This window comes from Aotus nancymaae, unplaced genomic scaffold (assembly GCF_030222135.1).
Source record: "Aotus nancymaae isolate 86718 unplaced genomic scaffold, 86718_ANA_hifiasm-v0.15.2.pri h1tg000009l, whole genome shotgun sequence".
In the NCBI taxonomy this organism is placed as follows: domain Eukaryota; kingdom Metazoa; phylum Chordata; class Mammalia; order Primates; family Aotidae; genus Aotus; species Aotus nancymaae.
This window is the reverse complement of record NW_026988420.1, coordinates 19,175,800-19,319,978: the sequence shown is the minus strand read 5'-3', so window position 1 is coordinate 19,319,978 and position 144,179 is coordinate 19,175,800. Positions and strand designations below refer to the sequence as shown.

Below are 144,179 nucleotides of genomic sequence, written 5' to 3'. Positions count from 1 at the left end.
TCCAGTTCTTTGCCCTAAGGAAAGAACTGGCTAAGCTGCCTGGAGTTGGGGCAGGGCTGATGTTGCTGCCAGAGTTGGCACAGCGATGGTTCATACACAAAGCTAAGAGCCTCCCAGACCAACACAGTACCAAAATTCACCCAAGACCTGCCTGGCTTTTGCTATAGTTTATTGAAAAGTCCAGCGCTACTTTAGTCAGCAGGTGGTGAATCCTGCTAGGACTTTGTTACACCAGGGCAACAGATTCCCTTCTGACCTGGGATGGGCCTAGAATTGCCATCAGGGAGCAGCGGTCAAAAACTGGGGTCCTCAAGATTCTGCCTGGTTCTTTTTTTTTTTTTTTTTGAGACGGAGTTTCGCTCTTGTTACCCAGGCTGGAGTGCAATGGCGCGATCTTGGCTCACCGCAACCTCCGCCTCCTGGGTTCAGGCAATTCTCCTGCCTCAGCCTCCTGAGTAGCTGGGATTACAGGCACGCGCCACCATGCCCAGCTAATTTTTTGTATTTTTAGTAGAGACGGGGTTTCACCATGTTGACCAGGATGGTCTCGATCTCTTGACCTCGTGATCCATCCGCCTCAGCCTCCCAAAGTGCTGGGATTACAGGCGTGAGCCACCACGCCCGGCTGTACCCTTTATTTTAATGCGTCCGAGCTGGTACCTGGTTGCAAGACAAAGTCTGTTGTACTCTTCCTTCTCCTTCCCTCAGACAGAAATTTCTTTTCACTTGAACTCCTTGGAATTTGAGGAGGGGTGATGCAGGCACTCCCATAGCCACCACAGCTGGTGTTGTGCTCAGCTGTATACCAAGTCCACAATGTCCAGTCCCTATGACCTGATTGTGATTCAAATTTATTTAGGATCCAGGCCACTTTAGGTGGTAGTGTAGTGGGGTGTGTTGCAGAAACGTGATTTTATTTAGGTAGAGAAAAGAGATGTAAAGGAGAAGAAGAGAAAGACTTCCACGAAGAGTATGGAGGGGGATTGCAGAGGGGAAATCCCAGATGGGAAAGGGAGCTCCCACCATGTGGGAGGGAATTCCAGAGAGCTGGAAATTCATCGTGGGTTAAGAAGCAGGGGAATTTATCCTGGGAGATATTCCCGCCTTCCCAAGTTCCTCTGGCCAATGAAAGGAGTTCCTTTAAACTTCCCCTGGGGTGATTGACTCTTAGTTTCTTCCCAGGCCACGAAATTCAAACATAAACCATTAAATCTCCCGGATGGAGAGAGATGCGGGGAGGGGCCATGACGCTGGGAAATTCTTGCCCTTAAAACTATGCCCCCTCATGGATCTGGAAAGAGAGCACATTCCCTCATTAGTGAAATGGGCCAAGACTCAGGTTTCTCCTGCCATGGAAGAGAATTCTCCTCTGGTGTGGGGCTGGTCTAAATGCTCCCTCCGTGAGCACTAGCAGAATTCTGTCCAATACTGTGTTCTACTGTGACAAGATACACTTAGTTCTAGTACAATATTCCATAATCACTTTCCTCTCCCTCTCCTAAAGACACAGATTCTCTACCCAGGCTCTACTGCCTGGGAAAGAGAGAAGGGTGTGTAGGCAATACAGAAACTGTCCTTCCTATAACCTTCAATGTGTCTTTCCTTGTTACAGTGCTAAAGCCAGGTACTGTGATCACTCAGCTAAATTTGTTTTTTATGAAGCTGCTTTTTTACATGGATAGTTGTTCAGTTTGGTGTTTCTGTAGGGGGAGCAATTGCTGAAAGATTCTATTTGACCATCTTGCTCTACTTCCTAAATTTATTGTCTTCACCCTACATCTCAAGCATAAGCCCTTCCAAGATAGCTTATGGTTTTGTAGTGATTTTATTTTATTGTCTAGCTCTTGTTATTTTTATTTCTAATTAAAAATTAGAAAATCAAATTTTCTAATATTAACATTTCTATAATTTGCTAGGGTAACTTTGATGTATTTCTAATATCTGGGTATGATATTTCAAACTCTAACATTTGGGTATAAATATATGTAGATAACTATCTGAGCTTTTAAATAGTTCAGTCAAAATTTTTATCACCTCTTTCTCTACTTATGAAAAAAGATTCTCTCTTTGATGCCTCTTCTTTCTTTTTAAGATATTTTCTGATCCTCATAAAACCATTACATTTTTCACTTCTTATTTTCTCTCTCACTCTGTGTTTGTTGCCAAATTTACCAATTAATTCAGTGTTTCTGTGACTGATACTCTTTACTGGAACTTGAAATTTTTAAGAATAGGAACCATGTGATTTTTTGCTTTTGTGTCTTACAAAATGCTTACTATAATTTCTTGCATATCATTCGTTTACAACGTTTTGTTAAATGGTTTAATGTTCTTAACTCTTACAGACCTGGATATTACTGAAATCTTGAATAAAAGTATAAAAATCTTAGTTTGATATATATATATATATATATATATATATATATATATGATGGAAAAATTAGAGAAAGTGAGTTTCATCTTAAATCTATTTTCTAGAGTTCCAAATTTAAAATATCATTTCAATTTTACTAAGAAATAATGAACCAGAATTGAGTGCATTATATCACACATAATCCAGTGGTCTTACAGGCTTGTCATTTCAATCATGAGGGATATTAAATTGCTCTTATATAAACTTATTTTCATGTAAATCTTTACTTCACACAAACTCATACATTTAAAAAATATTTTATTAGAAAATGCTTTGTAAAGACTGTTACAAAACACAACATATCATTTTTGTGCCCCCGTAAAACTGTTGAAATAGCTAAAGCAGCTAATAAGAATAATGAGTGAAGCACATAGTTCCAAATACTGAGAATCTAATTGCAGGATGCCTCTTTTAAAAAATTGGCCAGGTGGGGAGTGATAAATGATAGATTGTTCTTTTGAGTATAGTTACTGCAAAGCAAAGCATCTGGCCACTTAGAACTTGGACAGTTAGTTTCATTTCATTATACATAGTGAAAATACTTCTATTTTACAATATGTTTGAAATTATATATATATATTCTTTTTTAAAATGGCAGACATTTTTCTAAGATAAAAATAAGTTAAATTTTATGTGTCATGTTTATGATTTTGCTTTATTATAAAGATTATATTATTATAATCTTTTATATTATATTATAATCTTTATATTTATTATAAAGATTAGTATTAATAAACTCACTTCCAACTATTCTCTTTAATACATAAGGAGAAATCACAGTTGAAGGTATTTTTATTCATTTAGTCATGAATGAATTTAGCCATTAGTGTCTCTAGTCTTACTGCCTTTAAATATATGTCTCAAAGCCAGAAATTTAGCATAAACCTGAAGTCTTAATAGTTGGTATTTTACAAAGTTCTATTAGCTGTTGTGGAACACCAACATTTGAAATACATAGCAATTCCAGAAGCACCACTATCATTAAAAATACCCAAAAAGAAAGAAGGCTAACTTTCTTTATTGACACACAAAAAAAAGCTTTTCAAAAATCATTTTTCTTTTTTTTTTTTTTTTTTTTTGAGACGGAGTTTCGCTCTTGTTACCCAGGCTGGAGTGCAATGGCGCGATCTCGGCTCACCACAACCTCCGCCTCCTGGGTTCAGGCAATTCTCCTGCCTCAGCCTCCTGAGTAGCTGGGATTACAGGCACGCGCCACCATGCCCAGCTAATTTTTTGTATTTTTAGTAGAGACGGGGTTTCACCTTGTTGACCAGGATGGTCTCAATCTCTTGACCTCGTGATCCACCCGCCTCGGCCTCCTAAAGTACTGGGATTACAGGCGTGAGCCACCATGCCCGGCCCCAAGAAATGAGAATATAATTTAAAGAAATATTTAGAATACAAAGCTTTCTACCTCATTGGGGATAATATATTTTTATTTCAATTAAATGCTTATAACATTCTGTAGGTCAAAATTACATTACTTAAAAATTTTATAATTAAAAATTGATAATTTATTAAAATGTAACTTAAAAGCACTAAGTTGAAAACTACCAAAAGAATATCAAGGATATAAAAATACAAATATACTATTTATGTTTCTTTTTATTAGAGAAATCTAATTGGTAATACAACTCAAAATAGTCTGAAATTAAGAAATGAAAGAATTAAGGACAAATTCTTAAGATAAAATGCATATGCTCAAAAATTACTCATGAATGCAAGGCCTGGTTTTAAACATTTTATGCTCCAAATTAAGTTAAAATAAATTTAACTATGTTTAATCTCAATTTATTAGCTTCTGCTGTTAAAGAAATCATTTTTATACAGGTAGCTGTTATTCCTTATGAATACAAGCATTGATATGTAAAGAATATATTGAATATGTTGAATGAGCAATTGTGTGGAATACAGGAGCACAGATATTTGACAATGATGAGGACTACGTTTTACTACATGGAATAGATTTATAGAATTACCACTAATATGAGATAAATTATCTAAATGTTATAAGGAATAAATAAAAAATGTGATAATCAAAGGAATGTGTGAATTTTGACAGAGTAGAGGAACTTAGAGGAGTATTCACAGATGGGGCATTTGAGTTGACCTTTGAATGATGAGTGGGTTGAAAGAAAACAGCAGTAGAAGAGCATTAGAGGACCAAGAATAACATGAGTGATAAGTGAGAGGGCATGTGGGTAAGTAAGATGGTGAGATAGTGGAAACTGAGGCAATATATTGGTACCTCATTTGGTAGGGTTTTTAAGATCAAAGAATTGGCATACAAAATATATTTTAATGAGGAGTTCCCAAATAATTTTGAGCAAGAAAAATGCAAAAAGAAAAGATGAGCAGGTCTGTTTTAATAAAAACCAGCACTAGCATGAAGGATGTGCACGTGAAATATTAGAAACAGGAAGATCAATCATTGATTGGTTTTATCAGTTTGGTATATACATTAACTTTTAAGGAGCATATATTGAATCTCTTTGATGTATTTATAGTTCTACTTTAGGAGGCAACCCACATATACACAAATACACATACAAATACTCACAATTTAGGAAGGAAGACGTTCTTTGGTTTCTGTATATATTTCATGTCATTCATTTAGTGATTCAGTCAAAGAAGGATATACAACTCTGATTTTTTTTTTACTTAGTTTTATGAACTACAACTTGGGTTGTAAAACTTGGTCATTCTCAATGACATCTGTTTTAGTGCTTTTTAAAAAATCTCTTAATCATTTCTCCAGTGAAATAAAGATGCAAATTAGGAAGAAGAGTATTTAATTCAGAAGCAGCTGTATTTCTTCACATTATTCACAGATGGGATGCAAACAGCAACAGGACAAACTAATCTGTAGTTTAGTGAGGAAGTCATACACATTTTTATATTCTCTCAGTATGTTCTTAGATTGGCATCAGAACTTCTTTTTAAAATCAATCATCTTGATTGTCAAAAAACCAAATTTAACACTCTAATTTATTTTTAGCTCAAAAATCTATCAGTTTGAATCGTTACATTGTATCATTTCATGTCATTAATTTTAAAGAAAAAATATTTTATTTTATTGGACATAAAACATGGAGCTTATTTAACTCCATAGTTAAATGGTCATCAAACCATTTTACTAATTGCAGATTGGAATAATGGTAATTGTAGACTGTTCATCCCATTTTTCCTGGAAGTAGATCTCACCGCACCACTTAACTTGGTTGAAGTGTCATCAACCATCCCTCTTTCTTCCCTCTTACCAATTTTCACCTGAAATGTTAATTATCTCAGGATGAGAAATTTAGTCATAAAAAATATTTGACAAATTATCACAGCAGTAGACTTCAAAATTAAAGCAAAATATAAAAGTTGAGCTCAAATTACATACAAATTGCCTTTCATGCAACCTTATTATTTTTAATAAAGTCCACAAAATGGTGTGTGTGTGTGTGTGTGTGTGTGTGTGTATAAGTTGACAGAAGTCATTACAGAAAAAGAGGAAATGGAGTATTCAAGAAAACGTACTGTTTATTCAATGGTCCTGGCCAAACCTAGCTTTCCAGTCATGTCTGCTTAGTACCAATCAAGAGATAAAAAACATTTTTGAAATGACCTAAGTCAACATCTCCTAGGGCAAAAAAACTATCCATCTCAGCCTTGCTCAAATTTCTGATTCACAAAATTGTGAGATTCACAAAATTTGTGAAAAAATTCACAAAATTTACTGTTTTAAGCCAGTAAATTTGGAGTGATTTGTTATGTAGCAAGAGATGACAAGTTAAAAAATACAAACAACTCAACTCGTGCATTTGATCTTATCCACTCTACTATAACCAGGCCTTTTTTCCTGTATAGCACCTTTATTTTTCAGCATTATTATTTTTTTTTCCATTTTAGTGGATGCCCATTCTATTCAACAGTCACACGTTGTCATATTTATCTCCATTTTAAAAATTCTTTCTATGTCTCTTTCCATCAACAATGTTCCTATTTTCTATTATATTTTATATCATCATTTTCTAAAAAAAATTAAACAATTTTTATTTTTCTTTTATCTATTTCATTTTCAATCTGTACCAAACCCTTATCAACACTATCTTATGAGGTACCTAATATTGCTAAATTTACTTGTTCACTTTTCAGTTGTCATACTCTCAAGAGTATTTTATACTATGGACTTATACCAGTTATAGAAACAGTTGTATGCTTTTCTCTTTTTTTTTTTTTTTTTGCCTCTCTCAATACAAAATGGTGGACTGTCTTCAGACTTTGTTTTCAACTGTGTGTGTGTGTGTGTGTGTGTGTGTGTGTGTTTCTTAAGTATGCTTATTCTAGGTTATTTGGCTTAAATAAAAACTTTGACCTCTCCACTAACTTCTATTATATTTTACTCTGGTATATTTTATTTCTCCATTTGAATCTTGGCAAGCAATTATTTCAAATTTAATGTGTCCAAAATTGCAATATGAGGACTTCCTCATCACATGATTCCTCCATAGTCTTCTTCATTTTAGTAAACAGCAATGTTAGTTATACAATTGTCATGCCCATATAGTTGATTCCTTTTTTATCTTCCATCCATAAGCAAGTTTGTTGATGTGTCTATTTAACACGTATTCTGAGTTTAGCCACTTTTCATCACTCTATTCCAGGTCTACATCTTTTTTTACTTCTATTGAATCAGTATCTTCCTAATTGGGCCCATGTAGTTATTCTGGGGCATTGTCTAGAATAATCTTTAAATCTAATTTGGAATTTTCAAAATCAACTAAAATTTCAAATTACACTCAGAAAAAATACTCTTTTTAATTTGCATTCCTTACAGTGTTTAGTTAGATTTATATAGAAATATTTTGGCCGGGCATGGTGCCTCACACCTGTAATCCCAGCACTTTGGGAGGCTGAGGCGGGCAGATCATAAGGTCAAGAGATCGAGACCAACCTGGCCAACGTGGTGAAACCCCGTCTCTACTAAAACAAATATATAAAAATTAGCTGGGCATGGTGGTGTGCACCTGTAGTCCCAGCTACTAGGGAGGCTGAGGCAGGAGAATTGCTTGAACCAGGGAGGCGGAGATTGAAGTGTGCCAAGATTGCGCCACTGTACTCCAGCCTAGCGACAGAGCAAGACTCTGTCTCCAAAAAAAAAAAATTTATTTTTAAAGATACTGTAAGTGGCATAATAGTTTTTATTCTCATCTTAAATGTTCAGTGCTAAATTAAAGAAATATGGTTGATTTTTACATTGACTTTGTATTGTGCTGTATTGTGTAAGATTCATGAATGCACATATAAATTCTAATTGTACATTTAAAGATTCTTCTTGATTTTCTACAATGACAGTCATGTCTTCTTTCAATACATAGTACTTTCTTTTTTTTCTAAGAGTTAGGTCTTGTATTTCTTTTTCCTATCTTAGTAAATTGACCATTATTTCCAGCAGCAGTGGGAAAGGGGTTTCCTTTTCTTGTTCTCAATTTTAGGAATAATATCTTCCACCTTTCACTGTAAGGAATAATATGAACTGCAGAGTTTTATAGAAGCCCTTTAGCAAGTTGAGGAAATTATCTTTTATTTATAGTTTGCTGAGAGTTTTTCATCAGGAATAAATATTAAATTTGGTTTCATGCATTTTTTGTATTAATTATATGGTCATGTATGAAACACATGTTCTAATGTTGTTTGATATTGTGAAGAAATGCTTTAGTTGTATCCCATTAATTTAGATGTTTTGTAGTTTTATATTAGTTTAGTTCAAAATATTTTCTTTCTTTTTTTTTTTTTTAGTTTTTCTTTGACCTATGGTTTATTTAGGAATAGTTGATTTCCACATGTTTGGAAATTTTGCTTTTTTTTAAGTTTAATTTCATAACCATCAGAGAAGATAGCTTATGTATGATTTCATTTTAAAAGTGTCAGGGTTTACTTTATCATTTTTTTCTTTTTCAACTTTTATTTTAGATTGGGGGGTACATGTGCAGGTTTGTTACAAGTGTAAATTAATTATGTAATGATGAAGTTTAGGGTACAATTAAACCCATCACCTGGGTTTTGAGCATAGCACCCAATAGGAAGTAAATTTACAATCCCAGGAATAATCTAATTTGGTGAATGTTCCAGGTACACTTGAAAAGAATGCACATTGCTTATTGAGTGTTTTATAAATTGAAATTAGATCCAGTTTGTTGATGGTAGTTTTCAGTTTTTCTGTAGGGATACTACTGGGTTACTCTTTTTTTCAGTGTTTTCTTCATGTATTTTGAAGCATACACAATTACCTTTGTTATGTCCCCTTAATGAATTGATCCATTTGTTATTTTGTAATAATGTACTTTATGCCTCGTAGTTTCATTTGTTTCTTGCTCTGAAGTCTACTTTCTCTGTTATTAATATAGCCACTTTAGTGTTCTTTAAATTCTTGTTGACATTATGTGTTTTTAGATCCTTTTACATTTAAACAACATATTTTATATTTTAAAATAATTTCTTGCATGCAGCATACAGTTGAGTAGTGTTTTTATTCTCTGAAAAATTCATCTTTATATGTAGGACAAATTGTATTTAACATGATTATTGAAATAACAGGATTTAAGTTTACCATTTTATTGTTTATTTTGTGTTTGTTCTTTCTGTTTGGTTCTTCTATTTTCCTATTCCTTTCTGTGGGTTTATAGAATATTATTTGTAGTATTTTATTTTAATTATCTATCTTGTTTTTGCTTATATTCATTTGTGTATATTTGTTACTCTAAAGATTAAATATAATATATATTTTTAGTGTATTTAGTATTAATATTCTACTAACTCAAGTGGAAAATAGAAAAATACCATATATTTTTTCTATATATTATACTAAACTCTGTGTTATGTTTGTATGGTGTATTATATCTTCATAGACATAAGGGCCTATCAATAAATGTTTTATTTTTTCAACTGACAAATTCACAGAACTGAAGAGAAAAAATATGCATTCAATTATCCAACTATTTATCAGTTCAGTTACCCTTTTTCTGTTTCTCATGTTTCAAGTCTTCAATATTTCCACTGTTTTAAGAAGTTTTCTTTTCAGTAACTTGTTTAGTGCTAGTATGCTAGCAATTAAATCTTTAGCTATTCCACATCTGAGAATGTTTTCACTTTAATTTCTGAATGATATATCAAATACAGGAAAAATAAAGACACACTATCTTTTCAGCTCCTAGAAAATGATGTACCATTTCCTACTATCCTCCATGATTTATGATAAGAAATTAGCAGTTTGAGTTTTTACATTCCCTCTTCCCCTTTGGCTGCTATTTTTGCACAAACTAATTTAAGAATTTCAGCTAATCTGGTTTCTGGAAAAATTTTGTTTATTTTTGGTATTTTTTCCTTTCTTTTTATATTTTTACCATGGTCTTACTTTTTTATATAAGTCTACCTTAAATATCCACCAATTATTATATTTGTATATAATAATGAGATATCAAAGCTTTGAAGGCTTTGGATACCTGATTGAAGCTTAATATTTGTAAGATTTTATTTTATGGCAAATAATTCTAAAGCTGTGAGAAACATAAAACTATGCAGTAAGCCACAGTAATCACTTGAAAATTTACCAAAAACAATGATATTCTCTCCCAGGGTGATAGTATGCAGCAGAAACAGTATGACCACTACAGATTAAAGGGAGATTTAATAGTCTGTTTTCATGCTGCTGACAAAGACATACCTGAGATTGGCCAATTTACAAAAGAAAAATGTTTGTTGGACTTATAGTTCCCCATGGCTTGGGAGGCCTCACAATCATGGTGGACGGTGAAAGGCAAGTCTCATATAGAGGTGGCAAGAGAGAGAATGAAAGCCAAGAGAAATGAGTTTTGCCATATCAAACCATCAGGTGTCGCGAGACTTATTCACTGCCACGAGACTTATTCACTGCCACAAAAGCAGCACAGGGGAAACTGCCCCTATGATTCGGTTATCTCCCACCAGATCCCTCCCACAACGTGAGAATTATGAGAGTACTATTCAAAATGAGATTTGGATGGAGACACACAGCCATACCATATCAGGAAAGAAAAGAGCTCTAGAAAGAAAAATCTCCAAAATTAAAAAGAAAAACCTTGGTATAATTTAGAACTTGGGAAAACAATGTAAGTCCTCAGTATTGTGTAAAGAGAAAAATATTCAAATTTGTCCCTAATAATGTAGCAATATAAGTTTTAGACAGCCTTGAAAAAAATGGCAGAGAGAAAACAACATAATCATAGCACAACTTTTAGCTCTATGTAGAACTGCATGTATACACTCAAGACAATAAAAATAACATTTAAACAAAAATATTAAACATGAATTAATTGAATAATTATTATTTTCCAGGGATTCATTAGGTACAAAATGCCAATAAAGAAAAGAAATGCCAAATTTTCCCGAAATTCATATACAAGTAGGAATAGAAAAACAATAAACAAGACCAAAGGTAGATATTAGGAAATGAGGGACAAATACAGAAACAATTTGGCAAACTAGAAGACTACAACAATAACCCTGGCAAGATAATATGGCATACAATTCAGGGTAAAGGCAGTGGTGGCAATGAGAAGCACTGGACATCTAAATACATTCTGGTGGTAGAAACAAATTGTTGATTAATTAATTGTAGTTGTTAAATAAAGAATCCAAAATACTGTCATAGTTTGACCTAATTACTTGGAAGATGAGAGCTATCATCGGATTAGATAGGGAGTACTATGATCAAATTATTCTGCTCTGAGGACAAAAAGCTTTGTTATTAGGTACATAAATGTTTAAGATTGTTATTGGTTCTTAGTGAATCAATCCCTTTATAATTTTGAAATGAGCCTTTTTTATACCCAGTAACATTTTAAATTTTGAAATCTACTCTCTCTGATATAAAATAACTACTGTGCTCTATTATTTCCATTTTATTCATTATTTATTTATTTTGAGACGGAATCTTGCTCTGTTGCCCAGGCTGGAGTACAGTGGTGTGATCTTGGTTCACTACAACTTCTGTCCCCAAGTGATTTTCCTACCTCAGCCTCTTGAGTAGCTGGAACTAAAAGCTTACACCACCATGCTGAGCTAATGTTTGCATTTTTAATAGAGACTGGGTTTCACCATGTTGGCCAAGCTGGTCTAGATCTCCTAGTCTCATGTGATCTACCTGCCTCTGCCTCCCAAAGTGCTGTGATTGCAGGCATGATCCACCGTACCAAGCCCCATTATTTTTATTTTTTGAGACAAGAGTTTACACTGTAACCAGGCTTGTTGGATTGCAGTGGGGCCAATATGACTCACTGCAGCTGTGAGCTCCTGGACTTAAGTGATCTTCCTGCATCAGCTTCCCTAGTAACAGGGAGCACAGGTACACACCACCATGTCTGGCTAATGTTTTTTATATTTTTTAGAGATGAGATCTTGCCATTTTTCCCAGGCTGGTTTATTTTCATTAGCATTGACATAGTACATGTTATTCTATTCTTTACTTTTAATCTAGTTGTGTATTTATAAATGAAGTACAATTTTTAATGTAGGCACTGTATAAGAGACCTTCATGCTGGGAAGCAGAGAAACGGGATTTATCAGAAACAAAGAAGTCATAGTAGAGTCGAGAAAATATTGAAGATGAGAAAACAACAGTAAGTCTGAATGTTTGTATGCAGAAAGGAATAATCCAGAGAAGAGGGGAAATATGATGCCTAAAAGGAAAATTTATTTGCCTAAGCTAAAATGTACGGGATCTCCTGCAGATATGGAGGGGCTGAATTAGATTTGAGATGGACAGCTTCATAGTATCAGCAGAAACAGTAGGGTATATGGATAGACGTAGAGGTGGTGGAACAAGTCAAGGAAGTTTTTTTTTAGAAGTAGATGCAAATTCATCATCTGAGAATTATGATGGGGAAGAGGTGTTGGAGAATGAGAGAGAGAGTAGGGTGTGGAGTTATTTTCTAGGAAGGCAGGGAGACTGTCCAAAAGGGAGGATAATTAAAATATTATTGTTGGGAAGAACTGAGGGCTTTTTGAGGTGAATTTTCATAATTAAATTTGGATCAGTGGCATGTTAAGTTTCTTGTAGCACCCCTGTTTGCCTGCATAAATAGATTTAGATAACATTTTTCTTATTTTTATCTAAGAATGCCAGATGTTTTCTCCAGCTTCTTTAATGTATAATCAAATTCTGTGAATCAGCACAAAGAGTCTTATGAGGCAGAGTGGGAAGACCTATAAATATGTCATGATACTGCTTTTTATAGCATATATTTCTTTTCCTCCATATTATTCTTATTGGCACCAATGTCTTCACTTCCTGGTGAAACAATTAGGAATTCATATTTTGTAGATAAGCTTATCAAAACAGTAAAGTTGCAACAATGGCAGTGGAACACATGTTTAAGGATTGAGCTATCATGTACTATGTATTATGAATAAATGTCTTTAATGGATTCCTTGTACTTTTAACCACATAAAAGTAAGTTTAAGAGTATTCAAATCATTTTCTTTGTATTAAATACTTAATGTATAATTTCAAAACAAAAACTGAGACATACATAGATAAGAACAGATTATTTAATGGAAAAGTAACAACTCTTTTAGTACCTAACAAAAATTTAATTCTAATATAAATACACTTTCATAATTCAGGTGTTGAAATCATATATTCTATTCCAGAATCCTAGAGAAATGCTGAAAAATATTCAATCCTTAAATTATTGGAAGTGCAAATATAGTACTTATCAAATTCTATGAATCTCCTTGTTAAAAATATTTTATCTCTACCTAATAAACTCATCAATATAAGATATATAATAGCTTATGGGTAGTGTTCCTTTCAGTCTCATCACACTCCAATGTAGCATGTTGGAATGACTTTTAATATGAATGCTTTGAATCACTAGATATTATGAGATATAGCAGAGTTCCTTTTTGGAAAATTCTGCATAAGATGTTATCTACAGCAATGTAATATACATAAGTGCTTTTATGATTTAAGCTAAGCAAAATTTATGAAATAATAAAGATTGTATATCTCTAAGGGAATAATTGCCATATAGGAGCCCCTTAATCTCAAAAAGGTTGATTTCTAGGCTTTAAATTGGCCCCTGATTGTGTTGTTTAATGCCAGCAAACAGTAATGCTATAATAAAGGCTGGCTGCCAGTAAAGGGCATTTTCAAAGTCACACAGCACGAACATTTTCTTATCAGAATCCACTACAAGCCAAAAAAAAATGATATTTCAGTAAATCATTTATTTTAAAATCTTTAAGTAAAAAAGCAGAAAGTGACTGTCATTCCCTTGGGTATAGTCACTTACCCATGATGAGGTGTCATATCCAGAAATAATAGCAACATATATATTATCAATTTGCATTTTTAATGATCTCCTGAGATGTATAAAGAAACATTAAACATTAACAAACTCAAAACAGCAAAAATTCCACAATTGTATAATATTAGAAAGATTTATAAAAAGTTATCTTTTATTCTTTCCTCAAAATATTAACTTATTTTAATATTTGACATATATTTATCACAAATAGTTCTTGCAGTTTGCCTGGGAGCCTGGACGTTGTGTCTTGTCCCAGGCCCTACTCAAAACTTGCAGTTTTTGGGGTTACTTTTGAAATAGCTTGCTTTATAATAACCAGATGAATGCTATGTTGCCTCTGATATCCTAAGAGGCCCACTAGGTGTCACGCTTCTTTTTCAGTTGTAAGAGGAGCCAGATGTAGCAACGTATTCTTCACCTTAGAGGGAAAACCTCATAATGCCCTGGACCACTGGACTTGGAAATTTTACTGAGAAAGAAGGCCCTTGATTTTTCGAGTAGTTAACCTCCCACCTTCTGACACAGTAATGTCTTACCAATACATTTAGACTAATTGTTATTTAGTGCTCCCCAGGTCCAATTAGCTTAATAGCATTAATATAATGAACTACTATGATATCTTGTAGAAGAGAAAGACAACCCTTGTGTACTAAATTAGAACAGAAGATTTGCATACTGATGTATCCTTAAGGTAAAATAGTGAAGTCTAAGAAAAGGATTAATCATATAAAATTTTAGCAGAGTAATGGGGTCCTCCCTTAAAAAGGCCCAACCTCCTTTGTATTCAGGATATTCTGAGTTAATAAACTATCTTATATATAGAAATTGACTGGAGGGGTTTTGACCCTGTTTTTTTTTTTTGAGACGGAGTTTCGCTCATTACCCAGGCTGGAGTGCAATGGCACAATCTCGGCTCACCGCAACCCTCCTGGGTTCAGGCAATTCTCCTGCCTCAGCCTCCTGAGTAGCTGGGATTACAGGCACGCGCCACCATGCCCAGCTAATTTTTTGTATTAGTAGAGACGGGGTTTCACCATGTTGACCAGGATGGTCTCGATCTCTTGACCTCGTGATCCACCCGCCTCAGCCCCCCAAAGTGCTGGGATTACAGGCTTGAGCCACCGCGCCCAGCCTGACCCTGTTTTTGTTCTAGTTAAACTAATGTTTGCTCAGCCTACAACTCCGAATCTGTACAGATCATGTAGGAATTTAATAGACTGTCTACCTATTTATGTTTATGGCTACCATGATCATCTGGCCAATTTAAAAAAAAATTATTTATTATACTTTAAAATCTGGGGTACCTGTGCGGAACATGCAGTTTGTTACATAAGTATACACATGACATGGTGGTTTGCTTACATAGGTATACACATGCCATAGTGGTTTGCTGCATCCATCACCCCATCATCTACATTGGGTATTTCTCCTAATACTATCCCTCCCCAATCTTCCCACCCCCTGCTGTCCCTCCCCTAGCCCTCCCACCTCCCCCCCAGCAGGCCCCTGTGTGTAATGTTCCCCTCCCCATGTCCATGTGTTCTCATTGTTCAGCTCCCACTTATGAGGGAGACCATTCGGTGTTTGATTTTCTCTTCGTGTCAGTTTGCTGAGAATGATGGTTTCCAGCTTTGTCCATGTCCCTGCAAAGGACGTGAACTCATCTTTTTTTATGGCTGCATAGTATTCCATGGTATATGTGTGCTACATTTTCTTTACCCAGTCTACCATTGATGGGCATTTGTGTTGGTTCCAAGCCTTTGCTATTGTGAACAGTGCTAAAATAAACATATGAGTGCATGGGTCTTCATAATAGAATGATTTATAATCCTTTGACATATACTGAATAATATGATTGCTGGGTCAAATGGTATTTCTATTTCTAGATCCTCGAGGAATCTCCACACTGTCTTCCACAATGGTTGAACTAATTTACACTCCCACCAACAATGTAAAAGCATTCCGATTTCTGCACATCCTCTACAGCATCTGTTGTCTCCAGATTTTTTAATGATCGCTCTTCTAACCTGCATGAGATGGTGTCTCAATGTGATTTTGATTTGCATTTTTCTTTTTTTTTTTTTTTTTTTTTTGAGACGGAGTTTCACTCTTGTTACCCAGGCTGGAGTGCAATGGCGCGATCTCGGCTCACCGCAACCTCCGCCTCCTGGGTTCAGGCAATTCTCCTGCCTCAGCCTCCTGAGTAGCTGGGATTACAGGCACGCGCCACCGTGCCCAGCTAATTTTTGTATTTTTAGTAGAGACGGGGTTTCACCATGTTGACCAGGATGGTCTTGATCTCTTGACCTCGTGATCCACCCGCCTCGGCCTCCCAAAGTGCTGGGATTACAGGCTTGAGCCACCGCGCCCGGCCTGATTTGCATTTTTCTAATGACCAGGGATAATGAGCTTTTTTTCATATATTTGTTGGCTGTGTAAATGTCTTCTTTTGAATAATGTATGTTCATATCCTTTGCCCACTTTTTGATGGGGTTGTTTGCTTTTTTCTTGTAAATTTGTTTAAGTTCTCTGTAGATTCTGGATATTAGCCTTTTGTTAGATGGGTAAGAGCTTCTGCATAGCAAATGGAATTACCATTAGAGTGAACTGGCAACCAACAGAATGGGAAAAAAATTTTGCAATCATTTGGCCAATTCTATAGGTATCCATGACTCAAACAGATGATAAGCACACCCTTGTCTTTGTTAATTAAATGACACCACTTGACCCTTGCCAATCTAGGATCTTCTTGCTCCACTGTGTTATGGATTCAGCTTTAATTATAGCAGTTCCAACTATAATTTCTGATCTACAGAGACAAGCAACTACCAAATGATTCCAGTATTCTAGTGTTCCCTCAAAAATTTATTTCTCACCATCATGGTAAAAATTGTGTCTTTTGGAAAGTTGCAATTTGAGTAAACAGAACTAGAAAGATAACATTTCTGTCTCCCTAAGTCTTTAGATACTTTCTTCTACAATATACTAAGGTAATTCTGGCATTTCAACTTTATTTAGTGTTGGCTACAATTGGGTTCATGTTTCTGCCAAACAGGCAGGTGGACTCTTGGCACCCTTTCCAACCCCTCAAGCTAAAACATTAAATGCTGAATCTCTACTTACTGGGTCTATTTCAATATACTGAACCTGATCCAACCTTATGTTTTTTCCCTTATGAGCCAACATTCCTAAGATCCTTTTCTATACACATTCCCCAAATTTCTTTCTATACAAATGGAAAAACTTGGATGTAGTTACTTTATTGTGTGATACATGCTCTCATGGAACAAAAATTGTGTCTTATTTTTAGGGGTCTGCTGGCACTAGTGTCTATTATATGCCTAGAAGTAAAGAGGAATTATGGAGGTAGATCTTGAAGATAATCAGCAGTGCTTTGCCAGGAAACTTCCTCAGAGAAGGCTCTTACAGATTTTTAGGCAAAGGAGGATTAATCTCCTTTCACAGGGATGAAAGGGCTACTTCTGAGAGAAATTAAGGATTTGATTTTTCCAGCTTTATTGGGATCTTCCTATATGTCCCCATTTCAATTTTTTCCATCCCATTCCTTCCCAAACAATACCCTCACTTTATGGGAAAACACCTGAGAAAATAAGAATTCAATATGTGTTGTAATCTAACAGTTTGCAGGCTGAAACTTTGTGTTTGCTTTTCAGAAATTTCAACTTTGAATCTTCTTCAGGAGATAAGAATTTATTTGAGAGTAGATATAGATTATTTCAGCTGTTTTATGCAAACACTGATCTGGGAACTTGAAACCCCGAGCTCATTGTTTTTTGCCTTTTTCCAATGCAATTTTGAGCAGTTAGTCAATCCAATTCTATTATATATTCTAGTTTGACTAAAATGTTCTAACTTAGCAAATACATTGTCACTGAATACCTCATTTTCTCTTTACCACTGGAATTTGAATTATTAGTGACTTTAGCATAAATTGAATTAGTAAACCAATGCTAGAAGAGCCAGAACCGATTCATAATTTTTTTTTTTTCACTGAGGAAACATTAGCTCTACTTTTAAGGTCATTTAACTTTGAATCAGGCCAACCCAGATTATCTAGGGTAATCTCCCTTAGTTAGTAAATCCTTGACTATTGATGAGCTTTAATTACATCTACAAAGTACCTTCACAGCAATAACTAGATTAGTATTTGATTATATAACTGAGGACTATTGCCTAGCAAATGACAAACCCAAAGATTGTCATATCCTAAATATTAAGTTCACTTAATAGGATCTTTCACTGACTTATTCCAATTAAGGAAAAATTTTGAGATGAAAATTCTCAAGGCTTTATACAGGTAGCCACTTATTCGATTCTTGTTATTAAAACAATTTTAAGATTTTGACCAGTAGCTTTATATTTTAGAACACTCCAAAATTTCTGTTCTTCTTCCTCATTCAGTAATCTCATCCATCCTCATAGACTTCATAAGAAACCAGACAAACTCACATTCATTTGGCAAGTAATCAAGAAGCTTAAATTGGGTTTTATCAGCTTTGCAATCAAGAAAAGGGATTAATTCTTCCCAGTACTCTGAAATTTCTCCAATATGATTCAAGAACCATTGGTTGAGAGAATATGCTAGCTAACCATATTAAGTAAAAAGACCACAGTTTATATGAAAAAGTGATTTTTCCCCAGCCAATTTGAATTGAGGATCTGGTGTCTGGAACCCTAATTATATACATATCTATTATGTGTTAAGCAGGAATCTATGCAGAACTAATTTTTTTTTCCTAAAAATTATGTTTATTATACTTTTGGCTACTTTGACCATTTTATTTTGCTGAGTTCTCAAGGAAATCTGTTGGTATATGTGCATGTGCATGTGTGCTTGTATTGCTCTTTTTATCATGAATAATTAAATGAGTTTCTCTTACAATCTGAAAATATGAGTCAACTTGGCTTTCACTGAGCATGATTCAGAGAGTCATCTCTTATATTTGACTTTATGTCAACAGACATTCTAATTATCACTTGAGATAATCATCTATCAGGGAGACAATGGGGCAATAAAAGGTTGAATTAGTATAGAGAAAGACAATAATTCAGTGGTCTTTCTTCTTGATCCTTTGTAACTACTCTATCACTCTGGCTCTTGCTTTTTATTTCTTTCTATTGAATAATTTATCAAAATGTTCATTAGACAAATATTATTAGATATATACAGATCCTTTGTTCCTTTCCCTTTATTAGGATAATATCTTTATAATATAAGAAAACCTTAAACTATAAGTTTCAGTTGAGGTACCAAGAAGTAAAAAGCAAAACTTCAAAGAAGATATTGGAAAATAAGGCCGGGCCCAGTGGCTCATGCTTGTAATCCCAGTACTTTGGGAAGCCAAGGCGGGCAGATCACCTAAGTTGGAGACCAGCCTGCCAACATGATGAAACCCTGTCTCTACTAAAAATGCAAAAATCAGCTGGGCATACTGGTGCATGCACACCTGTAGTCCCAGCTACTCTGGAGGCTGAGGCAGGAGAATCGCTTGAACCCGGGAGGCGGAGGTTGCAGTGAGCCAAGATGATGCCACTGCACTCCAGCCTGGGCAATAGAGTGAGACTGTCCCAATAAATAAATAAATAAATAAATAAATAAATAAATTTTTTAAAAAGAAAAGAAAATACTCTTAACCTCTACATCCATATTTAAGACATAAAGTGTCAGAGTATGTGGAGATAACAAAAATGAAAACCTATGACTTCCCAGAATAGTACTCTATAACTATGTCAGCTTCATGTACATGTGACCACCAAATACATACTTTATAAAATAATTATACTTTAAGCATAACAAATTACTCAGGCAACAGAGTATCTAGTACACGTATACATTTAATATTAACATAAACATACATGTACTGGATAAAATAATGAAAACTTAAATGATCTGGAAAGATTATCTGTTGTGATTAAATTTATCTGATAGGTTTATGATTCATTTTTTTGGATGAAAAATGTTTTCAGAGACTGATGAAATTTCAGATATCGGTGATGTGAAACTAAAAAGAATTCATCATTAAATTTGCTGTTTGTTATATTTTATTTAAAAAGTAGGACTTCTTAGTCCCTTCAGGTTGCTTAGCCAAAGTATCATAAACTGAGTAGTTTAAACCACAGATACTTATTTGTCACTGTTCTGGAAGCTGGAAGTCTGAGACTCGGATGCCAGCGAGCTTGTTCTCTGCTGAGGTCTTCTTTTGGGTTGCAGTCTCTACTTCTTGCCTTGTCCTCACATGTTGGAAAGAGAAAGCTACAGAGTTCTCTAGACGCTCTTTTATGAGATCCATAATCCCATTTGTGAGGGCTCTACCCTAATGACCTAATTACCTCCCAAAGGCTCAACCTCTTAATATCACATTGGGGATTAGGATTTCAAACTTTATTTTTTTAGTGGGAGGAACACAAATATCCAGTCTATAACATGGACATTACTTGATGAAAACCTATTACCCATGTCCAAGATTATTTCTTTGTAGTAAAATAAAATACTAGGTTGCTTATTTAGTTTTATTGTCTAATTATGTAAAGAGTCTTCTTCTGAAGGCAAATATGATAATATTTGTAAAGCATCTAAAAGATGAATATAACTGAGCTGATTATATGTCATTAAAGCAAAACTTTGTAAAAATGCAATATTAAATGCAAAAAAAAGTAATATATGATTTTTTAAAAAAACTTTTGCTTTTTAACAAAAATGATATTTGAAAAAATAAGTATTTGACATTTTTCTTACATAAAATTGATGAGTATTTACAATTTCAGGTTTTCTAGTGGTATTATAGCCTAATTTTAAATAAGATTACCATATTTCCAACTAAGGTGCTATAAAATGGTCTATTATTTAGTTACCTAATATTTAGTTTTCTAATATTCTGGCTTCTTTATAGGTATTTAATCAACATGCCTTGTGCATGTGTGTTATCAAACCCAAAATTATAATTCTATGTAGACCCCTTAGTGTGTGATCGTAAATCAGGATATATAAAATCAGTGTATACAGATATTAAAAAGCGTTGAACACTTTTACCGAAAACTTCAAATTCATTAATTTATTTTATTAAATAAATTTGTTAAGACTAGGCTAATGTTAAAAAAAAAGAGAGAGAGAGAGAGAGAGGGAAAGACCCAATAAAACAAGAGTTAATGAATCAAAATAAAGTTTTGTTATTGTTGTTGTTTTTCAAACAATTCTGAGGTATGTATTCTGAATCCAAGAAGAGACTTTGTTTCTCTTCTAGTATTCTGTAGGATTACAGAGTGACTATATCAACAACAAATTTATTACATATTTTCAAATAGCTAGAAGAGACAATTTTGAGTGTTGCCAATACAAACAAATGATAAATGTTTGAGGGGATGAACCATGTTAATTAGCTTAATTTCATCACTGTACACTTTATGTAATGAAATTCACTCTGTACATATATATATATATGTAACTCACGCTGTACATGTATGTTTTATATGCAAGTTTAAAAATAAAATTAGAAAAAGAAGAGACTGCTTTTTAGTGGTTCAGTTGCTTCTAATGGTTTCTCCATTATCCCCAAGGGATTCTAGTTCTCTGTCCTGGGAGGATGAGGCATAGTCAGGAGAAGGGATTTCTTTTTAAGAAAGTAAATGTGAAATTCTCTAAAGCAATTTTCTTCCAATCTACTGGCAAGAATTAAGTCACATGGACAGATGCAACTACAAGGAAAATCAGAAAATGTACTCTCCTAATAGGCAGCACTATACCCATAAAATGAAGGTGACCAATCATTCTTTCAAAATTATATTGAACATCTGTTATATACTAACCTTGGTGTTAGGTACTATATTAGGTACTGCATTATGATGAGATATAAAGATATTTAAGAATTGATTCCTGCCCTAGCAAGGAAAGGAGGGATCAGATTTCATTCAAATCGGTAATAGGAAGGGTCACTTCTACAAAATAGACATTTATTTCAAAGAAAAAGTTATACAGAATCTGAAAAGTAAGTTTTGTGAAAAAATGATTATAATAAGCTTTAAAGGGAAGGGTTTCTATAGAAGAAAGTAGAAATGCAAGGAGTTAAAAGATATCCTTGTTAGAGAAAATAAGATCAAAAATGGAATAAATATGGGGTAATATAAGTTTTTACTTTAAAAATATAAGTTTAATTTTAGAAAGGATTCAGTTGAAATTTTAGAAAGAAAATATGAAAGAAATAAACAATGTAAAGTATTAAAAACTAGAATAAAAATTTAAGATACTCTGTAATAGGTAAAACTAACAAAGAATCAAAAGGAAATAATCAAAATATCACTCATAAAAATGGCTTTTGAAAAAAATCACATATATTTGAATAAATACTTAAAGCAACAGACTAACACACAAAAACAGCTAAATAAAACCTTAAAGAAAAAAAATTCACAATCCAGAATAAAAAATAAATTTAAACATTTTTCAAGAATTTATATTTTCTGTTATTCAAGTAACAAGTCATTAGAGCAGATATCTATATTTCTCTGTGAATCTTTGTAAATCTACGTGATAAAATAGTGTCATGGGTTAAATTTGTTATCTCATGGTAAGGAGTAACAGTAGGGTTCTTAGTTTTTATTGGAAATACTAGCTTCCTGCTATAATAATCCAAATGTGTCTCAGTTATGAAGAACTCTGATGAGTATGAAATTAACCCATGTCACTAAATAAAATGTCAAAAACTCACCATTGACTTAAAAATGGAAATAGTTGGTTACTTAAGCAGATAGCATCAAAATATGATTAATCATAGATTTATGGGGAAAAATTAAAATCATTTGAAAACTTCTCTGCCATTGAAATGCAGCAACAAGCCTCTATTCAACCTGATGATGTTCAACTGCAGTAACTGTTGACCCATCCAAAACCATAGGTATCATTTTACCCTAAACTTCTTAAATCCTCTCCTAAAATGTTATGCTTCTTTAAGATGAACCTTACAGAATTTGAGACCCACAAAAAAAGCCCTGTATGGTAGACATGTACCAAGCATCATTATGACATTCAGAGATATTCTAGTTTGGGCAACTGTTTGAGGTTTGTGGCTCTCCTTTGACATTTACAAACACTCTGAGACTATTTCTGAAAAGGGCTGGAGCATTTCACTAGATACGTGGTTTCTTCAAAGGCCACTTTCAGATTAAACTATCTCTGAAATTCTGAATGGAAGTAATGTGAGATTCGACTAGAATAGTATTTATTTTACTTGAAATGGAAAAAAATAAACAGATGAATGATTCTACAAAAAAAAAACAAAATAAAAGTGAAAAATAAAAAGTCAACATCTCTTTCATTGTTTTGTCTTGGTTATTGCTAAAGTTCCCAAATTCTCTTGTTTGTGTTTTGTAGAACAACATTCATCACATAGAATAATTCACATGGCTCTTTGGGTACACTGATACTAATTACTACATCTTTTTAAGATGCATTCTTGTTACTGGTTTATTATCAGTTAAATTATTGCAGAAATTTGTTTTTCATTGAGATGATGATTTAAAGTTAGAAATCTTTGAACCTCCTTGTTGTATGTATTACATTTTGGAAGTTTATGTGAGTATTTAGATTTGAAAACACAAGACAAAAATTCTGAGAGGTTGTATAACACAGTGAGAGTAGGTTAGACTCTAGGCCACATTTTTATTTCTTTCAGCCTTGGTTTTTTGATCTGTGAAAGAATGGTTTTGGTAATTAATAACTACCACATTCTGAATTAGTTTTAGCAATTAGAGAACCATGTAGATCTTTCAAAATACACACTCACAACACATATGCATGTGTATGTGTGTATGAACTTGCACTTTAATGAACGTTAGTGAGATACTTACAAAGATCCTAAATTCGGTGTCTGTTGTCCTTGTGATACTGTTCTCTTTCTAGCAGAGACAGTACCTATGAATGCATGCTATTTACCAATGTTGCAGAGCAGGATCAAATATTATTTCTGACTCCCCCATACTCAGACCCTTCTCAAGTGGATGTTACATAGGGCTAAAGTTATTCTAGGTCCACTTGGTGATAAATTTAATCTATAATGGGGCTTTCAAAATCAGGTGATATATTCTAATAAGTCTCTACTTGGTCAGACAATATTTGAACCAGACTATATTTGAGAGGTAAATGTCTCTTCCATTATGCTATGAGTTTCTCTGCTACTCTATTAACTACTTTAATGGATAATGATGGAAGGTCAAGGCTAGTTTCATCCACTCATATACTATTTGCATATATGAATTGTGCATCTGAATGAGATGTATATTCTTCTTCTCGTAGGATTTTCTCTATGTCCTTACAAATCTCCTGCCCTATAGCATCAGTTGTGCTGTCTACACTGACCATTTCCATTAGCTTTTGGATTTTAATGACTTAGAATCTTCTAGTTGGAAAATCTCCTATGTGAGAACCATGAAAATGAAGTACCTAGGGCTATTGAATAATTGCCAGGTAAACACGAGTTTTAAAAAGATGGCAGGCTTAGTTTTCACCTCTCAGATGCAGATATTGAAACAAGCATACAAACACAAGTAGTATATTTGGGAAGAAATTCAGGAAACGTCAGTAGAGGAGTAGATGGGTAAAATTGGAAGTAAGCCCCAGTCAATAAAGGATGCATCGTCAAGCATATCACCAAGCCACTGAGGGTAGCTGGAGCTTAGTCTTGTGAGTTGCTAACAGAAGACACAGCATAGGATAAGAATTGTGGCCACAGCTGAAGTAACAAATTATCTCAATTCATTAACACCTGAGTATATGGAAATCGACCAGAATTCTAGAAAAATATAAATATTCTATTTGTCTTTGAAAATACTGAAACAGCTTCCAGGTTGAAAGAACAAATTCTCTTTTCTTGAGGTCAGTGTAATGACTTACATCAGAAAAGCAGGAGGAAACTTTGTAGCAATATTTGCAAAATCCTGCAAAATATATTATTTGAACTAAGGGAAGAAAAAGTGGTTCCACCTTTAAAACTCTTATTTATCATCACTGCAGTAAGTCAGAGAAATTTAATATTATAGAAAGTGAGCAAAAAACAATGAAAAAGAGAGATTATGTTATTTGATCTAAATTCACAAATACATTATATAAATTTAAATTAAAAAAATAAAAAACCCAAGTCAAAATATCATTTTGAAAACTATCTGATGATATATGGGGGAGGGGAGTAGTCAGAAAGGACATATTTTTCAGGGGTTACTGTTTGATGTAGCTGTTTAAAAAAAGTTAATGCATTATCAGTTTGGGGGAATGTAAATAATATTTAAATGACTATATTTTTCTTAGTACTCAGCATGGTTATCACATCTAGAGCATTGAGTCTAGAAATTCATGTTCTTGTATGTATCTTCACACAAAGTATCTATCCTGCCCCTACTCCTTCATATGAAGCCAACTCTCTCACAGACTGTGCCTCCACAGGCATACAAATATCTGGCACTGTAATCTGGTTTTCAGTGTTAGTTCCTAACCTTTTGGCTTTGGCAAACATTCCAGTCACTGTTTGTGATCTCTGGTTTTTCACTACATTAAAATTTGTATTATTGACTAATTTTAATATCTTTCATATTTTTAGATGAAAGATCTCCATTATTTACTCTGGCAAATAAGATCATTGTCTCTCCAGTCAAGTTCATTTCTTTGTTTAAAGAGTAGAGTGCTTGGAGATATTTGACTTGGCATTCATGTCAACCAGGATTCTTCTTTGCTATGCAAAAACAATAGGAAGAAAAGCAGAAAGGCATAGCAGCATCACACAGTGGGTGGTGAGTCAGGTGGCAGCATTGTGTAGGTTGCCCAGGTTGTCAATACTCCCACTTTTTGAGTCTTCACAAATTATTCCTGTCATTTTTCTACAAATGCAGTTGTGTGTGAAATCCCTGATTTAGGGGCAGACCATGTGATGAAGGCCTCCTTTAATTAGGCAATATTATCAGAATATGATAGATGCGTTGGGTGTTTTGCATTCTTAGGTGCTAAAGAAAATTGATATTTTCTTATGATCTTGGAGATTAGACTATAGGGCATTGGGGAATATTGAGAGACAGATGAATTGCCCATGACCTCAACTCTGCTTTAAAAAAAATCGAGGCAGACTAATGATTTTTAATGCAACAGTGTATAAAAAGCTTCCATTATATGAATTTTTATTGCAAAATCACAACCAGCCTTTGTCAAGTTTGATGTAACCTTAAAGCCACAGAAAGGTTACTAAAATATTCTTCTTTCCAATTTTACGTATGTATTTCTATGTATGTAAATGAATATACTTTATAAGGTCTGATTTTATAAGGTCATTCAAAATAATATATCACAAGTGATTACAAGCTGAAGCAATTATGAGATATTAATTAGTAACTGCAGGTTTTGTCATTTAAAGTAATGGCAAAAACCTCAATTATTTTTGCACCAACCTTATATTAAGGAAGTTTTGTAAATATTACTAAATGATACATTTGTCACTACATTTGTTTGGCTTTGAATACATACTTATATTAAAATATGTTCTTTATTTAACAAGTAATAGTCATATTTTATAGTTAAATTAATTCATAAATGCTTTTTAATGTTCCTCATTTTAATTTACAATACAATATGGTAGGAGGTGGCTTTGTTACTGCTGGATGATGGTGAAGGAACTGACTCTCCTCTAGGCCTCCTATGACACCACCCTTGTAGGGATGGGGACAGGCGCTTTGTTACTGCTGCTGGAGGTAAAGTTTCCGTCTCTCCACATTGTCTACACTGACACTGTGAAAAGCTGGTCTCCTTAGTTAAAAAAAAAAGTGGGCCAGGCAAGGTGGCTCGTGCCTATAATCCTAGCACTTTGGGAGGTTGAGGCAGGTGGTTCACGAGGCCAAGAGATCAAAACCATCCTAGCCAACATGGTGAAACCCTGTCTCTATTAAAAATAGAAAACTTAGCTGTGCATGGTGGTGTGTGCCTGTAATCCCAGCTACTCAGGAGGCTGAGTCAGGAGAATCACTTGAACCCAAGAGGCAGAGGTTATAGTAAGCCGAGATCATGCCACTGTACTCCAGCCTGGTGACAGAGAGAGACTCCATCTCAAAAAACAAACAAACAAACAAGCAAAAAACTTTTCTAAGAAAGACTTTATTTCTTAGAAAGTCTTGGTTCTCTAATTATACTTTTCTGACATACACTGGAGGACAGATCAGTGTGTCTCATTTAGGCCTGGCAAGGGTGGCTGTCCAGGTATCCTTGTCTGCTTTCGCTAACTGGGGTAGGGCTGCAATTTTTTTCTGCTGTTTGGATGATGTACAAAGGTACTGGTGGTATGCTTTCTGTGTTGCTAGGTTGCCCTTTCCTGGAAGACTGAAAATTTATTTTAACTGTGCCCATGGTGTTTCTGTATTTATAATTTCTGTTAGCTCCAGTCTGGGCTAAGGGAGATAAAAAAGAAATCCAGGGGACTTGCCAGGACTGTGTCCTTCCTTATTTTCTATGGTCTCAAGTATTGGAACCACATTACTTTCCATTAGTGAAAACGTACACAGATGATACAATTAGAAACAGCAAATGGATCTGGTTACATCTTGATTTCCTCACAAAAAAATATTATAAGAAGTCCTTCCAAACAAATTTTTTAATGAATTATGTATTTATTTTGTTTGGAAAAAAATATTCAAATTAGAGAAAAATTAAAGTGTCTTTGATGCTATAGAATGTTTACTATAGAAAAATTAATAGTGAAGTATTTACTAAAATGTAAAATGAATCACAGAATTAGTTTGAGTGAAATCTGTTAAGCATCGAATTTCTCTCAGATGTCAATGACTTTTCTGTCACACTGACTTACCTGTTAATAGCTTCAGCAGTCAATAAGAAAACAACAATATATTCACTTTGACTTGTATAAAAGTTTGGATATAAATTATGTATGTGACAAATACACGTTTATACAGTGCTGCTAAAAAAAGGAAAATGGTCAAATTCCTGAACTTTCGTAGGAGATTGTGTGTGCAGAGAATAAACTTACATCGATCCTTTTGTAGAAACTTGCATACCTAGTTACTTCTATCAGTATTTGTTCATATGTTGCACTACTTGTCGTTGAGTTTTGCTTTTAAGGCTCTAGAAAAGTGTGGTAAGTATGTCTGGTTGCAGTTTTTTTTCTGAAACCAACGTTTGTTAAAAAGATAAAATTGTATTTACAGACAATTGTATAACAGACAAAACAATATTAGTCATGTGTGGGTCAAAGAATAACATTCATTTGCTGTGTTTCCAAAGGGACTTTTTATGGTATACTGAGATGTCATAGGACAGTAAATAGTTGGAAATTAATATGCCAAACAGAAAGACTCATTTTATTCTGGATACTTAAAAACTCATCTCCTATTGCAATTGAGCAGTCAGTAGCTATTGTAGCCAGAAAAAACACAGCTGTGAAAATAACACTACTTTGGGATAGAGGGCTTCATTTAGAAAAATATAAGACTGTAACATCACAGAGCCTCAGCCAGGAATGTACCACTCTCTCAAGCAACAGAAGAAAATGTGCATTTCCTTAAACACATTGCTTCATAATAAGTGTGTTAGAAAGACTAAAAGATATCCAAGCCACCCATGTAGATGTCATGTAAAAGTTAAGATGGAGTATCAAGAATAAATATTCTGTAGCCAGAATCATTATGCATTTCTTGTGGACTCCAAATAAATCGCACGAGCAATATACTTCAGTGTAGGCATCAACAGAGAGTGAACATTGTCAGCTTTTCAGGACACATGGTCTCTGTCTTAACTACTCAAATCTTAACTACTCAACTCTGCAGTTGTAGAGTGAAAGCAGTCACAGACAATGTGCAGGTATTGAGTGTGGTTGTATTTCAGTAAAGCTTTATGAATGCTGAAATTTGAACTTCATATAAATTTCACTTGTTACAAGATAATTATTATTATAATTTATTTTCAAGCATGTAAAAACGTAAAACCATTTTTATCTCTTGGGTTTTGCAAAAACAGGAGGTAAGCTAGGTATAGCATACAGGGTATATTTTACTCACCCCTGCTTCAGGTTTTATTATCATGTACATTAAAAATGCATATTTGCTGCCACATACGGGTTGTGTTATCCACAGAAAACCCTTTGTCATAGTTATACCATCCAGTTAAAAACCAGTATATATTTTGTTATGCAAAAATACTTCTACTGGATAGATGTCACTTGATTAATTTTGACAACTGCAGTTCTTAGATGTTTTAAGAGAAAAATCACAGGTGGTATACCCTTGTAGTATTACATCTTTGTGAGGCTTAGTCTGTCTGCAAATGAATCACATTACAGATTCATTCCTGAAATGTTAACTATAAAAAACAACAACAACAATAACGATAACAGATAGCTTATAAGATGGGATATGTATTCTATGTAGGCTTTAAGAAGTGATGGTATCATAATCACTTCTTAACACACAAAAATTCATTTTAGCACCAGCTGCTTCAGCCAGGGGAGATAATGACAGCAAGAGATATCCAATAACCATAGAAGAACTGGCTCTAGACATGGGAGAATCAGGTAGGAAGTTTCACATTTGTTTGATTTGACTTGAATCTAGTATATATTATTTTTCTGATTGCTGAAGACATGCGTATGTACTAGAGAAAATTTATACGTAAAAGCTGTGTAAATATGGAAGTTGTTCATAATTCCAAGAGTGATAAATGACACAATCGTAGTTTTAACTGTTTGTTACTTACTTGTCTAGCTATGTAACATTTCTCCAAGTATTATTATTACACTAACTTTATAGTTTTGAGAGAATTTATTTTCACTTACCAATATTTAAACATTTGTTCTTACTATTTTATAAATACTAAATCATACTTTCTTATCTATGTATTATATCTATGTACATGTACAGTATTATATAACTATGACCTTATTTTTGAACAAAATGTTAATTTCTAATGTATTGTTCTTTAAAATAACACTGCAATACACTCTATACATGAATATATACATAAATCTTCTGCTTTAACTGGGTTATTTATTTAGTATGTATTCATTGAAGAAGACTATATGATAGAAAGAATAGTAAAACTTTCCATTTTTCTCATACTTAATAAAAATTACCATTCAAAAATCTATATACTACTTAAGTTCTCATTAAAATTGGATAATAGAATTGTCCTTTTGCATTCTTTTTCCCAACCTGATTGGAAAATATTGTATCATTTTTGTATTTACATAATGCTTGAAAAAAAAGAATACATTTTTTTCTTTTCTAAAGATATCTTTTTTATATATCCAAAAGGACATTTACAATTTCAACAAATCATGCATGCATTATATTTTACAAATTGTAGAATACTATAATCTTATATATTACAAATTGTAGAATACTACAATCATATAAGGTTATAGAATACTATAATATTATGTTTACAAATTGGTAGAATACTATAACCTTATATTTTGATTATTTTATAATCAGACATGTTAATACATTAAGAAACCTGAAAATTCAAAGTACTTGACAGACAGTATCTAGTTTTAGTACTGCTACTGTATTTCATTTAGGGATTGTTGAAAATTATTTTGGCCCTCTATCTCTAAGTTTTATGAATGAGACTGAAGCAAACACCAAAAAACAAATAAACAAACATAAAAAGTGATCAAAGAAAGAAAACTCCTAGTCTAAGGAATCTTCATCAGCCATAAATCATCTCAAAATACATTTAAATTTGACAGGAAGAATATATCAGGTGCCTGATTGACACCTCTGCCAAACATCAATTTGTGTGTTCCTTTTACATGCATGATACTAAAGCAGATCAAAAAATGCCAGCAAATAACACTAATGCTGTTTAAGCTGGTTTTAAAAATGGCTTTAAATCTCATTAGCAGCTACTGACAAGAGGGGCACTGAATCACCTTAATTGTAGATGTAATGTATGAGACAAAAGGTCAGGCATGTAGAGGGAAGTCCACAGTATGATTTAAAGATGAAACAGTAGCAGGCTGCTAACTCTGGCTTATTCCTTTTCTTCAGAAACTGTGTTCTAAGATTAGCAGAATTAAATAGAATACTTGACCAAACTTATTTTTTAAATGATTAAATATCTAGACTACTGAGATGAATTTACATTTAGAAAAAGAAATGTTGTCAGTACTGGTTGTGGTGATGGTGTGTGTGTGTGTGTGTGTGTGTGTGTGTGAGAGAGAGAGAGAGAGAGAGGGCGAGAGAAAGGGAGAGAGAGTGCAAATATGGTTTTTTGTATGTATGTATCGTTATATCTATCAAATCTGGCTTTATGGTTATTATACTGTATAATTTTTATCTAGTCTATGCAATTAAGTTATTTTAAAAACCTTCTGTTTCATACATAAAGCTAAAATGTTAGATATTTAATGGATCATGTTAGAATGTGAAATTTCCCCATTTACCATAGTGCTTTTCAATTCTCTGTCTGAAAAGGGAATGAAAAAAATAAAAGAAACCAAGAGAAAAGGTTAATACTTTTGATTCAAATGGTCTTAAGAGTGGGTACTTCTAAATTTAACTGAGCGAGGAAATAACAAACAGGTATATATGAGAGATAGAAAGCACAGTAATTGATTTTAAAATGACAACTGCTTATGTGAATTTTGAAAGTTTAGAAATGCTAACATTTCCCGTATAAAACTCCTTAAACACTCTAAATGGCAACCAAAGGAAGTAAAAGTCATTAAACAATTTAAAATTTTTAACATGAAAAGAGACAATATTTATTTTACTACTGTGTTATATTTATTTCAATTACTTTTTAAAAATAGTTGATTCAAGTAAATCTTGGTAATAACTGTAAGATTACAGAAACATGTTAGTTGATTTATTTCTTCTTTCAACAGCATCCTACCATTTATTTCTGGTCCATTCATTAATTCATAAATATATGTAGACATTTTGATGTAGTTTTATTTATACATTTTGTTTAAAAAAAGGGGCTTATTTAAGAATAATATTGTGTAGCATTTATATCCAAAAATCTTAATATAGATTCAGGAGCTTTAATTGGAATTTACATTGTTTTATATATATCTATATATATGTTATATATATGATAAAAGAGAATGAGTCTGTAATGTAAAAGCAGTATAAGTTTGTAATGATACAGTAATTGAGGTATATAATTTTCAGGAAAAATGTGCTTGGGGTTAACTAAACAAAAAGCATGTTAAATCTGCTGTACTAAAACTACAAGTATTGCTGAAAAATTATTAAAGAATTAAGTAAATGGAGAAATATACCATATTTAATGATTTGGAAACTCAATGCTTTTTAAGACATCAGTTTTCCCAAATTATAGATTCAATGAAATTACGATAAAATTTTGGACAGGTATTTATTTAATGTAGTAATTGACATTCTAATTATAAATTTGGACATATAGAGTGGAGCAACACACACTGGGATGTTTCAGCCGATAAAGGGTGGGAGGAGGAAGAGGATCAGGAAAAATAAGTAATGGGTACTAGGTTTACTACTTGGTTGATGAAATTATCTCCACAACAGACGTCTATGACACAAGTTTACCTTTGTAACAAGCCTGTGCTTGTACCCCTAAAATTAAAAGTTAAATAAATAAATTTTGATAGAATTATAAGTAATCTAGGATAGAGAAAGAAATTATAAAGAATAAAGTTTATATAATAAATACCATTTAATTTTGAGAGCTATTACAATGCTACATTAATCAAGACATGGTATTGGCAAAAAGACTGACATATAGTTCAGTGGAACAAAATAGAAAGTATAGAAACATACCAGATTACGTATTTTCAGATGATTTTCAATACAAGTACTAAAGAAATTCAATTGGAAGAGAATTATTTTTTAAGAAATGATGCTGAAGTAACTAGATATCTGCTGTAAAAAAAGATGAGGAGAGAGACATTAACCCATCCTTCACATCCTTACTCAAAAAATAAATCTCTAAATGCCCCAAAGACTTAGAAGTAAAATCTAAAACCATACAATTTCTAAAAGAAAGCACAGGAGAAAATCTCTGTAACTTTGGCTTCCTCTTTCTCAACAACAAGCAAAAATAATGGCCTCAAAATAGTCATTAATATCAAATCAATTACTAACCATTCCATAATGCAGTAGAATGGCTCAATGGCCTGGGAAAGTAGATGGCCAAATGTGAGTGATGTTACGTTTACTTTTCCCCTTTGTGAAACACAGAATCCTAATAAATAGACCTTGTTTATTTTAATGTCTTATTTATTTTAGATAAATAGGCCTTATTTATTTTAAATAAATAGGTCTTATTTATTTTAAATGAATAACTCTTGTTTATTTTAATATCTGATGTTAAAAATACTCTAGTTGAGTTTTACCATTAGTTATGGAATATTGCATATACATAAACTAATCTCTCTTTAGTCATGCTAGTCTTGGCAACAATGTTTAGTTTTCTTTGCCTCATTTTAAATGCTACCTACTCTGTGAAATCTGTTAAATTTCTACTTCTCTTTCCTACTTCAACATGTCACATAGACAGGTATCTCTCTCCTGTGTCTAATCACATTCTACATATTCCTGTTAGAGATTTGAGCTCACTGTAGTAAATTGTTATCTTAAGTGTCAGTCTCCTCTTCCTTGAAGTGAGATACCGCCTTTTACACAAATTAAACCAAGTGCCTGGGACAGTAATTAATATATTATATATGTTCAGTAAGTATTTTATTACAAAATTATTTATATCTTTATGATTTTTCATGTTTTGCTGTCTATCCTTAGATTTAAAATAACTTTTATTCTTACTTATTTACTCCATCCTCTTTTCTTTTTTAACTTTGTTCTGCCACTAATATTTTTACTTTTTAAAAGTTTCTAGATGAAACATATTTATGTTGTCTCTTCTTAGCAAGAAGACCATGAGATACTAAAATTAGTATCAGATAACAACAAATGTGCAGGCATTATTTCAGTTCCAAGGGTAAATTGTGAATTGTACTCTAAAGAGATAAGTACAAAGCCATTGGCTCAGGTCTTTGATTTTGATCTATGGGAAGACTAATTAATGATAAGCTTTGTATAAAATTTGAGATGTCTTTTAATTAATTCTTTTAAATAATTAATATTCTTCAAACCTATAACATATTTCCATGTGAAAAATGAAAGATTAAACATACATATAAACAAAACTTTGTACAATCTATTTAAAAATCTAAAATATCTAGCTAATTTATCTTTCTTTTAAATATAGTAAACAGACATTTGAATAGCATAAAATTAATAAAATTGCCTATTTCCAGTGATTACAGAGATGTTGGTCTTTAATATGAATAAATAAAGGCATTACAAACCAAAAAAGAAGGTTCTTAGGTATTGTAGCCTTTGACTGAAATACGTATTAAGAAAAAAAAAGACAAACTAGAAAGAAGTAAACAAGTTAATAGAATAAGCAGGTTTTTAAGAAACTCAGTCATTTTTATTTTATTCTCTCTTTTGGGAGTTCCAGTAGGATTATTTAGGTTTGAGTTATATGTATAATCTAATGGAATATTAAGAAATAAACATATTTCATTCTTGGTATTTCAAGAAAAGGAATATATTAATAAATTGACTTTGGATATCAAGCTTTTCTCTTCACTTTTTACCTCTCCTTATCAGTGGTGGAGCAAGTTACCCAATACAAGCTTTATTAGTAATAAAGATGATATTTATGTTCTTTATCTATTCTATTTGAATGAGTTGGTTCAAAACTTAAGTAGGGAACTGTGCTGTTACATTGAACATATTCATACCCTAACACATGTCCAGGAAGATGGTAGGGCTCCAGCTACACAGAATAATTTTAGAGCTGGTAGGAATGAGAATCAATGTTTATATCAATCAGTATTTCACAAACAAGGAATGTACCATCTAAACAAGTTAATCAACCTTTTTAAGGGCTTATAGTTAATTCATGGTAGAAGTATGCACTAAAATTCCAATTTGTTGACCGTCAAGGTCATGTGTGTTAAAGACTCCTTCCAACTGGCTGTATTTGAATATTCATGACCTACAAAGCCAGAGGACCTCAAATTTTATATGTGGTTCCTTCTCTTATTACTTGTTATGCTATTCAGTTTTCTTTTATGCAAAATGCAAAAAGCATTATAAAATAGAATGTATATATATGTGGATAGTCATTTGTAAACTAAACTGTTGAATAAATACCCAAGCTCATTATATAATCACATTATAACTCTTTTTCTATTTTGAATCATAAAAAGTAAAATATGAACTCTTAGTGAGCAAATATTTTAAAATATTAGTAGCATTTAGCAATGTTAAGATAATAAAATGTAACCAGACAGTTAATTTTGACTACATAAGAGTTTAAAATACATTTATTTGAAAGGTATAAAAGTTAAAATAAACTTTATGATAATGGTGAAATTAATATTTGTCATATAAGATGAATTTAAAGCTATACTAACATGCCATTTAGATGTTTTCCTAGCTAAACAAATAAGCAAAAAATTTCTTATTCATACTGCCATTCATTTTATATGCTGTTTGTCTTTTCTATCCCTTTTTTCACCTTCTAAACCAATTTCATTTGCATTCATTCAGCATTACCTACCATTTTGTTACTATATTTGACAGTTATTTTAGTATCAAACACAAATCACAAAAATATTCTCTTTAAGTGAAAATAATGTCTTTAAAATAATTTGTTATACTCTCAATAAAATAGTTTGAGAAAATAGGCAGGTTTAAATGAAGAACTGTCATTTAATCACTTCTTTCTTTTTAATTTTAATTTTTATTCTAGATTCAGGGAATGGATTTGCAGATTTGTTACATGCGCATATTGTATGAGGCTGAGGTTTGGGGTAAAATGTTTGATACACCCTTCTTTCTACCTATCATTCTTATCTGTGGGATGATTGTACTGATGGTGTCTCTGCATGCATGATGATATCCCTAATCCCAACTTTATAACTTCACATCAAAGTAAATAATTTTACATTAGGGAAAGAAAAAAAAAAGCAATCTGAATATATTTAACTTTAAACAAGTCTTTTCTTACACAGTGACATTCTACTAAGAAGTTTTTTTTAATCTAAAAGGCAAGTTATTATACTTTATAAGTTATTTTTGTGAAGTATCCAATCTAATTCTTATAATTTGTTTTAATTTTTAGAGCATTCTCATCAACATTCTTTAATTAAAATTGGACCCCAAAGTAATGCATAATTATTATTTCTAAGATGCTGAAATTTGCTAAACAACATTCAAAACTGGGTTCAAGCCCGTCAAAAAAGTCGTATCAAACTGAAATTACTAATGAATACTAATTTTGTAATCACTCAGGTTAACTGTAATTATTTCAAATGCTGCCAATATTTTTTGTTGTTTTATTTATTCAATTTTAACAAATTTTATTGAATGCTTATTTATCAAATGCTTACTATGTTAGAAATTGACCTATCCTGAAAATGACAGTATTGTCATCTCACTGATGCCATCACTATTCTTGAACCATATGCAATAAATCAGGAAAACTGTTACTTCAGATTAACATATCAAAACTATATATAATATTGGGCATACACTGAGATTATTGAAATACTAATATTCGAGTTGATTTCTTTTTTTTGCCATTTGTCTAAACTCACTTGTTGACTCTTTGTGCTATCCTAGAGGGCCAGAAATGGTTGCTACATAGAGTCAGGTCATAGAGTTCTCCACATAACTGTTGTAGAAGTCACACTGTATTTCTTCTCTTTTTCTTGTGGCCTGAAATGAGGTCAGAGGGGCAGTAAGGACCAGAAAAATTTGAGCTTTCTAGGCCATCAAATATATGTCTCTGGATTGAAATTGAAATTAAAAGGAAATGGCGGCTGAGCATGGTGGCTAACACTTGTAATCTCAGCACTTTTGGAGGCTGAGGTGGGCAGATCATGAGGTCAGGAGTTCGAGACCAGCCTGGCCAGCATAGCACCCCATCTCTACTAAAAATATGAAAATTAGCCTGGCATGGTGGTACATGCTTGTAGTCCCAGCTACTTGGGAGGCTGAGGCAAGAGAATCTCTTGAACCCGGGAGAAGGAGTTTGCTCTGAGCCGAGATCACACCACTGCACTACAGCTTGGGTGACAGAGTGAGACTTCGTCTCAAAAAATAAAAAAGGAAATGGCCTGCAGGAAAGAACAAGGTACCTGAGGCATCTCATCAGTAGTCTAATAAGAAAAATGACTTAGTAGCCATTCTAAAACAGCCTATGCAGTTACTTCTGGAATTTGCTGCCAGAAAAATACTGTTCTATCCTGAATTCAAGTCCTGTGATTGCCACCTAAGCAGAGCAATAGAAGTAGAAAACAAGTACAAAACAGTCCATCAGATGTTTCCAATTTTATGCTTTGCTAGCACCCAACCCACTTTGTTTATGTTTTTATACCATCCATCTTATATACACCCTCAGGCAAATGTGCACATATCCCAGAATAGTAATACACAAAGTGCTACAGTACACATAATTACTCCATCACAGCTTAAGTTTATATTTTTAGAGTGTAGAAGAGAATGTGAAAGATTCCTCTCTCTTGCAGATTAAATGTTCTTTGGTATTCAGTCTTGAAAGATTATTAGCACTAATAAAAACTTTAAAACTAGGGAAACTTCTATAAACTATCTCATCTATATAGTGTTTGACAGATATGTAGAAGAATAAATTTTAGAAATTCCAGAAGAAGGAAACTTCAAAACATTACAATGTATCACATTGATGTCATGATGCTTATCCTAGAGGCTACATCGAAACATGCACCATCGCCATGGAATTATTAAGTGAAATGTTGTGCTTATGTGGAGGACAGGACAAGTAACATTCTTTTTTTTTATTATTGATTTTTTATTGATTTATTTTTATTTTTTGCGGGGGGGTTTGGATTTTTCTTTTTTTAATATACTTTAGGTTCTGGGGTACATGTGCAGATTATGCAGGATTGTTGCATAGGTACACACATGGCAATGTGGTTTGCTGCCTCCATCACCCCATCACCTACATCTGGCATTTCTCCCCATGTTATCCATCCATTCTTAGAAAGGTAATGTGAGACTCAAGAACCTCCAGCTTCAGAACCTCTGAAGCAGGGAAAGAGAAATGTTTGAGTCAAACTCCAGCTTCAGAACCGCTGAAGCAGGGAAAGAGAAATGTTTGATTCAAACATTTTATTTCTCTCCTCCTATTTTTTCCTTCGCTTTACAAAGAGAATATGCACATATTAAACATGCAAATGGAAAATTGAAGAGAAAAATGTCTATTGCTGAATAAGTTGAGATGAGATTCTTTCAACAATGAACAAATTATTCACTGAGTGGCTTTTCTGTTTCAAGGCACTCTACTAGGCACCAGGGATACATTAAAAAAAAAAAAAGACACAAAGAGTTCCTGCTCTTGATAGATTTTCTAGAGTGCAGACAAGTAAGATGTTTGGATAATATTATGTGATAAATGCTAGCTTGAATTTCAGACTATTCTAGGAGCACTTAGTCTCACATGGATTTTAGAGGAAACAGGAGATGGAAGGATTGACTATTTACCCTACCTTTCCCCGGTCTTCTATAACTGCAGCCTATTACTGAATTTTGATCTACCTTAAATCTTTTGACACACAGATATATGTATACATATGCAAACATAAACACGTTTCAACCTGTGATAGCTTTAATTAGAATTCATAAGAAGGACTAGATCTCGCTTGCCTTATTTCTCTCCCTCATTCTACCCTGTACATAATGTCAGAGGTCCTTAGAAGATAATATCTATTTCTCAGAACCCCATTTCAGTGCATCCTGTCCCTGTGTTTTTCCTGCATTTTAAACTCCTCTGTAGCCCTTTGTTGCTATGTACACATAATTTATTTTAATATGTTTTTGGCATAATTCATCTAACATGATTAATTGTGTGCTTTCTATATGCCAGTAATTTCTCTTTTTTTAACTTTTATTTTAGTTTCAGGGGTACATCTGCAGGTTCATAATATAGGTAAACTTGCATGATGAATGATTACTTCATCATTCAGGTAAAAAGCAGAGCACCCAATAGTTGTTTTTTTTTTTTTTTATCCTCTCTCTCTTCCCATCATCCACCCTTAAGTAGGCCCCAGTGTCTGTTGTTCCCATCTTGTATCCATGTGTTCTTATCATTTAGCTCCCACTTATAAGTGAGAACATGCAGTATTTGGTTTTCTGTTCCTGTGTTAGTTTGCTAAAGATGATGGCCTCCAGTCCCATTCGTGTTCCTGCAAAAAACATAATCTAGTTCTTTTTTATGGCTGCATATATATATGGCACATTTTCTTTATCCAGTCTGCCATTGATGGGCATTAGGCTGATTACAGATCTTTGTTATTGTGACTAGTGCTGCATTGAAAATGCACATGCATGTGTCTTTATAGAGAATAATTTATATTCCTTTGGGAATATACGCAGTAATGAGATTGCTAGGTTGAATAATAGCTCTGTTTTTACCTCTCTGAGGAATCACCACACTGCTTTTCACACTGGCTAAACTAATTTACACTCCCACCAACAGTGGGAGTGTTCCTTTTTCTCCATGATCTCATAGCATCGCATCTCTTATTTTTTCACTTTTTAGTAATAGCCATTCTGATTGGTGTGAGATGGTATCTCAGTATGGTTTTGATTTGCATTTCTCCAATAATCAGTGATATTGAGCTTTTTTTCATATGATTGTTGTCCACATATATGTCTTCTTTTGAAAGTATCTATCTGTTCACCTCCTTTACCCGTGTTTTATGGGGTTGTTTGTGTTTGTGCTTATTGGTATATTTAAGTTCCTTATATATATTGGATATTACATCTCTTTCAGGTGCATAGTTTGCAAATACTTTCTCCCATCTTTTTGATTGTCTTTTTACTCTGTTGATAGTTTCTTTTGCTGTGCAGAAGCCCTTAAGTTTAATTAGATTCCACTTGTCAATTTTTGCTTTTGTTGGGATTGCTTTTAGTGGTCTTAATAATAAAATCTTCACCCACTCTTATATCGAGAATGGTCTTGCATAGGTTGTTTTCATGGCTTTGGGTTGTACATTTAAGTCCTTCATTCATCTGGAGTTGATTTTTTTTATAAGGTGTAAGGAAGGGGTCCAGTTTTAGTCCTCTGCATATTTAGCTAGCAAGTTATCCCAGCACCATTTATTGAATAGGAAATTATTTTCCTATTTCTTGTTTTGTCAATTTTCTCAAAGATCAGATAGATATAGGTGTGTGGCTTTATTTCTGGTTTCTGTATTCTGTTTTCTTGGTCTATGTGTCTGTTTTTCTAACAGTACCGTTCTGTTTTGGTTACTGTAGCCCTGTAGCATAGTTTGAAATTGGGTAACATGACGCTTACAGTTTTATTCTTTTTGCTTAGGATTACGCTGGCAATTTGGCTCTCTTTTGGTTCCATATTAATTTTCAAATAGATTTTTCCAGTTCTGTAAAAAATGTCATTGGTAGTTTTATAGAGATAGTACTGAATCTGTAAATTGCTTTGCACAATATGACTATTTTAATGATATTTATTCTTCCTATCCATGAGCATGGAATGAATGCCATTTCTTTATGTTATCTCTGATTTATTTGAGGAGTGTTTTATTATTCTCATTGCAGATAATTTTACCTCTGTAGCTAGCTGTATTCCTATGTATTTTATTCTTTTTGTGGCAGTTGTAAATGGGATTGCATTCCTGATTTGGCCCTCAACATGGATATTGTTGTTGTATAAGAATACTAGTCATTATTGTACATTGATTTTGTATTGTGAAACTTTATTGAAGTTTTTTATCAGCAAAAGTAGCTTTTTGGGGGAGGACCGACCATGGGATTTTCTGTTATACATATAGAATCATGTCATCTGCAAACAAGGATAGATGGATTTCCTCTCTTCTTTTTTGAATGCCCTTTATTTCTTTCTGTTGTCTGATTGCCCCAGCCAGGGCTTCTAATACTATATTGACTAGTGTGGTGATAAAGGGCATATTTATCTTGTGCTAGTTTCAAGGGAAATGCTCTGAGCTTTTTCCCATTAAGTATGATGATGGCTGTGCATTTGTCAGAGATGGCTCTTACTATTTTTAGGTATGTTCCTTCAATACCTAGTTTATTGAGAGTTCTTAACATGAATGAATGTTGAACTTTAAGAGCTTTTTCTGCATCTGTTGACATTATCTTGTAGTTATTTCTTTAGTTTTCTTTATGTAATGAATCAAATTTATTGATTGACATATGTTGAACCAACTTTGCATCTCAGGGATAGAACCTACTTGATCATGTTGGGAACAGCTTTTTGATGTGCTGCTGAATTTGGTTTGCAAGTATTTTGTTGAAAATTTTTGCATCAATGTTCATCAAGGAAGTTGCCCTGAAGTTTCCTTTTTTTTGTTGTGTCTCTGCCAGGTTTTGGTATGAGGATGATGCTGGTCACATAGAATGAGTTGGAGAGAAGTCCCTCTGCCTCAATTTTTGGGAATAATTTCAGTAGGATTTGTACCAGCTTTTCTTTGTCCATCTGGTAGAATTTGACTGTGAATCTACCTAGTCTTGGGATTTTTGTAGTTGGCAGGAAATTTATTACTTATTCAACTTCAGAGCTCATTATTGGTCCATTCAGGGAATCAGTTTCTTCTTGGTTCACTCTGAGGAGAGTGTATGTGTCCAGGAATTTATTCATCTCTTCTAGGTTTTCCAATTTGTTTGTATAGAGGTGTTTTTTTAGTAATCTCTGAGGGCTGTTTGTATTCCTCAGTGCATTCAGTGGTAACATTCTCTATAACATTGCTTTTTTTTTTTTTTTTGGTATTCATATATCTTTATTTATTTATAGAGGACATAGATTAAGTGTGTGTTATTCTCTTTAATTACATGTAAAGTAGAAAACTCAGGTGTTGCCATCCAAGCAACAAACAAACATTGAAGTTCTCCTAGATTCTTGTATTTCTCAATAAATCTCCAAGCTCTATCATCCTTTCTATTATTTAATCATAGCTTCATTTACCACCTGGATATTTCAGAAGTCCCCATATTGGTCTTCCTCTCTACAGTCCTTTCTACACACTGTTACCAGAACTGGTCTTTCTCAATTTATCTCTGAGCATGTCACTCTGGCATTAAATCCCTCAGTGGCTCTCCTCATCTGCCTGGCAAGGGTCAGGTTCATTTGTTGACATACTACCCTCTCCATAGTGGTGACCCTTCTTTTAATCTTTAGCTTTATTATCCACCATCCAATTTGACACCCAATCTATTGCCCCTACCTTGGATGCCCTCTTCTTCTGCCTTCTTCAATCCTAATAAAGTTTTGTCTATCATTTAAAGTTTTCAAACTTCCAGAATTGTGTTTATTTGGGTCTTCTCTCTTTTCTTCCTTCCTAATCTAGCTAGTAGTCTATCTTTTTTTTTTTTTTTTTTTTCAAAAAAACAACACTTGGATTTGTTGTTTTCAATGATTTTTTTGTATCTCAATCTCCTTCAACTCACCTATGATTTTGGTTATTTCTTGTATTCTGCTATATGTGGAGTTGTTTTGCTTCTCTAATTCTTTAGGTTGTGATGTTGGGTTATTAATTTGAGATCATTCTAACTTTTTGATGTGCGCTTTTAGTGGTATATATTTTTCTCTTAACATTGCCTTAGCTGTTTCTCATGCATTTTCGTATGTTGTATAGTTTCAAACAACTTATTTATTTCTGTGTTAATTTCATTATTTCTTCAAAAGTAATTCAGGAGTATGCTGTTTAATTTCCATTTAATTGTATGGTTTTGAGTGATGTTTTAGTCATGATTTTTTTACTGCATTGTAGTCTGAAAATGTGTTGGTATGATTTTTTTTTTTTATTTTGCTGATGATTGTTTTAATTCCAGTTCTGTGGTCAATATTAGAGTATGTGTCATGTGTACACCAGAAATTTCTAAGGACTTTATATCCATTGTTTTTTCCTGTAGTCTATCTCTAACAAAAAGTACAGCATCTAACATATAGGCCCAATAAATACTTCTTGAATAATGTTATAAAACCATACCAATTTGCAGTTGTAAATTTGACTTAGAGAGACTAAATAACATGACTGTGTCCCAGAACTGTAGCTCTCAGCTCCCTTTTCCAAGCTAGTATTTGAGCTTCACTTGGTATCTCAGCTTTATCAACTACTCTTGGGCTGTTCTTTTGCTGATTCTTGTATACAACGTCAAACTATAACAGCATATTATTTCTTTTTCCCATGATTTTACAATTATAACTATCAGAAATGTAATCATTTTTCTTAATGAAGCTATGTCTTGTTTCTTATAAACTGGAATATTGTTTTAAAATATTCTCTATTTTCCTTCTCAACAGTTATAGCTGCAGTTTTACCATTTAAACTAAGCTAATATATCCAGTCACAAACATACAATTTTGTTTTGCAAGTGATGACATACAAATTAAAACTCAATTTTAAAAAGACAGACAGTCATTGGCCTAGAGAAAAGAGTAAAATAAAGACCTCAAGAGAACCAAAACTCAAACTCTTGGCTTTGGTATAAAAAAAGTTCTTGAGACCTGATTAAAGGAATTTGAAGGAACAAAATATAGTAAATGATAAGCATGAAAATAACTGGAACATAAATTATCTTCAATTATATTTGTTATAATTATTCATCATTTAAAACTTTATAATTATTATTAAAACTATTATTTAGTACTGTATCATATAAGCTCTTTATGTATGTGTGTGTATACATATTTTATTCACAGCATTTTTATAGACTTTGGCAGCATAATTATTGAAGAAAAATAAAATACCATTAAAGGGAAAATAAGTGTACCATAAGATTCTAAAGAAAGTTCAATTGTTTATGTATTTGTTAGTTTCCTTGACATAAATTATAAAAGATAACTTTAGCATCTCAGTCAGACATTTTGTTTTAATTTTATTGTGTTATATAATCCAAAGGTTATATACCTCTCAAGTACACAAAAGTCCTAAAAGCTTATCAAAATTCTTGTTTCTAAGCCTCATCATTCAAAATTAATATCAGCAAGTTTGCTGAGGTGCTTAGAAATCTGATTATTAAACATTCATAAGACAGAGTTGATGCTGATATATGTAATCCAAGGATCACACCTTAGAAATATAGAAAAGTCATTAGAGCCTGTGACAAGGAAAGAGAAGGAGAATTTTCTAGTGATGACAGGACCGGTAGAATTAAAGTACAATAAAGTAGAATGTAACATGTACTTTAATGTTACTGGTCCTGTCATCATCAGAAAATTCTTTTCTACTGAGTGTCTTTTCCATGCTTGTAATATGAAAAAATAAATCATATCCAAATTTTCAACAAAAAATAAATTTTAATTAAGTTTTGAGATTTTGACCTAATCTATGGCATAACATTGTCTATTAAACACAAAATTAACATGCAAGCTTCTCCTCTTCCTGATCTTTTTTACTATAAAAATGTGATTTCAAGTTGTATTTTGTCTACAAGAAATATGTCCCTGGATTTCCTGGAGTTGAATATGTCCCTGGATTTTTCTGGAGTTGAATGTGAAACTATGAGGACTATGCATTTGTAGTCTTGTGATTTGGGCAGATTAAAAGTAATGACCTTTTGGAATTATTAAAATAGAAACACTTATTTCAAAAGTTCTAATTTATACTATGCTACAGAAAGAAAAAAAAAGATTTCTGATTAGCCCAGATTCCATTTAACTAAAATTAGATAATTTTTTAAAAAATCAGGATGAAGAAAAAAATATAAAAGAAAAAAATAAGCCTAAGCTAAAAAGGAAGTCTATCTAGCTACCTAAATTTATCCAAGGGTAGTGTTCACTGAAGCCCAACTCCTACAATTACATCTGCAGAATGACTGTGATAGCATGTATAAAATGACAACCCAGAGACATTTTATAAGCTTTGTCAAAGACAGCTTGACTTTTACCACAATACTTCATAATGATAGTAACACACACAAGAAAATCCATATTATAAAGTCAAAACCAAAAGATAGCCATGTCAACTTTTAGTTTAGCAGAAAAACAATTGGTTAACAGGAACTCTGGTAATTTAATTGTTACTACTAATAATATTTAACTTTTATTTTCTGTTCCATAATTCCACAATATACTTAACAGTATGTTCATATTATTATTAGAATATATATCCATCTGTATGACAGAAAAAGTGTGATTACCTACTTTCAAATTCCTCAGAATGAATAGGTATCAAGTGTATTATCTGCCAGGCCTCTGCGGTATTATCTTAAAGTATGAATAGGATAGAATAGAAACCCGTTATATCTGTTTAATGATTAAATAGCAAAGGAAAAGTCAATTGTTCTTCTTTTCTCCCCTTTTTTTCTCTCTTTCTCTTTCTTTATTTCTCTCTTTTTAATGAACAACTTAGCTTATTTCTATTTACCACCTAATTTGGCTTCTACAAAACAGTTATGAGAAGATACATGCATTATGGGTATAGCAGAAGATATTCTATGAATGTATCTGTTTACACTTCTCAGGAATTGCAAAGAGTCTGAGATTTTATTCTGCGTGCAAGCTTACAATTTAGCCAGCCACTGTTTCATACATGTTAACAGAAGCTGCAACTCCTGGGCCAGGAACAAAGGACTCATGGTATAACAGATAGATAAGGTTCAAGTTCATATCAGTTCTCCTTGTCCCCCATAAATTATGTTCGGATATATATGAATAAATAGTAATATAGACCTCCAGTGTCAATATTGCTAAAATACTTTTTTAGATGAAAAATTGTTGACTGTCATTGTGCTAATGGTAATAATGTGCCTTACCCCTGTATGATGATCTAAACAAACACATGGAAAGAGAAACCAGCTTCAAACAAACTTTATTTGATAAGAGTATATCAAAACAGGACTGTTAATCAGGAAATATGCTGATCAGCCGTGAATGGAAATCATTATTTAAAATGTTGGTAGTATAGATTCAGTCTGCAAGAAAAAGAAAATTTTTCAGTATCATATTTGTTATACAAACTTACCAGTTGGATTAAAATGAAAGGCTGAGTTATTAAAAGTAATAGAACAGTTTGGTTTTTTTTTAATTCAAAATTGATGACTAGGGACATTGCATGCCAGTTCTCTTCAGAAGAGAGATCAAAGTTACCACTGAACGGTCAGGATTTGAATGAAAAATGGAGGGAAGACAGCCAGGAATTCTCAGAGAGCTTGTGGAAAGAGTCTAGAGAGCAGAGAAAGGAAACAGCAAAAGTCTAGCTGAGACTAACCCCAGAGGAATTCATAGCCCAGTGAAAAGGATGGGTGGGAGTACTTTTCTGCTTCCCTCACCCCTCTGATAATCTGATAATTGCTAAACTATGGGGAGCCCCTCTGCCCTTATGACCCAGGGCAACACAATCATTGGTGATTGAAGAACTTCCTGGTACCAGAGAACCTTGTGGCCCACTCAGGCAGGCATGCCACACCTCCCTTAGACCCAAGCTGAGATGGCAGGCACCACACTGGTAGTGCACGTGTGGTGCCAATCCTCTGCCCTGGAGATCCTCTGCTCTTAAGCCACTGTGCCACCAGACCATACACAAACATACCCCACAACCTGCTTTAACTTTGGGAAGCACAGGGATTGTTAGTTCCCTGGGTAGTTGTGGGATCCCTGGGTATCTAACCCTCAGCGTAGATCACCCCTTAGGAAGAAAGAAGCACAGCCCACCAAAGCACCTCTTGGGACAAAGAAAACATGGGTTTGGTGCCAACTGGTAAAGGAGGAACCACCAGTACCCAAGCAAAAACAGAGAAAGGGGGTCATTTCCTGCCTCCCACCTGCCACTGCACTGTTCTTCCCATCGCATCCCTATGAGCATGCATAGAAAGAAAGCACTTTTTGTACTTCTCCCTCATTGCGAGTGAGCGTGCACTGAAAGAAAGTGCTTTTTATGCTTCTCTGGTGGCTTCACAACCAGTGAAGATACTGAAAGAAGGCACTTTTGGGCTTTTCCATTGGCTCCATCCCTGCTGAAAGTGAGCCCATGGTGGCTACAGCTTTTACAAAGGGTGGAGTCCAACTCCTCCTCCCTAAACAGAGCAACAATATCCTAGCAATGAAGTACAGTCCATGGAGCTGCCTGACCCAAACTAGGGAAGGAGACTGTATCCCCAACCTCCATCCTAGTAGTAGCTTTAGAGAAGTAAACCCATGGCCCACAGCCACTCTCTGGCTTGGAACCAAAAGGCAAAGTCTTTATAAACAGAACCTTATGAGCCCTGAGACAGGGGCATGATAAGAAAGTGGATTATGCTCCTCTGGCTTTGGATGAGGAGCTGATGCACACCCTCCCTCCTTCACCTGAGGCTTCAGAACACCACATTGTGATTTCTTCCTGTCACCCCATCAGAGAGAGTACATCCACAGCTTACTGGCCAGGACTTATGCTTAAGCACCATTAGCTGAACTGCAGCCTGAATTGTACCACCAAACAAAATTACATCCCTACAATGAGCAGCATCTGAAGAAGACACCTTATGAAACTTTCTGCAACCAAGGAATCAGTATAGAACTTTGGCCCTCTGAAAGCACCCATAAACAAAGCCAGTCAATCATACACAACATACACCACAGTCATATATTCAAGGGAAAAAAGAAAAAATAATAAAAAACTTCATTCAAATGATAGGAAATTGTCAGCTTCCTTGGATGAGAAGAAATTGGCACAAGAACTCTGGCAGTACCAAAAGCCAGAGTGTTTAATCATTTCCAAAGGATCACATTAACTCTTTAGAAATGGATGTTAACCAAATTGAAATGTCTGAAATGAGAGACATAGAACTCAGAATCTGGATGGCAAGGAAACTCAATGAGATCCAAGAGAAAGTTGAAATCCAGTACAAAGAAGTGAGAAAAACAAACCAGGATATAACAGATGACATAGCCACATTAACAAAGTAACACAGAATTTCTGGAATTGAAAATTTCACTATAGGAATTTCAAGGTACAGTTGGATACGTTAATAGACACAATCAAGCAAAGAAAGAATTTCAGAGTTCAAAGACAAGTCTTTTGAATCAACACCATCAAATAAAAATAAAGAAAAAAATAACTTTAGAAAACAAGGCCTTTAAGAAATATGTGATTATGTAAAGAGACCAAACCTGTGAAATTTTGGTATTCCTTAGAGAGAAGAAAAGGTAGACAACTTAGAAAACATACGTGATTGTGCTTGAACCCGGGAGGCGGAGGTTGCAGTGAGCAGAGATTACGCCACTGCACTCCAGCCTGGCGACGGAGCAAGACTTTGTCTCAAAAAAAAAAAAGAAGAAAAGAAAACATACGTGATTGTATACTTCAGGAAAATTTGTTTAATCTTGCTAGAGAGGTTGACATACAGGACAAGAAATTCAGAGAACTCCTGAGAGATTCTGTACAGGCTGATGATCCTCAAGACACAGTAATCAGACTACCCATGGTCAACATAAAAGAAAAAAAATCTTAAAAGCCGTTAGGGAAAAGGGTAAAATCACCTATAAAGGGAATCCCATCAGACTAACAGTGGACTTCTCAGCAGAAACCTTACAAGCCAGAAGAGATTGGGAGCCTATGTTTAGCCTTTTAAAGAAAAAAAAAATTCTGCCCAAGTATTTTTTTTATCCTGCCAAACTAAGGTTCATACACAAAGGAGAAATAAAGTCTTTCCCAGACAAGTAAACACTTAGTAAATTAATTGCCACTAGACCAGACCTGCAAGGAATGCTCAGGAATTTATAAACATAGAAATGAAAAAACAATACTTCCTACCACAAAGCACATGTAAGTACAAAGCCCACAGATCCTGTAAAGTACACAATAAAGACTACAAAGTAACTAGTTAACAACACTATAACAGAAACTAAACCTCAAATATGAACATTAATCCTGAACATAAATACCTGAAATGTTTCAATTAAATGACAGAGGTCCAAATAGTTTAAAAAAAATAAGCCCCAAACTCTGCTGTCTTCAAGTGACCCAGCTCACATATAATGACACTTATAGGCTCAAAGTAAAGAGAAAATTATCATGCAAATGGAAAACAAACAAAAAAGAGCAGGGATCAATGTTCTTGTATCAGATATAACAAATTTTAAAGCAATAAAAGTAAAAAAGCACAAAGAAGGATATTACATAATGATAAAGGGGTAAATTCAACAAGATTTAACCAATCTAAATATATGTGCACCCAACATTGGAGCAACCATATTTATTTAAAAATTACTACTAGATCTAAGAAAAAAACAGCCATACAGTAATAGTGTGGTACGTCAAAACCAAACTTACAGCATTAGACAAATCCTCAAGAAAGAAATCTAACAAAGAAATTCTGGACTTAAATTGAACACCTGACCAGTGGTCTTAATGGACATCTATGGAATATATGTACATGGAGCATACTCCAAGTTTTACCACATGTTTGGCCATAAAGCAAGCCTCAGTAAAGGTTTTAAAATTGAAATCATACCAAGTACTTTCTTAACTATAGTAGAATCAAAATAGAAATTAATAGAAAGAGAAACTTCCAAAGCCACATATAAATACTAAATAATTTATTCCTGAATGGATTTAGATAAACAACAAAATTAAAACAAATCAAAAATGTTATTTGAAATGAATGAAAATAAAGTCACAACATACCCAAACCTCTGGGATACTGCAAAAGCAATAAGAGTAAAATTCATAGGGTTCAACACCTACATAAAAAAATTAGAAAGATCTCAAATTAACAACTTGATGCTGCACCAAAAAGAATTAGAAAAATAAGAACAAGTCCAAAGTTAGCAGAAGAAAACAAATAACTAAAATCAGAGCAGCACTAAATTAAATTAAGACCAAAACAACAACAACAACAACAAAAATACAAAGCATCAAAAAAAGTAAAGTGGTTGATAGAAAGAATAAACAAGATTGCCAGTTTCAAAAAGGAAAATTGAAAAGAATATTCTCAAATCATAATGCAACTAAATTTAGAAATCAATAACAAAAGATAGTTGGAAACCTCAAGCTATTTGGAAATTTGGTAGAAGCGTAGTAAATAACTTAAGAGTTTAAAAAGTCCCAAAAGAGATTAAAAATATTTTAATAAAATTAAGAATACAAATTGTAAAGTTATTTGTATGCAACAAAAGTAGTACCAAGAGGGAAATGTATACCATTAAATGCATATCTTGCAAAATAAGAAAGACCTAAAATCAGTTACCTAAGCCTCTATTTTAGGATGCTAGAGAAAGAAGAGAAATATAACCCTAAAGCATATAGAGGAAAATAAATTATAAATATTAAACTAATAAAATTTGTAATGAACAAAACAATAGATAAAAAATTACAAAACAAAGGACCAGTCCTTTGACAAGATGACTGAAATTGCTAAATCTTTAGTTAGGTTAAACAAAACAAACCAAAAAAAAACCTGAAAATCTTAATTACTAATATCAGAAATTTAAGAGTCATCACTACCGATCCCATGGACATTAAGGAATATTAAAGGAATAGTATAAACTATTATATGCCTTCAAATTTGATAACCTTGGAAAACATGAGCAAATTCCTTTAATGATATGCTATCAAAATATACACAAGGAAAATCATTATGTTAATAGGCCTATGTTTTTAAAAACGTTGAGTCAATAATAATCTCTGAAAAAGAAAATCCCATTGTCAGATGGTTTTACTGGTAAATTCTGCCAACCATTTAGGAACTAAGTAATACTAATACTCCACATTTGCTTTCACAAGATAAAAGCAGAAGGAACTCTTTCTATCTTGTTCTATGAGACCAGCATTACTATAATATTACTCTAATACCTAAATCAGGCAAAGACATTACAAGGAAGAAAAACTACAACCCAAAAGTCTCGAGTTTAGATGTGAAAAAAAGTTGACAAAACATTGACTAATAGAATCAAGTAATGTATAAAAATAATTATATATAACAACCCAATGGGAATTATGCAACTTATCAATGGCTGGTTCATTATGGAACAATCAATCCATTTCATCTGACATACCAACATAATTATATGACCATGTCAAGTGATGCATATGAAGCAGTTAATCAATTCCAACACCCCTCCAGAATGAAGCAAAAACAAACTCTCTAGGAGTTTCACACTAGGAATATAGGGGAAATTATTCAATTTGATTAATAACATCTATAAGAACCTACACTAACTTGATATGTAAAGGTGAAAAGCAGGATGCATTTCTCTAAGATCAGAAACAAGATAAATATATGTTTCTCACCATTCCTATTCAACACTGAATTGGAAGTACTAATCAATCCAAAAAGACAAGAAAAGGAAACTAAGAGATTGAAAAGTAAGCAATAAAACTGTTTCTATTAACAGATGAAATGATGATCTATGTAGAAAATCTCAAAGAATAATGAAAAATATAACCTCCTAGAACAAAGAAGCAAGAATATCAAAGTCAGAAATCATAAGGCTAATATACAAAAGTCAATTACTTTTCTATAAACCAGCAATAAATACTTGGAAAATATATATTTTTTAAATTTTTGATTAGCACCAAAATATAAAATACTTAGTTATAAATCTAGTCCAATGCATATAAAATATAAAATCTTAGGCTGAATACTACAAATCTTGAGGGAAAAAGTCAAATAAATGGAGAGATAGTCTATGTTCATAAATTGGAAGGCTACATATTTTTAAGATGTCATTCTTTTCCACTTTATCTATTGACTCAATGTCATTTCAATCAAAACCCCTGCAAACTATTTTACAGATATTGACAAATTGACTCTAATGTTTGTGGTGGACAGCAAAGAACCTAGAAGTATAAACACAATACTGAAGAATAAAGTTGGAGGATACAGACTACCTGACTTAAAACCTTAGTATAAGCCAAAGTAATAAAATGTAGTCTCACACAAATATAGTAAATTGATCTTTGGCAGAGGTGCAAAGGTAAGCAAAAGATGAAAGAATAGTCTTTTTAAAAAATTGTTCTGAACAAAATGAACACCAATACAGGGGTTGTGGTCGTTTGCTGGATATACCTCATCTAACAGCATACAGAAGAAGTGCAGAATTTGACTACATTGTGTGTATCTCATTATATCTTACCTAAAGTAGAACTTATGTTAAATAAGTCTGTTTATCAGCTGCTGTCTGTCAAACACCTCTTCCTGATGAACTGCAGTGGCATTCAAGATCCATGAGAAGTAGTTTACAAAAACCTTCATAAGGTCTGGCTATTTTTCTTTTTCTGATATTTTATAAAACCACAAATAAATGTGCAAAGAAATAATTAAGAATATTTTATTACTATGAGTGAATATGACATTTAAAGCTATGTGTATTCTCCAAGTCAAAAATTCCCTTTGTAAATAAGCCCAGGACTACCCATAAATACACCATACAAATATTGGACCATCTCAATGCAGAATTAAATACCATATTTTACTAAATGAACGGAATACAAAAGTGAGTACCTTAATGCTGGATTTCCCTAACAAAATTGGTTGACAAATATTCAATGGTGATGATTATAATAAAATTTAAAATCATTGCTAATTTTATTTGTTATATTATTGTAGAGACCTATCATTGTATTAGTCATATTTAAACTTCATAATTTTAATTTATTGATTATCAGCACAAAACCACAAAATATTTGTTGAAATTATTAAGAGCTAACTAGCTTATGGGACTTTTGCTAAAAAGTATCATCTTAAATCATTGCATAATTTTTTTAAATGACATCCATGGCAAAGTTCCCAGTCTTTTACACATTAACATAACAAATGAGTTTCTTTGTAGTTAGGTCTTTAAGAAAAATCCAAAGGTGTATTACTTTATGACCTCACACCTAATTTCTCTTATTCTTTGATGATAGACAAGATACCTGGCTGTCTTGTCTCTCTTGTGTGAATGGTTGAACATCTCTTGTAAAGACGGAATACAGTATGCTGTAGGAATTACATTAAAAATCCTCAGTGAAGGGAAAAAGGCTCTGGGATCTTGGATGACAGATCCAAGAGAGACAAATTTATACTTATAACAATCTGCCTTTTATAAATGATATATAAGACCCTAGAGGTCTTTTTCCCTATCACTAAGAATTTTTCATCCATTTCCTACAATATGAAAAAACTGTAACGTTTATATGTTGTTGCTGAACATTAAGTGGAATCTTGTAAAGTCTGTTTTAGGTTTGTACTCAAAAATCAATTTTAGTATTAGATTAAAATTTTGCTTTTAATAGAAATAACACTTCTTAACCATTGCAATAAATATGTGTTAAAATTAGTCTTGCTCTGCAATTTAGTATTTCACCAGAAGCCAATAACAAAGCAGCTAACTTCTCTTGTGGTATAGTAGGCACCAAATGAGGTATGTTCTCTTTGGGACTCATTTTTAAAGGTGTGGTTATAACCCACAGAACTGCAGCAGAAATGCAAATGACTTGGACTAGTGGCCCAAAGTTCTAAGTGAGTTCTTCAAAGTGACATTTACCATGGACTGTCTAGGGCATTGATAGAAAATAATAACTGTGTCTCAATGAAGCTAAAATATTGGACAGCACCATGCTAGAAAATTATCCTAAAACTGCTTGAAATCATCTAAAAATGCTGATCAATCAATGAGGCCATTTAGGCACAGGAGCTGATTCCATCTGTAAGGAATAATTTCTTTTTGTTTGATTTTGATGGAGTTCCACTCTGTCGCCAGGCTGGAGTGCAGTGGCACAATCTCTGCTCACCGCAACTACCACCTCTTGAGTTAAAGTGATTCTCCTGCCTCAGCCTCCCAAGTGTCTTGGATTACAGGCATGTGCCACCACACTCAGCAAATTTTTTTGTATTTTTAGTAGAGACGGAGTTTCACCATGTTGGCCAGGATGGTCTCGATCTCCTGACCTGGTAACCCACTCACCTTGGCCTCTCAAAGTGCTGGGATTACAGGTGTGAGCCACCATTCCCCGGCCAATAATTTATTTTTAATGATTTGTTTCTGCCTTTGATCAAAATGGTACCAGTTTGTCAGACTCAAGCACAGGAGTGTAACAGTATCAATTTCTCTGGTCCATGAACATGGTATATATAACTTAATTTATTATTATACTTGCTTTTGTTTCTTGTAGCAATGTTTTGTAATTTTCTTACTTCCCAGAATTAAGGTACATTTCACTTCTAACTTGATAGTAGTCATGTTCAGCAAAATATTATTTGTGTGCTTTGTTCAGTTTTCTTTTTCTCAAAGTTATTTGTTGATAAAAACACCTTTTATTCTTAAAGTAGAATGACTATGTAGTGTTCAGCACAAGGTTTGTTCTCTTCATGAACTTCATTTTTTATTATTACATCAACTATCTCTTCTTTCATCCACCATATCCTTGGCATTAGAATTCAAATACCTCTAGGAGTGTACTTACATGCAGTGTTAATTATAATAATAAATAGGAGTAATAGTTATATATAATGTGCAAAATTTCAGGCAGTTTTAAGTGTTTTACATATATGTACTAATTATTATATCAAACAAATAGGAAATGAGTAATAATTTGACTCCTATTTGCAAATGAATTTATAGAACAGTAATTAAATGACTTTTTAAATGTTTTATAATTTTTAATTAGCTTCAAACCAAGGGAGTTTGAGTCCAGTAGCTAGGAACTGAAACATTACATTCTACTACTCAAAATTTCATTTCTTAATAAAATGAATAAATTAGTTACAATGAATTATGGAACTTAAATTTTCCATGGTTAAATCCATTCATTTTTTATCCGCTAGTGAAAACATAATGATAAGGATGGCCTTGGGCTCAGATATTCACTGATGAAATATATATATTATCACTGTTAAAAATGGATTCAGGTACCAGATCATTAATGTGAATCAGATCAGTTATGTGAATCTTTCTAGCTTATACGACTGGAGCCTGACAGCATGAATATGATAAATGGAACAAAGATCACAGTTACTCAGCACTTGATTCAGTCCTGATTGTGGATAAGTGTTTTGGTGTGAGCCAAGTGAATTACTCTTAGGTTCACATGTGATTTCCACTTATGGTGATGAAATCCAGTTAAATTTAATATGCTACATTTAAACTATTTAAAAAGATCAGGTATGTTTTCCCTATTCTATAAGGTATTTGATTAGTGACCATTTTGTGCTCAATTTTATTACCTTCTTTATTCATAAAATGAGCTTATCTACAGGTTTTAAAAAGCAGTGAGGAAAAGGCTGTGATTCTGTTATGACATCCTGGGCTATAGCATGTTTTTTTGATAGTTTGATAATGCTCTGTTTCAGAGATTTCTACAAATAAGGCTACTGGAAACAGCTTGCGGCAATTTCTATTGGTGCCAAGTATACTGTAATAAACACTGACTTTACATGTATTCTTAATTTTAATGTTGTTGTTGAGGACCACTAAAAACTGACAAAGAAGGAAATTTTGGTTTTGTTCAATTACTTTAAAATTTCAGTGCTCCTTGTAACCTTGTATATAAAAGAAAATATCCTAATGATTGGAGCAAATTTACAACAACAAAGTAAAATTCAAATGGATGGATTCCATTATTTCAAACTTTAAATCATAAAACAAATTTTAAAAGATAATAATTATACTAACAAAAAGGCACTAAGAGTATGACTTAAGAAAAAGTTAAGAAGGCCAGTAAATTGGCATGAAAATGTTAACATCAGAAATCAAACTAAGTAAATATCACTTTGTTAAATGTTTTCCAAGTCATGTAAAAGAACAGAGAAAAAATCGGAAATAGCTTCTTTAAAAATATCTATGCCATAGAGCATAAAGGTAAACATGACGCCATTGTAATTCTCCTTGAATTATTGCTAATTTTATTTAGACTCTTCATTATTTTAGCCTGAAAGAAGCCCTTGAGGTCATAGCAGCCATTTTAAGATTCCTACTTTTAGCCCTTTTCCTCGGTCCCAAATGAAAAACTGGGAGTCATCCAATCTTAGCCCTTAATTGGGACTTTAATTGGGCCTTTGGTGCCCTAATCATGAATAAAGTAATTATAGCAATTATAGATAAATTAGAGTAATAACCAGTAATTGTAAATTAAGTCAATCTGAAGTACATTTCAAATATACTTACAAATTGCTCTTTAAAGTGATATTACCACTTTGAATATCATGTTATATTATGCTTTGTATCTCTCATAAATGGATTAGACTTTCAATAAATTAATGTTATATATATATATTTAATAAGTCACTTAATTCTTAATCCATTCTCCATTCTTTTAAAGAAAAGTAATACATGTTTGCCATTTGTGGAATAAAGAGTTTTCCCTAAATTATGTAAATAATTATGTAAACAATTCTAAATTACATGGGAGTAAATAATGATAAGTACATTTGCATTGTTAGAAGTATTGAAATGCATGCACACCTCTGACAAGAAATTATTTTGGAGGTAATTTTAATATATTTTAAAATATAAAATCTATGATCATAAAATCTTTTAAAATCCTACCATACAAGTTCCCCTGAGCCATAAGTGTGATAGCATTAATTAAATAATTAAGAAGAGTCATGTCTGAAGCCAGTTGATTTACACGCATCAATATTTCATTTAATTTCATGACAAATCTACAGGAGATGGGATGACATTAATGGAGTTGATACTATACCCATTTCAAAGATGATTAAACTTATGCTACAAATGCATTAATAGCTCACTGTCTATCCCACAGCTAAAACAATAAATGGTACAGTTTGGGTTTGAGCAGAGGTAGATTTAATTCTAAAACTGATCATCTTTTCAAAATACCATACTATTACTTTTATAGGGGAATTACTAAAAGAAAAAATGAATGCTTACTCTAATTAGTTTGAATTTATAGATATTTCTGAAAATAAAAGGTACATTTTCTTTCTTACCACTGCTTATTTAAAATGCTACAAATATTCATAGTTTATTGAAACTTTAAAATGATTACCTCTGTTTTAATTAGTCTTTTAGGGATGCCCCACTTATTTTTTAGCTTTCTAGCCACCAACGTTTGTTCCTCTCATTTTTCCCCTATATGCTCCTTCTCCTAATTATGTATTATTTTCTAATGAAATAGAACACAACTAGTTTAAATTCTATAACTAAATCTGTGTGTGCTGAATAAATGCAACTAAAACAGAACCCATCCATTTATTGCAACTGTTTTGACTGGATCTTTGACAAAAATGATTCACTAATATATATTCTGGTTCATCATTTTAGACTGGATTTAGTTTCTGTCTGGAAAGTGTTGTTAAGGAAATAGTTAACGAACTTTCAGACAGGTATCAAACCCTGGCTTAGCTATTTGCAACTGTATGTTACAGAACTGCAATTTTCTCTTCTGAAAAATAAAGAAACAAAATTTGTCTTTCATATTTGCTGAGAGTTAAAATAAAAAATAATATAAAAATTACCTAACTATGCTAGGCACATAGATGGAATTGATGCTAAAAAATGGTAGGGTAATATGAAAAGACTCTACTGACATTGTGATGAGAATGCATGCTAGTAATTATTTTTAGCCATGAAACCCACTCCCAGTGCATCTAAACTGGATACTTCTATTACATTGCCAAAGTTGATAATACTACTGATTTAATTGAGCTTCAGAGAAACTGCTTCTTTCAAACATATTTCCAGCTCATATGCCAGAGTAAAGGGCAATTGATTTTATTTAAAATAATTAAATATACCTACAAAAAAGTGGTTTCTTGTTAGACTCACTCTTGACATTTTAACTGAAGATATTGAAAGTACCTGAAAATGTCAAAGATTAATTTCAACTTGAGTTTTAAAAAGAAAGCTTACATTTTATATTTTATATTGACCTATTTTCAAGCTTACCAATAACTTCTTCAGGTTTGTCTAGCATACTGATGAGCACATCAAAGGTAATCAATCTTTTTTTCCTCACTGTTTTGCTGATTTCCATCATTTTTTATTCTTTTTCTTACTTTTCATACCGCTGCTAAAATTATCTGATCTTGCATTTTATCTATATTTTTCATTATAATCTCTAACACAGTAATCATGGTTATTTCAAATCACTTGTCTGATATTTTTAACATCTGTGTCATATTTGAGTCTGATTATGATTGTCTCTTCAGACTGCTTTTTTTTTCTTTTGTACACCTTGATATATTTTTATGAATGCTAGAAATGTTATATAGGATATATAAAACTAAAAGTTTATTTGTTTCTTTTAAACTCTTAGAAGTAATCTTTTCTTTCCTTCTACTGAGTCTTTAGTTTGCAGGTTTGTATTAACCTTGTCAGAAATTGAGTTCAGTGTTTAAAATGTTGTTGCTATTATTGACATATTTGAAATTTGCTTTTGCTATGGACACTAGAAACTTCAAATTTTCTAGTGATACCTTGTTTTTATCACCCCCATTTTGCTTTGAATCTCTTTGTGATGGTCCCCAGAGAGAGAATGTCTTTTATAACTCTTCAAATTGTACTCCTCCATTATTTTTACTCACTGAATATTTATGTGATAAGGGAAGGTGAGAAAGCAGGCAACTATTTTTGATCATTAGGTTAAGACTCAGTCTAAGACATGCACTATAAGCCTGAGTTTTAAAACTTGACTTCACAGATATTTCTTCCAAATATTCAGATGTAATTCTGGGCTATATGCTTGTTCTTCCCCTAGTGTGTACTGTGTAATTTTTTTTTCTTCTCTCTCCTCCCTTAGCTCTAATGGGTTTCCACCAGTGCCCTCCAACTACCACTTGAATGCACTTTCCCCTGAAGAATAATGTTTTTTTTTCCTTTAAGATTGGTACAGGGGATGAGTCTTAGTGGTGGTAGCCCCGTTCCACTCCCAAAATTACTATAGGATTACACCCATGACTTCACACTACAGGTTTTGATGTATTAAAATTTTTTTTTCATAAATTATTGGGGTACAGGTGGTATTTAGTTACATGAGTTAGTTAATTAGTGGTGATTTATGAGATTTTGTCACACCTCTCACCAGAGAAGTGTACACCACACCATATTTGTAGTCTTTTATCTCTCACCCCACTTCTACTGTTCCCCCAAGTCCCCAAAATCCATTGAATCATTCATATGCCTTTGTTTCCTCATAGCTTAGTTTCCATATATCAGTGGGGACATATGATGTTTGGTTTTCCATTCCTGAGTTACTTCATTTAGAATAATAGTCTCCAACTCATCCAGGTCAGTGCAAATGCTGTTCATTCATTTCTTCCTATGGCTGCATAGTATTCAATTGCATATATATAAAATATAAATATGCTTTAAATATGTAAAGCAAATTTACAGCTCTTTTATATGAGAAATTGACAAATACAGCAATAGAGCAACAAAATAAAAAACATTTGAAACACTTCTGTGTGATATTGATTGATGCTCAAAACAAAAACAAGAAAAAATCTGTACAGCAGGTTTAAGGAATCTCATTAACAAACTTGATCTCTGAAACATATATCAAACAATTAAAGAGTACATACTCATACATTTTCAGGCACACATAGACTATTTATAGAAATGGGTCTTTTTTAGGACCCATTGAATCACAGTATTCAATTATATATGTATAATTGATATATACTTGAATACTATGATACTAATTGATAAATAGTTGAATAGTGCGATTCAATTATATATATGTATATATAATACATGTATATATGTATAATATATATGCATATATATAAATCACAGGTTCTTTATCCACTCGTCGATTCATGGGTATTTTTGTTGGTTCCACGATTTTGCTATCGTGAATTGTGCCACTATGAACATGTGTGTGCAAGTATCATTTTCGAATAATGGCTTCTTTTCCTCTCGGTGGCTACTCTGTAGTGTAATTGCTGGATCAAATGGTAGTTCTACTGTTAATTCTTTAAGGAATCTCCACACTGTTTCCATAGTGGTTGTACTACTTTACTTTTCCACCAGCAGTGAGTGTAGAAGTAATCTTTTGAAATTTGTGAGGCTCAGTTTTCTGACTTACCATATGGACCCATTTCTATAAATATTCTATATGTGCCTGAAAATGTATGAGTATGTTCTCTAATTATTTAATGATACATGTTTCAGAGATCAAGTTTGTTAATGAGATTCCTTAAACCTGCTGTATAGAATTTGTTTTGTTTTGAGCATGAATCAATATCACATGGAGGTGTTTTAAATGTTTCTTATTTTGTTGCTGTATTTGTCAATTTCTCATAAAAAAAGAGCTATAAATTTGTTTGACATATTTAAGGCTATTTCTCATATATTTATAATGTTTACATCTTCCTTGTAAATTGAGTTTTTCATACTGTTACATTCTTTAACTATATGTTTTTCTTTTAAAATCTACCTGTCTGAAATTGTATGTCAGTTTTATTTGCTTATATTTGCTTGGTAAAGCCAATTTGTGTTTTATAATATCAACATAACTGAGTCTTTTTAACTTAAATGTGTGCTTTTTCCAGCAAAATATAACTAGATTTTATACTTTGCTTACACTACACATTTCTATGAATTGAAAGGAGCGTTCTTAGTTCAATTTGATTTTCAGTCTTATGCTTTCTATTTGCCACTCTTTAAAATTATATATCGTTTCTTCTTTTCTAGGTCTTATTTGGTTTGGGTTTCTTGCTTCTTTTTCTTACTTGTTGTCTTCAATTTCTTTTAAAGTTATATCAATTTTTTTAGTGATTAGCATACCTATGTAAATATACATACTCAACCATGTCTAAAATTATTCAGTATTTTTATTTCATCTTAAAATATACAAAGATGTTAGAATATTTAAACTCCAATAAACTATTTTCCTACTCATAGTTTTTCCCAGTATTTTAGTTCTATCTTGTTTTTCTTCAAAATTAGAAATTTATAGAATCAACATTTATCTTATTTCATCAAACTGTTTCATAATGTCTTCACTTAATATTAAATATTTACCTTTAGATTTCCACTGACAACTATTTTTCTCTTATCTAAAGTATACCTTTTAAAAGCTACTTTACAGGAGACTCTATTAGAAATTTGTCCTATATTTCTACTCACCTCTTGAAATGTGTTAGGCTCAGTTTTATGACTTAGCATATAGACCCATTTCTATACTGGATCCCTTATAGAAAATATTATAGATGGGATAACTTTTTTTCTTTCAGATGGTGTCTTGCTGTGTCACACAGGCTGGAGTGCGGTGGTGCAGTCTCTGCTCACTGCTACCTATGCCTCCTGGGTTCAAGCAATTCGCCTGCCTCAGCCTCCTGAGTACCTGGAACTACAGATACACACCACTATGCGAGATTAATTATTGTATTTTTAGTAAAGATGGTATTCATCATGTTAGCCAGGCTGGTCTTGAACTCCTGACTTAAAATGTCACACTTGCCTTGGCCTCCCAAGTGCTGGGACCACAGACGTGAACCACTGCACCACACCAGATGGGATAATTTAGCCCTCTATAAAATTGAAAATTGGAGGCCATTCTCTTAGAATTTCAAACATTATTTTTTGTCTTCTGGCCTCTATTTTGCTGTTAAAAAATGAGTTATATTTCCAGTTGTAAACCCATTGTATATCATTGTTGCCTCTTTAATTTCAGTATCTTATTCTCTTTATATTATTTAGTTTTTAATGATGTATCTATATGTTAAATAACTTCTAGGATATTTACTTATCCTGTTTGAAACTGGTAAGATTCTTAGATCTGTGACATCTTTGAGTAATCTTGTAAAATTCTTATCTATTATCTCTTTAGATATTTCTGCTTTCCCATTCTTACTTTTGTTTTCATACAACTTCAATAAATTATATGTTGTATCTTCCCATTCTGTCTTTCATTTCACCATCTCTTTTTCATATTATTATTCATCTAGTCTTCTCTTTTTTCCTCTCTCTGAGTGACATATAAGGTAATTTCTTCAGATCTCTATCATCCCCCCTTTCAGCTTTTGTCCACCAGTTTTTTAGTTACCATTATCCCTTTTCCTATGTACATTACTGTCCCTCAATTGCATACTTTTAGCAACATAGAATTTTATTACATGTTTTAATTTCAACTATATGATCCACCAATTGCAGGTTTATTGAATCATTGTATTTTCTTTTCTAAATTGGGATTTTTCCCCCAAATTATTTTACCACTTTACATGTAGTCTTCTCTTCCTTGCTTATATTATGTTCTTTTCCCTTTATATGTATTAAGTGTATGTACTTTATACTCTATATCTAATTATTCTAGTCTCTAACAATTTTGACTTATCTTATTGTCGTTTTTTGCCCTGATCTTCATTTTTGGTACATTATTCTACATGGTTTATGATTTTGTTTTTGATGTTAAGCAACTGGTTTTCTTGAAATTTTGTGGAATTACTATGACACAAGAATTAAGTTACATTCTTTCGGAGAGGATTTGTCTTTATAGCCACTGAATATTCACAAGCAGTATTGATTTAGAGGACTGCAATTAAATTTTGACCTTGAAAATACTTCTATTTTTATAAGTTTGGGTTTAGTTAGATTTTTCTGATTACATATGTTTTTGCTACAAAGTCTATTAATTTTGGACTACGAAAATTATATATGGTCCACTAGGTATTGCACAATCTCAAGGTGAATGTACTTCTTTTCTCCCTATTCTCAGTACTAAAATGTCAAATACATAGGTTTTGTTTTGGCTTCTTCTTGAAAAATACTTCATTTTTGCTCACTTTTACATTTATTTTGTAGACCATATTGATTACAGCATTGAGTATTTTTGTGTGTGTGTTTGTGTGTGTGTGTGTTGTGTGTGTGTGTGTGTGTGGTGGGTGACAACTATCTTTTTTTTTGGATTCCAACTTGGAAAGAATCTAGGTTTTATCTCTATCCATTGCACTGCAGGTGGCCATCATGTCACAAGCTTATGTTTTCCCATAATTCTTCCTTTAACTTTTTCTTTGGATTCTATCAAATCTTTACTTTTGTGACCTCTCAGCAATTAACATGAAGAAGTTTAGTTTTTACTAATAGCAGCTATGCTAAGCTATGCAGTTTTATACAATATTATCAACCAAAGTAACGATTGAGTTTTTAAAATTACAAAACAAACATTTTAAAACTGAAAATGTTTATTTTAAAGAATTTTTAAAAGAACAAAATTACTTTGGTGGAACAACCTGACTTCAAAGTGCAAGTCAGATTAGAAGGTTATTTGTAAGGAAGTTAAAATATCCAACTGTCACTGCCTTATTTACACTTCATTTTTCTCCTGCTTTAGTGAGGTATAATTGACAAAAACTGTTTACCTTCAAGGTGTACAACATGATGATTTAATATATGTATACATGGTAAAATGATTATCTCAAACAAATTAATTAACTTATTCAATACCACACACAGTTACTGTTTTGTGTATGTGTGTGGTGAAGACATGTAAGATCTACTCTCTTAGCATATAGTAAGTATACAATCCAGTATTCTCAACTATAGTCACCATGCTACACATTAGGCCTTCATAACTTACTCATTTTATAACTGTAAGGTTATAGCCTTCAACAAATGTTTCCCCATTTCCCTTGACCCCCAGTTCCTAACAACAACCATTCCTCTCTGCCTTTATGAGGTGCACATTTTTAGATTCCACATGTAAGTGAGTTCATACAGTATGAAGAACTTGAGGAATATTATACTAAGTGGAATAAGCCAGGCATAGAAAGACAAACATGATTTTTCGATAAGATGACCTAGTGAAAAGACTTAAAAATATGATTTCTATTTTAATAATATATTTAATTGATAAATTACATATACTTATGTACAGACTGTTGCTTTGAAAGATGTGTAAAATAACTGAATCAAGTTAAACATATATATTGCCTCACACTCTTAATCATTTTGTGTGTGTGTGTGTGGTAAGAACACAAAATCTACTCTCAGCAATTTTCAAGAATATGTTTTCTACTTTTAGGAGATTTAATTGCTGAAGGTAATGGCTCTGAAAAGAGAGTGTATTTTTATTGCCAGGGATGTTACTTCCATAGCAGAATCTGTTGATCATAGCAGTGCAAGTCCTGAGGGATTGTGTTAATGGACCATGCTGCCACCAACAAACACCTTGTTGAATTGGTAGTTATTTCAGAAAAAAAGGAAGTCACTCTGAACCTTTTATAGACTGGATATTTTAAATGTACTGTGAAATGAAGGACACATAAGCTTAAGAGTAATTATTCCCATTATGCACACTTTTATGACTCAAGATAGTGAAATAGCAAGAAAAAGAAATGTTAAATAGGTATGCGTGCAAAGTGTACCAATAATGAGATTCTCAAGGTGAACAGATGACACATTGTATTAGTCTGTTCTCACACTGCTAATACAGACATAACTGAGACTGGGTAATTTATAAAAGAAAGAGATTTAATTGACTCACAATTCAGCATGACTGGGAGGCCTCAGAAAACTTACAATTATGGCAGAAGGGGGAGTAAACTTGTCCTTCTACACATGGCAGCAGGAAGAAGATGAGCAGAGCCAAAAAGGGAAAAGCCCTTAATAAAACCATCCACTCTCGTGAGAAGTCACTATCACAAGAACAGTATGAGGGTAACTGCCTCCATGATTCAATTACCTCCCACTGGATCCCTTCATGATTTGTGGGGATTATGGGAATGACAAATAAAGATGACTTTTGGGTGGGGACACAGTCAAACCATATTATTTCACCCCTGGCCCCTTCCAAATCTCATGTTCTCACATTTGAAAACACACCCATAACCTTCCAACAGTCCCCCAAAGTCTTAAATCATTCCAGCATTAACTCAAAAGTCTTAGTCCACAGTCTCATATGAGACAAGGTAAGTCCCTTCTGCCTATAAGGCTGTAAAATCAAAATCAAGTTAGTTACTTCCTAGGTACAATGAGGCTACAGGCATTGGGTAAATAAACTCATTCCAATTGGGAGAAATTGGTCAAAACAAAGAAGTTACAGGCCCCATGCAAGTCTGAAATCCATTAGGGCAGTCATTACATCTTAAAGTTCCAAAATAATCTCCTTTGAATGCATGTTTTAAACCCAGGGCATGCTGATGCAAGAGGTGAGCTACCATGACTTTGGGCAGCTCTACCCTTATGGCTTTGCAGGGCACAGCCCACTACTGGCTGCTTTCTTGGGCTGGAGTTGAGTGTCTGCAGCTTTTCCAGGTGCACAGTGCAACCTATCAGTGGATTTACTATTCAGGGTTCTGGAGGATGGTGGCTCTCTTCTCACAGCTCCACTAGGTAGTGCCCCATTGGTGATGTTGTGTGGAGGTTCTGACCCCATATATCCCTTCTGCACTGCCCTAGCAGAGATTCTCCATGAAGGCTCCACCCCTGCAACAAACTTTTGCTGGGACATCCAGATGTTTCCATACATTCTCTGAAATCTAAGTAGGTGTTCCAAAACATCAATTCTTCACTTCTGCCCCTATGATTCAATTACCTCTCATTGGGTCCCTCCACAATATGTGGGAATTATAGGAAGTACAAGTTAAGATGAAATTTGGGTGGAGACACAGAAAAACCATATTGTTCCACCCCTGGTCCCTCTCAAATCTAATATTCTCACATTTGAAAACACAATCTGTGTACCAGTAGAGTCAATACCCCATGGAAGCCACCAAGGCTTGGGGTTTGTACCCTCTGAAACAATGGCCTAAGCTGTCTTTTGGCCCCTTTTAGCCACAGCTGGAGCTAAAGCAGCTGGGATGCAGGACACCATGTCTTGAAGCAGCACAGAGCAGGGGTGCCCTGGACACAGATCACAAACCATTGTTTTTCTCCTAAGCCTTCAGGCGTGTGATGGGAGGTGCTTCCAGGAAGGTCTCTGACCTGCCCTGGAGACATTTTCACCATTGTCTTGATGATTTACATTTGCCTCCTTGTTACTAATGCAAATTTCTGAAGCAGATTTGAATTTCTTCCCAGAAAATGGGTTTTTCTTATCTGTTGCATCCCCTTAGATGGCAGATTTTCCAAACTTATGCTCTGCTTCCTTTTGAATGCTTTGCTGCTTAGAAATTTCTTCAACCAGATGCCCTAAATCATCTCTCTCAAGTAAGGTTTCACAGATCACTAGGACAGGGGCAAACTGCCACCAGTCTCTTTGTTAAAATATAGCAAGATTAACTTTTACTTCAGTTCCAAACATGTTTCTCATCTCCAACTGAGACCCCCTCATTATATACTTCATTGTCTATATCTCTATCAGCATTTTGGTCAAAGCCATTCAGCAAGTCTCTAGGAAGTTCCAAACTTTCCCACATCTTCCTGTCTTCTGAGCCCTCCAAGTCTCTTTGACATTCCAAACTTTCCCAGATTTTCCTGTTTTCTTCTCATCCCTCCAAACTGTTTCAACCTCTCTAGTATCCAGTTCCAAAGTCTCTTCCACATTTTCAGTCATTCTTATAACAGCACCCGACTGTCTGTGGTAACATTTACTATATTAATCTGTTCTCATATATGCTGCTAATAAAGACATAGTCAAGACTGAGTAATTCACACACACACACACACACACACACACACAGGCTTAATTGACTCACAGTTTCACATGGCTGGAGAGGCCTCAGGAAACTTAAAATTATGATGGAAAAGGAAGCACACATATTCTTCTTCATATGACAGCAGGAAGTAGAAGTGCTGAGTCAAAGGGGAAAAATCCCCTAAGAAAACCATCAGCTCTCATGAAAACTTACTCAATATCATGAGAACAGTATGAGAGTAACTGCCCCCCATGATTCAATTACCTCACACCAGGTTCCTCCATGACATGTGGGGACTATGGGAACTGTAATTCAAGATGAGATTTGGGTGGGGTAACATCCAAACCATATCACACTTTAATAAAAATTTTAAAGAGTATTGATTATTTTATGATATAAACAGAAATAGAAATATTTTATCAATTAACAGATATTTAATTTCAGCCAGTGATAAGCTCCTTCCTATTATAGATTATATATCATTAAGGAGCGTGGTTTGTCTTTTCCATCTTGTTTCCATACTGAATGTTTATTATTCAGGAAACTTTATGACAATGAGAATTTTAATATTAATATTACATCTCTAACACCTGAGGGAAAAATAAGTTAACATAGTTAAACTAAAATATCACAGAAATCACTTTCTGAGTAATTTGATTGTCCTCCATTATGCCAACTTCTCACAAACATTCTTTAATTAAACAAAATGAGATAAATATTATTGCCATGTTCTGTTAAATTAGATATTTTGGTAAATATTATATTACTTAATTTTCTTATTCTTTAATTATATATTTGATGATATGTTAAATTGAGATATGGTGGAAGATTTTTTTCAAATACATAGCTATTTACTATTGAAGGGAAGGGAGAAAACATTTTTAATTTATTTAAATAAAGTTCATTTAGAGTCTAAATGCATAATCTATAATTATCAATATACTTACAAATTATGAAAATATACATTTGAGAATTTGTAAAAGTGAAAAACAGTCACTTTTTATTAAAGAGACCAAATATGTTAAAAGGCCCAAAGTTACATTTTTTCCCTAGTGAGATAGCTCTTATATTAGCTTTTCTTCTACACAACAAATTTTCACAAACTTAGTGACTTAAAACAATACCTATTCATTTTTTGTTTCCATAGGTTAGGATTCCAAGTACGTGCTTGTGTTCAAAGACTGCCTACGCTTACCTGCCATGAAGCCCTTTCTGTTAGCATTTTCACAACCTCTCTGTTTTGTTTTTAAAGGTTAGCAAGGGAACAGTTATACAATAATCTAATCACTGGAGAGATCCCTCAGCACCTTTGTTATATTCTATTAAAAGCAAGTCCCAGTTTTGCCCACACTCAAGGGTATGGGATTATACAACAGGTGACTTCCTGGGGCTTATGCTAGGATGTGTTCACCCACAGCTCAGATTGACTCACATATATTTGTATTTCAATGGTTGCAATACTAAGATTTTTTTTGATAACATGGAACACTTAATAGCATTTACTCAATGTGACTTTTTCAATATCCTTTGAGTAAGTTACCAGTGAGTACTGTAAATTTCCAAACCATATTAGGTAAAGGAGTGCTCAGAATAGTAAATAACACTTAGTAAATATGTAATAAATGAATCTGTCAATATTATTATTATTTGTATGATTATTGATATGTACATTGGGTTTGAAAGGTCAGCATGATAAGCCATACTTGAGTTTTGATGGGACTTGCAATAGATGCACTACAACAAAACAAATAATATGATTGGGGTGATGGAAAAATTAGCAACCAAAGATAGAACAAAATCTGAGCTTCATCATGAACCAGAAACATTGTGAATACTTGGGTTTCTTGCAGTTTTATAGAATCTTAAACAGTGCTTGTTTGTTTAATTCATTAATGCAGACTTGGTAGGTGGACTGGAAATGCAGTAAGAATGAGAAAAAGATGGGTTTTCAGAAAAACATGAAGGCACCGTTGGATATGTCTTTGGAATATGTCTCCAGTAAATGAAATTTTGCATCTTTTCTACAGACTGAGCTTTTAATTTTGACCATATTTGTTTGATGAATTATTAGTTATCACTGGTGCAGTAAGACTAGATATTACACAAACACTGAAGAGACATCCCTAACAAATTTGCTTGCAGAATTGAGGATAGTTAATTATCAACAGATTACAAGTAAACTTAGTCTTTGAGAATAAATGAAGAAACAGAACTGAAAACATTGAGGAAAACATTCCAGAAAGATGAATTCAAATGTGCAAAGCTTTGGAAACATGAAAATGCATGATGTTTTATAAAGAAAATTTTAGAAGAAGCTTTATGTCTGGAAGGTAAATGAGTTTTTGAAAATTTGGCAGCAGTGTGAGGCTAAAGAGAGAATCTGGGGCCAAAATATTAACAGCTTGGGGGAGCTGAAAGTTTGCAAATATAGAAGTGATGAAGATCTACGTTTTATAAACATCTCAGGAGATGACTTTAGGGTTGGTTTTAAATGACAGGGGTTCATTTAGAAAGATGGTATGGTAATACACGTTAAAAAATTAAAATTTAATTAAAGGAAGCATTCATCAGTATGAGAAAGAAAAGGCTGATTTGAAAGATATTTGAGGGATAATTTTTAACAGAAATTGGTAACTAATTAGAGTCTGGCTGATATGATTTGGCTTTGTGTCAAACTCTTATCAGCCAGAGTCTAATTAGTCATCAATTTTTTACCAAATCTCATGTCAAATTGTAATCCCCAGTGTTAGAGGGGGGTGCCCATTAGGAGGTGATTTGATCGTGAGGGTAGAGTGCCCATGTATGGTTTAGCACCACCCCTTCAGTGCCCTTCTCTGATAGTGAGTGAATCAGTTATCACAAGTTCTGGTTGTTTTAAAAGTGTGCGGCACCACTCCCATCTCTCTCTTCCTTCTGCTCCAGCCATGTGCAGTGCTGGCTCCTTGTTTGCCTTCCACCATGATTGAAAATTTTCTAGGGACTCACCAGAAACCAAGCAGATGCTGCCATGCTTCAGGTATACAACCTGCAGCATTATGAACCAATTATATCTCTTTTTTTAAAATAAATTACAAAGTCTTAGGCATTTGCTAATAGCAATATGAGACTGGATTAGTACACTGGCTAAGGAAACAACATTTACCTCAAACTGCATTGCCCAATAAGATATTCCTGAGTCCCATAGGGGCTTATACTTTTACTTTATATTGATTAATTTGCAAATTTTAAAATTTAATTCCTCAGCTGGCATAAAGGAATTCTTAGTCCCAGCAACTCAGGAGATTGAGGCAAGACTTTGAGACCCCATCTCTAAAACAAATATATATATATATATATCTCAGTAGCAATAATCAATTTCAAGTACTCAATAGCCTCATATGGCTTGTGGCTACCATATTGGAAAGCACAAATAAACAAGATTTTTCTTCCTTATTGGAAAGTCTATTGGACAGCACTAATATAGAGTGAATTCCAGGTATCCTGTGTGTTTATTAGAAGAAACTTATTTTAAAAAAAACAGTTGGGTAATAGCATAATGAAAGAAATCATAAATATATTAGGTTTGCATTAAATGTGGGTATACAATTGTTTTCTACCACTCTTCTGCTTTTACCAATAACACAATAAGAATATCCTTACTCATATAGCTTTCTATTTAGATGCAAACCTGTAGACAGAATTCCTAAGTGATTATTTATTATCTTCAAGAACATTTAATATTTAAAATAAATAATGTTTGAAAAGTTCTCCTCTAATTTATATTATCTAGTTATATGAGAAATCTTATTTCCCATACGATAGCTTACAAAATTGTGTAATACAAAAAATAGTGATTTTCCAATCCAATCTCAGTGTAGAATTGCATATTATACTTCATAGGTATCTAACTATGAGTGATTCTAAATATTGTTGTATCTTTATAACCAATTTGTATAGTATTTTTAGGTCTGACTTTATTATATTTTAAGCTTCATTACTTCTTTTGTATTGATTTCTATGGCATTTTATATATATTTAGAATATAAAATTATTCATGAGGTTGTCTTACAAGTTAAAAATTCCATTTCCCAGTTATTTATTTCTTCATTGACCTTGTTTATGATAAAAGTTTAGCCCTTTAAAATGTGTTAAATATGTCAATATTTCCTTCATGATTTCTGGAAAAGAATTCTTATTTATGTATAAGATCACTCATGCCTTCTAGTATCTGCATAGTTCTTATGTTAAAATAGTAGTACTTGACCTGGCATTTATTTTTCTGTAAATTTGTTTTAATCTAATAAATGGTAGAAATTTAAAAAATTGTAGCTATTCAATTATATGAAGAAAAAAAAGAGCACTAAGATTTCTTAGCTTTGCTTTTGTTATTGTGAAGTGAGTAAAAGTTCACAAAAAAAGTTGCCTAGACTTTGTATGTTTGTCTGTAAAGGATAAACAGTAGAAATATAGTTTATAATTAAATATTGAATGAAATATTGGAATGATTACAAATAAACTAAAGAAAAATGAGTAATATTTTTCTCAATACTATACTGAGTGAAATAAATGACTCAGGCATTACAATAAGTCAAAAACAGAATAAAGTAAGTTAATTTTTTTTAACAAAAGCAAAATATTCATGCTTTTATATATTTGGCAAACCTTATAAAATAATAACCTAAAAGAATTAACTGATACAATGTTTATAATTGGATTAGTTTGAAAGTTAGTTATAGAGAAATTGAAAGATAAATCTGGGTTTAAGCTATTGGAGAAATACATAGTTTATATAGCAGAAATAAGACCAAGAATAATATGTTAGAAAATTACTAATTCAAGGTTGCTTATATAATCATCTTCTTAAGAATAAGTATCAATTAATAACTATTAAGGAAACAGAAACTGCATTGGCAATACCAGCATATCCTGCAGATCAAACTGTAAAACAGACTGAAGTTTTTCCATTTAAAGTCCACTAGTTAATTGAAACTCCCATAAGGCCATAGGTGTGACTGGATGGAAGGGAAGCAATGCAGAAAGCAGCAGTGTCAAAAGACACTGAATCTCCAGCTCATGAAATTTACTTTTACATTCTGTCCCTGCCCAAACTCATTTTCTTACATATTATTTTTACTCAATAATAGGTTGGTGCTGCACATATCCAACTTTATTAATAGATGCCTTTGACTTGGAAAATGGAGACTGCATGGTCACCTGATGTCATCTTCAGTTTGTTCTCTTCCAAGGTCTAATAATAAGTCCAAAGCTAATTCTCAAGAAGTAGGAAATTTACTTTCAGAAGAAAACACTGATTTAATCTAAAATCCTAGAAGTTGTCCTTGTGGTTCTTCTATTGGTGTCTATCAGGATGGTCTATAAAGCGTCATACTATTTATGGATCTACTGAATCATTAGGCCATGGAGAAGAGCATCTTGTATTTTAGTCTCTATTTATTGAAAGGTCACCTCTTGTTATGGCTCTCATTAATATAGGCAGCCTTAATATATGATTTGGTATGTATGTTGCAGAAGCACTCTCAATTGTGGTATGTTGTCTCCAAAATCTTGAAAACCCTACCAAGCATTGAGCCTTTACATTTTTTTTGTGACAGTGCAAATGAAGGAAATATATTTGTTAACTTTGAGGAAAATATAGACATATTCCAGGCTATTGAAACCACAGAACTTTAATGGAGAGGTAGATACATACATTTTTGTGGAATTACTGCCCAGATTCTGGCTAGCATTTACCTTACTAAACTATTTCATAGTAATTGCTACCTCTTACACATCAGATTCAATAAACTTAATGTCATCAATGTAGTGGACCAGATTGGGGTTTTGTGGAATGTCATGATGGTCAGACTCTGCAGATCATATTATATCTAGAACAAAATTAATTGATACAATCCTGAGACAAGGCTTTGAAGGTTTACTGTTAGCCCAGCTAGGTCAAAGCAACTGACTTCTGGGGATCCTTCCAGTTTGGAGAAGAAAATCATTAGCCATATCAATAGAAGCATAAGTGTTCAATGATGTATTTCATCATCCTGGTAATAAGTACAGTACTTAATAGACAATTTTTCAATTACAGCCTCCTCCAACCCTCTAACCTCAAGTAGGCCTTGATGTCTATTGTTCCCTTCTTTGTGTCCCTGTATGCTCAATGTATAACTCCCACAAAATAAGACAAAATATATTATATTTGGTTTTCTGTTCTTGCATTAGTTCAATTAAATTAATGGCCTCAAGCTCTATCCATGTTGCTGTAAAAGGACATGGTCTTGTTCTTTTTTATGGCTGCATAATATTCCATGGTATATGTATCCCATTTTTCTCATCCATTCTACCATTGATGGGCATTTAGGTTGATTCCATGTCTTTGCTATTGTGCATAGTGCTGTGATAAGCATTCACATGCATGTATCTTTCTGGTAGAATAATTTATATTCCTTTGGATATATACCCAATAATGAGATTGCTGGGTCAAATGGTAATTCTGCTTTAAGTTCTTTCAGAAATCATCAAACTGCTTTCCACAATTGTTAAGCTAACTCACATTGCCCCCAACAGTGTATAAGCATTCTCTTTTCTTTACAACCTCAGTAGCATCTGTTATTTTTTGACTTTTTAGTAATAGCCATTCTGACAGGTATAAGATGGTATCTCATTGTGGTTTTGATTTACACTTCTCTAACGAATAATGGTTTGAGCATTTTTTCACAAATCTGTCTTCTTTTGAAAAGTCTCTGCTTATGTCATTTGCTCACTTTTTAATGGGGTTGTTTGTTTTTTTTGCCTGTAAATTTGTTTAAATTCCTTATAGATTTTTGGATATTAGGCCTTTATTGGATATATAGTTTGCAAATATTTTCTCTTATTTTGCAGATTGTGTGTTTACTCTGCTGTCGATTTCATTTGCTGTGCAGAAACTTTTTAGTTTAGGTCTCATTTGACAGTTTTTGTTTTTGTTGCAGTTGTTTTTGGCATCTTCATTATAGAACCTGTGTCAGGGCCTATGCCAAAAATGGTATTTTCTAGGTTACCCTCCAGGGTTTTTATAGTTTTAGGTCATATTTTTAAGTCCTTAATTTATCTTGAGTTTATTTTCTTATGTGGTATAAGTGGTTCAGAATTAGTGTTCTGCATATGGTTAGCCAGTTACCCCATTACCATTTATTGAATAGAAAGTCCTTTCCCGATTGCTTTTTTCAATTTTGTTGAAGATCAGATGGTATAGGTGTGTCGCATTATTTCTGGGCTCTCAATTCTGTTCCCTTGTTATAATATCTATGCTGTTTTGGTTACTATAGCCTTGTAGTATAGTTTGAAGTCAGATAGACCCCAGCTCTGTTCTTTTTGTTTAGAATTTTGTTGGGTATTTGGGATCTTTTTTGGTTTCATTTGAATTTTAAAATTGTTTCTTTTAATTCTGTGAAGACTGTTATAGGTAGTTTAATAGGAATAACATTGAATCCATAAATTGCTTTGGGAGGTATGGCCATTTTAATGTTATTCATTTATACATGAGCATAAAATAATTTTCTATTTCTTTGTGTCATCTCTAATTTGTTTCAGCAGGGTTTTGTAATTCTCATTGCAGATACTTTTCATTCCCCTGGTTAACTATATTCCCAGATAATTTATTCTTTTTGTGTCTATTGTGAATGGGATTACATTCTTGATTTGGCTCTAAGCTTGAATGTTGTGTATGGGAATACTACTGATTTTTATACATTGACTTTGTATTATAAAATTTGCTTAAGTTTATCAGATCTAGGAGATTTTTGGCAGAGATTATGAGATTTTGTACATATAGAATCATATAATCTACAAACAAAGGTAGTTTTACTTCGTCCTTTCATATCTGGATGTATTTTTTTTTAATTTTACCTGATTCCCTTGGCTAGAAGTTTCAGTATGTTGAATATGAGTGATGAGAGTGAGGACCCTTGTGTTGTTCCAGTTCTCAAAGGAAATGCGTCCAGTTTTTTTCCATTCAGTATGATACTGTCTATGGGTTTTCATAAATGTCTCTTATTATTTTAAGGTATATTCATTTGATATCTAGTTTGTTGAGAGTTTTTATGATGAAGGGATGCTGGATTTTATTGAAAGCCTCTTCTGCATCTATAGAGGTGATCATTTAATGTTTGTTTTCACTCCTGTTTATGTGATTAACCACATTTATTGATTTATGTACATTGAACTTTGCATCCCAGGGATAAAGCCTACTGGATTGTGGTAGATTCATTTTTTTGATATGCTACTGGATTTCGTTTGCTAGTATTTTGTTGAGGATCTTTGCATCCATCTTCATCAATGATATTGGCCTGAAGTTTACTTTTTTGTTGCATCTCTGCTGGATTTTGATGTCAGAATGCTGCTGTCCTCATAGAATGAGTTAGGGAGAAATCGCCCCTTCTGAATTGTTGAGAATAGTTTCAGTAGGAATGGTATCATCTCTTCTTTATATATTGGTTAAAATTCAGCTATGAATCCATCTGGTCCTGGGCTCTTTCTGGTTGGTAGGCTTTTTATTACTGATTCAATTTTGGAACTCATTATTGGTTTCTTCAAGGTTTCAATTTCTTTCTTATTTAATCAACAGAGGTTGTACGTTTCCAGAAATTTATTCGTTTCTTGTTGGTTTTTTAATTTGTGTACATAAACGTGTTCTTAAAAGTCTCCAAAGGTTTTTGTATTTCTATAGGGTCAGTAGTATTATCCCCTTTGTCATTTCTGATTTTGTTTATTTAGATCTTCTCTCTTTTTTTTCAGTATTAGTCTAGGTAGTGGTCTATCAATCTTATTTATTCTTTCAAAAAACAAACTTCTAAATATGTTGATTTTTTGTGTGGTTTTTCATGTTTCAGTGTCATTCAGTTCAGTTCTTATTATTGGTTAATTCTTTTCTGCTGACAGCTTAAGTGTTGGTATGCTATTGTTTATCTAGTTCCTCCTGGTGTGATGCTGGATTGTCAATTTTTGATCTTTCTACCTTTTTGATATGTTCATTTAGTGCTATAAACTTTCCTCTTAACACTGCTTTAACTGTGTTCATAGATTCTGATATGGTATATCTTTGCTCTTATTAGTTTCAAAAACGTTTTTTATTTCTGCCTCAATTTTATTGTTTACTCAAAAGTCATTCTTAAACAAATTGTTTAATTTCCATGCAATTATATGGTTTTGAGAGATTTGGGCATTGCTTTTTCCTTTTTTTTCACTGAGGTCCAGAAATGTGGTTGGTATAATTTTTTAAAAAAATTCTTGAGAATTGCATTACAGCTGAATTTCTATTCAGCTTTTGATTATGTACCATATAAGGGTGAGAACAATGTGTATTCTGTTTGTGTTGGGTAGAGTTTTCTGTAGATATCTGTTAGGTACATGAGGTCAAGTGTCAAGTTTAAGTCCTTAATATATTTGTTAGTTTTCTACCTGAATGATCTGTCTAATACTATCTATGACATTAAAGTCTCTCACTACTATTGTGTCCTTCTATGACTCTTCATCAATCTCTAAGATCTCTAAAAACTTGTTTCATGAATCTGGGTGCTCCTCTGTTGGATGCATATATATTTAAGGTCATTAGGTTTTCTTTATGAATTGAACCTTCTAACATTATGTAATACCTTTCTTTTTTTTTTTTTTTTACTCATTGTTGGTTTAAAGTCTGTTTTGTCTGAAATTAGTATAGCAACTCATGCTTTTTTTCCATTTTCCATTTCCTTGGTAGATTTCTCTTTATCCCTTTTCTTTGAGCCTATGGGTGTCATTGCATGTTAGATGGGTCTCTTGAAGACAGCATTCCATTTGGCCTTGCTACTTTATCTATCTTGCCACTCTGTGCCTTTTAATTGGGGTACTTAACCCAGTTACATTTTACATTAATATAGATAGATGTGGGATTTAGATATCTCATCATGTTTTTGGCTGATTACTATGCAGACTTGATGGTGTAGTTGCTTTATAGTATCAATGGTCTCTATGTACTGTAGTGTGTTTTTATAGTGACTGGTAATTTTCTTTTGTTTTCATATTGAGAAGCCCCTTAAGTACCTCTTGTAAGCCAGGTCTGGTGTTAATGAATTCTCTTAGCATGTGCTTCTCTGAAATGCATCTTATTTCTTCTTTGATATAAAGCTTAGTTTGGCTGGATCTGAAATTCTTAGAATTTCTTTCCTTTAAGGATACTGAATATAGGTCTCCGATCTCTTCTGGTCTATAAGATTTTTTGTGGAAATGTTCACTGTTAGCTTAATGGGGTTCCTTTTGTATGTTACCTGTCCCCTCTGTCTCAGTGTCTTTCATATTTTTTCTTTCATTTTGACCTTGGAGAATCTGATGACTAATGTGTCTTGGCAATGCTGATCTTATGTTGTATCTCTCAGGCTTTCTCTACATCTCCTATATTCAAATGTTGGCCTGTCTAGCTAGGTCTAGAAAATTTTCATGGACCAAAATAGTCTTTAGAAGTTGCTTGCATTCTGTCTCTCTCATTCAGGGATATCAGTGAGTCATTCATTTGGTTCTTTACATAATCCCATATTTCTTGGAGACTTCATTCATTCTCCTTATTCTTTTTTTCTTTATTTTTTCTGACTGAGTTAATCTGGAGAACTGGTCTTCAGGCTTTAAAAGTCTTTCATCAGCTTTGTCTATTCCATAGTTAATGCTTGTGATTTTATTATGAAATTCTTGTTGTGTGGTTTTTAGATCTATAAGATCAGTTTGGCCCTTTTATAAAATGGCCATTACATCTTTCAGCTTCAGATAACATTATTGTATCTTTTAGATTCATTGAATTAGGTTAGACTTTCTCCTGATTCTTGATTTTTATTTCTATCCACATTCAGCATTCTGTTTCTGCCATTTCAGCCATTACAGCCTGGTTAAGAACCATTGCTAGGGAACTAATCTGGTCACTTGGAGGTAAGAAGACACTGTCATTTTGTGTTTCCGGAGATCTTGCTTTGATTCTTTCTCATCTGTGTGGGCTCATATTCCTTTAGTCTTTGACGTTGCTGTCCTTTAGATAGTATTTTTTTTCTTTTATCTTCTTTGATATACCTGGCAATTCTGTTATGGCATAAGGTGGGTTCAGCTAACTGGTTCTGTTTCTGGAGGATTTTAGCAGTCCAAGGATCAGCTCAGCACTTCTAGATGTGCATTCTAACTCTGGAGGGCTAATACCAGGCCACCGGCTTTGTTCTCTGGCCCCTCAGAGTTAGTAACCTCTTGTGCTAGAAAGGCAAGGTATTTCTATTATGCTGGTCACAACACTCTGATGAGAGGTGCCAGCCAAAGTACTTTGTTGAGGCAGAGGCAGTGAGATCCATTCTTGTTTCCATGTGCTAACAGCTATGGTGATGCAGCAGGGGCAGGACACTGTTAAAGGTGGAGTAGCTGGTGTTTGTGTTTGCACTTGCACAGGCAGTGGCAGGAGTGATGGCAGGTTACCCACAGATCACTATGGGCATGGCACTGGTTGAGTGGGGCAAGTGACATTTGAATATGTGTTCACACCAGCAGCAGCTGCATGGTGCTGTGCCCAACACATCAGCAGGGACAGGGCAGAGGAGTGCACTCATACTGGCAATAATGGGGTGGTGGGATACATGCACACATTAAATTGCAGCAGGAAACTGGAGACAAAGTCCACCCACACCTGCACACCAGTAAACTGATGAGGTGGAGTCATGGGGGAGTGCATGCTGGCAAAGTGGCAGGCGGAGTCTGCAAATGGGGGAGGCTCCAGGTAGGCTGGTGAATGTCAGCAGACGCTGAACAACTGGAGTTCTCTGAGAGACAGGTGTAGTCTGCTGGTGAAGAAACTGTGATTAAGTTCCCTGAAAAGCTCCAGAAAACCCTACTGTGTCCAGATCTGACAGTCTTTCAGGCTGAAGCCTCTAAAAGAAGGATGGCAAGCATTGGGGGATGGGAGACCGTGCTCATGCTACACTGCAGCCATTCCTCTGCCAAAACCTCTGGGCTCCACACAGGCTGGAGTCTTGCCCTTGCCTCCCCTCTAAGTAGCTCTGCCTGCCAGCTCAAGTGTCTGTGGAGTTCTTATGGATTCCTGCTGCCAGGATTCCAGAGGTCTGTGGCAAGAGTGGACCACTCCTCACCTGTTCAATTTTCCACTTCCCCAAGAGTTTCTGGGGGCCAAGAACAAGTCCCAGTGCTTGGTAGCCCTGTCCAGGGTTCCCAGCTTTCTCCCCCTTCAGCCTAGTTTTGTATTCTCCCCACCCACTCTCAGTGCCCTCCTTTCAAAGATCTGCTAGTAGTGTGTCAGTCTTCCCAGTGTCCCAGTCTCTCAGTGGGAGATATTCCTGCTGGCTATGTCTAGTCAACATATTGACTGAATATACCTAAGAATTGGTTCTGCAGGCTGAACAAACATGGTGCTGGTATCTGCTCAGAGTCTGGGGAGGTCTCAGAAGCTTTTACTCATGGTAAAAGGTAAAGCTAGATCACGCATGTCACATAGCAAGAGCAGGAGCAAGAGATCCCATATTTATTATTATATGAAAAAAGGCAATTCAATATTTCATAAGTGTATTATCTTAAGCCTACATTTTGGGGGGCTATTTTGTGGCTGTAGAACACATTTGAATTTTCAGGAATGAAATTTGTATGACCTCCCAAATAATTCAGGATAACAAAAAACTTAGCATAACAGATATTAGCTTTCTAATGTTTTAAATATATTAATTTATTGTGCAGTACTCATCATATAACATAAATTACAACACATATATATTCTGTATTCACGTGAATTATTTTAAGTTTGACCACAGCATGCAAGGGAGTAGATACTAATACAAATATTGCAATGTTATATATCATTTGATGCTAATTTTTATCTCAGCTTCCATGGGAAAATAGATATATTCCAGTGTGTGTGTAAAACATAGAAATGCTTTTTAGGTAACAGGTTTACCAAAGATAGGAGAATATGAGATAAAGAATAATTTTCTCTTAGACCAGTTGAATATACATGAACATTTTTAATACATCCTTTTATTCCATCTGCTGTTTTCATGCTTTAGTGCATCAAATGTTCTCAGTCATTTTTTACTTATAAAATATTAGCCATATCCTTCTATATTAACCCAAGAGCCCTGGCATATTCACTGCTTCAGTGCTCACCTACTAGGATAAAGTATCCAGCAAATTTTGTCTGAATACTGCCCTTCTGCCTTCTCATTCATGTGTGACATCCATGTGTTATGCTGCAAGATACTGGCCTATTCCCTGCTGTGAGTACCCAAAGACCTCTCCACCTTGATGTTATAATGCAAAGTAACCTAGCTATTTTATGTTCATCCATATTTCTTTTGTCTCTGTCTTCCTTTCTCTGCCAACATTAGAGCATAAATAACAACTAAAATATGATTAAAGTCAATATTATTTGTGACCAGTATGCTTTTTTTTTGTAAATCATATTGTTGATAGATTACTTCTAATCCAATGTGACTAATAGTCATAGTCATGATAGTCATTTGTGTTCTTTCCAAGGCAGAAAGAAAGAAAGAGAGAAAGAAGAAGAAGAGATTTTCCTACACTGAGCATATTTTGCTTTTTTGCCGTCAGTTGTGATCACATGCTCATTCTGATGGGCATTTCCTGGAGAGCTACATGTACATGTGGATTAAGGAGGGGGAACTGTAATCCCTGGTAAGGATTTCAGAACTCATGTACAAATACAAGTGTCTCTTCATCTTCTGAGACTTAGAATAGGTGAAACATAAGCTGCAGAATATGTAAAAGTTTTTCACCTCAAGCCTTCATTCATGATTTAGGAATCAATAATTTTAATAGTCTAAATTGAGTTAAAATGTGATTTTTGTGCAAATGCTGCCAAAAAGTCAATTTCTTAATTTTACTTAAAGTTCAATGTAAGAAATATGTAATAGCAAAAATAATATAAATTATAAACAGATAATACATGAAGCATTATACTCCTTTCCATAAATTATTTCATTGATACTCATTGCTATGGTATTTATCAAGAAATTGAGAATTAGATATATTAAATAATTGTTCATAATTATTATGTACAAGCAGAAGTATTCTCATTAGCTAAATTTATGAATAATTCCACAAACGACATTCTGTTATTCTTAAAGACAGGAGATATGAAACTAGGGAAAGGCAGATGTACACTGTAAATATAGTTATTAAGTTGGTCATTTTACACATGATAAGTAGACTCCAAGAAGTTAAAGAGACCAACTCTGTGTCAAGCTTACAGAAGTGAAAGTTAACACATAATTAGAAGACTTAATATACCTTGAAGACCCTGTCTTTATAGAAGAGATAAATCAGGGTAGTTTATCTTGTTAATTCAGATTAAATATCTCTATATTGGGACAATAATTCAAGAAAATAAAACCTCTTCTCTTCTGCCACTATACTTATATACCGTATCTTTTTTTATATATAGGTATATTAATGAACTTCAACTGAAACAAGCTTCTTGGAGTGGGGATCATGGCTGTATCGGAAGCTATCAGTAAGCAATCCTTATGTTCTTCATTTACAACTTTAGTAATAATAAGATCCATGTGTCAAGCATTGCACTAAGAGCTTTACATATATTTACATATATTTTCATTGAATTCTCAGAACTATCACACAAGGTAAGTTTTATTATCTCCATTTGAAGATAAGGAAACTTATGTTCTGTGAAGTCAGGTAACTTGTCCAAGATCTTGCAGCTGGTGTGTAGCAGCCCAGATTTAAAATAAAATATTTCTCTGAAAAAGCCTTTGATCTTAATAAGCATTGTATAACATTGTCCCTTTTGACTATTTTGAGGCAATTGCATTGTTATTTTGACAGACATTTATTATTTTCAAAATTATGCATCCTGTTCTCTATACAAAGTACATGCATAAATATAATTCATAATATATATTATAATAGAAATTTACTTCCTTTTAAAAACAGGAGTTACATTTTATTTATAGACCATGGAGTTTCAAGATTACCATGGATTCTCAGTAATATTAAATTATAACCATAGATCATTTAACAATAAAAATTTTAACATCACGAAGTTGAAAACCAAAACAGTAGAATTCACTTTAATGTTGCTATACACAAACAAATTCTTTATTTTTGATCCACACATGTGGCTGTACAAACAGAAGGACAGATGTTGCAAGATAATTCAGCTTCATAGGTAGATTTAATTTACACGATGCTGGAGTACAAATGTTTGACAGAGCTTTTTATTTTTTCTTTCATATAAGAATATAATAACCAGGCAGAAAAACTCTATTTTTAAATGAAAGATCTTTATAGGGTCTATTGTAGAATACCTGATGGGGGTCATGGTAGTGGGTGCAGGAGAATGATATGACCTGTTTTATAATACTGTTTTGATTTGTGATACAATTAAAAAAAATTTTACATGTGAGGTTCCCTAGTCAGCAAGGCAGAATTTGTTTCAGGCATAAATACGCTTGGTCCCTGTGTCAAGAAGAATAATTCCACATTGCTTTGAAGCACCCCTGGCAGTTGATAATGGAGGGCTGTTGGCAATGATTATGGAGGCAGATGCTCACCTGTACTCCTACAGTGTACAATCTTGGCTGAATGACAAGGTGAGGAGAAGGAGAAGCTGTCACAGAATGGGGGCAACTGGCAGCTGGAACCCTCGCAGGGAAGGGTAAACTGGTCACCCAGGGCTGCTTGCTTGACTGTAGCAGATCTCATCAATCATGCCAACATATGCAGCTGCCTGAAAATAAACAGGCTTCTCAGACGGGAGACGAAATGAGGTAAATTAAAAGGCCAATAATTTAAACAAATTCGTTCCCAGTTTCACAGCAAAGATGGATGGATAAATTCTGCTGATAGACCCAGATTGCTGGTTAATTGATAAAAGTCACTGGTACATATTAATGTGACTAATTTAAATAATTCTGAAACACAATTCTTTTGTATATTTTTAAAATTGTTATCCTTCTTAAAAATATAGGCAGGACTTTCTTTTACATTTGTCAATTAATATATTGTCTTGAATTTTTCTAAATGTATTGCTAATGAATATGCAGCTAAAATAAACATTGCAGCTCTAGGTAATATACCAAAGCACATGTCTTCTTGTTTTGTCCAAAGCCCCAACTGAAATCAGTGGGAATTTGGCTATAACAATGGCTGCATGATTATCCACATAGCATAAGATGATATTTTTATTTTCATTTCATTTTCTTTTGTTTTATTAGTTGATAGCTGATCTTCAAAATATTTATCACAATATTGCTTTAATCCATTACTTCATTATTATACTCCCTCCTTCACTCTTTTATTCTGATTAGGTTAACATTAGTGTATTTCAACTCTTTAATATACATAGACACTATATACATAAATGTACATACATATACATTTTATATATATATGTAATTTTTTAAACATTCTTTTCTAATTCCTCATAGTACTGCAGCAACCTTCTATTTCACATCAAAAAAATAAATCACTTGCAGTTCTTTCCTTTTTGGCTGAAAACAGAGCTCTCCTGGGAACTCTTGACTAATAACCACAGATTCCCTAAGGTTAGATGATGATGAACTCCACTATTAGACACTTAGTCGTTTTTACTCCTTGTTATCACAACCCTACCTTGAGCCAATCCTTCATCCTTCATCTAATTTAGATTAATCTAAAAGGACAAGAGGGCTCAGGTCCTTTTTACTGATGGATTTTGTATTTATATGCTTATAGTTGCTACCCAGTGCCCTACAGAGAGCTGTGCCTGGTGGGGGTCTGATGAAACAATATCAGAAGACGGTGATTTACTTTCTCAAATCTGACAGTGGTGCAGAAATTAGAGAAAGACAAAACTAGCCTGAGGTCAATGTAATTCTCTCATCTCTCAAGCACATCTCCTTACACAGGTGGCATTACAGCTGTTGTTATGTCTGCAGGGGAATCACAGTTGTTGACAGCCCCTTACACAGCTGGCAGCCCAGTACAGGAACTCGAGAATCAGGTTCAACGTTGCTAAATGGAAAGTGTCCACCTTGTCTTCTAATGTCTTTTTTTCTTTAATCTACATTTGGGGACAGTTTGTTGTTGCTGTGATTTTATTATTTTAATCATTGCTGAGAGTTCAAATTTCTCCTCACCTAGTAAGTTACTTAGTGATCTGCGATCTAATCTCACCAGCTATTTTCACCTTAGGAAAAAATAGGCATCTCTCCAAATGAATTAGCTGAAGATTTTTAATCAGATATTAAGCTAAAAGTTCCTTTTAACCTTTCTCCACAATTTGTAATTGCTTGGGGTATATCATAGTAATAAACCCTAAAGAGAAATAAATTATTTGGATTGCAGTAGAGTTGTGTTTTGCTTTAGCAATTATTGCATAAAACTACAGAAAACATGTCATTTGTGGGAGGGAAAACAAGATATAAATTCAGTAACTAGAACATTGAAAATGACCTTGTATAATGGTAATACTTAGACACCTTGGCATTCTAATTTTATTTATTATTTTGGACATATGCATATATATATCACAGATTCTTTATTGCATACATTGGATTTCATCTTTCTGTTAGATGGTTACTGAAGCCATTATGGAATCCTTGGGATTAATTGCCACAAGCACATTGAGAGCCATGACTGTTTTTCTGAACTTTATATTAGTACTAGCATACTGGGTTCTACAGTCTTTCCCTTTATCTCAATTTTCCTTTAACTTCAAAGAATATTCATGATGTATGTATGCTTTAAGCTCAATTAACTCTGATGACTGTGGCATATGTTTATAATCAAAATGATATTATGGACATAATCGAGGCACAGCTTAAAAGTGTCTCTGTTATAATAATAAAATAATAAAAGTGGTCTTGCACATCATCTCATATTTCAAAATACTTAAATGTAAGTATTTTTGCCACGTTTTGTGTGACATGTAATAAGAGCATTATGAATTGACTCTAAGCTACAGTGCATGAAATTCTACCATAATTAATTAGTGTTGTTATAGCAACACATTTTATAGTCTTCCTTGACACCCAAAAGATGCAGTGGCTTGGGGTAAATGGTCCAAAAAGCATTTTGTCATTTTCATCTTCAGCCACTCTCATGCTACTATTTGCTCCTCTTCTTATTTTAATCATTTTTCTCTCAACTTGGATCTCCTCTTTTTGTAGGAATTGAGTACTCAAACCCAATCACAGCAGCACATGTTAATATCAAGTTTGCTTGTGTGAATACTAAGAAGCTAGCACTAGTTTCCTGTCAGGCAGAACAAACACAGTTTGTCATTTAGTTAAAATTAACTTTTATTTAGCATGACTGCATAGAGCATGGAGACAGCATGCCACATTTCACTGCAAGTCACATTGCCTTGTATCCACAGTACACTAATAGGAGAAAACTCGTGTATTTTTTTCTTTATAACACAACCGACTGGACTAACTAGGCTTGTTAGCATATTTGTAAAAAAGAAAAAAAAAACTCTATGTTGGAAGGAAACTAACAGGTCATTTGTATAGTCTCTCTAACTTATAGGCTGAGAAAGAGGAAGAAGGAGATATGGAGAGGTCTCAGGTATAGTTAACTGTAGAACTGAGATGTGAAGTAAGGTCTCCATGTTTCTTAATTGGTCAGCTTTAAACTAAATTACAAACTGCCTCCTGTCATGTAGCTATAACACACACAGTATCCTTATTTAATATACAAAATAAACTTGAGGAAAACTGTGTTGCAGTGCTAAGTGCATGACTGTCTTGCCTGGTCCGTGGTAGAAAAGTCATACTAGTGACTCAATGTATCATATATCTGTCTGTATTCTAAGGGCAGGTCTATTAGCCCATTCTCATGCTGCTACAAAGAAATACCTGAGACTGGGTAGTTTATACAGAAAATAGGTTTGGCCATAGGCTTATGGTTCCATAGGCAATACAGAATGATGATTCTGGCATCTGCTTGGCTTCTAGGAAGGCCTCAGAAAACTTACAATCATGGTGGAAGGCAAAAGGAGAGCGTGTTTCACATGATGGCAGCAAGAGGAAGTGGGGCGATGCCAAACACTTTTAAACAACCAGATCTCATAAGAACTCTAGCACAAGAACAACACTAAAAGTATGGTTCTAAATTACTCATGAAGGATGCATGCCCATTATGAATCTAATCACCTCCCACCAGGCCCCACCTCCAACACTGGGAATTACTATTGAACATGACAGTTGAGTGGGGACATAGATCCAAACCATATCATTTCACCCCTGGCCTCTCCCAAATTTTATGGCCTTCACACATTGCAAAATAAAGTCATGCCTTCCCAACAATCCCAGAATATCTTAAGTCATTCCAGCATTAACTCAGAAATCCAAAGTCCAAAGTCTTATTGGAGAAAAAGATAGCCCCTTCCACCTATGAACCTGGAAAATAAAAAATAAGTAAGTTACTTCCAAGATACAATGAAGATATAGACAATGGGTAAATACTCCATACAAGAAGGGGGAAATCAGCCAAAAGAAAGAGGCTCCAGACCCCATGCAAGTCCGAAGCCCAGCAGGGCAGTCATTAAATCCTATAGTTCCAAAATAATTTACTTTGACTACATGTCTACATCCAGGGCACACTTGTGCAAGAGGTAAGCTCCCAAAGATTTGGGCACCTCCGTCCCTGTGACTTTGCTAGTTTCAGCCCCCATGGCTACTCTCAAGGGTTGGCATTGAGTGCCTGCAGGTTTTACAGGTGCAAGGTGCAAGCTGCTGGTGTGTCTACCATTCTGGGTCCTGGAGGACGTTGGCCCTTTTCTCACAGCAGTACCGCAATGGGTACTCTGTGTCAGGGCTCCAACCCCACATTTTTCCTTCACACTGGCTTAGTATAGGTTCTCTGTGAGGGTTTCACTCCTTAGTAGACTTATGCCTGGATATCTAGGCTTTTCCATACTTGTTCTGAAATCTAGGTGGAGGCTCCCAAATCTCAACTTTTGTACTCTGTGCACCTGTAGGCTTAACACTACATAGAAGCTTCCAAGGCTTATGGCTTGCACTCTCTGAAGCAGCAGCACAAGCTGTACATGAGCCCCTTTTAGCCACAGCTGGAACAGGAGTGACTGGGATGCAAGAATCAGTGCCCTGAGGCTGATTAGGGCAGCAGGGAACTGGTCTTGTCTCAGGAAACAATTCAGTCCTCCTAGGCCTCTGGATCTGTGATGGGAGGGGCTACCATGACGGTCTCTAAAATACCTCCGAACCCTTTGCCCCATCATCTTGATTATCAACATTTGCCCTCCTTTCAGTTACACAAATGTCTGCAACTCACTTGAATTCCTCCCTGAAATGGGCTTTCCTTTCTATCACCTGGCCAGATTGCAATGTTTGCAAATTTTTATGCTTTGCTTCCCCTTTAAATATTCCAATATGTGGTCATTTCTTTGCTCGCACACTTATGAGCGTGTGTTGTTTGAAGCACCCAGGTAACATCTTGAATGCTTTGCTGCTTAAAATTTTCTTCTGCCAGATACCCTAAATCAATGCTCTGAAATTCAAAGTTCCACAGATCCTTAGGGCAGGGACACAATATACTCAGTTTCTAAGCTAAAGTATAACAAAAGTGACCTTTGCTCCAATTTTTAGTAAGTTTCTCTTCTCTGTCTAAGACCTCATCAACCTTGCCATCTCTCTCCATATCACTATCAGCATTTGAGTCACAACCATTTAACAAGTCTCTTGGAAGTTCTAATTTTCTTCTCATATTTCTGATTTATTTTGAGCCCTCCAAACTGTTCCAACCTTTGCCCATTTCAAAGTGGCTTCCACGTTTTCAGGCATCTTTAGAGCAATGCCCCACCTCTCAGTACCAATTTTCTATAGTAGTTTGTTGACACACTGCAATAAAGAAATGCCTGAGACTGGGTAGTATACAAAGAGAAGAGATTTAATTGGCTGCTGGTTCTACAACTGTACAGAAAGCATGTTTCTGGCATCTGCTCAGCTTCTGGGAAGGCCTCAGGAAACCTACAATTATGACAGAAGGCCAAGGAAGACTGAAATATCTCACATGGTGGGAGAAGGAGGAAGTGAGGGAGGTGCCACACACTTTTAACCAGATATTTTGAAAATTCTGTCACAAAAACAGCACCAAAGTGATGGTGCTAAACTATTCGTGAAAGATGCATCTTTATGGTTCAATCACCTCCCACCAGCTCCACATCCAACATTGGGGATTACAACTGAACATGATACTTTGCTGGGGACACATATCCAAACCATGTCAACGGGTTATTAGTTTCAAGTAGAATTGGGTATGAGAGAGCAAAGGAAGTCTGAAGAGGCAGAACATTTCAGCTTTAGGATAGTATAGCTGTGAGTGAAGGATAGAAGTCTTCGGGTAGTAGGAGTATTATGGAACTCCAAGCAAAGATAATAAGTGGATGCTGGCCGATCTCCAAGTCCAGGAATTTGAGAAGATGCAAAACACTGTGATTCCACCAACAGTCAGCATCAAGAAATAATATAAAAATACAATCCATTTAGAGGGACAACTAATAAAAGAAAAACTCTAACAGATATCCTTGCAATGTTAGAACTTGGTAACATGTCAGAACTATAGAGATTATTGATAGTACCAACTACGTAATTTGAGGGACTCAATGCCAAATAAAAATGTTGGGCTTTTTACTGCATTCTTAAGAATTCCAAAATGTCAACAGCAGAGCATGAAACCAAATGTAAGGCAACTGTAAATATAGGCAGTTCAGCAGCTAAAATACATAGTCACAAAATTCCTTGTAGCTAGGATTCTGGATTTGACTTCAGTTTTGCCAATTAGATGCAGTCACAACTAATTAAAAAAGCAGAAATAAGGTTTTTGGCTATGGCTGCTAGTAAGAAATTTGACTTGTGTTCCTTAAACTAAAGCTGTGGGTCTGCATTCTACAGCTTTCTCAATATTGAGAGACAGGTTTTATAATGTTGAAGCTTTTACTCTAATCAGAACTCAAAACATTACATTAGGGGATAAGTACTCGGAGAAAATTGTTGTTTAATTATATGAAAAATTATTCAAGGGGATTTAGACAAGAAAACACTGCCTCTACCCTCCCAACAATTCTGTGAACATCTAATGGCCTCTTAGAGGTCTCTTTCTTAAAATACCTAAACTGGTCTATGTTTGTTTGTCTTGTTTATAATTGAATTTTGTCTGATTCAATAAAGTTTAGTTGATTCTAGAGGTGGAGACATTAAGACTCCCCAGCAGAATTTTGTAACGGAGATTATAATAAACTCTTCTAATGTACAAGTGATGTAACTTCAATTTACATATATAGAAATGTATTTCATGGACAATGATTGATTGACAGATAATTTTTTAAGTTTTGATTTAGCATATATAATCAATATATTTATTTCCTGGGGCTGCTGTAACAAATCACTGCAAACTTGGTGGCTTAAAATAAACGAAAATATTTTCTCTCACCGTTCCAGAAAGCAGAAATTTGAAATCAAAGTGGCAGGGCTGATTACTTCTGGAGGCTCCAGGGGAGAATCTTCTTCATGATTCTTTTTAAGAGTTTGGTACCATCGCTTCTTGGCCTTTTGGCTAAGATCAAGTGAAGAGTTTGGTACCATCTAGCAATCCTTAGCATTCCTTAACTTGTAAATACATCACTCTAATCTCTTTCTCTATCTTCACATGGTCTTCTGCCTGTGTGTATGTGTCTTCTTTTCTGTCTCGTGTAAAAACACTTGTCATTGTATTTAGGGAACACCCAATTTTAAGATGATCTCTTTGAAAGATTGTAACCTTAATTATACCTGCAAATAAACTTATTGCAAATAAGTCTACATTCAAAATTTCCTGGTTGACATCTTTTCAGGGATACCATTCAACCTCCTAAGCTAAAGAAATAATAATATTAAGCTTACTAAGGAAACTAAAATGTTTTGGGGTTTTTTTCCCATTTTGTTTTGCTGTTTACTTGTAATAGAGAATAATATAAAGTTAATAAAAGGAAATTGACTTTTTGAAAAGAAGATTTAAACAAGTGGATTTAGAAAAGAGAGAATCCAGACTGATTCTTCAAGTAAAAAAATAAAAATACAATGTGCATTTAAAATTGGATTATCAAGATTTTCAAGTTCATAGTGGTATTGCCTATTTTCAGATGTCACCATTACAAAAGTAATGGATAAAGTTAACTTGCTAGGGTTCAGTAACTTTTATAAAATTCTCAAGATTTTATCAGTTTTGAACTAGAATCAGAGGGGATAACCATTCCCATGTACACACACACACACACACACACACACACACACACACACAGATGCACACACATGCACTTATCTATAGCATGCTTACACTGATTGCAGGACACTTACTTAGGCTTTAAATATTCTTACTATTATTTAACTTCTAATTTTCTCAATGTGAAAATATTTTAAAATTATCTTAAATTCAGGAAAATAATTATTTAAAACTACAGTAATCAACAGATATTTAGATAATGCAAAATAAATGCATTTTTATTCAAACACTTGCAAATAATTGTTTTAGCATCTTATTTGAGCAAGTAGTTGATCAAATAATGCATAGTCTATACTGATTATTTAAATAGAACCAGTATAATTATGCAATATTTATAATACCTACATGGGATATAGTGAAACAAGCAAATGCTGAATAAACATCATCATGTTAACATTTATAAAATTCGAGAAAATTATTCGGTTTTCAAAATTTATTTCAATTCTCTATATCTAATAATGCTGTTGAAACAAACTAATTTTGATGAAATGTTTTCTTATTAAAATAGTAGTTCTCTATTGAGTACATCAGTGTAAATGATACATTTACAAATGCAAATTCTGTCCATTTAATTTCAACAATATAAAATAATAAACAGTTAATGTTGCCAGACCCGGTGGCTCATGCCTGTAATCCCAGCAATTTGGGAGGTCGAGGTGGGCGGATCACCTGAGGGCAGGAGTTCAAGACCATCCCTGGCCAACGTGGTGAAACCCCATTTCTACTAAAACTGCAGAAATTAGCCATGTGTGGTGGCAGGCCCCTGTAATCCCAGCTACTCAGGAGGCTGAGGCAGGAGAATCTCTTGAACCCAGGAGTTGAGGTTGCTGTGAGCTGAGATTGCACCACTGCACTCCAGCCTGAGTAACAGAGCGAGACTTCATCTCAAAAAATAAATAAATTAAATAAATATAAATAAACAGTTAATGTTAACATATACTGGAAATAGAGGAAGAAAATTTATTCAATAGTATTGCAATTTAGAGTGTATAAAGATATTTACAACAGATAATTTAATAACTATTCAGACTATACTAAGAACATAAACAATAAACTTTCTATGTACTTTAAGTAAAAAAATGATAGATTTCTGATGTTGGATCATTGCAGAAATATATTTATTAGGTTTTCATAGATATTCATTTCTTTTTCTTTTTTTAAGTTGACTGAGTTTCATTTTAAATATATAACATTGAAAACATAATAATAACAAAATTCAGGATTTAACTCACAGTCTCCATGGTTAAGCACCATGAAAGACATAGTCAACGTAAGATTTAAATATTTAACAGTTAGGCTACAGAACCCATATATGCTTTTGTTGACTTGACTGCTTCATACAGAGAAATATTGACCTTTATGAGATGTTCTTTACCTTCATATCTATTTAATTATAAATTATCTTATTTTTGCTTTTATATACTTTGAAAATGTTTTGTGTGCCATATTTTACTATACATGCCATTTTATGAAACAAATAGAACATAAACTCCTCACTGATGGACAGTTTTTCTTTGTTGTTTTCCAAGGTTTTTTTGTTTTTGTTTTTGTTTTGTTTTTTGGTTTTTTTTGAGATGGGATCTCCCTCTGTTGCCCAGGTTAGAGTACCATGGTACCATCATGGCTCACTGCAGCTTTGACCTCCTCCCACCTCAGCCTCCAGAGTGGCTGGACTATAGGTGCATCATGCCCAGCTAATATTTTGTAGAGATAGGGTTTCACCATGATGCCTGTGATGATCTCGAACTCCTGGTCTCAAGAGATCCACCCACCTTGGCTTCCCAAAGTGCTGTGATTACAGGCATGAGCCACTGTGCCTGGTAAGGTGGCCAAAACATGAGTTAATTTGAGCTTATTTTTAGTTATACAGAGAAAAAGAGTGCAGATGAAAGAAAGACCCCAGGGATCATGGTGAGATAATGTATTAAGTCTTATCTCTCCCCTTAAGTAGCTCCAACACCTAGAGGTAACAAGTAAATCGTTCCATGCTTCAGTTCCTTATTTGACAAAGCAAAATTATAATGAATCTCTTTAATACATATAACTATCTTTTAAAACTAAATTGAAGTGATGAATAATAAATGCTTTGAAACATAAAATAGCCACCCAATTGCCTTTAATTATATTTATTATTAATCTAATGATGACATTGTTTTTAGTACAAATAATCAGTAATTGTAATTGATTTACTAAACCAAATATGGAAACATAATCTAAATGTGAGGCACAGAAGTAAAGAGGTGAAGTATAATAAAGTGGAGACAGACTCTTACCTGAAACTTATCTACCAATCCCCTTCACAACTTCTCAAGTACAACTTTCTCCACTAACACTTAGGTATTAACCAGTCCTATAATCTCAAAGAACCCAAGACATACATTTATTACTGATATAGCTGTCTCCTCTCCTAGACTGTGAACAAATTGAAAGTAGAAATTATGCTTTATCCATCGATCCATCTTTTATTCTCCCTCTCTCTCTTTTTTTCTCTCATTCCCTTCCTTGTTTTGTATCTTTCTATATTCATATACACAGTAGTAGTATAGTGCTTCAGTCTGGGATAGTGGTCTCATAACGTTAATGGGTTTTAGAAACACATGGACATAATTTTAACAATTGCAAATTGTTGGTCTCAGACTCAGACATTACAATTCAATAGATCTAGGGTTGCATACCTTTAGGTTATCATGTCTAATAAGTTTCCACATAATGATAATGCTTTTTGTATTGGAACTGCACTTTGAGAACCACTGCTATAGCATATAGAAAGTAGTCAATAAATGTTTGCTGAATAAAAACTTAGACTTCTATACTAGTATACCCCACATTGAAATTTTCTTCACTGCTCATGGAAGACTTTATTAGTCTGATGGTCAACTCTAATAACTACTCTTAACAATTTATTACAAGAAAACATTGAATTAAATACATCTATCCTTTATATGGGTTCCACAGCACCCAGTAAAACAATATTAGCCCTAAATTAGAAAAATAGATTTATGCTCAAAATCGATGGCAAATTATTAAAATTATCCTCAAAAGACTATCAATTTCTTTAGAAATAGCCATAAAAGATACTAAATTTAAACTAATAGTTTCTACAATCTTGCTTTCATTTCTGTGTTTAAATTGCTTCCATATGAAAAAGAATATCAGGCTGACAACACCTGCTGCAAGTTTGTTGATTTTTGTTTACTAAGCAAAGCTCTTGATCTTTGCCTTTTGAACAGCTCATTCAAGTAAGCAGAGAGAGGAAAAATGTGAATTTCATTAGAGCAGGACTAATAAACTCATTGCTAACAAAAGCCAAAAAATAAGAAGTCTCACTTTCACATTCTTCATTAAGAAGCTAATTACTAAATATTCATTTCTATGGTTTTCAAGTTATGTCTTTTTACATGTGAGTAGCAAACTGGCCATCGATAATTATGTGTAAACTGACCCTATGACTGAAGTCATCATATTCAACAAGCATAGACTATAAAATCCAATATTCAAATTTTTAACATAACTTTCATTAGAATTTTTAATTCATGCTAAGACTATGTAAACCAAACACATTTTGGAATTTCTAAAAAACATTTTCACGAAAAACAAGTAGCTACTCATCTTTTATTTAATGTTTGTTTTTTTCTTAATTCTATTCCATAAATCTCATTTTGCATTTTAAATAAAGTTTTCATTGGTTTTTACTATTTGTGAATAGCTTATTTTCTCATTAAGAGCTATTTTTTGCTGTTTTGGTTTTGTTATTTTTCTTTTAATTTAAGCCAGTGCTTCTCAAATTGTACTACATCAGAATCACCTGCTGGGTTTGTAAAACAATGTTGGGTCCTAGCACCAGTTTTTAATACAATAAGTCTGTGTTGGGACCAGATAATTTGGATGATTCCTCTATGACACTGATGTTGCTGGCCCAGGGACTACACTTTGAGGAATATTTACTGATTTAAATATAAATAATGACACTCTAGTTCTTATTTCTCTTCTTTGAACAAATTAATTCATATATAAGAAAGAACAAAACAAAAAATTAAGCATAGCTTGTTTCTTTTTAACTATTTTTAAAGTTCATAGTAATGCCAGATATAATTTTGAAATGGAATTATAATTTGCGAGTTTCAAGTTTATTACTCACAATTCTGTAGTTTAGCTGTTTCAAAGGTGAAACTTTACATTTGCAAATGTAACATTATGTTCTAATAACACAATAAATGTAAATGTAGTTACGTAAACACAGTTTACTTTAAGAAGATATGACTCAATTGATACATCTACACTTAAAAATCAGATTAGAAATTTAGTAAGTGTGTGTCTATGTTTTTTGTGTGTGTGTGTTGTTAATTCTAGTCAAAGTCAGGTTGATCATTAAAAAATAATACATTTAAAAAATAAATACTTTTCTTTCTCAATGATCATTTTGCTTTTATTTATTTATTATTTTCCGAGGAATTTAAAACACTGGAAGAAACAGACATTTTCAACATACCAAAGTAGAGAAATGAGTACAGTGAATTCCCAAGCATCTATTATCTTTCCTCAACAGTATCAATTTGTAGCCAGTTGTGCTTCTTCTATATTTTACCCCTATTATTGTGAAGCAGATCCCAGACATCTTATTTTGTCTCAATAAGTATCTGTAAATGACAAGAACTTTTCGTAAAGATAATAACAATACCATCATCCTTTAACCTTATCAAATATCCAGGCAGTGTTTACATTTTCACAACTGTCCTTCCTGTAAGTGTTTCTTTTACTTTTTTTTTTTTTTTTTTTTGGGACAGAGTCTTGTCACCCAGTCTGGAGTGCAATGGTGAGATCTCAGCTCACTTCAACCTCTGCCTCCCAGGTATAAGCCATTCTCCTGCCTCAGCCTCCCAAGTAGCTGGGATTACAGGTGTGCACCATCATGCCTGGCTAATTTTTGTATTTTTAGTAGAGACCGTTTTCATTATGTTGGCCAGGCTGGTCTTGAACTTCTGACCTCAAGTGATCTGATGGCCTCGATCTCCCTCTTTTTGCCTTTTCTACTTATATATGTAAACACCCCTTTGTTAATGAAAAATCCAGACTCTAAGTATTTTAAAGAGGTTTATCTTGAGCTAATGTGGGTGATCATGTCCTAGAGAAAACACAAACCCAAGAAGCCTTGAATAAGTGGTCCCAAGTTGGTGGGGTCAGTTTAGTTTTATACATTTAAGACAACAGTTACAAGCAAAGATGTAAATCAGTGCAAGGAATGTATACATTGGTTTGTCCCGAAAAGGTAAGCTATCTTGAAGTGGGGTTTTTCAAGTCATAGGTGGGTTTTAGGGATTCTTTAGTTAAAAATTGGATGAGAAAGTTAAGCTATTGTCTAAAGACTTAAAGTTAGTAGAAAGGCATGCTTGCATTAGGATAAGAAGGGAGACAGCTAAGGCCCTTTGTATGTAGATAAAGCCCCATAGGTAGTCTTCAGAGAAAATAGTACATATCTCTTTTCAGAATTTTAAAGGTGTCAGACTCTCATTTAATCTCTCCTAGATCTGAGAAAGGCCTGGAAAAGGAGGGCCTGGCTGCATTAATAGAAATTTCCTTTATTCCGTCTCACTCTGTCACCAGGCTGGAGTGCAGTGGCAAGATCTTGGCTCACTGCAACCTCCGCCTTCCAGGTTCAAGTGATTCCCCTGCCTCTGTCTCCTGAGTAGCTGGGACTACAGGTACATGACACCACAGCCAGCTAATGTTTTATATTTTAGTAGAGACAGGGTTTCACCATGTTGGCCAGGATGGTCTCAATCTCCTGACCTCATGATATGCCCAGCTCAGCCTCCCAAAGTGCTATGATTACAGGCGTGAGCCACTGCTCCTGGCATGCGTTAGCGGAAATTTTCTACAGATGCATATTTCCTCCACAAAAGACAGCTTTGCAGGACCATTTCAAAATAAGTCAAAGAAACAGATTTTAGGGTAAAGTATTTTTATTTCCTTCAGTGTATGCTATCTGTCATGTGATGCTATACTAGAATATGGTTTAAAAGCAAGCCACATTACATCGGGTTAATTTTTTTTTTAATTAAGAAGATTTTATGGTGTATAGGGTGTATCTTAACTCTTGCTTTGCATAATATTAAGTCTTGTTTATAATTTGATATCTTATTGCCACAAAGAGTATTTTGTCCATCTTATGATGTATATTTTAACCTTAATGCTGGTCAGTTGTGCCTAAATTCCAAAAGGGAGGGGCTACGATGAAGTGTATCAGTACTCCTTTCCTATCATAGCTGGGAATTCAGGTTTTCAGGTTTCTCGGGGATCACCTTGACCAAGAAGGGTCTGTTCAATTGGTTGAGGGGCTCAGGATTATATTTTTAGTTTACATTTTTTTTTTATTTGTACAAATTTGTGGGGTAGAAGTATAATTTTGTTACATGCATAGATTATGAATGGTAAAGTCAGGGCTTTTTGAATAGCTATCATTTGAATAATGTGCGTTATATCTATTAAGTAAAAAAAAAACATTTTAAATAAAATTCAAAATTTCATGGAACATTTAATAACATATGTCATTGTTTAATTTCATTTGAGATCAAAGAGATGGAGAACATTTAGAATGCTCCAATCTGAAACTTGGAAAATGTTCTTCCAACTAAAAAAGCTTGCAATAGAAACTCCACTCCTGAATTGTGCACTATTTTAAGGCGTGGCAAATGGCAGCAGCCATGCTCCGACTATTACAGAGTTCCTTCTCTATGGAACTCTATGGAAAGAACACGGAATTTCTAACACGGGAATATTTTAACTACATACTAGAAAGCTGTAAACTGAGAGACAGCTGAAACAAAATGATAAGATTTGAGCACAATTGGGCTAGAATGATTCAGCAAGTCAGGCCTAAAGCTATGGAAAGACAAATAATCAATAAAATAACATAATCACAGGGAGGCATTTTTCACTCTTGGGGAACCAATAGTTTGTTTTAGAATCAAATAAAAATTTCTCTAGTAAAAATGATCCTAAATTCAAAGTTTTATACTTATAAAAAAATATAACCATTAGTAAGTATATTTTTTTCCCTCTAAAATCAATATTGGTCTTCAAAAGCAGATTCGATCTTAGGTGAAAGACAAATTAATCCAATTGTTACAACATGAGGACTTTGGGGTCTGAAAACCAGCTGGAACTTCTGGAGCAGCATTTTAGTGTTTCAAATTATTTACTCTTTCATTACTAGTCAATTTCTATAACTAATTTTTCAAGCTAGGAAGCTTAATATCAAGATTTTTTCAAGTGAGGGGGCTTGGGACATGCTACCCCAAAATATGACACCTTTCCATACTGAGTATTTTAGGTTTAAATAAACTAAGAACATAACAATAGCAAAAAAAAAAAAAATTCCTCTGACCTTCTCCCAGCCTTCTTCCATGAAGCAGGGTGTAAAACCTAGAAAAGACTCTCTGGCCTCCTATAAAGCAAGCAATAAACCCTTGGAAAAAAAGCTCCAGCCTCCCTTTAAAGCAGGTCATAAGGGCCTCATGTGAGCAGTGCCTACTCTGTACCCAGAAAGATGGAATGGAATGTCTTTGTCTCTGAAGACACAGAGACACAGAGAGAAACCTGAACAAATACTCCTAAGTTCCTTCCAGTTTAATGACATTAGCTAATATCCCCTTTGGCCAATCATATTTCACAACCATTCATTTATTTATTAAACCTAGCTAAAAACACTCAGATATCTCCTGTTCCTTTGGATATTCATTTCCTTGTTAAAGCTCCTGTATCATGTGAAATATATTAAATAAATCCATACATTTTTCTCCTATTAATTTATCTTTGTCAATTTTATTTTCAGAACAAGCCAATGACCCTAATAAGGTTGAGGAAAACCTTTTTCCTCTACACAGGCAATGAAGGGAAACTGAAAAAACATATGAAACAAAATATTTGTACTGTTTCAATAAAGTTATTGGTGACTTTTCTGGTTAAAAAAGAGAGGAAAAGAAGAAAAGTTGTAAAATTAAAAAAATAGATGACCATGTTTAAATATTGATAATTTGTCAATAATTAATTGGTAACCTACTATTATGTTTGACTTTAAGATACCACTTGAGAGTAAAAATCTAGTTTCCATTTTCTCACAGGACTACTGGAGAATAACAAAATATAAGAAATAGAGTATTTTTCTATTTTTAAATTTAAGCAAACACTATTTTACATAAGTTTTAATGATCTATATTGTGAAGTAATGCTGTTAATATTTATGTATATTAATAAGCTATTCATAGTAATGAAGTTGAAGGGTCATTAAACCAGCAATTAGAAAACCTCATCTATTTTTCTAGTTTATTTACTAACTTACAACTTAACCCTCTTTCATATCATGTTTCTAAATCTCATCTTTCTCATATTTAAGTTATCCACAAAATAAATTCAAGATCATTGGAGCTCTCAAATTTTATACATTCTTTTAAAATATATTCATTACTAATAAATAATCCATCAACTATTGCATATAATGCTTTCTATAAAGTGTTTTGGAAATGCTGATTTCAAACCTAAAAATGGATAACATCAGAAGTGAAGGAGAGGATTTTCAGCTTAATTTATCATCTGCAGGATGATCAATAATCTAAAGCTTAGAGAGGCCAGCTGCCAAGAGACAGCATGAGAGCATGGCAGAGTCAGCAAGACTTCTAATAAAAAGTGGTTTAAAGTAAATGGGAGCTAGTAGTTGAGTGGGTAAACAGAAGTAGCGACTAACATAGGAAGAAGCTTAAAAGAGGGAGGGAGGAAAACAGATCAATGGAAAGCTAGCTTAACAATCAGAGAATAACCATAAGGACGGAAGTTCTGAGGGAGTTCAAAGGCATTCAGGTACTTGACATACTTGACATTTATAAGATCCAACAGGATGATATGGAGAAACTAACAGAAATCAGAATAAAGAAAACTCTCAAAAGAATGGTTTCTGTAGAAGAGCATGCAAAATGTTCCCTCTTTTCTTTTGTAAAAAATGACAACTGAGAGATAGAAAAAATAAGAGCAAGATCATTTTCATTCTGAAGAATAGACTTGGACATAAAACCATTTTCAATATCAAGTAATTTGAGAAGAAACTAGTGAGGAAAATAAAAAAGAACAGTATGTTTGTATCTGGAAGTGGGCTATTCTTTAGGACAAGCTTGTGAGTAGCCCCTCGCATTTACCATTTGCTAAACCTCCAGAGTGACTTTCTTCCTAGAGAAGGTATTACTAATTAGTGTAAGATGAGTCATTTCCTTGTTCAGAGCAATTTGTATTCATGGTTCAGCTTTCTTGGTGTGTAAACATGTTCTTTGATGGTAGATAGAACATCTCCTAATTCTCCCTTAGCAACTCTCAATTCCCATGCTTTAGAGGAATTCCACTCAGGAGAAGAGCACAATGTACTGTTATACGAGTTATTTTTCCCCCATTTGTGTAGCAGTATGCCCTCCTACTTAAATATTGTTTGTTATAAAAGAGATCATGTTTAAGTTTGAGAATGACAAAGACTCTCTCCTTGATCTGACTGAAGTCACATTCCTCTAATCCCTCAAGGCCCCTGCCTTATGCTGTTATTGGCCTATTTAGTACACTTTTCACAAGTATTCTTCTGGAGCAGTCCAGTGAAAATCCTCCACACTTGATATCAGATCGAGTTTCTCATCCTTCACCCTCAATTTCCTGTCTCACTAGAGTATATTCAGCAAAAATCCTGTGAGTGAGTCTAGCAAGAATCTCCCTACCCTTGTTTTGTCATAGTAACATTTCCATTGCTGATCCACACCCTGCTTCTGGACTATCAACCTGCATTTGTCCTTATTAAATTGAGCCCAGTATCTGTCCTGTACTGCAAAACCTCATTGACGTTGTCCTCATAACTACTGAAATAATACTGCATAAAATTTGCCTCACTGTCTTAATAAGTATCGTAAATATTGTTTTTCTTCAATAAGAGTCATTCAGGCCAGCAGTTGTGGCTCATTCCTATAATCCCAGCACTCAGGGGGGCCAAGGCAGGAGGATGACTTGAATCCAGGAGTTTGAGACAAGCTGAGTAACATAGTGAGACATAATCTCTAGAAAAAAAATGAACAAAATTGGCCGGGTGTGGTGGTGTATGCCTGTAGTCCCAGTTACTTGGGAGGCTGAGGCAGGAGAATCACTTGAGCCCATGAGGTCAATGCTCCAGTAAACGGAGATTGCACCACTGCATTCCAGCCTAGGTGATAGAGCAAGACCTTGTCTCTCTCTCTCTCACACACACACACACACACACACACACACACACCGATTAAACAAAAAAACAAGTGGGGAATGATGGCTCACGCCTGTAATTCCAGCACTTTGGGAGACTGAGGCGGGCAAATCATAAGATCAAGAGTTTGAGACCAGCCTGGCCAATAAGGTGAAAACACGTCTCTACTAAAAATACAAAAAAATTAGCCAGGTATGATGGCGTATGCCTGTAATCCCAGCTACTTGGGAAGCTGAGGTAGGAGAATTGCTTGAACCTGGGCAGTAGAGGTTGCAGTGAGCTGAGATCACACCATTGCACTCCAGCCTGGGCAACAGAGCGAGACTTCATTAAAAAAAAAAAAGAGTCATTAGGTCGGGCGCAGTGGCTTACACCTATAATCCCAGCACTTTGGGAGGCCAAGGTGGGTGAAGCATGAGGTCAGGAGTTTGAGACCAGCCTGGCCTATATGGTGAAGCCCCATCTCTACTAAAAATACAAAAGTTAGCCAGGCATGGTGGCACACATCTGTAGTCCCAGCTACTCAGGAGGCTGAGACACAAGAACACTTGAATCCATAAGGCAGAGGTTGCAGTGAGCTGAAATTGTGCCACTGCACTTCAGCCTGGGTGACAGATCGAGACTCCATTTAAAAAATAAAAGTCACTCCTTTCTCTTCCTTTTGAGGTTTTAAATAATAATTCATGGCCATACACATAGAGGGAGGAAACAGTAATTTTATTTGGGAAACAGCAATTTTATTCATCTAGAACATACCCTATAATATACAATACTTAAGATTGAAGCTGGCATTCTTTCTCAACATACCTGTCCTAGACTGAAATTCTGTCACAATGTCGATAGTCCTATGATATACAAATAATATCTATTTTTATTTCAATTTGAGACATTTTTTGTCCAAAATTTATTAATGCATATATATTAAAACAGTGGATTAAGCACTATGAGGAAAAACTGAAGATGAGTATATTGCAGCTGATATCTTAACATTTTTTGTTTTGTTAAATCTGAGCTACTAGCTAGCAGGATATCCAGGTAGAAATGTCTAAAAATATAAGTGGAAATGGAAGGTTGAAATTCAGGGTATTTAAAGCATTTATGTGTTTTGTGTTAGTTTTTTCTTTTCTACTTTAAATTATATTTGCAGAGTTTCTCTAAGAAGGAAGTAATATGTCACAGAAAGAACACATTTTTTAAAGGATTAGTCACTCTTAGAGGGTCAAATATGTTTTGAGTGTGGTGAGTTCATATGGTATTTCTGAGAAATGAGAACCTGATGAACAAAAGTTTTGAAATCTTTACCATTTGTATTAGTCAGTTCTCCAGAGGGACAGAACCAATAAGATATATGTATATATAAAAGGGAGTTTATAAGAAAGAGTTGACTCACATGATTAAAAGGTGAAGTCCCACAGTAAGCCATCTGCAAGCTGGGGAAAGAGAAAAACTGATAGTTGCTCAGTCAAAATCTGAAGGCCTCAAAACCAGAGAAGCTAACAGTGAAGTTGTCAGTCTGTGGCCAAAAGCCAGAGAGCCCTTGGGAAGTTGCCGGTGCAAGTTCTAGAGTTCAAAAGCCGAAGAACCTAAGTTTGATATCCAAAGACAGGAGGACTGGAAGTAAGTGTCCAGCACACGAAAAAGAAAGCAAGTCAGAAGACCCACGAAATAAACTTATCCTGCCTTCTTCCACCTGTTTTGACCTAACCACACTGGCAGCTGATTGGATGGGGCCCACTTCCACTGAGGATGGGTCTTTCTCTCCCAGTCCACCAACTCAAATGTCAGTGTCCTCTGGTAACATCTTCACAAACACACTCAGAAACAACATGTTAACAGCCATCTAGGCATCCTTCAGTCAAATCAAGTTGAGACCTTATATTCACCACCACATCATGTAACTTCAACTTTATTTTGTATGCAATGATGAATTACAAAAATGTCATTAGCAGAATTAAATCATCAAGATAACCATTTATTTGAAGCGATTAAAGCAATGGTTCTCAATGTACACTTCATGAACCAGTAGCATCAGACTCACCTAAGAATTTTTTGGAAATGTTTGTACTGGACATCATCACAAATTCTACCAGACATGCAAAGTAGAACTAGTACCAATTTTACTAAAACTATTCCAGAAAATCGAAGAAAAGGGATTCCTTCCTAACTTATTCTATGAAACCAGTGTCATCCTGATGCCAAAATCAGGCAAAGATAAAACATAGAAAAGACAACTACAAACTATTATTCCTGATGAACAGAGATAAAAAATCCCCAACAAAATACTAGCAGACTGAATAAAAATAGCACATCAAAACCATAATTCATCACAATTAGCTGGATTATATTCTGATGATGCAAGGAAAGTTCCCCATTCACAAATCAATAAATGTGATTGACCATGTAAACAGAATTAAAAACAAAAACCATATGGTCATCTCAATAGATGAAGAGAAAGCATTCAATAGTATCCATCAATGCTTCATTATAAAAACCATCAACACACTAGGAATCAAAGGAACATAACTCAAAATGAAAAAAGCCATCTATCACAAACCCACAGCCAACATCAAACTGAATGGGAAAAACTTTAAAGTATTCCCTCTAAAAACTAGAACAAGACCAGGATGTCTATGCTCACAACTCCTATTCAACATTGGTCTGGAAAGTGTAGCCAGGGCATTGAGGCTGGAAAAAAAAAAGGCATCCAAATTGGAAAACAAGGAGTCAAATTTTCCCTATTCACTAATGACATAATTGTACATCTAGAAAATCATAAATATTTCTCCAACAGACCACTAGACTTGATAAATGTTACTTCAGTAAAATTTCAGAATACAAGGCCAATATACAGAACTCACTATCATTTTAATATACCATTGACATTCAAGCTGAGAGCCAAATGAAGAATGCAATCCATTTGCAATAGCCACAAAAAGTTAAACACTTTGGAATACATTTAACAAAGGAGGTGAAAGATCTTTAGAAAGAGCATAATAAAACACTTTTTAAAAAATCATAGAGGACATAAAGAATTGCAAATACATCTCAGGCTCATGAATTGGAACAATTTATATTGTTGAAATGACCATATGGCCCAAATCAATCTACAAATTCAATGCAATTCCCATCAAATCACAAATGTCATTTTTACAGAATTAGAAAAACAATTGTAAAATTCATGTGAAACCAAAAAAGAGTCCAAGTTATCAAATTAATCCCATGCAAAAAAAAAAAAACAACAAAGCCAGAGGTATCACATTAACTGACTTCAAATTATTATATAAGGCTACCATAACAGAAACAGCATGTTACTGGAACAATGATAGCTCAATGGAACAGAACAGAAAACCCAGATAGAAAGCCACATACCTACAACCAACTGATTTTTTTTTTTTTTGAGACTCAATCTCACTCTGTTGCCCAGGCTGGAGTGCAGTGGAGAGATGGGGTTTTACCATGTTCAATCAACTGATCTTCAACAAAAGTGACAAAATAAAAAGTGAGGAAAGGACACCCTGTTCAATAAATGAGAAAATTGAATAGCCATATGCAGAAGAATAAAATTGGACTCTGATTTCTCATTATATACTAAAATTAACTCAAGATAAATTAAACACCTAAACGTAAGACCTGAAGGTATAAAAATTCTGGAAGAAAACCTAGAAAAAAACTCTTCCGGACACTGGCTTAGGCAAATAATTTATGATAAAGATCCCAAAGCAAATGCAACCAAAACAAAAATACACAAAAAGGACTTAATTAAGCTAAAATTCTTCTGCAGAATAAAAGTAATAAATGGAGTAAACAAATAACTGAGAAATAGGAGAAAACAAATAACCAAGAATAGGAGAAAACATTTGCAGATGCCTCTGAAAAAGGATTAATATATAAAATCTACAAGAAACTCCAACAACTTAAAAAGAAAAAATCAAATGACCTCTTTAAAAAGCTGGCAAAGGACATGAAGAGACATTTCTGAATAGAAGACGTACAAGGAAAAAAATGTTCAATATAACTAATTAGTAGAGAAATGCAAATTAAAACTACGATATCATCTTACACCAGACAGAGTAGCTATTACTAAAAAGTCAAAAAACAGCAAATGTTGCCATAGAATGGAGAAAAGGGAGCACTTATACTTTTGGGGATAATGTAAATTAATTCCACCTCTATGAAAAACAGTATGGAGTTTTCCCAAAGAACTAAAAAAAGAGCTACCATTCAACAAAGCTCACTACTTCATTGTAAGGTATAATAAGCTCTACGATCTCACTACTGAGTATCTATGCAAAGCAAAGGAAATCATTGTATTAGAAAGACACCTGCACTTGAATGTCTATCATAAAACTATTCACAATAGCAAAGTCATGGAATCAACCTATTTGTTCATCAGTGATTAACTGGATAATAAATGAAATTATGTCCTTTGTAGCAATATGGTTGGAGCTGGAGGATGTTATCCTTGATGAAACAACTCAGAAACAGAAAATCAACTATCGCATGTTCTCAGTTATATGTGGGAGCTAAAACAATGGGTACACATAGACATAAATTTGGAAATATAGACACTGAAGACTCCAAAAGAAAGGAGGGTAAAAGACGATGAGGGTTGAAAAATTACCTGTTCCATAAAATATTCACTATTTGGGTGATGGGCACACTAGAGCCCCAACTCCACCATTACATAATATACCCATGTATCAAATCTTCAGAGGTGCTCCCTGAATGTAAAACAACAGGAACCAAAAAAAGATTAGAGGAGATGAATAAATTCTGAGTAAAAAATAAAACACATTTTTAGGTATATGAAAAGAAAAATAATTCTTTTTGACTAAGAATAAAATAACTGTGAGTGAACTGAGAGTAAAATGAGCACTGGTGGAAAAAATGAGTAACAATAATTCCATAGGTTATTATCTATCCTTAAGACTAATATGGTAAGTAGATCAGAAAATCAAACATTTAGAAAATCTAGGGTTTGACCCAAAGTTAAGGCCTCCTTGAACTCTCATATAATATGCAGCTAAATTTGAATAAATATTAATTAAAGAAACTTCAGATTTGTTTTATGTTAATACTTCAATTTTTTTCTTGCTTTTCTTAGGACGATATCTTTCATTTTGTTTATTGTATATTTATATATTAACACCTTGCTGTAACATTTATATATACCTAGTACCTCTCCTTTAGATATGATGGACATATTTTATTTATTCAGTATAGACCTACAGAACTTTCCAAAAACTTATTTTGTATTTATCCCCAAATCTTCTTTGATATCCTTGATAGACATTACCTTCAGCTTCTGAGATGGCAATCCATGGAACTGGCCTATCCCAGCTATACAACAGGAAAGAGTCCCTGTCTATGATAAATAACATATTTGATAATGTGCAGCCTGGGAATGGAGGCAAGAAAAGAGAAAAGAAGAGATTATAGGAAATATAAAGAGGTTTTATAACCTCAAGTGTTGTTAAAGTCAGGTGATAATGAAATCATTGGTATTTTAAAAAATCGTACTTATTCACTGTAGAGAGGAAAGTTGGGACTAAAATTAAATATAATAGAAGGGTATTAATTTTGAGAATCAAGATTTATAAGGCCAGTTCAATAATTCTTATTAATCTTTAAATTCCTGAGAATTATGATGGGATAAAGGGCAGAGAAAATAATTGCCAGATGTAAAGTACTTAAATATTCCAAAGCATATGAAAGAGTGCCCTAAGGATTAGTTGGTAATGATAGCATGGGGAGAGGTTAACATACCCATATTAAATATGTTCTAGGATGAGGGGTTTTTAGGAAAGAGTGGTGGAAGTGTGGTTTGATGATATCTGTGAGAGAAGGCTAACTCCTCTAGCACTTCTGGTATCCGTGATCCTGGGGAGAACAGCATTGCTACAGAAAAGAAAATTTTCCATTATAAACCCACCACCTGACCCCTGTTTGCCCTACCTGAATAATTCCAGTTTACTCTTAATATTAGTCTGTTCTCACACTGCTATATAGAACTACCTGAGGCTGGGTAATTTCTTAAAAAAAGGGGTTTAATTGGCTCACAGTCCCACAGGCTGTACAGGAAGCATGGCAGCATCTGCTCAGCTTCTGAGGAGGCCTCAAGAAACTTGCAATCATAGTGGAAGGCAGACTGGAGAGCAAGCCACCTCACATGGCAGGAGCAGGAGAAAGAGAGATGGGTAGGTGTTACACACTTTTAAACAACCAGATATCAGGATAACTAACTGACTCACTGTTATGAGACCAGCACTGAGAAGATAGTGCCAACCCATTCATGAGAGCTCTGCCACCATCATCCAATCTCCTCCCACCAGGCCCCAACTCCAACACAGGGAATCACACGTTGACATGAGACTTGGTGGGTACACAGATCCAAACAATATCGCTCTTCAGGCATTAACATCTTAATTCTCCCTGGAAGGCTGTCCTACTCAATGCTTCCTTCAAAGACATCCAAGTAATTTAGTTGTTCTCTGCTTACTTTTGGCAACTTACTATGCATATATTGACTGTGTCCTTAGCATCCAACTTAGAGCTTAGAACATAGTATATAATAAAGAAATGTTTGTTGAATTAATAAAATTTCACTGAAATTCTCTCTATGGGATTCAAATTATTTAATTGTGTAGAGCTTGAACAGAAAAGCTATGTGTATACAAAAGTTAAATCCATCAGATTTTTTCAGTAGCTTAAAATTTGAAATTTTGCATAAAAAATTGAAAGGAACAATAAACACTGGCCTAAAGTTTCTAACTATGACATAATGATCTGTAATCACACAAATGTATTAACTTCCCTAAAGCTAATTTTATTTCTTGAAAAATTTGTGATAAACAGAAAAATACAGTCTCTTCAAAAACAAAGATGTAATCATTATTTACAACAATATAAATATGACAGAGTAAGAAAATGGCTACTCTTATATATATACTCCCATGTCAGAGAAGAAAAAGAAAAACAGAATTAAAAAAATATCTGGGAAAGAGTTAACACCTAGTAAAAGATTCTAATATCTGAGGTTTCCAAATGGATTGAATCATTGCACCTGGCAGTGATGAAAACATAAGATGTGTTGGAAAAAATATCTCACTATATATCAAAATGTGTAGAAATGTAATGTTTCAAACAAAACTACTTAGATAGTTGCTTTTCCATAACAATAAAGTATTTAAGGTAAGACTATAAGACATATAAGTCAAAATCCACAATGGAAATTGACTGCAAAGCTGAAAAAGACAGACAAAAACATTCTACAAGAACTATTTGAATTAACTGATTTCTGAGTTTTTCTCCTTGTGAAATGAAGAATCTTCCAGGCTTCTAAAATGACAAATAAATTTTCCCTTTATGATTTTGCTGTTCTTTTCAATCAGGTTTTCCTATTGCCCATTTTGCCATGGCTTCAGAAGGTTTTTATCTGTCAAAAGTGAGTATTGGCAACTGAATGTACATAAGGTCAAATAATCAGACCGAAGAAAATTAGAGTGATAGATTCGTAAAACTGTACAATCTTGAGTTGGCACATAATTGTGGGGACCATGGAGTTTAGCCACATTATTTTAAAGAAGAAAGAAGGCTGGAACCAATATTAGGTGGGAAGCTGTGCTCCTGACAGATACTGAACTAGTGGTAAAGTCGACATTAGAACCTGGTTCTCCTAATATTCATGCTAGTGTTGTTCTATTATAGCAGATTGCATATTACTCATAAGTCAAACACAGTGGACAAAATTTGTGTCTAAATTAGCAAATAGGAAATACAAGATAAAATATTTTTATGAAATGAATGTCCTAGTAAAGACAGTATTTTAAACAAAGGTTTAATAGCATCCTTTTCTCCCTATCCACAAGCATGGAATGTTTTTCCATTTGTTTGTTTTCTCTTTTATTTCCTTGAGCAGTGGTTTATAGTTCTCCTTAAGAGGTCCTTCACATCCGTTGTAAGTTGTATTCCTAGGTATTTAATTCTCTTTGCAGCAATTGTGAATGGGAGTTCACTCATGATTTGGCTCTCTGTTTGTCTATTATTGGTGTATAGGAATGCTTGTAATTTTTGCACATTGATTTTGTATGCTGAGACTTTGCTGAAGTTGGGTATGAGCTTAAGGAGATTTTCTAAATATACAATCATATCATCTGCAAACAGAGACAATTTGACTTCCTGTCTTCCTATTTGAATACACTTTATTTCTTTCTCTTCCATGATTGCCCTTTACAGAAATTCCAATACTATGTTGAATAGCAGTGGTGAGAGAGGGCACCCTTGTCTTGTGAAGTTTTCAAAACAAATGCTTCCAGCTTTTGCCCATTCAGTAAGATATTGGCTGTGGGTTTGTCATAAATAGCTCTTATTATTTTGAGATACATTCCATCAGTACTCAGTTTATAGAGAGTTTTTAGCATGAAGGGATGTTGAAGTTTATTGAAGACATTTTATGCATCTATTGAGATAATCATGTGGTTTTTGTCATTGGTTCTGTTTAAGTGATGGATTACGTTTATTGATTTGTGTATGTTGAACCAGCTTTGCATCCCAGGGATGAAGCTAACTTGATCATTGTGGATAAGCTTTTTGAAATGTGCTGTTGGATTCAGTTTGCCAGTATTTTATGGAGGATTTTTGCATTGAAGTTCATCAGGGATATTGATCTGAAATTTTCTTTTTTTGTTGTGTCTCTGTCAGGTTTTGGTATCAGGATGATGTTGCCCTCATAAAATGAGTTAGGGAGGAGTCCAGCTTTTTCTATTGTTTGGAATAGTTTCAGAGGAATCATACCAGCTCCTCTTTCTACCTGTAGTAGAATTTGGCTGTGAATCATCTGGTCCTGGACTTTTTTAGTTGATAGGCTTTTAATTACTTCCTCAATTTCAGAAGTTGTTACTGGTCCAGGGATTCAACTTCTTCTTGGTTTACTCTTGGGAGGGTGTATGTGTCCAGGAATTCATCCATTTCTTCTAGATTTTCAAGTTTATTTGTGTAGGGGTGTTAATAGTATTCTCTGATGGTAGTTTGTATTTCTGTGGGATCCGTGGTGATACTCCCTTTATCAGTTTCTATTGTGTCTATTTGATTCTTCTCTCTTTTCTTCTTTATTAGTCTGGCTAGTGGTCTTTCTATTTTGTTAATCTTTTCAAAAAACCAGCTCCTGTATTTATTGATTTTTGAAGGGTTTTTCTTGTCTCTTTCTCCTTCAGTTCTGCTCTGATCTTAGTTATTTCTTGTATTCTGCTAGCTTTTTAATTTGTTTGCTCTTGTGTCTTTAGTTCTTTTAATTGTGATGTTAGGATGTCAATTTTAGATCTTTCCTGCTTTCTCCTGTGGGCATTTAGTACTATATTTTTCCCTCTAAACACTGCTTTAACTGTTTCCCTGAGTTTCTGGTGCATTGTGTCTTTGTTCTCATTGGTTTCAACGAACTTATTTGCTTCTGCCTTAATTTTGTTATTTACCCAGTAGTCATTCAGGAGCAAGTTGTTCAGTTTCCATATAGTTGTGTGGTTTTGAATGAGTTTCTTAATGCTAAGATCTAATTTGATTGCTTTGTGGTCTGAGAGACTGTTTGTCATGATTTCCATTCAGTATCATGAAAATGGCCATACTGCCCAAAGTAATTTATAGATTCAATGTTATCCCATCAAATTACCATTGCCTTTCTTCACAGAATTATAAAAAAAAACTACTTTAAATTTCATATGGAACCAAAAAAGAGCCTGCATATTCAAGACAATCCTAAGCAAAACTAACATTACACTACCTGACTTCAAACTATACTATAAGGCTACAGTAATCAAAACAGCATGGTACTGGTACCAAAAAAGATAGATAGACTGATGGAACAGAACAGAGCCCTCAGAATTAATGTCACACATCTACAACCATCTGATCTTTGACAAATCTGACAAAAACGAACAATGGGGAAAGGGTTCTCTATTTAATAAATGTTGGGAAAACTGGCTAGCCATTCACAGAAAACTGAAACTGGACCCCCTTTTTACAGCTTATACATAAATTAACTCAAGATGGATTAAAGACCTAAATATAAGACCTAAAACCATAAATACCCTAGAAGAAAACCTAGACAATACTATTCAGGATGCAGGCATGGGCAAAGACTTCAAGACTAAACCACCAAAATCAACGGCAACAAAATCCAAAATAGACAAATGGGATCCAATTAAACTAAAGAGCTTCTGCACAGCAAAAGAAACTATCATCACAGTGAACAGACAACATACAGAATGGGAGAAAAAAATTGCAATCTATCCATGTGACAAAGGCTAATATCCAGAATCTACAAATAACTTAAACAAATTTACAGGAAAAAAATAACCCCATCCAAAAGTGGGCAAAGGAGAGTGCTCAAAAGAAGACCATTTATGCAGTCAACAAACATATAAAAAAAAGCTCATCATTACTCATTATTAGAGAAGTGCAAATCAAAACCACAATGAGTTACCATCTCATGCCAGTTAGAATGGCAATCGTTAAAAAGTCAGGAAACAACATATGCTGGAGAGGGTATGGAGAAATAGGAACACTTTTACACTGTTAGTAGGAGTTTAAGTTGGTTCAACTGTTGTGGATGATAGTGTGGCAATTCCTCAAGAATCTAGAACCAGAAATAAAATTTGACCTAATCATCTCATTACTGGTTATATACCCAAAGGATTATAAATTCTTTTAAAAAGACACATGTACATATATGTATTGCAGCACGGTTCAGAATAGCAAAGAGTTGGAACCAACCAAAATGCCCATCAATGGTAGACTGGATAAAGAAAATGTGGGACATATATACCATGGAATACTATGGAGCCATAAAAAAATGAATTCATGTCCTTTGCAGGGACATGGATGAAGCTCGAAACCATCATCCTCAGCAAAGTAACACAGGAACAGAAAACCAAACACCACATGTTCTCACTCATAAATGGGAGATGAACAGTGAGAACTCATGGACACAGGGAGGGGAACATCACACACTGGGGCCTGTTGGGGAGTGAAGGGCTAGGGGAGGGACAGCATTTGGAGAAATACCTAATGTAGATGATGGGTTCATGGGTGCAGCAAACCACTATGGCATGTGTATACCTATGTAACAAACCTGCATGTTCTGTACATATATCTCAGAACTTAAGGTATTAAAAATAAGAGCATTTCTTTCTCAAAAAGAAGAAGGAAGAAAGAAAGGAAGGGAGTGAGGGAGGAAGAAAGAGAGAGGAAGAGAGGACACATAGCACAACGATGAGAGTTTTGAAGGTATATAGAAGGTGCATATTTATACACATACACACACACATACATATATTCTTTTTCTTTTCTTTTTCTTTTTTATTTTTATTATTATTATTTTTTTTGAGATGGTGTGTTGCTCTGTCAACCAGGCTGAAATGCAGTGGTGCAATCTCAGCTCACTGCAAGTCTGCCTCACAGATTTAAGCAATTCTCCTGACTCAGCCTCCTGAGAAGCTGGAATTACAGGCATCCACCCTCATGCCTGGCTAATTTTTTGTGTTTTTAGTAGAGGCAGGGTTTCACCATGTTGGCCAGGATTGTCTCGAACTCATGACCTCAAGTGATCCAATGGCCTCAGTCTCCCAAAGTGCTGGGATTACAGGCATGAGCCACTGCGTTCAGCCTACATGCCTATATTCTAACCTATGAAACTGCTTAATCAATAATCTAGATATTATTCCTCTGAATACTTAAAGAATAGAAGCATTGACTTTAAAGTCAATAGGCAAATTTATTTCTCAAAAAGCATCACCTGATTTATTTGTAAGGTTAATTTCACCATTAATTGTGTTTATTATGCCATGTGCCTCTGCTTGTAGGATGAAGTTGCAGTGTGTTTATTTAACTAATCTAGATGCCCTATTAGTCTATATTCATATTTTGTCTGTGTGTGTGCTTGTATAAGTGTGTGCATCTTCTGTATCACTAAAACCTTGTATAATGCCTGTCACATTTTATGGACTCAATCAATATTTATTTGTTTAGGAAGTAATTTAAGATATGCATTTATCTCAACAGAACTTTTTTATTACATATTTAAACCATAAGAATAAGCCACAGGCACCTTCATTGTCACCGAGGCTTATATTTTGAAGTCTCTGACATTTAACAGAACTACTCAAGGGAGTTAATAGTTCCAAAGTATGTTGCAAATTGTCTGCCACGTGTGTGTGTGTGTGTGTGTGTGTGTGTGTGTTTTAAATAACCTGGGAGTGGCTTCTCTTTCTATACATAACACTAGAGTCTCAAAATTATTTTGCTGGATTAATTAATCCATTTGAGAACAATACTTAGTAAGAACAACTGTGGCAGTCACTCTGCCAGGAGTAAGAGCTCCAACAAGGATTAGAGTTACAGTGGGTATTAAAATAATTAGCACCATCCTGCCTTCATGGAGATGGTGACCTTCTGAGTTTTATAATGAAATATGGACAGATTTGGTAGCTTAAGCCTGTACTGTCAGCACTTTGGGAGACTGAGGGAAGAGAATTGCTTGAGCCTAGGAGTTTGATACCACCCTGGGCAATATAATGAGACCCCATCTCAAAAGTAAATAAATAATTAGCCACACACTGACAGTCACTTGTGGTCCCAGCTACTTGGGAGGCTGAGGCAGAAGGATCACTTGAGCTTAGGAATTCCATGTTGCAGTGAGCTATGATCATGCCACTTCACTCCAGCCTCGACCACAGAGCAAGATTTTGTCTTCAAAAAAGTAATAATAGTAATAATTACTATTATTACTGGATAATAAATGTGGATTCTCTAGGCTTCCATCTTTGCATTATGGTACTCGATGCATTGCCTATTCTACTCTTATTCCTTAGAGTAGAAATAATAATATATGAAACCTGATTTTTATTGTGTAGAAAGTAGGATTTTTGTATCTCTTGTGCTCACTACCATTCATCCTCCATTACTAACACTTTCTCAGTATTGTATCTTTGAAACTGCAGACATATTTTGACAAGTCCAAAAGACTCAGCAAAGAATATACTCATCATCCCTAAACTGGTTTGCAGGATAATAATTCCTATGTATATTAGAAATATTGCAAAATCTGTCTAACCTTTTGTCCTGAAAGTATTAGTGCCAGGTTTTAAACAGTGAACACCTGACTCTAGGATACCCTGATTAAAGAAAGAAATCACTTTTCAACACATACCTACCTTTATTGATTGTGTAGACTTCAACCGTATCTACAAACTTTAAAAATCAATCATTTTGCCTGACCTCAGGCAGCTTTTTCTACAACATGTGGCAAAGTAATTAAACATCTTGTGAAAATCTCCAATTCAATTTGCCTTCAGTGTCATATACAATACTCTCTGTTGACAATGTCATGTATTTATAAAGGTAGGTCTCAGAATAACATTAACTGAGATTCAGATTTGGGCTACCAGTTTCCAAAAATTACTTGAAAAATTTTACTTCCCTTCTCTAATCTCGTTTTTCTTCTCTCTAGAGTGAAGATAATCATCATTATTGAATTTCATAAAATACCATTTGTTGTATCACTGTTTTATTTACCACTAAGAAGATATAATAAATACTAACAACTAATTGTGACAAATCCTCAATAGTAAGATACACTCTAATTTCAGAGATTCTTCCTAAAAATGACAAAGATATTCTGCATGTTTGTTTAATAGTAATACATGCAAAATATATAGCATGGCTCCCTAGAGCTTTCTTATGTCAGTTTCTGATTCACTTTCAGTTAAGCTCTTTCTCTAGTAGTTTAGATGATCAGATTAAATATTGTTTACATGCATGATAGTATCCTACAAATCCATTGCCAATTCTTTTGCTTACTGTTGCATTATATGATCAGAATTTATTAATATTTACTCAAGCACTACTTTTAATTTGCCATGTGGTTTTAGAGAAGTAACTTAATTATCTTGATTCACTTTATTAACTAGGAAAATAGTAATACAAGTTTACAAACATTTTATTAGGTTTAAAATGTACCATAGATTCCAAAATAATTTCCAGATATGATATGCTAAGTATTAGTGGAAAGATGTCTAAAGCCAATGAAATTTATGTAGCTTTTTTAATTCAAAAAACATCCTTGCCTGTGTGAGAGTGCCACTGAATGAGAAATCCTCTAAAGAGAAAGACAAAGGTAAAGAGCTTGAAAAATCCTCTCATCCTTTATAGATAAAATCTCCAGAGCAGTGGTTTGGGCAGATGGGAAATTTTTACTCCCTGTGCTATATCTGTTTAGTTGATAAAAAGAGAACTTTGATCTCTGAGACTGTCAATCCAGCTCTTTTTAAGAGAAATTTGCTTAAAGTAAACAGTAAAAGTAGCAAAGCAGTTATTAAAATTCCACCCCAATTGGCTATGCTCCCAGTTCCCAAACCCAAAACATAATGCCCACTGATTATTCAGATTATGTTTAAGACATTTTTGTGCATGTTTTTGAAGTACAGCACTACAAATAGTCAATCTAGTTGAGAAAATTACAAATCTTTATTTTCAAATTCTAATCATATTAGATAAGTTAAATAAGTTTCAGCAAAAATCATTGCAGTGACATTTCTATTGATAAAAGCACTAAGTACTAAATTCTGAGCTGCATCCAGCCACTAGGGTTTTGTGGATAACTGTAAAATATTACTGTTAAGCTTAAAACTACTACCTGTCAGTCATTTGAAAAGCACACTGATATGTATAATTCCTGTACATTTTTTAAAGTTTGATATGTTAATCTAATCATTGAGGCAGTTTTTTTAAAAAACTCTTTTAGTCTTCAAAATCTATTTTGCTTTTTTAATGAGATGCACACTTACCTGAGATTTTCAAACAAATTAGCAATATATAATGAAAAACCCAGCTCTACCCATTACATGTATTTATTTTACAATCTTGTTAGCTGTAACTGTGTAGTAAACACATTAGGGTTTACCATTCCAATTTTTGCAATTTAACGAAGTTAAGAACTTCAAAAACTACATTCTATAATCTCTATTCCAACTGGGATGATAGGTATGAATGAATTAATTTACTTCGAGTTATAGAATGCAAAAGTAAAGCAAAAGCCACCTTGTTGTTTCATCTAGAAATAAGCCACAAAAAATGGGTGCTTGTAGGATGCTTAAAGGCATCTAGACCCAGCATTCCAGGCTCTAACAACAGATGTGTGAGAATCTGTAGGCAGAGTTGCTGTGGGGACTGTGGAAACTAAGGTAGGATCCTCACCTCTGAGGTGCAGTGACAGTTGTGGTCACTGAATTTCTCTCATCCATACTTGCAATATTTCTAAGTCCCCCGTATTAAATTCTTTTCATGGGAAACACCTAGTTTCTTTTATTAAATCCAGACTGCAAACCTACTAATGGAGAGTACATTTAATTTAGAATCGCTTCCCAAACATATTTAGTCATAAAGACAAAATTAAAGACAGCAGATATATATATTTGAAGAAGAAATGAAAAAGTAAAAGGTTTGGAGAATCAGTTATGTTGCAGGGGAAAGAATATTCCATGTAACTACAAAAATTTTATATATAATTCAAAGATATAGCATAGTGCTTGTCCCAAAATTTATAATCATGCCATTTCAGAGGGAAAGGATTATAGTATAAATTTATTTAAATCCATGAATAAACTGATCTAGGCCGGGCATGCTGGCTCATGCCTGTAATCCCAGCACTTTGGGAGGCTGAAGTGGGTGGATCACTTGAGTTCAAGAGTTCGAGACCAGCCTGACCAATAGGGAGAAACCTGGTCTCTACTAAAAATACAAAATAAGCTGGGTGTGGTGACACGTACCTGTAATCCCAGCTACTCGGGAGGCTGAGGTAGGAGAATCTCTTGAACCCAGGAGGTGGAGGTTGCAGTGAGCTGAGAGCACGCCATTGCACTCCAGCCTGGGCAACAAGAGTGAAACTCTGTCTCAAAAAAAGAAAAACTGATCTAGAGGGTAGTATGCCTCGATATTATATGGTTGGTATAACAAGCATGAATAAAAGGTACTTTCTTTCTTTTCTTAAATCTCACTGTAACTCCACAAAAATCTCCAATTTTAGGAGTTTCAGCTCATTTTAGTTGAAAAACTGGAAGGGATTGAAAACAAGCATTAAAATTTATTAACTTATTTTATGTTAAAACATATATTTATTATATTTCTACTAGGGGAGAGGCACTTTAATAGATACCTTATTAGGAAATAAGAAAAACTGAATGCGTATGAGTTCTACAAATTCTTTTTATGTCAAAAGAGTAATGAAGAAAGCATATAAGTAGAAAAACATAACAAAATGATAAAACAATAAAAGTATAGAAACTGGAAACAAACAGAAAAAAATAGAGAAAAACCAAAGTAGCAGTTGTGTACCTTTGCAAAAAATTATAAGCTAAATATTTGAAAATATATATCAGGAAAAAATACAAAAATAGCATACAGAAAAAATGGTAAATATAGATGACAGGTTCAAAAGCATAATGACTTATCATGAACAAATACAGGTGATTCCCCACTTTAGGATGGCAGTGTAGACCCATAAAAATGACTGTCAAACTGGGGCTGGGCATGGGGACTCAAGCCTGTAATCCCAACACTTTGGGAGGCCGAAGTGGGTGGATCATGAGGTCAGGAGTTCAAGACCAGCCTGGCCAACATAGTGAAATCCCATCTCTACTAAAAATACAAAAAAAAAAAAAAAAAAAAAAAAAGGTGCAAGCTGAAGCCCAGCAAGACAAAATCATGCAAAGCAATCTGAGTAATCAATTGAGAAAGTTACAATTGTTCTATAACCTTTAAATTAACTTGTCACATTAAAATCTCTCTTATGGTTAGTTAACAATGTACAAGAAAATTTTAAAATCATAAAACTAATTTTTTATACACTAAAACATTAGAAACACTGAGTATCAATGTGTTATATTTCTTTGTAACAAAGTTGTGAAGAGAACTTGGAACATTGCTCTCTTTCTGATTCTCAGGATACAGCTTAAGTTGTGAAGGGAATATTTATGTTCTATACACTGAGCAATTGTCTTGCTCGTTTATAAGTTTGGATCTGCTTCAGCATTTTATCATCACATTTGCAATATTGTGAAGTATCTCTGAGATCCTTTAAAGTCAGTATTTCCCCAATGTCACTTCTTCTAAGACATCCTCATCCTTTTAACACACTTCCTTTCCTAATTTATATTGGTAGATTTACTTTCATTAAGTTCTTATGTCTGCATATCTGGAGTCTCTGGCATGGGGAGACATCACCATTCTCATGGTCAGTTATTTCTTTTATAAGTAAATTTACATTCCATTCAAATTTCATGTTCTGTGTTTTTGTGGCACTTTTACCTTCGTTGGCCAACTCTGTCTTTGGATTATCTATTTTGTAAAAGATAATTTGGGCTTATCACTGGGGACCAAGGAGACAATACAACAAAATTATTTGTTGTCTATTTGTGAAATGGGTAACGTGTACAGTCACCATCGCTGCAGACTAGAAATGTGATGATTGGTCACTAATTATGATATGCATTTATTATTTATACAGTGATTTGTAGATTGAAGAGCTAGCAACAAAGTTCAGACTGCATGTGATTACTTACAGTTATTTCAGTCATGGTAACTGAAATGTGAACCAAGGTGAATGTGAGACTGGTGTTATTTAACTAAACTTTGAGAACTAAAATTTGTGTGTTTAGAAACCACACAAAATAAGGACTATTATCTCTGTATCTACTAGTCATTTGAATATTTGGAAAAGTAATAGGCAAATTTCTGAAAAAAATATAAAAATCCAAAATTAGCACAAGACATAGTACAAAATTGTGTAAGCCAATAGGCATGAAAGAAAATTTAACCTATATTCAAAACTCTAGGGCCCAAATATTTTTACAATCATGCAAAGCACCTTGTTTTCTTGTGGTAACGAGATAGAAAAATAAAACAATCATAGTTTTCTGTGGAATTAGCCAAGAATGTTGGATCCGAGGACATCTTGATGAATTATATTTTAAAAAGAATCTAAACAAGCCTCATGGAAGCAAATAGACAGTGATCTGGGTATGGGATGACTTTCTAGAAACACAGAAACATTGCAGAATAAAGATGAAAAATGATTTTTTGTAGAAATTGAGAAGCTAATTTTAAAACTGTATCAAATTGCAAAGAATTATAATAGCTTAAACAACTTTCAAAAGAAGAAAAAAACTGGAAGACTTATATTACCAGATTTGAAGACATTGAGGAGCCATGGTTACCCAGGCAGTGAGTTTGGATGTGAAGATAGGCATATACTTTAAAAATGAAACAGAATAGAGAGCACAGAAGTAAACTCACATGTATATACTGGCAGTTGATTTTCAACAAAGTTACCAAGAGAGTTCAATGGAGAAAGGATAAACTTTAAAATAAATTGGGCCAGAAAAATTGGATAACCATAAGCAAAATAATGAACAAATCTTGTCCTTTATCACATTCAAATTAAATTGAAATGGATCATAAAAATAAATGCTAGAAGTAAAACCAATGCTTGTATAAACAGACATAGGAGAAAATCACAGTGATATTGGATTTGGCAAAATTTTTTAATAGTATAAAAAGGCAAGATATTGAAAATCAGTAAACTTGACTTCATCAAAATCTAACTTTTGTTCATCAAAGATACACCATGAAAACTTCACAGAGCATATATCCACCAAAGAACTTACATCTCACATGTGTAAAGAACCTTCCACCTAACTGGGCTGTTAACTATACAGCCCAATTTAAAAATGAGCAAAACAACCACAGCAACAACAACAGAAACATCATAAGTTTGAAGAGATACTTTGTTAAAGACAAGGATGATACAAAACGTGCAAGATGTTAACTTTGTCAACCTTTAGGGAAATTAAAATTGCAACCACTGTGGAAGCTGAATACACACACACTACAAACAGCTAAAATTTAACTGACTGGCCATACCGTGTTATACGAAAAATGCAGAGGAACCAGAATTCGCAAGCACTACTTATCAGTTTGTAATAGAGAAACAACTACTTGAGTAAATAGCTTAACAGTTTTCTAAAAATTTAAACATATATCTGTCACACAACCCAGCCACTTTTCTCCAAGATATTTATTGAAGGAAAATAAAAGTATACATACCTATACACTCTCTATTTGTATAATATTGAAAATAACTCATATGTTCACCAATTGATAAATAGGTGAACAAACTGTGATATTCCTATACAAAATAATAATACCATCAATGAAACAAATGAATTATTGGGACATGTAACAATAGGCATGCATTTCAAAATAATTATGTTGAGTGAAAGTAGCCAGAAAAAAGTTTATACTTATGAATACATTTAAATAAAATGGTAGAAGTACAAGTTAATTCATTCTGACAGAAAGCAAATCAAAGCCCATGGATGGAAGAATGGAATAAAGAGCAATTGAGTTACCATGGGACACAAGGAAACTTCTGAGGGTGATGAATATGCTCATTTTCTTATAGTAATGGTTTCCAAGGTATATACATATGCCAAGACTCATTCAATTGTACACTATAAATATATGCAGTTTATTATACATCATTTATACCTCAATAAATCTGTATGAAATATAGACTAAGTTTGTAACTAGAGAACCTGAAAGAACCCTATAACAACATAGTATCTGTAGAAATTAAAATCAATTTCAAAATAACAAACAATATATAATAACAAAATTAAAATGTATGCACCAAAAACACATGAAAATAAAAATGATTGCTTGTGGAAAAGAGAATGGTGTAAAAAATTTAGATTACTAAGCATCCATCAATAAATATACATATATACATGTATGGGATATGTTTCTTTCAAAACTATTGACAATTATCATGAAGTTAAGAATATATTTACCCAATTATAAAATTAAAACAAAAAAGTAAGTATATATCCCGAATTTGAAAAATTCCTACTCTTTCCAAATGTTAAAGCAGTAGTCATGGTTATGAGCATTGATATATTTCTCAATACAGGCAAAGTTTATTCAACAAATCTTTATTAAATGCGTATTCTGTAATGAGCATCATGCTGTGGTCAATGATGCATGGAATTGCTGTAGTTTGCTTATATTAAAATTTTGAGTGCCAAAAGCAGAAAGTAAAATGCTCCTTCCTGATGAGGACGTTCTCACTCCTGCTCCTCTTTCTGCCTGAAGTTCCATTCTTTTTGCTTTTCCCACAAGCTGAAAACCATGATCGTTTTGGTTTTGACCTAAACGCACCCCAAAGTAGCCGACCATGATGACCCACTCTAAGTCATATAACTTACATTTCCTGCTTCTCCTTGGCTTTTTGTCTCCAGCACTGCACCTTGGTGATTTCCTTACTTGCTCATCTTCTTTACTGTATTGCAACTTCAGAAACACAGGTGTTTGCAATCTTAGAAACTGGCACATAGTGTGCACGCAATAGTATTTTATTCAATTTTATTTTTATTTTTTGGAGGCAGAGTCTCATTTTGTTGCCCAAGCTGGAGTGTGGAGGTATGATCACAGCTCACTGCATCCTTGATCTCCTGGGCTCAAGTGATCCTCCTACCTCAGCCTCCTCAGTAGCTGAGACCATAGATATGCACCACCACACCAGCTATTTTTTTTCTTTTTATTGTTTTTGGTAGAGCTGGGATCTCTCTATGTTGCCCAGACTGATCTTGGACTACTGGATTCAAGCAACCCTTTCACCTTGGCCTCCTAAAGTGCTGGATTACAGGTATGAACCACAGTGCCTAGTCTATTTTTTTCTAAATAAATGTATGAAATACATCTAAACACATAAAATGAATGAGATATTTATACATTTATCACAGAGAAAGCTAAATGCATTGTGATTTTGAATAATATTAGAGTAAATAGTACAATTGCCAGGAAACTTTAGGGGAGGCATATGTTTAATTTCAAGACAGAATAATCCCTGGTCATTTGTACACTTTCAGACTTCTAGGTTAACTTAAGAAAAAAAGGAAAAACAAAAACAAACAAAACAGAGTAAAAGTTAAAAGGCACAGCACTGAGAAATTTCTGTAATGCCATCATAGGCACGAGATTGTTTGGTTCTCACCAGATGACATAATAGACCAAATTCACTTTTGATTGATAATTGCGTAAAATGGGAAAGGGGTTGGATACAGAAGTGAGAAACCCTCCCACACAAATATTCTGATATTTTTACAATTTTAAGATTCTCAGAATTTAAAAAGATAGCCATATGACTAATACTTCATTGATTATGCATTAGGTTAGAGATATTGATCATTAAATCCTGCAAAATTAATCTATCGAGTCTAAACAAAAATATGTATGCTATATTGACACATCACCATCCATATGTTTAAATGCCTATTTTCTTAGTTCCTTCACAAATAAAATTGCCAAAAAATCTAATCTTCATAGACAGTGATTATCAACTTTTGTGAATTTTGTTTTGGTGTTTTTTATTATAATAGAACAATTGAATCTCAAATTATCACAGATTTTATTTTTTAAAAGTGCATTACTGATACTTTGGTAATCTCTAATATTAGAAAATATCTGTTATACTCATTTTACATGAAACTTTTACATACACATGCATATGCTTTTATATACACATGCACATACTAAAAGCATTAGGCATATTTGTAAATTAGATATTCTAAAGAATCTAAAAAATGCACACACATACACACACATACATATATTCACAGTTATCTTCAATCTGTATAAAGTCACAGTCTTCGTTCAGTAGAAATTTCCATTTTGTTAGGATATCAAGGAGAATAAAAATTTAAAACCAGTGAAAAGACAAATGATTCAAGAAATCTGAAACTCGAACAATGAAAAATACTTTTGCTGCAAGTGATAACTAATTTGCTCCTTGAAGCAATCAAACCAACTCTAAGAGCTGTTAGATAATTATGACTTACAATTTTGATTTTGCACGTATTTGGTAGCACTGTAATGAGTCACAGTTACAATGTAACCTTATTCCAGTGCATAGAATGTTTAAAAATCTTTATAAACAATTGATAAAAGATAAAGACCTCCTACCCTATGGGTTTTACTTGGGTTTCCCCCAAGAGACTAAATGAGATAATCATGAATATTTTGCATAAACAAGATATATTGATACATATTTTTAAATAAAGAGTTAGATGCTTTAAATTACCCATTTGAAAGCAGAAGTTCAGCATTTCATATGACTTCAAGTTTCATATGTTTATCTATCCTGTGTAGCTGCCACATTTCAATTGAGACATATGGGAAGTTTTCTACTGGGCACTTCACAGCCCTAACAGCTTGCTATTTTAGAGAAATTCAATTATGGTAAATATAGCAGTATTAGTGACCTAGCACTGGTGTTACTTGAATGACTGGCACAAAAATATTGCATTTTACAAAATGAATACTTAATAATTTTTATTTTATAAAGATGAAAAGATGTATCTCAACAGTGGCAATTTGCATTATAATAAATGTTGCCCTTAGAGATGGGTGAGATGAAGTACAAACTACATAATTTTATACTTATTTAAATATAAACATGTAACTCTGATGGATTTTAAAATAAATTGTTGCCTAAAGTTTATTTTATCTCCAAAATGTACTTTGAAGAAATTGGACTAATAACAAGGACTAAGAGTAAAATACCCAGATCTAGGAATGCAGAACAAAGAATCTATTTATTTTATTTTTAAAGAAAGCTAGATATAAATAGGCAGAAACCACTGGTATGATCAGCATGGGATAGAATTTTAATTTCCTTTTGTAAAGCTACTACTTGGAAAGAGAATTTTGTCTGTGGTGGGTGATTATAGCCGGATGTAATCTGTCAAAATAAAAAGAAACATGACAACAAATAAGGAGTAAATACAGCTCCACAATGGTGGGGTTTTTTGTACTAGATTGAGTAAAGAAATTTGGTATGAAAAATCTATGTATAATCTCAGATCTCAAAAGTACTGTTTTCTGGCATGGGATTTTACACAGTTTGGAATATATGTATACCTAGTCTTCTATTTTCTTAGATTGTGAATACCTTAAATACAGAGCTGTGCTTTAATCATTCTTAGGATCTCAGAACTTTATGATACTTTATATCCAGGCATTAGAAGGTATGAAAAACATGTTTGTCCTTAAATTATCAACCAATCTAGGTGTTATGACTTTGAATGTAATAAACTTTCCATATAGTATTAAATACTCATCTGTTTAAGCACTTGGAGTATTTGACTAGGGGTTATCAACTATAATTTGTTAAACATCCATTTATTATTGACACATATTTTATCAACTTGAACAATCAGCGCTTCTTAGGTGGATGTTGACCTGGATCCTAGAAAACAGAAGTTTACAAAACATACATAAAACTCACATAGAGCTTATGTTTTTGTAGAGGAATTTTTAAAAAAATAATTACTGCTAATAATAAGTGCTAAGATGACAAAAACAGGATGAATGATAAAATTTGATGCCGTGGAGGATGCTTAAGAAAGATTATTAGAGAAAACCTCTCTGATGACATGACATTGGGACAGAGGTCTGAATGAAGTGGAGAAGCAAGCTACCTGAATGTCTTTTCTTGAAAATCATTACAAGCAGAAATAACATTAAGAACAAATACTGTGGAGTGAGATTAAGTTTGGCAGTTTACTTCTGTGCTCTCTATTCTGTTTCATTGTTAACGTATATGCCTATCTTAACATCCAAACTCACTGTCTGGGTAACCATTCATAAAATAACTCCTCTTTACATATTAGAGTACATATTTAACATAGAGCTAGCTATTGTTATTCTTATTTGCTCAAAATCTTATTGTACCTGTAAACATATCTAATACTTTCTGCTACATTAGTTGTTCATTTGGTTATATAATTTATTATACTGCAGGTAACTTGAAAACATGTTTAATCATTAAGTTATCGATAATTTCTAGGATGGCACCTGGTACAAGGTAAATATTTAATAAATGCTTATTATTAACAAATTTATTGAATTCAAAAAATTCTAAAAAACAGAAAGCTTGGTGGATAGTTATCTATTTAGTGTTAAACAATATGTTTCACTTTAGAGTTATAAAATTATAAAAAATTTTAATTTTAATTAAATAGTATTTTTCTATATAAAAAATTGGAAAATTGTACCATATAATGACAGGCAAATATTTTAAAAAATTACTTTTTGTGTACCTTTCCATAATATCTACATGGAAAGAAAATGAATCTGCCATTATAGAAATTAATAAATGAAGTCACAAATCTAAGATTGTACTACAAAATAACTGATGACATCAGTAAGCAGTAGAAATGTGCTTTTGCATCTGGAAGGCACCAGAACTAAGTCAAGAGGAAAAGAACTCAGTAATCAACTAAAAACTGTCATATTCAAGTTCAGATAGACAAATTTGCCATAGAATTATGCGGTAAATCCATAAAATATTCCATTATTTTATACTTAGCATAGTAAAAAAGAAAACTATTTCCTTCATTCTTCATCTTTTTTTTTTTTTTTTTTTTTTGAGGCAGTCTCACTCTGTAACCCAGGCTGGAGTGAAGTGGCATGATCTCAGTTCACTGCAACCTCCACCTCCGGGATTCAACCAATTCTCCTGCCTCAGCCTCCCGAGTAGCTAGAACTACAGGCATGTGCACCCATGCCATGCTAATTTTTGCATTTTTAGTAGAGACAGTGTTTCACCATATTGGCCAGGCTGGTCTCTAACTCCTGACCTCAATTGATCCACCCACCTCGGCCTCCCAAAGTGTTAGGATTACAGGCATGAGCCACCGTGCCCAGCCACAATTTTCCTATTTTAAATTGAAAACTTTTATTAGTACTATAGCATTTCCAATATATAAATATTTATTTTATTTAAAAATATAACCTACCTCTTGTTTCCAGGTGAGGAGAAGCACAGTTACACCACAGAGTATATTAGGCTAGAGCCAAGCCTACTGAGAATCTGCATTATAACATGTGACTCACATACTGCCTAATGTGTGAGAAGCAGTTACTTAATATAAAGTCTAATGCTTAGTATATGCTAAAGAAATGTAATTTTGCTTCCTCTTCCTATGTCCCTACTTAATCTTTGTAGCCTCCAGATTTAGAGGAATATCAGGGCTTGTGTCTTCCACCTCAACAGTCTCACTACTTGTGTGAAACAGTGAAGTAAATCTAAGACTGAGTTTCACCACATGAATAGACCTTTTCCAGCAATTGAAGAAAAGAGTCATTGATTTTGTTGTATAATTTACCTATCTCTGTAGTCAAATAACAGTGTAAATGCTTTATCTTAGTGCTGGGACAGAGGATTGAATGAGGTTGTCAGCCTCTGAGACACCACTAGAGTGTATTAAACTGTTGTGTTTATTACTTTCTTCAATAATATTCATGCAACTTCATGGATGCTTATGCAATATTTTTATTCAATCTATAAAGGTTAATAAGTAATTTCATCCATAAAGACTTACTTATGGCATTCTATTAATGTTCAAAACCATAAACTACTGCTTAGTTTCTCAAATATTAACAAAACTATTTCTGGGTGTGTATTGCTAATTAGAGTACACAGATGGTCAAAGGTATTTATTGTATAGAGTCACAGCTATGTGATAAAAATAAATAAATAAATGATAGTACCATTTCCAATTTCTAATCAATTTTCTTGAGAAAAGTGAGAATAAAAATATCCTGTCTTTACACCGTTTTCTGTAGAAAATTGAGGTGGGCTCAATAGGTTTGCTTTAAGAGCTGTTTTACTGTATTATGGTAAGAACCATTTTTTTTTATTATTATTCTTTAAACTATAGACAGGAAACTGTAGATAAGGGATTTCTACGGATGACTGGCAAATGTTTTCTGCTTTACTGGAGCGATGGAGCTTTAGTTGGTTTTCAAAATAACAAATAATGGGAATGTTCTGAAGAGAAAACCTTTTTATATGCTTGGACTAACAGTCATCTCTGGAAAAACTTCAGTGCCTTCAGGGATTAAGAAGAGAATTTGCGGGCAAAGTGATTCATTCCAGAAGTGTTTCAGGAAGGGAAAAGAGTAGAGAAAAGTAAGAGAGAAAGATGAGATATAGTGGGTCAGTGTGTAAGACAAAGTAATTCTCTAGTGGAGTAAAATAGTGCAATATGTCTTCAAGAATTTACAGACCTCGGGGAAATTCAGATTAATTTTTATATTTCTTTCCAAATGTTATATTGGTTGTGTCAGTTGAGTGTGCTCTGCGTTAGTTTTTGCAAAAGAATGTTAAAGGTTCTCATTGACCAGAAATATGCATTTCATAATTCTTGTATAGTGTATTGGATATGGAAAATTGAATGGAAAAGATGGTAAAGAGTTTTCCATTGAGTAGTTAGTTCACCAAGGATTTTTTTTTCTTTTAAGACGGTGTTTCTCTCTTGTAGCCCAGGCTGGAGTGCAATGACCCAATCTTAGCTCACCACAACCTCTGCCTCCTGGGTTCAAGCAATTCTGCCTCAGCCTCCCAAGTAGCTGGGACTACAATCATGCACCACCACACCCGGGCTAATTTTGTATTTTTAGTAGAGATGGGGTTTCTCCATGTTGGTCAGGCTGGTATTTTTAAATTTGCTGTATCATCTAAGGAGTCCAAAATATAAGACTTGTCAGTTCACACTGTTGATTAGAATTTTAAAAGATAACTTTCACTGATTAACTCACAAAACACAAAGTATGTAGTCCAGAGAGGAAATTAATTCATTTACAGTGAGAGATATTACAGGAGGTAGGTCAGACTTTTGTGTTTGTCTAACCATTAATTTATTTTCCCTATGGACAAGCTACACGGGAAGAAAAATAATCACTAGGAGATAGCTGGATAGGCATGAAAATAAGGCAAAGAGATGAGTTATTGAATTTAGATACTTAGCAGCATAAACTCTGCTACCTTTATGAATCCATCTCAACACATTTTACCGCCACCCACTCAGAAGGTTGGACTTAAAACTTTGATGTGATCTATCATCTTTGTTTTATTTCCTCTATAGCTCACCACAATTTCATTATTTTCCTTTTAAATTTTACCTCTAAAATAATTCACGTATCTCATTACCTCTTATGGTTTCTTAATTTAAACCTAATTAAAGCTACTCTCATTTTGGCATTAACTGTCGTGGTAGACCAGTAGCTAGTCTCCCCTTTACAAGTCTCAGTCTCTACTTCCACCTCCATAGTTTATTTCTATAGCCTCTAGAGTGGTTTGTATATGAAGTAAAAGAGATCGTGAGAATACTGTATATACAGACTTTAACTTCTCATTGCCTCTATAGTAATTATAATTCAAAAATTTACAAGAAACTTAACATTCATCTTTTATCACCTGCCCCCTCCTTCAGTATGCTTACTCACCTTACTTTTGCTCTTGTGCTTATATTATAATGGATTCTTACGTTATGTTGGACATGACACTCTGATCGATGCATTGATCATCCAAAATATTTTAGCACCCAGAGAATATGCTGGAGGAGAAGAGTACCAGGTACAATGTGGCCAGATTCCTCTACACCAAGCTGTTTCTGTTTCCATCTCACTTGGGTTTTGACAAGAGAAAAATGAGACAATCACTTCTGATCGCTAATCCTTTCCTCTTACCTCTGAGTCTCAGTGAAAGTTTTCTTCCTTATTCTGCCTGGTTAGAATCCATGTCATAATTCATATAAACTTAATGGCTCTAATGTATAAACTCTGCAGTTTACAGTCATGCAAGCTTGTCTTTATACTGCTATGTGTTCAGCTGCAAGCATTCCAACAACATTTCTTTCTCTCTTAATAAAATAATACTTCTTCAAGTTAAATGTGTTTGCTTTTAAATTATTACCTCTTAAAGGCATTAAACAATTCTATTAAAGAATTAATACATAAGCACCAAATTGTTATATGTGATATATTTGCACTCCCAAAGAAGCAAATAATAGATATTAATCAAGTGAAAAGATGAGGAGTAATTATGAACAATTCATGGTGGGTGTGGGTAAAGATCAGGAATATTATTCCTTTCTCCCTGCATAACTCTCAAAGGTTTAAATATCTTTATTACTTGAGAGTGTAAGTATATAGGGAAAACGTGTCATGTTCATTTCTGAAACTTCTGAAAGCTGTAAGTGCGCAATGTTTAACCTCTAATGTAAAAGGTGACTAAGCAAAGTAAAATCAGAGTAGAGGATTACTTGTCTAATCAGAAGATACCATGAATCAAGTAGTACAGGTAAGATAATTCTGAAAATAAAATGAAAGACAATAACTAAGAATGATCATAACCCATGAAACAGTAGTAAATGGCATAGTAATTGGTAGTTTATGATCTAAAGATGATAATATTTATTTATTTTGGAATATTATGAATGATCCAATTTCTAAGACTGTATGTGGACTTATTCATGTTTGGTACTGTCTTAATGCCTACAGTGTATCTGTGATAAGCAAATTTCAAAAATTTACACTTTAATCTCAACTTCTCTTTTGCATTATATTTCTTTTTTACCTAGATGAATTGTCAAATATGTATATGTATATGTATGTGTGTGTTGTATGTATATATATATATATATATATGTTTAGATTATATGTATGTGATGAAAACAAAACTCATACTTTTATTCTTAAACCTTGTCTTATTCTTAAAATTTTAATTTTGTTAACAATATCATTTGCCATTCTAGCGTGGAAACTAAGAAAACGTCTTTATTTTCCCCTTGTTATTATTACTCTTTTAGTTACCAAGTCTGAGAATTCATCAGCACACACACACACACACACACACACTCACTAGCTAAGCACCCTAACTCTGGAGTCAAATTGCTTATGGTTCAATGCAGGTACAACCACTTCTGAGTTTTGTGATCTTAGTTTGTGCTACTTAAACAGTCTGTTTTTCAGAATTCTCTTCTGTAAAATGTGAACAATAATAATATTTTTATTTTGGCATTATTATGAAGTGCAAGTAAAATGCCTCATAAAATGCTTAGTATCTGGTTACCTTTTGTGAATTTTTGCTGGTATTGTTTATGAGTTTTCCTTGGAATTAGCTACTTTCCATTCATATCTACTGCTAAAACACAGAGTATTCTTATTACCTTTCACCTGGAATACTTCAATACTATGTGCACTTTGTGTCCATTTCAAGTACTCATTCTAGTTCCCATTCATCAAGTTCTCTGTAAATAACCCTATAAATGTTATACTAATAAAGTATCTTCAAAATAAGATTCAAAGACCTAAAAATAATATTCAAGGGTCTCAATGTGATTAAAATTACTTTTCTAATCTTTTGTTTTCTTTGTTCCTTTCTAAGCTACAAGCAAACCAGAAACTAATCTCCACTTCACTACATATATGAAACGTATATTAATGCTGTTTGCATTTGCTGGAATTACATTTTCTACTATTTCTGGTTATTAAAGTCTATATCCGCTGCTGTCATGTGTGACATCCATATTCCCTCTTTGGACTAAAATATGTATTCCCCTAGCTATTGAAAATAAGATACCAGAACCCTTAATTGTCTGAGTTGCCATTGCCAGTGATTATGACTCCTTCTTGGGGCAGCACACATCAGGGAAATCATCAACAAGGAAGTGTAAAGTCTTTGGCTTCTTGCCTCATCACGTGGTAACAATGAAGGGCTATACCAGCCCCAAAGATCTCCTTGACTTTGGTCTGAGGTTTCTTGAAATGTGGCAGCCTTAATTCTCCCACTGTGTAATCCTGCTTCCTTAATAATAATACCAATAGCACCCCCTAAACTTCTTCATGCAGGTATTCATCTTACAATCTACTTAATTGGGCAGCCAATCTGTAGAGATGTCTTATCTTCCTTCTAAGGCCTTGCTCCAGTATATAAAATGTCTCTTACTCTGAATAACAAACCAAAGGGATGTTTGAGGGATGTTTCTTCTATACCTAATTTGTTAAGAATTTTTACCACAAAAGGATGTTGAATTTTATAAAATGTGTGGATCATTTATAAAATGATCATGTTTTTTCCCTTTATTCTCTTGATGTATCACATTGATTTGCAAATGTTGAACCATCTTTAAATAAATTTAACTGCCTTATGGTTAATTATCTTCTGGAGGTATTGTTACATTTGATTTGCTGAGGTATTTTCTTGAGGATTTTTGTATCTGGGTTCATCAGGGATGTTGACTTGTAGATTTCTTTGTGTTGTGTCTTTGGTTTTGTAATATTGGGGTTCATGTCAGCTCCCCTGAGAGGATGTTTCTCCAGGTTCTTGGCCTCCTGCCCTCTCAAGAATGAGAGAAGGGACCACAGTGCAGTGCGCAGTAAATGCCAGACTCAAAAGTGTTTGTAGAAAGTGATTTCTTTAGAGAGAGAGAGAAATAGGAAAAGGAGAGAGAAAGAAACAGCTTACTCTCACACTGAGAGAGAATCCAGAAAAATGGAATCCAGGAAAGGAAAGCAGCTTCCACACCGAGTGGAAGGGAATAGAGAGAGATGGAGTTTAGGAGGGGAAGTCAGGCTTTCACGAGAGAGTGTGGAAGGGGACCCCAGAGGGAAGATCCAGGATAGAGAAAGATGACTTCCATGAAGGGAGTATTCGTGGAAGGGGATCCAAACATGGACTCAAAAGGAGTGTGGAAGAAGGACTTTTAACCTGGGAGGAACCCCCACATTCTCCAAGACCCCAGGCTAATGAAAGGAGTTCCTTAAAACTTCCGCTGGAGTGATTGACTCTTAATTTCTTCCCGTGCCAACGAAATTCAAACATAAACCATTAAATCTCTCAGAGAGAGATGGGAGTGGGGCATGGTGCTGGAAAATTCTTGCCCTTAAAACCACGCCCCCTCATGGACCCAGAAAGAGAACACATTCCCTCAGTTATGCTGCCAGCTCAGTGTTGGCCTTATAAAATGAGTTAGGAAGAATTAATTTCTCTTCAATGTCTAGGAATAGTTTGAGAAGACTTGTTAATTCTTCCTTAAATGTTTAGTAGAATTCAGCAGTAAAGCCAACCAGTTTTGGGCTTTTATTTGTTGAGAGACTTTTATTATTGATTCAAACTTACTGCTCCTTATTGAGTGCTCAAGTTTTATATTTCTTCCTGCTTAATTTTGGTAGGTTATTTGTGTCCAGGAATTTATCCATTTCCTCTAGATTTTCTAACTTATTGACATATAGTTGTTTATAGGAGTCACTAGTGATCCTTTGCATTTCTATCATGTCAGTTATAATGCCTCCCTTTTTTCTGGTTTTATTTATTTTGGTCTTCTCTCTCTTTTTAATTAGTCTAGCTAATGTTTTGTTAATTTTGATTATCGTTACCAAAACCAACATCTCATTTCATCTTTTACATTTTTTTAGTCTCAGTTTTATTTAGATCTGCTCCTATTATTTATTTCCATCTACTACTAATTTTGAGTTTGAGTTGTTCTTACTTTTCTAATTTCTTGAAGTTCATTGTTAAATTGTTTATTTGTGATGTAGGTGTTTGTTACTGTAAGCTTTTGTGATGTAGGTATTTGCTGCTTTAAGCTTCCTTCTTAGTACTGTTTTTCCTGTATCCCATAGATTTTGGTACATTGTGTTTTCATTTTCATTTGTTTCTAGAATTTTTTTATTTCCTTCTAAATTTCTTTATTGATCCAATGATCCTTTAGGACCATGCTATTTAATTTCCACATATTTGTACTGTTTTCAGAGTTTCTCTTGTTATTGATTTCTAGTTTTATTCCATTGTGGTAGAGCATGTATGAGTTTAAGTGCTAGAGAAAGAGCCATACTACTGGGTTCAGCTGGTGTCATAATATTGCAGTCATCTAAATGGATGCAGAGGCCTCAAAAATGTAGAGTGGCAGGGATTATTGAGCCATGGGGAAATATATAGCTTGGTGCTGGCTCCACTCTCAAAATGGCACCACAATGTAGCAGCTTATGTTTCAGGGAATAGGTGGGATCCTGTGTGATTTTCCTCTGTGCAACAATATAAACTCCACACAGTTTCCTGTGCTAGACCCAGAGCTTGTGAGAGATGGGATAGCAGATGTATATGAGGGGAATGTGGATTGCTGGGGATCACATGCTTATTTTTTCTCATTATAAGGAATCCTTCCTCATTCCAAGCCAATCATGGCTGACTGCTTCACTTTCCTATCTATGCTACCATCTCAAGTTTTCTTGCCTCGAGTATTCCCAGTCCCTTGCTTGCTGTACTCCCATGTTCTCCTTTAGATGCTTTATGTGATATTTGGTTATTTACTTGCATTTTTGGTCTTTCTTTGTGGAAGAGGAGAGTGCTGTATGCCTACAGTTAGCCTTCCTTTCCTCCAGCCATTTTTATGACCATTGTTTTTTATTAAGTAAACACGTTCAACCTGCTAATATAAATATATTATTTTTTTTAAGTAACCTAATGTGGACAGGTATCAATATTTAATAATTTATTTAATGCAGTGAGGAATTACCAGATATATTTTTTAATGTATAGAAAAAGCTACAGGATTGAAATGTTGTTTGAGGAACTGGAACTTAATAGATATTACTCATTTGCTTTAAATTTTTTATAAAAATGACAGAAAGGACCTTGAGGATAGCTGTATACTATTTCTAGAATAGCTAGAATTTTGTGAAAAGTAGAAGTCAGCTATATTGACAAACTAAACAAATGAGAGTTAACAAGTTACAAAAGTTATCTGAATTTACCTTGAAGGGGAAAGCCTAGAGGCAAATCTTAAAGCAAGAATTATGGGGTATTTTTAAAAATATTAGAATTGTAAGAAAAATTCTAGAAGTCTGTTTTGCTATTCCATATGCAAGCATGTAGTGACATGCATCAATGTTCACCATCTCTAACGAGACACACTAACCTTCACCAAATAACATTTTAAATAAATAGAAAAAACAAGCAATGAAAGGAGGGGAGAGTGTATTCCTACCAGACACCAAGACAAAAATTTTGTAATTAAGGCTATTGGTATTCGTGAGGGAATGTATTCTCTTCCTGGATCCAAAAGGGGGCATAGTTTCAAAGGCAAGAACTTCCCAGCACCATACCTCCACCCACTTCTCCATTCGGGAACTTAGAGGTCTTTGTTTAACTTTCGTGTGCCTGGGGGAGAAAATCAAAGATCAAACACTCCAGCGGAAGTTTCAAGGAACTCCTTTTATAGGCCAAAAAACTTAAATGTGGGAGGAATTGCTCCCAGGTTAAAAGTCCCCTTCTCCCACATCCGGGCGGACTCCATTTCTGGATTCCCTTCCATGACCTCATGGGAGCTGCTCTCTTTCTATCTATTTCTTTCTCCTTTTTCTCTCTGCCTAAATAAATCACTCTCTGCAAAAAACTCTTTGGGGTCCAATATTTACTTAAACAAGCCACCACACCTGGTGGGGTCCTCCCTCCCATTCTTGGGTGAGTGAGGGACCAAGAGCCTGGAAGAACACCATCTTACTAGGGAGTTGAGCCTCCCCCATACCCCGAAAATTGGTCTCATTAGTGCAAAGATATATCAATAAAACATAATAGAGCATCCAGATGGGAAAAATAGTCATACCTATAAGGAAACTCAATTTATCACAGAGTAAGTTTGCAGATTGGTAAGAAAATTGCAGAGCTGTTTGAACAATGATGGAATGATTAATTTTATGGAAAAAGTAAATAAAATAAGATTCCTATTTCATATGATATATCAAAAAAATTAAGACACATTAAAGCTCAAAATAAAAAAACTAGAGCTAACAAATATTTAGAAAACATTATAGAAGAATAGATGTATAAATTTGACTTAAGGAATAATTTTAGACCATGTCTAAAACCTGGATCTTAATTTTTTTATTCCTGTATTTTAAGTTGTGGAATACAGGTGCAGAAAGTGCAGGTTTGTTACATAGGTAAACGTGTGTCATGGTGGTTGGCTGCACCTATCAACTCGTCACCTAGGTTTTAAGCCCTGCATGATTTAGCTATTTGTCCTGCTGTTCTCCCTCCCTCTGACCCCCTCCAACAAGATCCAGTGTGTGTTGCTCCCTTCCCTGTGTCCATGTGTTCTCATTGTTCAATTCCTACTTATGAGTGAGAATATTTGGTGTTTGGTTTTTGTTCCTGTGTTATTTCCCTGAGGATGACGGCTTCCAGCTTCATCTATGTCCCTGAAAAGGGCATGATCTCATTTATTTTTGTGGCTGCATAGTATTCTATGGTGTAAATGTACCATATTTTCTTCCAGCCTATCATTGATGGGCATTTGGGTTAGTTCCATGACTTTGCTACTGTGCATAGTGCTGCAGTTAACATACACAAACATAAGACTTTATAACAGAACAATTTATATTCGTTTGGGTATATCCTCAGCCATGGGATTGCTGGGTCAAATAGTATTTCTGGTTCTAGATCCTTGAGGAATCGCCACATAGTCTTCCACATGGTTGAACTAATTTACACTCCCACCAACATTGTAAAAGTGTTCCTATTTCTCCACAGACTCTCCAGCATCTGTTGTTTCTTGACTCTTTCATAATCACCATTCTGACTGGTGTGAGAGTATCTCATTGTGGTTTTGATTTGCATTTCTCTAATAATCAGTGACGGTGAGCTTTTTTTCATGTTCGTAGGCTTATCTTCTTATGGGCAGTGTCTATTCATATCCTTTGCCCATGTTTTGATGAGGTTGTATTTTTCTTGTAAATTTTTTAAGTTCCTTGTAGATTCTGGATATTAGACCTTTGTCGGATGGGTAGATTGCAAAATTTTTCTCCCATTCTTTAGGTTGTCTGTTCAATCTGATGATAGTTTCTTTTGCTGTGTGGAAGCTCTTGAGTTTAATTAGTTCCATTTGTCAATTTTATCTTTTGTTGCAATTGCTGTTGACGATTTCATCATAAAATCTTTTCCTGTGCCTATGTCCTGATTGGTATTGCCTAGGGTTTTCATGGTTTGGGGTTTTACATTTAAGTCTTTTATCCATCTTGAGTCAATTTTTTGTTTAAGGTCTAAAGAAGGTCTCCAGATTCAGTTTTCTGCATATGGCTAGCCAGTTTTTTCAGGACCATTTATTAAATAGAGAATCTTTTCCCCATTGCTTTTCTCAAGTTTGCCAAAGATCAGATGATTGTAAATGTGTGGCCTTATTTCTGAGTTCTCTCTTCTGTTCCTTTGGTCTGTATTTCTGTTTTGGTACCAGTACCATGCTGTTTTGGTTACTGTAGCCTTGTAGTATAATTTGAAGTCAGGTAGCGTGTTGCCTCCAGCTTTGTTCTTTTTGCTTAGAATTGTCTTGGCTGTGTGGGCTCCTTTTTGGTTCCATGTGAATTTTAATGTAGTTTTTTCTACTTCTGTGAAGAATGTCAATGGTAGTTTGATGGGAATAGCATTGAATCTATAAATTGCTTTGGACATTATGACCATTTTCATGATATTGATTCTTCCTATCCATGAGGATAGAATATTTTTCCATTTTTTTGTGTGTCCTCTCTTATTTCCTTGAAAAGAGGTTTGTAGTTCTCCTTAAAGAGGTCCTTCGCATCCCTTGTTAGCTATATTCCTGTATATTTTGTTCTCTTTGTGGCAATTGTGAATGGGAGTTCATTTATGATTTGTCTCTCTGCTTGTCTATTGTTGGTGTATAGTAATGCTTATAATTTTTGCACATTGATTTTGTATCCTGAGACTTTGCTGAATTTTCTTGTCAGTTTAAGGAGTTTTGGGGCTGAGAAAATGAGTTTTTCTAAATATAGGATTACATCATCTGCAAACACAGACAATTTGACTTTCTCTCTTCATATTTAAATACCTTTATTTCTTTTTCTTGACTGATTGCCCTGGCCAGAACTTCCAATACTATGTTGAATAGGAGTGGTGAAAGAGGGCAACCTTGTCTTATGCCAGTTTTCAAAGGGAATGCTTCCATTTTTTTCCCCATTCAATATGGTATTAGTTGTGGGTTTGTCATAAATAGCTCTTATTATTTTGAGATATGTTCCTCAATACATAGTTTATTGAGAGTTTTTAACATGAAGGGAAGTTGAATTTCATCCAAGGCTTTTTCTGTGTCTATTGAAATAATCATGTGATTTTTGCCATTAGTTCTGGTTATGTGATGGATTACATTTGCTGATTTGCATATATTGAACCAGCCTTGCATCCCAGGGATGAAGCCAACTTGATTGTGGCTCCTAAACCTTTGGATGTGCTGTTGGATTCAGTTTGCCAGTATTTTATTAAAGATTTTTGCATGAATGTTAATTAGGGATTTTGGCCTGAAGTTTTCTTCTTTTGTTGTGTCTCTGCCAGGTTTTCATATTGGGATGATGCTGGCTGACCTCAAAAAATGAATTAGGGAGGAGACCTTCCTTTTCAATTGCTTGGAATAGTTTCAGAAGGAAGGATACCAGGTCTTCTTTGTACTTTTAATAGAATTGTGTCTCTGAGCCCCTGGCTAGAGTTGGAGTTCCTGCAGGGAGACCCTGAAACCACAGTGTTAGCTGCAGCCCCGCCCTCAAGGGGCTCAGAAGGCTTAGACAGCAGGTAGCTGCCGCAGTGGTGATGGCCACCTCTCCTCCTGGTAACTCAGCAGACTTAAGCTGATTCTAGCCCAGTGGCTGTTGAGAATCTGTGCAGCTCTGTGTTTGGTACCCAAGACCTGGGTGGCATGGGCTCACAAGTGGGATCTTCCAATCCGTGAGTTGTACAGTTCCATGGAAAAAGCACGGTTTCCCAGGCTGGGTAGCACACTCACTCTCCGCTTCTCTTGGCTGGGAGTGGAGATTCCCTGCTCCGTGTGGCTCTTAGGTGGGCCGCAGTATGCCAGCTACCTAGTCTGTCCTAATGACACAACCTGGATACCTCAGTTGCTGGTATAGGATTCACACACTGTTTTGTGTCTTTTTGATGGGAGCCTCCAATGGTCCAGATTTTAGTTTTTATACAAAGTACATTACAACTAAGTATTAACAAAGTTTAATAAGTCTTATTATATTAAAATCAAAGAACTTTTTTTAAAAAAGTAAATAGACCCTAAAGAACAGTGAAACAGCTAGCCGTAAATTGGGAGATGCTACTTATTTAATAGACAGCTGAAAAGTAATTGATAATCAACATTTTAAAAAATATCCTAAGGAAAAGAAGAATTAGGGAAGTACCACAATTGTAAAATGGACAAAAAAACTTCAATAAGTACTTTTTAAAAATTTTACGATTTTGCATGACACAAAATTTAAAAAGTTATGAAGTCAGGGAATGACAGCAATATAGAGCAATGTCTATCTTTATCTATTACTATGAAAATTAATGAGATCAATGTATTAAACAATATAATTATGTAATAAAATTAACTATATCCAGAACCTAAGACTCAAGAATTTCACTCTTACATCCTCTTAACAATTCTTGAGAACATGAACTGTGATTCATGTCCAAGAATATTTTTCTTCTGCTTCTAATTCATCCCTCACAAAAATGACAATTTCTGGTTAGTAAGACTCCTGTCCTCTATAATCTCTGCAATGTCATCTATTGCCACATCAAGTTCCCTATTAGTTAGCTATCTCTTCACTGAGGAACTGTTTTCATGTTTGGCTCATTCTTACCCTTTTATGAGAAAATTATGCCTTGTAGATTCTTACCAGTCTTTCTCAGAAAGTAGACATTTTCTTTCTGTAAAAAAGAATTATCAAGGGGAGATCATCAGATATAGTGGTTAGAAGCCCAGGCTCTGGGCTCTTCTATTCTTTCTGACAGGAGTTATGTGACTTTGGGCAAAGAGCTAAAGTCTTCAGAGTGCCTGTCTATGCCATCTGAGAATAATGAACCAGTGCTAAGAAAGAAAATATCATTGCATGTTGAAATCCCTGTCCCTCTAAGAACATATTCTGCTAACTCCTCAGTATATATGTAGAATTTCCTTCCATAAAAGAAATACTTTATTACAACATCTAAAGAAAAATGAGCACATCTTAAATTACGTATATATGCTACAACAAATTTGCCTTTCTTTGAATTTTGCAATTAACTAATGGTGGAAAGTTTCTTAAGTTCTTATTTTCTTTCAAAGTAAAATCTGTTTGTTGGTGTTAATTTTCATACCTCTGATTTTCAAGACACATTAATTAGAATTCTATTTTTAAAATTAGTTGTTTCTTTGTTTTATAGCCAGAAACTATTAAATATCAAGTCTTATTTAAAACTCTCACATAACAAATAAAAATGATGTTCAAATATAATAATACTTTGATATGGCAATTACTTTTTAATTAACACGTGAAAGCCCATTGTCTATATGACTTTCTAAAAGATCATTATTCAATAATAGTAAATTAAACATTTTATTACTATGAAAAAATCCTATTAAAAATGTGTTATCCTAATAATTATTAATAATTTTATAATAACAAGAGACCTTGTGACTCTTTAGTTAATAAACAAGAAGGGATGAATCAAACACTGCAACCACAAAATGTATCTGATTATTCATTAAATTGAGAGATAATACTGAATATGTCAATATTTGTCTGAAGTAAAATATGGAAAAGTACAACATCAAAAGACAGTGGATTATAGGTAATATAAGTCATCCATGCTACAAAAATAAAACATGATTATATGCTGCAATAAATTTCTGTAGAAAATTATATTTTTACATTATTTAGTTTGTGTTATACAGAACATAAAAACACTTTATCTGCAGGAAAATAAAGAATTTTTTAAAAACCATCAAGAGTCTTGTGTGAAAGAACCATTTTTTCTAAATAAAGTTATTATAAATGTACTTTTAAATTATTAAATTATTTTCTAAATTATGATATACTTTAACAATAACAAAGAGTTAATAATGTTGAAGCATAGAGTTTGAATATGTTTTAAATAAAATTAAGGGCTTTTCAATATATAATTATAATGTTTTAATTTTATTATTTCCAGTATTTGAATTTTCACATATTTAGGTTTCTAATTCTAGTTTTTATTTTAATAGAAGAAAAATCATTCACATTTCACATAAAATGTTCAATGCTTCCCAAGTGACATATAGTTATAAGAGAAATATAGATAGATGAATGAATGGATGGGTGGATAGAAAGATAGATACAGATTTGGCTATAGATACGCATTTTAAGAATGTACCATACGCCAACATTCTAAATCCAATTACAGTACTTTAAAAAATACAAAAAATAAAATGTAACTTTTTTCCCCATAATCAATTTGGCACTTCGTTTGAGATCTTCACCCTACTGAGTAGTATAAGAATAAAAAATAAATAAATTGAGATCAGTCCAACATTCACAGTTTATTTCAATGATATAAATTTTTTCTTTGGGCATTTCAGCCTATTTTGTTTAAATATCCAGCCTTTCCTACATCATTCTCTTTCTCCCTCTTACTGATGTTTTGATGTTTGCTAAAGGTCTTGCATGAGCTCATGGGGATGGTAAATATATACCTCCTATATTGAATCCATATTAGATGCTTGTATTGCCCATGAACTTGTACAGTCTCTCGAGCAATGGTCCTTTTCCACCTTCCACTGTTCATCTTTCTGTAACTTGGAGATTTAAGACTGTGTATCTGGTTCTCATGTGTTTATTCCCCCTCAATTGGGTTATGTGCAACAATTTTCCCTGAAACTCCGTCTCAACTCCTATTGGAATTTCCCAGACCTTGGATATAATTCACATTTTTCTCCATCCAGTTGGCTTACCCTAAGTTCTATTACCACTGAGACACTTTGTCACCTTCTGAAAATATTTAGTCAAGCTCAGTCAACTTTCCTATAAACCCTAGGGTATATATATGGGAGTTCACACACCCAGAAACCAAGCATTGGCAGCTAGAGGAATATAAAGCCCTAAACATGCTCTTTACTAAGTTTATTTTAATCTCAAGTTGGCATTTGTTCATTTCCTAGTGTCTCAAACATTTTTCCTAGAATTACTCTCAATTTTTCAAACACATTTCCCCAGGAAGTATACAGAATGAAAGGACTGAAAAACATGTGTCTCAATATGTTCTTACTCTATTTCTATCTTTCAGATATACTTCATAATAAGCTAGACCAGAAAGGGCAAGTTATATATATTCTCTATGGCATAAAATTTCACTAAAAGATTATGTTCAATCCCACAGAACTAAACTTCAAGTCAGGCCTTTCTAGCAATAAAGAAATGGACAACACCATAACAAGTAGAACATTATGCCACAGAGGCAGAACTAGCGAAGTAGTACTTAGAAAAGTTTGTAAATTTGAAGTCTGTTAACTATTTTTGTGAAATTGTAAAAAATATACACTCTATGTTCTATAAAAAACTATATGATCCGGTCCACCAGACCTAATTATAGTATGTTTACTAGCATTCAAGGAAATTGCAAAATTTAGAAATTGTTTTCTTTCCTAACAAAAACTTGTACTTAAAACCGTTTCAATAAAGATTTACATTTAATAATCAAAATATGACTGTCTTATTTCACATCTGCTACATCAGACTTATTCAAACTGCTCATTTCCCACATACCCAACAGGGCACATGAATGTCTTAGAATGCCCAGAAAGAAAGCCATGTCTGCCAAAGAAAATGTAAATTTAAAAAATATTGACTAAAAACATTATTACACTTTCAAAGTGATTTTCTTTTCCTAAATCACCATTTACTTTTTTTCCTCCACCATTCAAAGGCAAAACTGACAAATAGAGTTAGCATAATGAAAAAGTAAAACAATTGGCCATTACTAAAGTCATGTAAAATTTGAATTTTAAAATTTTATTTTATGCATCTGGTGCTTAAGTGTAAGAATCGAACTAAGTAAACAGGTATACATACTGAGCATGTTTTTCATATTTAAGCTGAAAATACTGCTATTGATAATAGAAATGGTCTTCAAAGGAGCTAAAATTAAAGAATTTTTGGATTTTTCTTTTTACTGCTCTACTATAAATATCTACTGCTACTCTGTCCTATTGATTGATTCTCTGTAACATAGTCTCCATTTAACATACGTGTCAGTCTATTTTGTGCAATGCTTTTTGTTTAAGTAGAAGAGACACTTCATGTTTCTAGAGAGAAAAAATAAAGAAGAAAATATTCAAAATTTAAAAATAAGCATAATGTTTCATTTGCCATGACAGGCAGGCATTATATTGTCAGAAATTAAATAATTATTTTTCTTTATTCCAAATTATTCCAAACTACTAATTAAGTTAATCAGTGAACATATGCTTTCACAAATGTATATCACTTATAGATACGACACATACACAGAAACATGAAATTTGAACTTTTTATTCTTTTTTCTTGAATACTTAAAACACTCTTCCCTTTAACAGAATTATTTACCTATGTTTCCGTTTTCTTTAAGTCTGTAAATTATATAAATACATGATCTTTTTGCTGATTTTATCCACATAACCCCCAAAGTACCTAAAATACTATCTCATGTATGTTTGCTTCCTAAAAATAAATTTTTAAAGTAATATGACTAAATTTAAAATAGGAACAGTAAAATATACTATAATTAAGTACAATATAATTTAATATAATAAATATAATATAAATAAAAATTTTAGGTCAGCAACCAAAGTCTAATAATTAATTTGTTTATTTAGGGAAGGTTTACATATTTCTAATTTCATTCTCCTGTTCTAATTTTATGGTGAGTTATTTTAATCTTTATTTTCAAGTTCTTCAATAACATAAAATTGTCCAGGTAGCAGTAATATTTTTAGTTATTCTAAAATTCTATGAGTTTCTAAAATAATAAAATGCCAGTAGAGACAAATAAATGCCCAAATGAAGGAAGGGATGGTGACAAAATATTAAATGTATATGGAAAAATGGAGACCTTTTTTAATATGGGAGAAAAGTAAGACAGATTACACTCCTAGAAACAGAAGAGCAAATATTTATAAAATAAATAGTGTGGATTTACAAATATTTATTTTAAAGTATTAAAAGTATATTTAGCCAAAGATGTTTAGTTATTAGCAGTTAAAAATACATGTCTAATGCAGTGTTTCTCAAAGCAAGAACAGCATCCGTTACCAAGCAACTTTGTCAAAAATGAAGATTTCTGGTAAGCACCACTAAACAGGAATTCTTTAGTATGCGACTTGGAAGTGTGCATCTTAAGCATACACCCTAGGTGATTCTGATGCATGTTAAGCTTTGAGATTCATTGGAAGTGTACATTTGAAAGTGATTCCACAAAGAATTACTTATTGATTAGCTATTTTAACAGTGGCAGGCACTGTTATTGGAAAATATGGGTGGAGAAGAACACAGAAAAAACAAGTGCCTTGGTGAAGCTTACATTCTAGAAGGAAAGAATCATATGCAGAAAGAAAATAGATAAAGCTATAATGTGCTTAAAATCATCAAGTCAGAATCAGTTAGGCAAGATGGTAGAAAAAAGAAGCCAGGGAAATATTAACATGCAGCATGTTGGAATCAATACACTAAGCAAAAATAGAGGCTAATCACAGAGCAAGAGGAAGGCAAAAAGAGGACAACTCCATAAAATTAAAAGGAGGGAAAAATAAGAAAAAACGTGATGGATGGGGGATGTGTAGTCAGTCTTTCTAAAAACTATAGGTAGGTCAAAGTGGATACAGACTGAGGAAAGGTAATTGCTGAGAGCAGTATGGGAGAGATACAGAATGTGTACTTCCCTTTGTTTAAGGCAGATTCGGCAGTAGATATACCAAGAGCCCCAAGAGCAAGCCTTGTACCTTCTCCACAAGGGAGCAGTTTATTGCAATTGAATGATGGTATACTGAGACATGCCATGAAAATTCAGTGGTGGTGTGACTAAAATGAATGAAAGAATGAATGAGTGCATGAATGAAATAATAGTCAAAATACCTGATTTGTAAATCTGTCCCACGTCAATGGGCTCTTTACCTAACAGAGGAGAAATTAAGTAGAGATTACACATTGGGACTGATCTGGACACCATATTATTGCCTATTTTAACAGTGGCAGGCACTGTTATTGAAAAATATGAGTGGAGATCTATCTATACTATTATACTATTATCTATACTATTACCACTATCTATACTATTATCAATACTATTATACTATCTATACTATTATCACTGCTTGTATAAAGTTAAAAGTCTGGTATGAAACTGTAATTTGGATTTTAATAGCATATATTGGAATAATGGGAATTACAGGAAAAAAATAAAACAATGTTTATTGACAAATGTGCCTAACTGATGTCTTCTTGTCAAACTATATATTTTTAAAGAATTACATATTTTATTCAAATTGTAATTAAACATTAGGGATCTGCTTTGCCTTCTCAATGTAATTTTAAAAACCCATAAACTATAATGTACAAAAGATCAAAATGAGAAGACACTAGATGCCAGACTTCTCTCTCTTTCTGGAGAATACTGAGCTTATTCCCTCCTCAAGGAAATGAAGGCTATTTACTTTCCCTTTTTCTCTACATAGTGCATAGAACACATCTCCCATATCGTTAGATGTCTGGCAATTTTCAACTTGTCATTTAGAACTCAACTCAAGTAGTAACTTCTCAGACAGGCTTACAATGATCACCCTTTCTAAATTTTATGTCTTCCAAACAATTCTAATATCATCTTATTTAATTTTATTCCTTCATATCTTATTTTGTTCATGGTCTCCCCCACCTCCACTCCCTGCACCATGTAGACTGCAAGCATATTAATGTAAAATACTTTTTTTACTAAGAACATGTTAGATGCTAGATAAAATTCTGTTAATCAAAGAAATATCATTTTCTTCTTATAAATAAAAATAGCATAGACTATTTAAAAAATCAACCTATTAATATGGCTGAGAGGAAAGAGATATTGACTTTTGGGATAAATAAAACATAATAAAAATGACATTGTAAATAAAAATAAATGAATCTTTAAAATCTCCATGTGCAGAATTTTGTATGAGTTTTCAACTCATTTTGAGCACAAATACTGGAATGTATGGTAAGAGTATGTATGTTTTGCAAGAAACTGCCCAATTGTTTTTCAGAGTAGCTGGATCATCTTGCATTTTCACCACCAGTGAATTAATTCCAATTGCTTCACATTATTCCCAGGAATTGACACTGTTAAGTGTTCTGGATTTGGCAATTTTAACAGGTTTATAGGTTCTCATTGTTTTAATTTGTATTTCTCAATATAATGTAAAGCATCTTTTCATCCACAAATATTTGAAAATAATATTTAAAATAATTAGATATCAGTAGGTCAGGAATTCTCTTGCTATACATGAACTTCTTGTTCTTCATGCAATTAGCTGATGATCTAATTATTCTAAATTGATGAAACAAAATCTGTAATTCTAAATTCATCTTTCCTATTCCCTCCATATAGCTAGTCTTTTTTGCCCATATTTTTGTGTTTCTTTCTTCAATG

The 144,179-nt window shown here is 33.8% G+C and overlaps 1 long non-coding RNA gene across 1 annotated transcript; it reads right to left on the bottom strand.

Moving 5' to 3' along the window:
- Nucleotides 1–60,921: 60,921 nt before the first annotated feature.
- LOC135273837 (uncharacterized) lies at nucleotides 60,922–137,443 on the bottom strand. The gene is made up of 3 exons (XR_010341628.1): nucleotides 137,375–137,443; nucleotides 81,822–81,997; nucleotides 60,922–64,616 (listed from the first exon to the last, which is right to left on the bottom strand). It is a non-coding gene; the product is annotated as an uncharacterized LOC135273837 (long non-coding RNA).
- Between the last annotated feature and the right edge of the window lie 6,736 nt (nucleotides 137,444–144,179).